General features: G+C 44.3%; 24 protein-coding genes across 26 annotated transcripts; 14 read left to right on the top strand and 10 right to left on the bottom strand.

Moving 5' to 3' along the window:
* Positions 1-13,835: 13,835 nt before the first annotated feature.
* Positions 13,836-14,282, bottom strand: LOC128709443 (uncharacterized). Its single transcript, XM_053804439.1, has 2 exons — positions 14,262-14,282; positions 13,836-14,189 (listed from the first exon to the last, which is right to left on the bottom strand). Exons 1-2 carry the CDS (start codon positions 14,280-14,282, stop codon positions 13,836-13,838), a joined length of 375 nt encoding a protein of 124 aa, XP_053660414.1.
* A 742-nt stretch (positions 14,283-15,024) lies between these two features.
* Positions 15,025-18,789, bottom strand: LOC128709438 (glutaminase liver isoform, mitochondrial). Its single transcript, XM_053804435.1, has 4 exons — positions 18,623-18,789; positions 18,300-18,380; positions 16,691-16,787; positions 15,025-16,623 (listed from the first exon to the last, which is right to left on the bottom strand). The coding sequence occupies exons 1-4, from the start codon at positions 18,787-18,789 to the stop codon at positions 15,025-15,027; spliced, it is 1,944 nt and encodes a 647-aa protein (XP_053660410.1).
* A 1,712-nt stretch (positions 18,790-20,501) lies between these two features.
* Positions 20,502-21,055, top strand: LOC128709436 (dynein light chain roadblock-type 2). Its single transcript, XM_053804431.1, has 2 exons — positions 20,502-20,688; positions 20,844-21,055. The coding sequence occupies exons 1-2, from the start codon at positions 20,502-20,504 to the stop codon at positions 21,053-21,055; spliced, it is 399 nt and encodes a 132-aa protein (XP_053660406.1).
* Positions 21,056-22,381: 1,326 nt separating this feature from the next.
* Positions 22,382-47,506, bottom strand: LOC128709931 (AP-1 complex subunit gamma-1-like). Its single transcript, XM_053804966.1, has 8 exons — positions 47,451-47,506; positions 26,159-26,226; positions 25,741-26,071; positions 24,181-25,138; positions 23,918-24,116; positions 23,424-23,544; positions 23,101-23,344; positions 22,382-23,026 (listed from the first exon to the last, which is right to left on the bottom strand). The coding sequence occupies exons 1-8, from the start codon at positions 47,504-47,506 to the stop codon at positions 22,382-22,384; spliced, it is 2,622 nt and encodes an 873-aa protein (XP_053660941.1).
* An 8,567-nt stretch (positions 47,507-56,073) lies between these two features.
* Positions 56,074-56,982, top strand: LOC128708958 (sugar transporter SWEET1-like). Its single transcript, XM_053803939.1, has 4 exons — positions 56,074-56,249; positions 56,316-56,601; positions 56,687-56,806; positions 56,884-56,982. Exons 1-4 carry the CDS (start codon positions 56,074-56,076, stop codon positions 56,980-56,982), a joined length of 681 nt encoding a protein of 226 aa, XP_053659914.1.
* Positions 56,983-58,318: 1,336 nt separating this feature from the next.
* Positions 58,319-59,132, top strand: LOC128707966 (sugar transporter SWEET1-like). Its single transcript, XM_053802924.1, has 3 exons — positions 58,319-58,488; positions 58,554-58,959; positions 59,034-59,132. Exons 1-3 carry the CDS (start codon positions 58,319-58,321, stop codon positions 59,130-59,132), a joined length of 675 nt encoding a protein of 224 aa, XP_053658899.1.
* Positions 59,133-60,648: 1,516 nt separating this feature from the next.
* LOC128708732 (KH domain-containing, RNA-binding, signal transduction-associated protein 3-like) lies at positions 60,649-62,145 on the bottom strand. The gene is made up of 4 exons (XM_053803712.1): positions 61,935-62,145; positions 61,252-61,873; positions 61,015-61,175; positions 60,649-60,818 (listed from the first exon to the last, which is right to left on the bottom strand). Exons 1-4 carry the CDS (start codon positions 62,143-62,145, stop codon positions 60,649-60,651), a joined length of 1,164 nt encoding a protein of 387 aa, XP_053659687.1.
* An 897-nt stretch (positions 62,146-63,042) lies between these two features.
* LOC128718895 (DNA replication complex GINS protein SLD5) lies at positions 63,043-63,822 on the top strand. Its single transcript, XM_053812512.1, has 2 exons — positions 63,043-63,180; positions 63,247-63,822. Exons 1-2 carry the CDS (start codon positions 63,043-63,045, stop codon positions 63,820-63,822), a joined length of 714 nt encoding a protein of 237 aa, XP_053668487.1.
* Positions 63,823-64,120: 298 nt separating this feature from the next.
* On the top strand, positions 64,121-66,737 carry LOC128718890 (cilium assembly protein DZIP1L). Its single transcript, XM_053812506.1, has 2 exons — positions 64,121-64,223; positions 64,303-66,737. Exons 1-2 carry the CDS (start codon positions 64,121-64,123, stop codon positions 66,735-66,737), a joined length of 2,538 nt encoding a protein of 845 aa, XP_053668481.1.
* Positions 66,738-66,872: 135 nt separating this feature from the next.
* Positions 66,873-70,053, bottom strand: LOC128718894 (opsin-1-like). 2 transcript variants are annotated; one of them, XM_053812510.1, is made up of 2 exons: positions 70,045-70,053; positions 66,873-67,934 (listed from the first exon to the last, which is right to left on the bottom strand). In XM_053812510.1, the coding sequence occupies exon 2, from the start codon at positions 67,920-67,922 to the stop codon at positions 66,873-66,875; it is 1,050 nt and encodes a 349-aa protein (XP_053668485.1). In that variant the 5' UTR covers positions 67,923-67,934; positions 70,045-70,053. The 2 variants fall into 2 exon arrangements, with proteins under 2 accessions (XP_053668485.1, XP_053668484.1); XM_053812509.1 differs by lacking the exon at positions 70,045-70,053 and having other exon boundaries at positions 66,873-67,976.
* Positions 69,378-70,490, top strand: LOC128718893 (opsin-1-like). The gene has a single exon (XM_053812508.1). The coding sequence runs from the start codon at positions 69,378-69,380 to the stop codon at positions 70,488-70,490; it is 1,113 nt and encodes a 370-aa protein (XP_053668483.1).
* A 79-nt stretch (positions 70,491-70,569) lies between these two features.
* LOC128718896 (uncharacterized) lies at positions 70,570-71,127 on the bottom strand. The gene is made up of 2 exons (XM_053812513.1): positions 70,953-71,127; positions 70,570-70,868 (listed from the first exon to the last, which is right to left on the bottom strand). Exons 1-2 carry the CDS (start codon positions 71,125-71,127, stop codon positions 70,570-70,572), a joined length of 474 nt encoding a protein of 157 aa, XP_053668488.1.
* A 594-nt stretch (positions 71,128-71,721) lies between these two features.
* LOC128718891 (ceropsin-like) lies at positions 71,722-72,923 on the top strand. The gene is made up of 2 exons (XM_053812507.1): positions 71,722-72,450; positions 72,522-72,923. The coding sequence occupies exons 1-2, from the start codon at positions 71,722-71,724 to the stop codon at positions 72,921-72,923; spliced, it is 1,131 nt and encodes a 376-aa protein (XP_053668482.1).
* Positions 72,924-74,767: 1,844 nt separating this feature from the next.
* LOC128719141 (opsin-1-like) lies at positions 74,768-75,962 on the top strand. Its single transcript, XM_053812764.1, has 2 exons — positions 74,768-75,481; positions 75,558-75,962. Exons 1-2 carry the CDS (start codon positions 74,768-74,770, stop codon positions 75,960-75,962), a joined length of 1,119 nt encoding a protein of 372 aa, XP_053668739.1.
* Positions 75,963-77,413: 1,451 nt separating this feature from the next.
* On the top strand, positions 77,414-80,832 carry LOC128719333 (facilitated trehalose transporter Tret1-like). Its single transcript, XM_053812958.1, has 4 exons — positions 77,414-78,205; positions 78,277-78,672; positions 78,749-78,940; positions 79,030-80,832. Exons 1-4 carry the CDS (start codon positions 77,864-77,866, stop codon positions 80,830-80,832), a joined length of 2,733 nt encoding a protein of 910 aa, XP_053668933.1. The 5' UTR covers positions 77,414-77,863.
* Positions 80,833-81,198: 366 nt separating this feature from the next.
* Positions 81,199-83,681, bottom strand: LOC128708241 (GATOR complex protein WDR24). Its single transcript, XM_053803200.1, has 2 exons — positions 83,576-83,681; positions 81,199-83,513 (listed from the first exon to the last, which is right to left on the bottom strand). Exons 1-2 carry the CDS (start codon positions 83,679-83,681, stop codon positions 81,199-81,201), a joined length of 2,421 nt encoding a protein of 806 aa, XP_053659175.1.
* Positions 83,682-83,945: 264 nt separating this feature from the next.
* Positions 83,946-85,568, top strand: LOC128708654 (uncharacterized). Its single transcript, XM_053803632.1, has 3 exons — positions 83,946-84,278; positions 84,342-84,647; positions 84,708-85,568. Exons 1-3 carry the CDS (start codon positions 83,946-83,948, stop codon positions 85,566-85,568), a joined length of 1,500 nt encoding a protein of 499 aa, XP_053659607.1.
* Positions 85,569-86,066: 498 nt separating this feature from the next.
* On the top strand, positions 86,067-103,689 carry LOC128709389 (protein purity of essence). Its single transcript, XM_053804386.1, has 8 exons — positions 86,067-86,188; positions 86,334-86,431; positions 86,659-87,095; positions 87,477-90,026; positions 90,106-90,626; positions 90,694-94,583; positions 94,684-103,461; positions 103,529-103,689. Exons 1-8 carry the CDS (start codon positions 86,067-86,069, stop codon positions 103,687-103,689), a joined length of 16,557 nt encoding a protein of 5,518 aa, XP_053660361.1.
* Positions 103,690-104,838: 1,149 nt separating this feature from the next.
* Positions 104,839-106,190, bottom strand: LOC128709428 (uncharacterized). The gene is made up of 3 exons (XM_053804423.1): positions 105,762-106,190; positions 105,427-105,697; positions 104,839-105,344 (listed from the first exon to the last, which is right to left on the bottom strand). The coding sequence occupies exons 1-3, from the start codon at positions 106,188-106,190 to the stop codon at positions 104,839-104,841; spliced, it is 1,206 nt and encodes a 401-aa protein (XP_053660398.1).
* Positions 106,191-106,624: 434 nt separating this feature from the next.
* Positions 106,625-110,470, top strand: LOC128708585 (uncharacterized). Its single transcript, XM_053803564.1, has 5 exons — positions 106,625-106,702; positions 106,780-109,762; positions 109,846-109,959; positions 110,048-110,158; positions 110,217-110,470. Exons 1-5 carry the CDS (start codon positions 106,625-106,627, stop codon positions 110,468-110,470), a joined length of 3,540 nt encoding a protein of 1,179 aa, XP_053659539.1.
* A 161-nt stretch (positions 110,471-110,631) lies between these two features.
* On the bottom strand, positions 110,632-111,800 carry LOC128707447 (SWI/SNF-related matrix-associated actin-dependent regulator of chromatin subfamily B member 1). Its single transcript, XM_053802399.1, has 2 exons — positions 111,720-111,800; positions 110,632-111,660 (listed from the first exon to the last, which is right to left on the bottom strand). Exons 1-2 carry the CDS (start codon positions 111,798-111,800, stop codon positions 110,632-110,634), a joined length of 1,110 nt encoding a protein of 369 aa, XP_053658374.1.
* Positions 111,801-112,277: 477 nt separating this feature from the next.
* Positions 112,278-113,703, top strand: LOC128707350 (polymerase delta-interacting protein 2). The gene is made up of 3 exons (XM_053802302.1): positions 112,278-112,378; positions 112,548-113,175; positions 113,239-113,703. Exons 1-3 carry the CDS (start codon positions 112,278-112,280, stop codon positions 113,701-113,703), a joined length of 1,194 nt encoding a protein of 397 aa, XP_053658277.1.
* A 174-nt stretch (positions 113,704-113,877) lies between these two features.
* LOC128709425 (GPN-loop GTPase 3) lies at positions 113,878-114,845 on the bottom strand. Its single transcript, XM_053804420.1, has 2 exons — positions 114,801-114,845; positions 113,878-114,726 (listed from the first exon to the last, which is right to left on the bottom strand). The coding sequence occupies exons 1-2, from the start codon at positions 114,843-114,845 to the stop codon at positions 113,878-113,880; spliced, it is 894 nt and encodes a 297-aa protein (XP_053660395.1).
* A 377-nt stretch (positions 114,846-115,222) lies between these two features.
* Positions 115,223-123,475, top strand: LOC128719613 (14-3-3 protein epsilon). Of its 2 annotated transcripts, none has more exons than XM_053813240.1 (5): positions 115,223-115,325; positions 122,274-122,428; positions 122,535-122,849; positions 122,948-123,128; positions 123,298-123,475. In XM_053813240.1, exons 1-5 carry the CDS (start codon positions 115,262-115,264, stop codon positions 123,351-123,353), a joined length of 771 nt encoding a protein of 256 aa, XP_053669215.1. In that variant the 5' UTR covers positions 115,223-115,261; the 3' UTR covers positions 123,354-123,475. The 2 variants fall into 2 exon arrangements, with proteins under 2 accessions (XP_053669215.1, XP_053669216.1); XM_053813241.1 differs by having other exon boundaries at positions 122,948-123,133; positions 123,294-123,475.
* Positions 123,476-125,850: the final 2,375 nt, after the last annotated feature.

Below are 125,850 nucleotides of genomic sequence, written 5' to 3'. Positions count from 1 at the left end.
TGCTTCGGATCCTTCGGCATTACAGCGAACTTTCTGCATCTATCAGCAACAGGTTACCGTGCACAATCGATCGTTCGATCGTTTCGCGTCACTTGTACGGCAATTTGTGGTGTGCTTTTTTTATACCCTCCCCAGGAGCACCCTGCAGGCCATTTTAATTCGTACCCAGTTTTTGAGCAGGCCCTCGCTATTAGTCAACATGATGTTCGATAGGTAGAATGTGTGTAAATGCATTAGAAAAAAAAAACTATCGCAGACAATGACAAAAAAATCTGGCATGAAATCAGAAAGATTGAGAGCAGGAGTGCAGCAACGTGTTGCCGTTTTTGCATCGTGATCTAATCTTTGACACCGTTTAAGACGTGGCATTTTCACCAGCGAATGTTGAACATACTATTTCTTCGTTTTCTCAACATACTACGAACGACAACCAAAGTGACCAATCATGTAGACAAAGAAAGCTTTTCAAACTTTATTGGTATTATTGTAACAGCTTAGATGGCACCATTGAACACCATATGGCATAGTAACACTGATTAGTAGGAAAGAAAGCACTTGATCATGACGCTAAAAGAAATGGCTATCCTCGACCAAACACCGAAACAGTCGTCTTCTAGCACAACAAACGACGCACGGGAAAGTGTGACAAGGTAGGAAAAATTAGCAGGAAACTGTTTTCAAGATCGAGATAAGGTAAAGAAAAATTGAGGGCTCGCCACCAGAGACCTACCAGGCCAACAATTAGATCAATTAAAGATAACTGGAACGAGCGATGTTTTTCGGGAGCTAAGCGCCAAGCGTACGAGGCGAGATTTTGCCGTGTGGTAGCGTACGGTTTTTTTCTGGTGCGGCGTCATGAGCAGAAACAGCAAACCGATCTGCATGGAACGAGCGGACCACCGGCGATCGATGATACATGCGGTAGTTGTGAAATCAAAAAACCCAATACGAAGAGCCTGCGTAGGCTCGAGTCCGATCGATCGATCACCCAATTATTCAGCATTGGGCAATTGTGTGATCTACTGCCCTTAATGTAGACAATAGTCGCAGCATTAGCTTTTACAGCTTTTCTATGACTTTATAATGAAACATCCTTTATGTTATGTTGTTCCCTTGGAACTATTTCGAGCTTGGTCCGTTACGGTTTGATTTATCTTAATCTTAACATCTCAAATGAAAAACTGTGCTAGAGATTTAAAATGTTATTACTTTCAATGAAATCCGTAGATAAGATTGGAAACTTAATCAACATGTGATCAATGTGACTCATTTAACGAAGCATACCTAACTTACTCTATTAGTTCAACATTACATCAAAAATATGTCAAAGATATGATGCAAAGATGACCTGAGAACTCGTTCTTAAAACAAGTCATGTTTCAATTCAAATGGACATCCTGCTCTCAAGCATTCAATTCCGTGCTAGATCTTTGCCTATCTAAACGATGCATCCCTTGCTGCATTGTACGCTATCGACAAACTGTTATGAAACAATCAGCTCCGATTCGAAGTTTTTCGTAGATCACGCAACATCCAAACTATGCGTTTTCCCAGGCCAGATTACAACCGATGCTAACATCAACCACAGAAAATTCACTGACAAAAAAATAAGAACGTAAAACCCACAATCAAATAACCAAACACAGCAACGATTACGCACTGCACTGTAAAACGGGCAAAGGTAACCGCGATGAAACGTACGGGAAAAAGGGGAACCAAAAGACCGGCAGACGATTAAAATCATATTATCTCTCACGGTTTTTTTTTGTTTATGTAAATACTAATCTACTCTAAGCAGAAAAGATAACCGTTTTGGATCGTCGGAGCATATTGCTACTACTGTGAGGGTGGCACGGCTCAAAGCTTTAGCCATCGCGGCCTCGATCGTTTAAGTAATTGTGTGATTGAGCAGATGACTAAGGGCATCCACACTACACTTATCTGTAAATGAAAAAGCTTCCACGGTGCACATCAAACATCCAACCGTTGGAGTGAAAAATGAGCTTATTTGAATAAAAGAAACTGTTTCAAATGGCTGCAATGAAAAAGTGAGGTTGTTTGTGTTTTTCTATTAGACTTTGCACGTATTTCGCCTCTTTCATCTTCTATTATCCGAAAAATTATACATAAAACATACTCTTGTCACCGTGTCTTAACTCCCGAGCCAGACTAACCCACCGGCCGATTGCATATATGTCACTGCGAAGTGGCGTGTATTCAAAAAATCGTTTCATATTTCGTCCATCAGATGTCATCACGAAAACGAATCGTTTTGTCGTGGCACAACCTAATGCCGTCACCGGGTCGCATAGCAACCACCTGCTATTAATATTCATAATACGCTTACCATTTTTTTGCGTAATCTACATTAAGCCAAGCTCCCCTTTCATGCAGCGTGCTAAATTGTCGAAAACTGAGGCCGAAAACTCTCCAACACGCGAAAAGGCGCATGGTGCAATGACATTTGAAGAAATGCTGGAAGCCCTGCCTGCCGTAGAGCTGGTAGCTGAAGCGGATTATACTTTCAATGGTCACCACCATCATTGCAACCATTAGTGTTGTTGGCGCGTATAAAAAGCGTGCCGGAGACGTTCTCGCATTACTAACGACATGCCAGGTTCCCCGCAAAATGGTCGGCTTTCTCGGGATGCCTGCCAGCTCCAGCAGCAGCTTCGAAATCTCTCAACGCTGTCCTGTCGAACACGAAGCGATCGTCCAGTTCGAAGGCCTGTGAGTGCAGCAAATGGATGCAGAGGAGAGAAGATATTCAAGCGCAAAAAAGAAATACATAAGCATCGGAAAATAGTCACCCAGTATGCACATGCCCCCAAGGCGTATCATTACACTTGTTCCAGTGATCTTTTCACCAGTGATCCAGTTTTTGTGTCTTGCAGTTCGTTTCGCTCCCTGCTTGCACAAACCTTACTCGTTTGGTCGGTGAAAAAAACGATTGCAAATGGTGTACAAATCGCGACGAAATCGACGTTAGGGTTGAGAAGGCACCGGACTAGTCGCATAATCGTCCGCACACGCGAGACCATTGGCCATACACAACGCGGGAACATTGAAATTTTGAATGCTTGTAGATGATTTCGGTTGTCTCAGCTCGACCATTGAGGGAAATCACGGATGGCATTTCATTTGTTGGTGGATGCGTATCATGAGAATAGTCATTTTTCTGCAATAGCAGTGGTCTTGGAAATGTCTTGGAATTGGTAACTGTAAGAACTATGCCGTAATGACATCATCATCGAGGTCAATTTGAAGCTCGGTAAGGGACCGGTGCGAGCGTATGTGATTGAGTACATTCATGACATAAGTTCTGTCGAGCCATTTGTTTTATCGGAGATTTATTAAAAATTCTTTAAACCCGATCTCTAAACGTTAGACGGTTACTGTTTTTATAGGCTCAAAGGGCAATTTAACTTTATTACATATTTTTCAGTTGCTATTAAAACATCAACAATGCCAATTGCAAAACAATACCCGTAAACACTCGTCCAGCAACGACATCACGCTCTAAGACATGTCCATTCATTCACATTTCTACTGAGCACCCCCGTCAAATGCACACCAAACCTACGGCCTGCCGGGGGTGTTTTTGAAAACGACATGGGAAAAACTTTACAACCATCCACCGTACCAAAAAACCGGAATCAGTTTCCCTGCACTATTCTGGCTGTTGGTGCGTTCGTGCTTCAACCCCGGATGCGTACGTGCCTGTTAGTGCTCGAGACCTCGCGGACACTCAAAACAACTTGTCACTCAAGATAACTTCACTTTCTTCTTGCCCAAACGAGCGTATTCGTGCCAAAAGAATCTGCTGTGCCGCTATCAACAACATAGACAACGCTGACGGCGACGACAACATACATGCGAAAAGGGAAATCCCACAAATGGCACCAAGCCAGTGGCAAACGGACCAGAAACGGGTGGTGCAACCGCGCGCTGACTCACGACCTCGTCGAAGGCTCTTTGGTAGTATTCGCTCCGCTTCGGTTCCGTCCGGAATAAAACCGGTCATTTTATTGATCTTCAATTTTCGCTTTCGTTCGATGCGGCCACCAACATCGGCCACCCGACTACCGGACATGTCCATCCGTGGTTTAGCGAGTGGACCAGTTTGTGACGGATCGCCAAAACTTCACCGATCCACCGATGGGTTCGCAGAGCAATCGCACAATGAACTGCAGTGCATCGTACTATCCGAGGTATCATATCAGGAATCGTGGCCATCTGGTGTAGAGCAATCACGTTTCACTGTCGGTGTTAGAAATGCGAATCCATTGAGCATTTGCGCTCACAGTAGCATACTCGACCAGAAACAAGAGTTCGCAATGCACTAGCCGCCATTCGTGGATCCGTAGTGCATCTACACCACAAAGCTACTTACAGCTTCCAACCGAAGGACAGGATGGAAAGAAGGAACAGGCATATAAACGAAGAGAGTAAAACAACAACATCGCTTAACAAGGTGGCAAGCAGAAATAAACGAAGCTGAAGAAGAAAAACAACAACCTCCTGCCGATTGCCAATTTCGTACATCTACTATCACTTCTACTTTTGGAATGTAGGTTAACCAAAGCCCGCTGCTACCCATCCAGCGCCGGATTCCGGCTCCGGTTCCAGGGTCATCGAACGGTTGATCGATTTCTGATGAATTTTTCGAGCCACGGTACCCAAACCGGGCACTAGACCAGCTGGATACGGATCGATAGCAAGGTTGTGCCCCATTACTACTTCCCAGCCGGGGCCAATTGTCAACTGGGCCTTTTCAAGGTTCTCTCGCTCTGGTTGGCTAGCTGTGCGGGGTGGCTAATTAATCACGTTTCCATCTTGTGGAGGATCGTCTGCTCAGTGTTCGTGGTGTGGTCTCCCGTTCCCGTACGTCTAGGTGGTTATCATTATTTGTGACCTTAAAAGTGGTTGAAACTCACCACTCAAACAAGATCATTTGATAATGTACGATACATCCCATTGATTACCGCGCGAGGGGAAAAGAATCTTAGTATTGGGGCTCTATTCTACAAGTAAAGAAATACCAAAATCCATGACCACAAATCTTTAACCCCACCCAACCGGACATAGTTGCCGGTCGTGATGCGCATGAATGGACGCTTCAAATGAATGGTTTACACTCCAGGTTCCAGAAACGTACATTTTGTCATTCCATTTTGCCCTCCACAAAGTCACACGATCATGGACACGATGACGAAATATCCTGTTCTAGGAATCGTACATTGGGACGCGTAACCACAACACACAGAACGTTGGCTGAAGATTGATGGTTTCTTCCACTTCTAATGAGGTTTCATTAGAGGTGTTGCTCTAAAACCTACGAATTGTGGTTTCACACGCACGCCCAAACCTCATCGCTTTTAATTTTAACGTGAAGAATGCATGAGAGTCAATCACTGTGTTTTTAAATAATCTTATACGCGTTTCAAGTGTATTTTCTTGGCAGCGGATGGATAACACACCCATATACTTCTTGCACCAACGTTCTCTTTTCACAATTTCAGGTCAATCAGCACTCATTTTGTAATACGTTTCTTATCGCCCATCTTATAAACAGCTTCAAATGCATTTCTGTTCTGCTCACCTCCACTCGGTTTGCATGCTAAGTTTTCTTTTTTCACATATTACCATTTTGTGTTACATAAAATCACACTTGCCGACGGCTGGCTTTGCATAAACAAGTGACCTAACGAAGGAGGCAACCAACAGGTACTATTCATTTGAGCGCATTTTCTCTGCTGACTGTCAACTGTCAGCAGCCTTGCTACCACCATCGAAATGCATATCGTTTCCAATTTTAAGTGTGGAGACTTGTTTTCGTTTCAAATTTAAATTCCGTATTATTCCGATTTTTTGTTCATTCACAATTAGCAGGTCGTTGGTTGTTGGTGCGGGATGGAAATTTACGCGACTCAAAAGTCGATCACGAAAAGCACTTGCTCTGAATTACTTCGTACATCACGATCGGCGACCCAGTAGCCAGCGATGACGACAGTAAATAGCAAACAAATGATTCAACAGTCGTGTGTCGCATTAGCGCACTAAACGGTTCCATTAGGTTGGATTGTAGGCGTTCTTTTTATTTTTGAATCATTATACACATGGTATGGATTCGTGCTTTGCAACGTGACTGAAACAAAGGTGCAAATAAATGAATTCTGCATGATAGAACTGTAAAGCATGTACGATTTAGAATGCAAAACTGCTTCCTTGTCAATATGTATTAAACCTACAAACAAACTGTCCGCGGTATCGTATTCTGTTGATCTTTAGTCCTTCTATCTACGCCCTCTTCTAGGAGCATCTTCCATTTTTCTCCTAGCTGATATTATGGTAAGGAAGCATGTAACATTAACGTCTGCTTACTCAACCCCTTACCCATTATAAACTATTTCCGTTTTGTTTATGAAATCCTCTTGCGATTATGCAATACCCCCCCACTCCCTGAAATGAACTAGCCAATTTCTTTACTCTTCACATACCCTAAATGATGTTCCACGGGACACGAAAAATGGATAATCTTTATCGACACACGCATACACACCTTCAGCTCACTTTTGGCACTACGTCACGTCAATATGTGATCAATAATACAGACTGTCTGATGTGTTTCAAATTATTACCTCAGCATTCACCACTTGGCAGCCATCCATTTTCCCGAACAGCGCCGTACCAAACTTAATTTACGAATATCGGGGCCAATAAGTGCGGCATGCAGAGCTGTCGAGCATATTGCATAACCTTACGAGTACAGTTTTCCATCTACGGTGCGTGTTATCATCGTATTTCTACCGCACGAGCATGGAAAGCGTTACATTGACGTGAAGCTGAAGTATTTTTTCCATTCATTTCCGTTTGTTTCATACACGTGATAGCAAAATTAATATATTTTCCTATTGATTTTTTCAATCAACATGACTTTGACGCATGGCGATTACACCGGTTAAATAAAGTTTTATTTTTTCATGAGCAGAATACTAACATAAATACCATGAGAATTTATACCAAATCAAGCTTTCTATGTTTGTTGAATCACAGATTCTGCTTATGCAACGACAGGCCAACAGCTTCCTTCTGCTGTGAAAAAACGGAAACAAGGTTCGTCGCTCAGCCGGGGCTCCCGCTCAAGTCTTTCGTTTCGACGCAGTCCAATTTCAACAAGACTTACACCCCAGATTAACCGGATGCCGAGTAAACTCCGGTCAGCATTAGCACATGTTGTAAAACTGTTGCTGCAACATTGTATAGAAACGAAACGTTAATTAACATCGGCGGCGTTTGTATTTGCAGCTAGTATTTTCACATACTAGTGGTTTGCCATAACATAACCATACTAATTATGTTGCATCGTTGTGTTAAAGCTCACCTATTCATTTAAGGCAAATCATTTAAAAGAACACATATACTTTTACTTTTATTATTCTTTATACCCTCGTGTCGCATCGTAAGCTAAAACAAACATTGATAAACTCATTTAGGAAAACGTTTGATTACTATCACCAATTAGGAAGTAAAACAGTGTGCTGTTTGCGATCTCTTATCAAACGAATTACAAAACGCGTGACATTTTGCTTTTGATGCTAATATTTTTTTTTAACTTTGATAGCAAAACTCCACCTCCATTATGTGGCACAATCAAACAACAAAACGACAGCAACTAATCAACGGGAGAAAGTCATAGGTCAACCTAATCAAGCAACCGGCTGGAGTCCGAATCGAATTTGCCACTTTGACACGATTATGCATCTGATCGTCGGCTAATTTGCAACACGCGAAGATCATTGATAAGACCGGTAACCGCTTTCGCTTCCACTATCGAAATGATGATTTTTTTTTCTTTTCCTGCTTCACTACAAACCTCCGAGCCGCCGAAGCATGACGTGAGCATGTCGCATAATTCACCTTGCCTAGCATTCGCCACATGAAATGTGAGCGGGACAGAAAATGGCCACACATCTTCATACCGTCCGAAGGCGAAGGCGCACATCACAGTCGCGAGAAAGGCCTCGCGGTTTTGTCTAATATTTATCATCTTCGATTTCTCCGCGCCGAACAAACCGGTGCAATCCGCGTGCAAACTCACCTTTCTCATCCCGATAGATGCCGGCACTGCAGAACTGTGCGAGCGAGCGGCTTAGTCGGACCAGTTTGACTTTCAGGAAGCAGCACAGACGATCCGCGCGACACATTACGTGAATGCATAATCCATTCGCATTTTCTCCCTTCCTTCGTTAGTTTCAGTTATCTTGTCTCCTTAAGGCACCCCGGTGCATTTGGTGGTAGCATACATCCTGGTTGAATTCTGCCGATGCTTTAGCTTAATCCACTGGGCAACTCATCTCGTTTAGTGTGCTTTTTCTCTCATATATGCCCAGTATGCAGAGAATTCCTTCACACATCCGAAGCATTCCCCTAGTAACCGGCGTCTGGTGTTTTTTGCTCGTCCATGCTTTGGGACACGACAGAAAGAGATAACGCAAGCCAACGCCAGGCAAGACACCCGTGCTAGGTCCGGTCAGTGAATTAGAAAGTCATTGAACTGCCAGCGGTGTAGCCCTGCGAACTGACCGGAAGGAAAGATGAGGTAGATGCTGTCTGATACGGACAAACAGTCGAACCAAAAGCGAATGGGAGTACAAGCAGTAGGACAGTTTGCCGAGGAGTGCTTAGCGGCCGCTTCTGGCTGAGCTTTAGCCGTGCACCATCGTACGAAAGCCCCCGAGGGCTCTCATGGAAGCCACTCCATGGAGAAAGGAGTCCTACCGCTATCGGTTGAAGCTAGTCGTTTTTTTTTTTATTTCCTTAGGCCTGAAGTTAAAATAACGCTCCACCATTACGGCCGTCACCTGAATGGGGCGGCAGAAATACATTTTTCTAGACTTCCTGATGCCGTCACTAGCGAGCTCACTCGCACGGTGGCCTTGTGGTGACAGTTTTGATGCATGGAAACCCATTACGTATAGTAATTAAAGGCTCCCAGATTTGCAAGTTTCCAATTGTTGAGTTACAGACATTGTGTGATAGTGAAAGAAGCCCTGATGGATGATCCTTATCCATCGGAACAAACAACAACTGGTGCAGGAAGAGCAACTGTACACATTGGGCAAATCCAAAACATTATACGAAACCATTGTTTCTGTACATGGACAACATGGAACAAGTGGCGATGCGATCACTCAACCGGAAAGAAACATATTTGCCGATCAATGAAACAAACGAAACGCAAAAAGTAGAAATCAGACCGATACACCTTCCACGGAACTTTATGAAATGATATTTTACTTATAATGGCAGTGGGTAAAGGAGCATACGCTTTGCTAATGAATTGTTCATTTCCTCATTTACAAGACAAATGAACGGTTAACAATCATATCATCGATTGCCAATAGTGAAACAAACCCCTCTTATTCGCATGACATCACGCCACGTTCGTCAAATATTACTGGCAGCCTTGAAATGTGTGTATTCAACATTATTTGGTGATGGTACAGTGCTTCTAACATTACATTGACACGGACTTTCTGACGTAAACACAAATTAAACTATGTATTTCACAACTTAACACACTGTCGTCGAAGTTGGTAATGTCACGGAGTGTCTCTCAACGGGAAGCCTAATTACGCGAGTAATCAGGAATGGTGGTTACGCACGAGCTTTGCACACGAGACTACCAGCTCCAATAGGCTACTGCTTGTCGTGATCGGAATCGGACGTGAGCTGAATTGTTTCGCAGTAAAACTGTAACTCTAATTTGGCACCGTTTGACACCTATAGCGAAGTTGCTCACATTAAACACATACATTGCGAAACCCTTTATTTTAACAATTTGTTGTCTTCTAATTTTTATCATTTAAGGTGCTATTATTTCTTACTATAAGGGGCTTTTTTCAATGATTTTTTATATATTTTTGCTATTTAAAACCTCATCTGTTTCATTTCTTTGCTATCATTTATACGAACTAGTTTGATCTTTGAATTACGCTTCATAATTATTCCTTTCATTTGGTACCTACTCAAGCAAGCGTTACAGCGCGATCGTTCATTCTGCTTATTTGTAAATCATCCACTAAATGATGCATTCGTAGGAAGGAAATCCGACCAATAGTGTCTGCAGACGTACATATCGACCATTGCTACCGTACCATCCATTACATGTCTGTGCTCTCCTAATTTGACCTGGAATATGCAGTCCCATAAATGGAACCCCTTCATGAACCACCAGTGGTCTACCGATGCACGATTATTTAACAGTCCGCGTTTCTAAAAGTGAAACAAATTCAACACGCAACCAAACCTTAGCGACAAAATTGCACACGAGACGCACTTGCCCACTAACCTTTCCCATTATGCCTCCTCGAAAGGCTGTGGTGATCACCCGTGTGGGTGATCGATAAAATTACTTCCTAATTAAAATTTAATTACACCGTTCGCGGAGCACGAACGGTTGCAGTCCAGGGGGTGGTTGGTACCATTTCGACCAAACAACCATTTAGCGACGTTAGAAAATTGTGACATATCGAAGATCGATCGCTAACGATCCATGCCATCCACCTTTGGCATTTCCAACGCACTCCACACCAAGTGCATCGAGAAGAAAAGTATGATTTCTTGACACTGTAAAATTCGTTGTGAAGCTTTTTTGCATTAATCTTCACAACTTTGCTAACATTTTTGTAAAAACGCATTATTTTATTATTTTAGGTACGTTCTTAAGCCACTGAGAGAGATTTCGTCCATAGTTTTACTTTCTGCTCGGTATCTTCATTCTTTCAATCGATCGCCATTTAAACTTTCGGCTATAGTCGTCCGGGCATAGAATTACGACGAAAGTGTTCTCACGGCAGCTCTACTACCAAACGCTCAACGTATCTGCGGTATTATCTGCACGATAAAGTTATTTACCACCGGTGTAATGCGTCATTAAACCAAACCTCCCCGGTTCTGCTTCCTCCGTTTCGTACTCACCCATTCCACCTAACGAATTCATCGGGGGAATCGAAATTCCCCAGTTCGATCGCAATCGGATGCGTCCGCGGCTAAGAACAGACCGGCTAATTCACTTACTTACACCTTCGACGGGGGTCATCCAGCGATGGCCGATGGCGCATTTAGTGCGACTGTTGCTTTCGTTGCCTTTCTGCCTGGTACCGGAACGGTAATGACTCCATTAACCGGTTGCAATGGCGATAGCGTTTTGACCGGGAAGATTCACTCACTCTATCCGCAAATGGGTGGCTAATAATCTTTGAATTAGCGTCGCTTCACCGTCATCCCAGGTGTCCAGCTTCTAGCACCAAACCCATTAGGATATTCTGTCGCAAACGCAGAACGTGTGGCTGCGGAGTAGCATCACGGGACGAAAAAAAAACACCCCCCACAAACAGACGCACACACACACACACACTTGTGGGTACGTTGGCCTTGGGAGGACAGTTCATCTGCTTGGCTGGGGCTGTTTGCCGCGCATTACGTGAAGCAACCGCTCGTGTAAGCGATGTATCGATCTAGCGAAAGCGAAAAAAAATTAATTACTCTCCCTTTGGATTAGCGCCATTCTTCAGACCGTGATGGTCACTGTCGGTTGGGGTATGTAATGGCTGTCGCACACGTTTCACGACCGCGGTCGATCTGCAGCTAGCCCGATCGGCACGCTACAGATCGAAATAGATTCCATTCAATCTATGCTTCTTCCGACCAACCGGTAATCTAGAATGAAACGTGAATTCTTGAGTATCCACGTCTATGGAGAAGACTATAGAAAAATACTGCACATACACAGGGAAGATTCACCCGAGATGGAAGATTGAGTTTTTATAGCGATTGCCATTAAAAGTCGGATGATTACTGGTGGAAATCTTTCAATTACTTCTGGATAGCGATGAGATCTGCAGTGTCGTATGCTTTTTTGTGTGCCTCATTTCTGACCATTTCCCACATAATTGCTTTGACATTTCATCTTTGCTATGACTTATTTATTGTGACTTATCATTCAATCGACAGCATTTTAGTGTTTGATATCGTCGTTCTATTGTTTAAATGAGTTTGCTTTAAGTTTCTACACTGTACTGTTGCCCTAACAGTAGACCACAAGGAGTTTTTATTAGATATAATTAAAAGTCGCTAACTATAAAGATATTTTGAGTGTTCTTGCTTTGCTTTGAGTCATTTAATACAAATCCCATATTTATTCTCTTCTAATATAAAACAATTCTTGCTTATATTTAGCTCGTGTAGAGTGTCCTAGCATTCTAACATATTCCGTCACTGACACTTGTGGAATGTTACAGATACAGCAAAGAAGCACGTGTCACAGTTGATTAGGTGTACCATTTTCATATTCATCGTAAGGTAAAACCGTGAACCTCGCCCTGTTCGTTACACACGTGACGCGTTGCGTCGAACCACTCGATCGTAGATCATCGTACCCTCGGGTAAGCGATATCGAGAATAGCTGGCAGTTATGCCACACGCCACGGAATGTAAGCAAAGGGATGGAATTTATGCAATGGAATAAATGCTTCACCCAGGATGCCTTAATAAAGCTGTCAGCTTTCGTTCGATGTCAAAACACTCACACGAAGAGTGCATTCACCTTGGCCTCTGCGAGCAAAAGAACCAAACAGTTTGACCATGCGAAGGCGCACCGGGGCAGCCGGGATGGGTTACGGAGTATGGTGCCCATCATTCTGAAATCCGCTCAGGTGGAAGCGATTGCTGAAATAAAGCTTAAGCTGTAAGGTGATATCATTTAATTAACGGCGGGCAATGTAAAATGCGAAGAGAGGTTAAATAAAAGATACGCAAACGCCTCTACGAAACGCATCCGAAGAATGTGGTGCGACTGATTACTATAATTTGCATACACACATTTTTCAGTTCCCGTTCCAGTCTTTCTGACTATTATACTACCACGGTTACGTTTCGTCTTTGGTAAAGCTGCGAACGCTTTGGCACCTTCTTGTAATCGGGCAGATCGGGATGCAAATACATTTGTGCCGCGTGCATCCGCGCCATACGTCCACGTGCACGAAATTTGACGCACAGATAATGTGCGTTGCGAAACATTGTTTTCAGAACATTGAACATTCCACCTCTGCTGCAGTACGGTGCAGAAAAAGAGGTTTCATTTCCGCAACCGTGTTTTTTTTTGCAGAATGTGTGAAAATGTCTGACAATCGCCGAGAGGTAGAAAGTATGAAGCATCCCAATTAGCACATTGAAAACACTTTGGACGTTTTAATAATATGTCAGAGTAATATTCGCGCGGTCGTGCAAGTTTGTTGCTTAGTACGGGGTGCATTACGAAATGGAAATTGTAAACATATCTTCGTACAGTGAGAAAAAAGCACGACGTAACGATGAACTTGAAAGTAACCATGTAACGATGAAGTAAAAACAAGTTCTCAGAAACATTTGATGATAATTTCACATCCATTTCACCAACAAATGCCTATGTTTTAACCTTACTTAAGATACCTTCATTTCTAAAGTAGTATTACGGCCTGATGGTTCTTCTCATTATTTTGTCATTTTCTGTAAATTTTAAATTAATGCTTATTTATTGTAATTTGAAAAGACAGCTCTCATAGAAATGTCGAATTACATAGTTTCCAAAATTAACTGCACTTCGACATCTTCTATCAGCCTGACATCGCTGCAACGATGGTAATAAAAGTTCATGTTGCATACTTTCAGGCTAATAAACTACAAAACTATGTGGTGTGCTTCCAAAAGTTCAAGTATGTAACGGTACTATTAATTTCATAATCAGCATAATTTCTTCACTTCCATGTTGGTTTTATTACAATCCATTTTTCTCATTCCGGAACCTGAACGGTGATGTAGAGCAAACCATGATCGGGATCGGTGCTAATTATAGCCTCATTGTTACGTGTTTTGATGCGCAGCATAAGAAAATCATCATTTGCATCAATTGTTTTCAGGTAATAGCTAGCTTTATCCTTCAAACTAGCGTACAGTCCAGCCGTGGTGATCGCTTCCGCCATGTTCTCGATCGTGCTCCTAACTGGATGACCATACTCGTTCATCACGATAACTTGCTTCACTAGCCGTACCTTTCGAATCCGCTCAAAACAATAGTCGATGTATTTTTCGTGCAAATTTTCCGGCTCCGGTTCCGGTTCGGGTGGTGGCACACTTGGTGGTTTTTCCTACAATAGTTAAGAAAAACCTTAGCTCTTTCACTACTTAAAAGTGCTCTTGCTGCATTTGCGTGCACAAACCCGAACTGAGATACAAACCATTTCGTTCACTAATCGAGGTTACCACAAGACTGAAACCGGTGTCGACAACTCACCCAAAACCATGCCACCTTCAATCGTTGTATTCGAGCTGTAATCGATAATAGAAAGACACACCCACGTGGGCTCCTATCATAGACCCAAGTTCAAGTCGCCGGATCGAAAAAAAAAGCTAGACACAATTGTATCTAGGGGTGACGCTTATGCTAATGCAACCCTTTTGTTTCCAAAAACCGGTGTGGATCGACATATGTCATTAGACCGCAAAGCATTAGAAGCATTAGTGTTTGTTTTTCACCTTCCGTAATGGGATTCCGATTATTTATTGGCAACATACCCTACGGAGGGTTGAGAATTTGTTTTATTTCATGCTTAGCTAGGCGAAAAAAAGGTACAATAAAAAAAACCGCCTCGCTTTGGATACAATCTCTTGAGAAGTTCTATTTTTATTGATTTATTCGATTCACACGCATGTTCGCTAGTTGTATGTGGTATGAGTTTTGAATGTGTACGATATCGATAGAATATAATTGACATGCACTAGTTACAATGACGCACGATACAGGTACGCATACACAGTGGTAATATGTGATGAAACACGATTACATGAATGCTAACATCTAATTGATTATCGATTGATTAAAACAACGTAGAATGAGGCAGATGAATCACTGTTCGCAATGATAGCATCATAATTATTGTCGTATTTTTTCAGTAACTCTTCGCATAGTTACACGATTGCTGCTTAGGATAAAATTTCTGATCCTTTCGATGTTTTGGGTCCTTTTCCACTGGACGCATCGCTATCCTGGTCGGAGTTGTAGCCCGTTTCGCTGGCGTCACACGTTTGAGCCTTCTGAACCTTCTCTTCCCACTGTCGCAGCAGCGTGACCACGTCATCATGGCCGAACGTTTCCGCCTCATCAATCGGTCGATTACCCCAGCGATCTTTCGGATCATGCGGTACGCCACAGTGCTCGAGTAGGAACCGAACACACTCAAAGTGTCCTTCGGCACTTGCCAGATGTAGCGCCGTTCGACCGTCATAATCGGAGAGTGTAATGTCCATGCCGGACAGTTTGTGACGGCGCAGTGCAGTAACATCACCGATTGCGGCGGAAAACAGCAGATTCACCACCGACAGACCCTTCGTTTCGTACCGATGGCGTCGAGGATCCTTCTTGTTCGAACCGTGCTTGATGTTATCGTACAGGTGGAAGTTGAACACGTCCACTAGCTCCTTACAGAACTGCACACCGCGACAGCTGTTACCGAGTGGATCAAGCGGTGGTGACCACATGAACATACCCATCACGTTCGGAATGACTAGCATTACGCCGCCCGATACACCCGATTTTGCCGGCAGTCCCACTTTAAACGCAAACTGACCGCTAAAGTCGTACATACCGCAGGAGTGCATCAGCGACAGGACGTCACGGACATTTTCCGACTGCAGAACGCGCTCCTCCGTCAGCGGACAGATACCACCGTTGGCGAGAGTGGCCGCCACAACCGAGAGCGTATCGCAGGTGGCCTCCATCGAGCAGATCTGAAAGTAGAAGTCCATACACTCGCGCAGGTTCGCCTTCTCCGGGTAACACTTGTGCTCGCGCATGTAAAACCCAAGCGCGTAGTTTCGGTCAGCAGCCTCACGTTCCGACAGGAACACAGCATTGTTGAACCCGAGCGGTTCATTACCCGCCATGCGACTGAACCAGGTCTGCGCGTAGTCAAACTTTTCAGCCAACGTCATCTCCGGTTGGACGAGCGTCTTCAGCAGCGAGCAGGTCAAAATTGCACCCGCGTTAATCATCGGATTGTGCGGCTTCTTCTCGTAGTCTAGCACCAGCTCGTTAAAGTTGCGTCCACTCGGTTCCTGACCGATGTACTGATGCACCACCTGGGCTCCCAGCTTTTCGAGCGCGATCGCATACGTGAGAGGCTTGCTACAGCTCTGGAGTGTGAAGGGCACCGAAGTGTCACCGATCGAAAACCTTTGACCATCGATCGTACACACGCTAACGCCCCAGTAGTCCGGATTAACGCGCGACAGCTGAGGGATGTAGTTGGCCACCTTACCATCGGCGTTACTCTTGCACTTCCAGTAGATCTCCTCGATGTCTTTGGTGCATCCCTGAAAGTCCGGGATGACAAACTGATGACGGAAGGCACGAGCGATCAGTACAATGTTCGGTGCGATTACGGCCTTGAATGTTTCCTCATTCAAATGCTGGGTGTGGGGTGATCCGTGCTCGTAGTTATTGAGCTTGTGGACACGCTTCAGATTTTCCATCATCTCCTGAATGCGCGGATCCGTTCTTCGAATGCCGATCGTTCGCAATTCCTATGGTAGACGAACCGGAAACAAGGCTTGTATTCAAAAACCACAAATACACCACGAATATGCTTACCGCCAGGAATTTTCCCATATTAACCGTGTTCGTTTCCTTGTTCTTGAACATTTGGAACAGTTGGTCCTCGGAGTGTTTCTTGTCGGAATCGCGTTGTCTAAAAAGAAGAAAGCAGCAGAAAACTGGTAAATTAACTACTAAAGATATAAAGGTTTTATCTCAACATGCAATCTCCATTAGCACTTATGACATATCACACTCTCACCAATGTCAAATCATTTCCTTACAACTCTTTAGGATAGTAATTTTGCTAATCTATGTCGTCACTCTCAGTAACTTCGTTATGAAGCACTTTATAGCTAGAAATCTCTCGGTGGCTCACGAACCTCACGAAATTAGCCAACAGCTTCACGAACGCTTCACGTTGCTGGGGAGTAACATCATTGCTTTTCGTGCGATTTAACTTTTGGAATGTTTGTTCGCACAGCGTTTGCTGTTCCGCATCATCGTCCTGCATGAGATTCTCCATGCTGCGCTGCACTTATCGTCCCCCGTTAATTCAATATTCTTATCCACTAAACGATAGCACAATTTCACCACTTTCGATCAAACACAACCAGTCGCGAATGATAGCGATCGTTAACTATCAAAACTTCGACCGTTGTAGGGCTTTTTATTTGTTCGAAATATTCGATCAGTGTAGGTGTGATAAATATATAAGCGAACGGCGTTTGATTTCGTATCAAGCCCGGAATATTAGCAACTTTTCTTCGCACGAGCTTCATGGTGAATTCTTCGTGCGCAAGCATTATTTGATTGGTTTTACGACGATCGTTTGTTCGGCCGGTTGAACACGTTACACGAACCAACCAACCTGTTACCAACAGGGGACAGAGAAATGGAGCGGAAAAATGGACTACCATTGAGATGAAAGAGATGGCTGGATGTTGTTATTATCACTATCAAACGTCGGTTGTTGCTGTTTTGCGCTTAGTATGTTGATGCAGCGGACAATGCTTAAACTCATTAACTGACAAGTAGCCGCTAACAACTGGCGATCAATATTTATTCCGTTGCTTAGCATCGGCTGATGGTTTGGGTTGCAGATCGAAGGAAGAGGAAGTTGCTAGGGAAAGCGACTGTGGCGTAGTATTACGCAGATTTTGGAACCCATCGTCACCAGGAAGTTGTTTACAAATGGTTTTTGTTGTTGGATTCATTTGATACGATCGCAAGACGAGCCCTTGTGTTGGGACGCACTCATGTTGCTGGTAATTTTGTATGGTTGAATGATGATTTTCAACGCTTTTCATACATCCATCTACGTCATAAATTCTTGCGTGTGAGACGATAAACTGTATTTGAAGACGTAATAGTCTGTTCCTCCGTGGCGGTATGACATGCTACCTTTGCTGTACGAGATGCCGAGACGCAACCACCAGACAAACAATACAGTGAACACTTGTCACCTCGGTGTGTTCGTTCTAATCTTGGACTTTCAACAAACATTACAACATGTACAACTGCCCACTGGGACGTTAACGATCCACCCCAATGGGGAGGTAAACATGAAACCAGTTAAAAGTTGTTATTGGCGCGTGATTCTGACGCAGTATTATGCTTGGAAAATGAATGAGCCGTCTTTAACATGTACGTGTTTGATACTTACTCATCTGACGGAGGTGGACGTTTTCTATCGACATTATAGAAGTGAGCTTTTTGGCTATAAGGACGTACAGCTGTCCAAAATCTGAAAAGTGAAGAAAAAAATAGAAATCACATCTGTTAGAATGGTCGTGATGGGGGCACAATACAAGCAATATTGTGAAATTGTCAAAAGTGTGATTTGTGAATATGTGAAGTGTGAAAAAGAGTTGTTCTGTTGATCCAAACAGCTGATAGATATAGCTACCTGGTTATTATCCAACCAACTACTTCGTGTTGGAATTAAAATGAAAAGATTGTCCAACCAAAGTCCTCATCATCAATTACCTGTGTTTCTTTGAAGAAATTTCTGGATTCGCTCGTACAGAAGATGTATCTAAGCTAGCAACACCGTGAATACTCCTGTACCCGTGACTAATAACACTCGCTGCAGTGCCACACTGAAGGTGATGTGTTAAGTTTGGTAAATTTACACTTACACGAGAGATAATCATCTCAAAATCTGCTCAACAATGTTACTTTACGCTGTGGAGCACTGTAGAACTCCAAAAGGCAATCACAATCTATCGATTCCGATACCGATTTTTGGCCCAGTAATAACTTTGAAAGGGTCGTCAGAAGTTTATTCACCTTTCGCGATGAGCGAATTTTATACGTGGTAAAAAGTATTGATTATTATCGTGCCGAAAATTTCACAGCACGTGGGGTTTACTTGTTACGAGAGCGTTCCTTTCACTGTTACACTAAACCGCAGTCATTTACTGTTGAAAATGGACAGTAAAACACCCCACGTTGAATCGATTTTTCTCACGTGTCTCACCCACTTTACGTTGGACGTTTTTCAATCGTTAAATCCTCCACGAAAGCACTTTGGATGGCGTCAAGTTGTTGTCAATCACGTTGGTGAAGTAATCAGCGTTTGGTCTCCATTGGCCGCAGATAAGAAAGATGCAAGGACACGCGGTACACTATCCAGGACTCATGGTACATGTTTTCTCTCAGCAAAGTACAGCTGTCTCAATTCGCTCTTTTCTCTTCTCACCGCTTGTGTTTGCCGACATACAGTCTGTGGGCGATGGTGGACCTGCGCTTGGGCAACGTTGGTGGTCCTGTCCTTAGCTATTCCTGTGGTAAACTAAACGTATCCAAAAGTGAGCATAAGTGCTACTCTTCATCGCATCATCTGAGGTGGTTGTAATTCACCGTATGTGTGTAACTTTAAAACAGAAGAGCGTCCGAGTTGGTCTTGAAAATTGTTAACATTCCGGCAGGTGTGTGTTTGGATGTAGTGGTACTTGCGTTTTCTATTTGCGCATTATGTGCGCACGAGAGGATAAATCTATGAGCAACAGAGATATAAGATGTAAACATACCGACTCATACCATACCATATGATACAGCATCGTTATCGTTTTGCTGATAAATGCCGTGTAAAGAGGTGACTAGAGATGGAAAAGAACTACTACTAGGGCATACGTGATGCTGCACACGATGTAAATTGGATGAATCATAGACTTTGCGGATCTAAAACGGCAACGTTCAGCAAACAAAACATTTTCAGACTCTTTTTAGTCGGATTCACCTTCACATAGTAACTACAGAGCATAATTTTTAATGATGCTGGTTTTAGAATCAAACCATCAAATAAAAAAGCACGATGTAATCCGTTATCTTGAACTAAAATATGATATTAGCGCGTAAACCGAAAAGGAAATTGTCAATTTGAACCTACATTTGTAGCGCGTGATGCTTGCAACGCTACGCAATGAATACATTTTCAGTGCGAGGTAATGCAAGGCACATTATTACTATTGTTTCGTTGTTAATTCTACTTTTCTCTAATAAAATTCCAGTGTGAATAGTGCACAAAATGTTGCAATAACAGTAAACATAAATATTTTATTGTAAAATTTAAAATTCATGTAACTAGATGCTTATTCACCACACTGTTAATTACATTCACCACCAATAGTAACGCCGTTACATCGCTTCAACCGACAGTACTGTCATCATGGTAACGCTGCGTTTGGTTGTCAAAACAAAACGAATCGAAGGTAGCTGCGACGGCGAAAATTGCTCAGATCTTCTGCATAAAGAAAGTTTAGGAAAGATTTTTCGGCCAATTTTTCGATTGAAACCAGGTTCGAAGGTTAATTAAGCAGTACGAACGTGTCGGCAACAGCACAATTTCAATTACCCCAAGAAAATGGTAAGCAATATGCAACCAGTATTCCTGCAGCTGGTGACAACGTCTGCAGAATGGAAGTTCCCAGCGATAATACAATTTCGCATTCGATTGATTATTTTCTTCCAGTCGCAAGAGGTCGAAGAAACACTAAAACGAATTCAATCGCACAAAGGCGTTGTAGGAACGATTGTGGTCAACAATGAAGGTACGTTGTGGTGGGATATCTAACGGTGCTTCTTTGATGATGTCATCTATTGTGACTGCTGGGTGTTACTCTGCAGATGCCATCGATGGAGGACCGAGTGCAGTGGGAAATATTCCGACCAGTTACTAACCAAGATTCTATTTAACCTACCGTAGGAATTCCCGTAAAAAGCACGCTTGACAATACGTCCACCGTGCAGTACGCCGGGTTAATGAGCCAGCTGTCCGATAAAGCCCGGTCTGTGGTGCGTGATCTGGATCCCTCGAACGATTTATCATTTCTGCGAGTCCGATCAAAAAAGCATGAAATAATGGTGGCTCCAGATAAGGACTTTTTACTAATTGTCATTCAAAATCCTACGGATTGAACAGGTGGACCGGCCACACACAGTTCACAACGGCAGTTTTTGTTCTTGCTTTTCTATTACATGATCGTTTTTACCGGTAACAACCTATAAATCGTGAAAATGGAACCTTGTGCACTACCGTACACGATATTCAATTTAATCGAAAGGAAGTTTAATATAAAATTCTTAATTGGATTTGTGCTATTTTTGCTTAGCAATCACGTTCCATTTTCCAACATAATTTATAGTGTCGGTCAGTAAAGAGGGAAACAATATCGCGCTAAAATAATAATACAGGCACACACCAGAGTTTGAAGACAGTTTTTACTTAACATGTTTTATTTATAGTTCATCTATATAAAAAAAGGATTAAAACTCATTCATACTCTTGCATCATTTCTAAAAACTCGCTTCACAAACATTCGAACAGTTGTTTTCCGTCGGTTTAAAAGTAACGAATACTATTTTACCTTCCTTTTGGACTGTAGCTTTCTCTTCCCTGCATCGTACAACGCTGATATAGAATAGATTCGTAGATGAATTCCTTCCTTAAATCACATTTGTGTATGTTGTTTTGAAAGTGTTAGTTACGAACAAACTTCTCGAACCGTGAAATGCTTACGCGATAGTAAACTGTAATTGAGCGTTTCATCAGTCGTTAAGTACTTGGTTGCCATCAATTCGATGTTCATGATGTGAATCAATGGGAACGGGTCGGTGGATGTGCGTAAAGAGATATCTTTATCCTTGTCTCAGTATGTACCTCAATGTCAACGATTTTGCTACGGTGCGAAGATGAAAGTGTACTGGGTAAATTCCACTCTATAAACGCGGCTTAGGATAGTTTCTGGTTAAATAGTTTGGTCCAATTTTACGCATACACAGTAGGTAGTTTTAGGTGGGTGATGCTTTTTTGTTGGTAAAACACACTTTGATCACATGTACCGGCTATTCAGCCGTGAATCCCGATAGATGGATGATATCAAAGCAGAACAAGGGGAAATTTTGTATTAACTTTACACATGTATAGCAAAAATCCTCATTTTCCATTTTTTTATCCTTCTGGGGCATGTTGCGCGGCTAATTTTCCATTTGTAAAGTGCAGTTCTGTTTTGTGTCTCTCTTTTACACACTATACAAAAGAATGATTATGCGGCCTTTCCCCAGTTCTATCGTATGCTTTGTACCATTATTTGTTCTTTCTTACAATAGATGCATTTAAATTTTTTTATTTCTCATCTGGATTGTGTTACTTTCCGCAAAGTGCTAAGGCGATCCTACCATGCAATTAGTTGGCTTGTTTTCAACTCTTAGCTATCCTACGTTTGCTTAACGATCGTTCCGCTGCTAGCGCAGAAAACCGCTCGGAAACTCGTTCACATCAATCTGTTCCATCATGGAGTAGTTTTCGATTTCGTATGAAAAGCGAACCTTCATGCGCAACCCGGTGCTACCCTGGGTGGGATTTGTTTGACGCGCGATCAGCAGATCCTGCATAATCGTTCCCCCCGGCGGCATTACCGTACCGGACGGTTCACGTAGCGTCAGTACAAACGATTTCGGTACGGCTGCCTGAAAGAGGAACTTTTCGATCGTAGCTTGCGATCCATTGGTTGTTTGCACGGTGATACGAGCTCCGGCGGATGATGGTGGCTGTTCGCCCACGGTGGGATAAGGATGGATAAAGAATCGGATGTAGACGTCGTCCTTGTTGTAAACGTCGATCGCAGGTATCGTGGTCTGATCGATTGTCTGATTTGTATGGTTTGGTGCTGCTAGACCAAGTAGATCCATTATGCTGTCGGTAGTACCAGTCGCCATTGGACCATTATTATTATACGATGATAGTGCGCTTTGATTAAAGCTCGTCGTTTGCAAATGAGGCTGTGTTGAGGGCATCGACTGCGAGACGGGCACAACGGCAAGTGCATTATTACCGTTTCCATCACTGCTGAAACAATCACCCAACAAATCCAGCAAGATGTCTTGGTTCTGAAAAAGACAATTTTTTATTATCAACTGATTGATGTCGAAGACATTTACACCAAAGACCCCATTTGGCTTACCGATGGTTCCTGCACAGCGACCGGTTCATCCTGCTGTTGTTCTATTTCGGATGAATCTGGAGACGCAAAGTCAGCATTGTATTCTGAGGTGGTCAGTTCTGATAGTTTCAACTTTGGCATCTTCTCGAGCAATGATTTCCGAAGGTGTTTGTAATTGGTGAACAGTTGCGAAAATTCGTTTGCTCGCTGCTGCAGATCGATATTCATGTGCACTCGGAACGAGTTGATGATGTTTTGAATGTCCCTAAAAGTGGTAGAATGTTCGCAGTAACAGTTAGCGAGATCAGTACTGATGAAGTGGAATATTTCAGGGGCTTTCTTACGGTGTACAGCCATCTATTCGAACGCTGATTTTAGCTAACGATACCAGAATGTACTGCTTGGTGGTGATTGATAGTTGCGGTGCCCACAACAGTTGCCGATAGTGTTCAATTAGTTCGAACTCTGCGTTAGGAATGCGAGAAAAAAATGAAATATTCAACCAATGTTTTATGCAGATAGTTTACCCACGTCGAAACGGTTCCCATTTACACTCAAGTAATCGATAATGTTTCGTGTATTGATCCAATTGGGAGAAAAGTATTTGTCGAATGATGGAGTAATCTTTCTAACGAGTATCAAATTTAATATGAATATCACATGCTACCAACATTTGTTATTATTTATGCAACTTCAAATTAATATTAATTGTTATGACTAACGTCTTTCTCCGTTAGCAATAGCAACGATTGATGGAGAACAAATGCCGAAGCTTCCATGAAAACTTTTATAATTAGGAAGAGAAAACAATTTCAAATACTACGATACAATAGCTTACCATCGAATCCTCCAGCTTCCCCATATTCACCGATCGCCCACACGGCCACCTGCACCAATGGTTGCCTGTTCTCGAGCTGGTTCATGTTCATGATAGCTTCCCACATCTTATTGGTAATGAAACGCTGCTCGTGCTGCGGACTGTTCGAGATGAGCTGTATGGTGGACGAGATCACGTCGTCCCGGATATTGTTACCGGCCTAGAAGAAGGATAAAAATCGATTACTAGCTGTTCTTTCCAGCAGATCGCATTCCCTTACTAACAATTGTAAGAATTTTCAGTAATACATCCAGATGCCAACGGATCGAAGGCGAATACGTTTCGGCCGCGAGTACGATCTTACTGCTACAGAGCGCCTTCATTTCGGCGTCGGTCGATTCGAGATAGCGCAGTAACTCCCGCACGACCATCTCGATGTTCTGTGTGTTGATAAGGGTGAAGGACAGTTCCATAGCACATCGCTGTATCGATGGATCACCGTCCGAAAGGCACTCGAGGATCGTTATGCGATGGCGCTGTACCGCCGTCATGTCCTTATGCACAGTCTTGACGAGCGTTAGCAACCCGATAAAGCGAATGTTTTTATCGTTGTTTAGTAGAAAGCGGCCGAGAATGTTGACTGCTAACACCCGCAAACTGTTCTCCGATTCGACGTTCATGATTGTGAGGACCGTTTCGTACAGGATCGCATTGCCGGCATTTTTACTCGTTTCCGTACTGGTGGAAACCTGCGCTAGTACGTCGTTCATAATTTCCGACTGTGTTGGATCACCATGACCGAGTACACGCAATAAACGCAGTATCTTAACCTGCAGGAATGGATCGCTTACACCACTGACAAGATGCTCCGGTGAATAACCCGTCACGGTGAGCGATTTCAGCATGCGAACGAGTGTGGGAATGATCGATTTAAAGTACCGCAACACGGCCACACTCTGCTCGCACATCTCCGTGATCAGCGTGATGGTGGCGATCAGAATGCCGTGGTTTTTGTCCGCCAGAAACACTTCACACTTTGGCAGATAATCCTCCATTAGCTCTGGCACGCGGCGCACAAACCGGAAGGCACATAGGATCGCTTTTTTGCGCAGGAACGCATTGGTAGACACGATCAGACGCTCGACATCGTTGCACAGGTCCCGGGCCATCTCGGGCGATGCGATGGCGGCTAGTGTGCACAGCGCAGTGCCTACGACAAACTGTGTGGGGCTGTTGAGATCGCTGAAGTGAAAGAAAAACAGAATACATAAGGTTGGGATTCGAATTGGTAAGATGCATTTATGTTAGTTATCAATACATTATTTGGAATCCTTCACATTTTCTGGATCTTGTTAAAAAAGGACTTGGAACTTTCTCAAGATTGTAAAATTTTCCCGTTCAAGTAGAATTTTGAGGCTAATTTTGAATTCTTGAACTCGAATACGTAAAGATAGATGATGAGCCAGCCTAGCACGACGGATGTGTCAGTTGAGAAGTCAGAAAGTTGAAAAAAATCCATACTTATACAAATTCCAGTTTAAGCCAAATTAACTCAAATTCTACCACTTTCAACTCAAAGTTCCTGGAAAGTACGAAGCTGATTGAGTTACACAGCTAAACATAGCAAGATTCCGAGCTAATCGATCAACAATCCGGCTTGCTTTACCATCATACACTTATTATGGTTTATTATGGTCGTTTAATTACAACTTTAAGTATGTTGCTGCGTGAAGTAACTCCAAGGATTTTTCAGTTCCTTGACGCTTCATTCGGAACTCGTTTTATGGTAAAAGTTTTGGCTTTACGAAATTAGTGCCTTTTTTCGAAGATATCGCATTACTTACTTTTTAAGGCAGTTCGTAAGCAGCACGTGCACATCGGTACGCTCATCCAGCAAGAGCATCGCGCCCAGGTACCCTATCCGTTTGTCGGTGTACTTTGAGCTTGCGGCCAGTTTGAGACATTCCACCTGCCCGAAGTGGGCCGGATAGCCGAGCATGTGGATGTACAGCAGCTTTGCCATATTGCGACATTTCCAGATACAGTCCGTCTCGCGGAAGGTACTCCGGATGTAGGCACATTCTGTGTTGACTACCGCACGTTCCTCGGCCGCTGTTCGGCAGGCTCGGATCTGTCGTATGAGCTCCCGCAAGCGGGTCGGTGCCGGTTTTCGTACTGTGGTAGTGAGAAGGAAACGTAGAATATTGGTTAAATTGGAACGGATATTGGTAACATTGTTAGCAACTCGTGCCGTATACCTACATATATTTGTTTCGATTGTTTCGTTGATCACCTGTTTAATGTTGTTGATGGTCAGTCCTGGACTATACCTGGAATAAACATACGAAAAGCGTGTGGTGTTTTAGTGCAAGATTTATATATTTTTAATAACATCTAATGTTACATGTGGTGTTCCGTTAATTTTATAAGAAATGAGTTTGCTAAAAGTATAATTTTCCACGTTCAGTTTAATGGGATGGACGAATTTAATCAACTTGAGCAAAGGCAAAACTCATTAATGCTTAAATTATTCTTGTTTCGGCCTCTTTACGACCGGAACAGGCAAGCAAGCAACGTGCTGTAACGCTGCTCAGCTGCTCGGCGGTTTGTCTGTGGGCTATTTTTCATCATCATTAGTTTAGGAAGGTGTTAAGAATTCGACTTGCGTGTTGCTCTAGCCTCCATTGCTTTGCCTTTGGTGCCGTCCATACTATTTAACTTACACCCACACTGTGTTTCCTTTATGTGGTTTCCCTTAGTAAAACTAAATGATTTTAAGGTTGTGAAAAAAGCTTGTTAGAAACCTTAGTTTATATTTACTTTTCATTGGAACGTTGCTAACATTTAAACTTTATTTTTGTGTATTTTACAATGTGTCAGGTTGTGGTGTTAAAATATTGTTTAAAAATACATTTCACAAATGTATCTAATCTCACTTGCTTCATATATTTCTTCTCCAAAAGCTTTACCAGGATTGGTTATATATGTATACACAGAGTGCCCTACTTTTTGCTTGACAATCCATAAAAACAATCACAGGTTTATTAGTACAACCCAATCAAGCGAAGAAGGATCTTCGCCCGTGGTCCGGATCGTAAATGGGCACCAAGAAACGGTACGGCATCTAACTCTCATTTACAGCAAAGCTTCAATTTCGTAATCAGTTTACGTGTCAGTGGCACAAACACAACCGCCATGAAAAGAAACATAGTAGGCCGTCAAAGTGTGTAGCCGGGCACCACAGTAAATCCCACAAGCCGTTATTTTGCACCACCACCACTGGGCAAGCTCGGCTGCTCACATCCATTCGCACACCGACTAATCTGGGTGCAGCAACTACATCAAAAAGTAGGTTTAAATGGGTATGGGAAAAAGACGCAAAAATGAACAGCATAGGCATCAAATACAGAGAGAATTAGAAAAAAATACACATGCAAATACGCACGATTTGTAGGTCAGTATTGGACGGTGGCTTCTGGCATTGCGTGGATGATGTGGGTTTTATTTGATTAAAGCACAGCAGCCAGTCGGAACCGGCAGCATGAACAACGCAAGGTGACGCTCGCACACACCGTGTGGAACATGGCGGCGTGGGCCATAAACCACAAAATGATTATCCATAAATTATTTGTATAAGCATCCCGAGGGTTTTTTTTTAATATTTGAGTAATCCCACTGTGATAAATACGTCAAAAATTCGCTCCCCCGCCTGAATCGAAACACGATGGGACCAAATGGGGAGATATTTTTTCGCCATTACCATTACATTATCATTAAGCAAAGGGATGGAACGGATGTATTAATCTTGAGTTGGATGAACGGATGATAATAGGGGCAGATAATAATCAAAATATTTCATTCACACTATGCCGAATTCCAGTGCTGGTGTTTGGTGGAGCTGGAAGTGTCAGTAAACTGTATGAAATTGTAAAATTATTTCACAAAAAGCGAAAAATTGTGATGTATTGACGTCAACCAGGCGTCTCCATTCAGACCAGAAGCAACAATCCATTTACTACATGCGAAATAGAGCTTATGGGTGGTATTGCGATTTTATTGAACTGTTTACTGGAATCATTCCAACCAATTCATGGACACAATTTATAAACTGTCTATACTGACAAACTATCATTTTTCCGTGTAGGTACGTACGGTACGCAAAAACCGCAGCTCCAGGTTTTCGTCCTAAGTGGACAAGAATGATGCTGGAACTTCGACCCACATTCAAAGGGATGTACGATCATCTTTAAAGGAAAAAAAACACAACCAGCTTGCGTACAACAGATGGTCTTTGAGGTTTTCCATTCCAGTAGACCCGGCTCGGCGACTGGGTGAAGACCCGTCCGAGTTCGTTTGATTGATGGTTGGCGCTCGAACGTGACGCTACCACCCCGGTTTCCTCGCGATAAGGCCGCTGGATAAAAAAGAAGCATCCCCCGAACCAAAGTACGTGTCAAGCATTCAATCCACAAACAGTCCTACAGGGCGAGAGTCCGATGAACAGTGGTTTTGGGACATTGTCACAGTTTTAACTTTATCCTTCCCTCTAACTAAACTCTTTCCCCGTACTCGGTGTGTTACTGGATTGTCCAGTTTGGTAGCCTGTTTGATGTACAGAAGAAAGCTGCTTGACACAAACAAATAAACGCCCCGTGGGTATGCACCCGGCACAGACACAGTTCATGGGTGTCATGTTATGGAAATATCAGCGTTTTGCATGGAATGCGCTCGAATCCGGTGACATTTTCTCTGTGCAAAAGAAAATGCTTCATTCATTCTGACTGTTGGACAGTATCTTTCATTGCTGCTGCATCACAATAATATTGTAACACTCGCCAAATGGACAAATATGATACGAATTGGAGGAACGAGGTCGAAGCAAGAACGGCACCTTTGATGTTGCGGTGTCTTTGTTGTAAATACAGCTGTGCATGGAATATCTACCCAGATTCTTGTACTATTAGTAATATTGAACAAAATAGACGACATCTTCTGAACCACAATCATGACTTCCATTAAATACCCTCCTCTTTTACCATACTACTTCCTGCTCACTTCAGCCACGTACATCCAGTTTGTGTAATACACTCTCCCGTGTTAGTATATGAACAGCACAAGGCACCGTGCACACACGTGCACAACACTCAAAGCCTTGTCAAAAGCCATTTTTCTACTCCATCAGTTTATTGAACGAAACGCACGAAACGTCTGTCTGGCTGTCGCGAAATATTGCTCAACCACCAACGCTCGGTTTGCCTCTTTTGCGCTTGAACGAATCAAACAGCTGTTGCACGCAAAATTAGACCACGGAAGAGAGAAAAAAAAACCGGCGACCCCCAGATAAGCACGGACCGGTTTCATTTGGCATCATCCTCCTGCCATCCGGGTAGGATCATCGCTCGGTACCATTTCCCACGTCTGCCATGCTCGAACGCTGTTCGGTGCGCCCAAATCGTCAAATATTCATACACAATGTTTGCCCGGCCCGAATTGGACGCGTACGGCGGAAGTGAAGCCATAAATTTGCAGCCACCATTCGTTGCTACGAAATGGAAGGCCATGCCTGGTAGGCACCTCTTCGCTTCGTGACCCCGCTCTGAATGGCAGCCATACATTTCTTGTGTCGATTATCCTTCCCAGCTGACTCCTGTCCCTCTACCTCTCACGCCTTTCTTCCGCCAGAAGAAAGCTTTACCGCTGATAGTCTTGTGTGTCAGTTGTGTTATTTGAGCCGGCTACGTCTCTACGAACGGGATTGCGCTACGAAATAGAATTTGGTCGTCGCTGATATGCAAGGAACCTTTCGCACGGTAATACAGTAGCAAACTAATCACTATCCCGGGGCAGCTTCCTGGCTCTTTTTTTTTGGCACAACCTTTTCCGGCAATCGTTTAGGAGGCAAGAAAAATGGAATAATTACTTATCATAGCTTTTTGCTGCTCGAGCTTGAGCTACAGATTGATAAATTACACACACACACACTCACCAATGTACGATTGATAGATGATTGAGTTACCCGAGCAAACATTTATCGTGTCGAACGGGACGGGAGAGACGGGATCATTCGAAAGCTATTGCAAGTTCATTGGGGTTTGGTCTTTTCTTCCACCCAGACTGAATAGGAAACATATTTCTTCTCCGGGAAATAGCTGTCGACGTGTGCATTTGGTAACGTATGAACGTATGGTAAGAAGCCGCAAATTTGCCCATTTGTGAAGGAAGATTTATTTTCTCGCACGTTGTGCTCGGGTAGGTTGGAACGGACCGAATACGGACGAAGTATGAGAGCTATTCGTTTATAATGGATTTCGTGCTTATGTGGGCAGGAAAAGATGCATTCGCAGTTACTTCATATGCAGCGTGCCCGGATAGCACACGGAAGCAATGAACGCACTGTAAAAAACCGTGCCAGATAGTTGACGAAAACAGGTCCTCCTGCCAACGGGGAAAGCTTCTCCTGGGATGGCCTTTCACTAGAGATAGCATAATGTGTGCGTGCTCTTGGAGGAATGGAATGAGTTTTATGAAATAGATTTTCCCCCGACCGAGGCTGTGATAACTTTAAATGGTCTGAATGTGCGTTGGTATGATGATATGCGCCATTCCCATTTTTGTTGCAGTAACGATGATTGGAAGTAATTGCAAAACTTTCCACCGCATAATCTTTGTTTCTATGATGTTTGAATTTCAAAACTTTGGGAAATTCCTGCGTAATTGGGTACAAGGGTCTCGTATTTGGACGAATGAATGGAACAGCATGGTTTAGAAAAATAAAAACCAAGACATCGGAAAACTTCCTGCGAGAAATGAGAGTGTTCCATTCAAACCAATATTAAGTAAAACAACTCAAGTTAGCTTGTTTACGGTGGCACAACTTGTCGCAAAGCTATGGTGAGTTCATCTCATTCAGCGTTTAAACCACTCAACAAGGCAATAAGTACCTACTTACTCGAGGTACACCTTTACATCTTGCCCCAACGAAAACAAAATGCTATAACAAAAAATCCGCACTCGTTAGCATTGATTAGGATCAACAGGACAACAGGACAAGTTTGTTTTGCTAAAGCTCGCAAACATCAGCCCGGAGTAAAGCGTCAGCACCACAACCAGTGGTTGTTAGCTAACAGCAATGCCAACCTCCGTACCGTTTTGCAAATATTCATTATTTTTTATCACTTCCCGAGGCACCATCACAGCCAACTGCAAAACCGACGCCGTTGACGTCCTGTTCCAATTTCCACAAATCTAACCAGTAACAGGGCATGCCATTTAAGATCATCTCTTGTTTTTTTGCTGCTATCTTATGTGACAATGTGGCAGTTTCATGTTTTTTGTTTGTTTACTTTACCATCGATGCATTGTGTGTTATGGTTGCGAACAGGAACAAAAAGAATCACAATACCATGCTCCATCGCTTATTAACTTGACATTGCTGACTCCGATCCACGGCGATTTTTGGGTATGGAATTGGAAAATATGGTTCACTATTGGGCCATTAGTTGCGTTGAGGTTGGTTCTGGATTTTCGGTTGGCTTCACACTGCTACACAAAGAAGGGTGGAGAAGCAAGCCGTTGACCGACGATAAAATGTGTGCACTGGCAAAGTGTATCTATCGCGTCGTGAAAATCGTTATGACGAGAGACTGCTGCCGTGATGTAGGAAAGGAGATATTGATCGGTAGGGCCAGTACGGGTTTTTTTTTTTGTTTAACTGACAACTATTCTTTTGTCTCTGCTCACCTGCACGGTCGTCCCAAATTTCTCCCCACACAAAACACAAGACTCGCACACGTTATCGTACTTGAATCGTAAGTTTGGCTGTTACACGTTCATTCGCTTCATTTTATCGATTTATCAGACTCAATGACAACATGTACACTGCTATCCGGGCGTTTCATTGACTGTCACCACGATTGGTCGTCGTTGGTGGTAGAGGTTTCCTTCATTGTCCAGGAATTCATGTAACCAAAGGCTAATGTTTCGGTGGCACGATAAGGCGGAATAACAGCTTTACCATACTCGAAAAGATAAAGTAAATCAAATCAGCTCTCATTACCTCACCGGGAGCAGAGGTAAACATTGATGCTTCAATACTGTCAATGGACTTGGTTTTGTTTTTCTACTTCCACTTTCGAATTAGTTGCTTCCAGATTCCAGTCTACCTGCTAACAAAGGGCTTACGTGTTTAGTACCGTTTGTAATGGGATATTTTTGTTTGCTGAGGTTGTTTTAGTGACGGAGCTCAAAATTGTCCACAAATCCTACATTTAAAGATCAAATGCAAAGTACTGTGGAATGGAAAGCAATCTTAGACTGGCCTTACACCTCGGAAGCTTATAATTTCAGTACGCAGTGTCACTCTTTTCCCGAATGTCACGGAGACCTCAATCGGATGAAAGCAAACAAAGTGGAACTGATGTGTATGCACGTGGTCCACCGACCGACACACACGCGGACATTCAAAGAGCTTCAAAAAAGGTGCTGATGCATAAAGCTCCAGCCATTTCTGGTTCGTTCGTGTGAAGACCCAGCTCGAATAAGGATTTCGTTCCCTTTTTTTTCATCGTGTGACGATTTTTTTTGTCCCCAACTTGTATGTTAACTTGAAATAAAAATAAGAACGAAATGCTAGGTGGTAAAACGGTAAAACAAACTGCTCTTCGGTGACGATCAAAAGCAGTTCACAAGCCCGTTTTCGCAGCTGGTTGGTTCCAACCCCCTCCCTGGGGTCATTGGGCACAAATGGCACCAGTGATGGGAACGATGGGTGCGACAAAAAGGTAAAGAAACTGGGAAAAGGTTTCCCAACTCCGTACGGTAGCGAATGGGAGAATGCTTTACCTTTGATGAGCCTGTCATGTTGAGCCTTAGCTTTCGCATTGGTGCACCAGCCACAGGTGAACCGGCCGACAGTTGTTCTGTGGGGCACAGTCACGGGGTATTTTCGGGGGTCCCCTCGGGACGTTGTGGTTGTATAGAGCAGCATGAAGAGTAAATAAATCTCGCCAACAGATAGGCTTTTTAGTTCGTATTGAACGAACAAAAAGAAAAACACGGGAAAACATGGAAACATGGATTCTAGCTTCTTGTTTCGGAGGGAAACCCGGCGAATCGCATCGTCCCGGGAGCTGGCAGGTAATGAATAAGAAGCTAATTTGGTACGATGATGTACATCGAACGTTGGTAAAAGGATAAAAAAGCAAAAAACTATTTGCGGTACGGTTGACATTGATGTAGGTAAACATAGTGTCGACTTGTCTTTCCTTCATCACCTACCGGAAACTATAACTAACAGTAAGTCACTAGTCCATTTTTTGTGCTCCAAATTGGTACCAACAGCAAACGGTCTTGTTTCATTTAATAGAGTGTGGAATTTTTCTTCCTACAATGAGCAACTTTAAGCTTGAATGTACAGTCCATTATATAGTAAAAAAACCAAACCATTTTAACGAGCTTTTTACGATCGATCATATTATTCTGCCTCGTGCCGTCCGTCACACGTTCGACCATTCCGAACGGGCAATTAAAACATTTCCGGTAAATTCTTCACAGCAATTAATCCTCCAAAATTTCTGGATTTTAAATTTCAAGCCCAGCCATTAAAAAGCGGTGTCGTGCGATACGAAACGTTGGGAAAATTGTAGATGTTTTGTTTTGTTTTGTTTTTTTGGCTTTTCTTTCCTTTCTATTCCGAGGAAATGGCAGCAGGAAACATTCATTCAAGGATGTGAGATGAAATCGGAATGAACTAATGACAAGTGCTTTCATTTGCCAGCCAGTTGATAAAGCGACCCGAAACGGTAGGACAAAAGGCGCGTCCGCGTTGTCGCTTCTTTCAGGGCGCTGTTGAGATACCAGCAAACAGAGCGTGGAAATGTCGAGGCTATGTTTTTCCATCATGCTTTCCATTTCCGCTCCCGAAAGCCGGACAAACGAATCGAGCCAAAGTCGATAGGAAATTTAACACCGTACTGGACTGAAGCGTTTGCTAGGCGGCACAGCATCGAATCGGTTCCACGTCGAGCCACCACTGCTGGTACTGGTGCTGGTGCTGAATGAAGGAATCTAATTTGCAACAGATTTTGCAACCGTTTTGCGCTGGGGTTGGCGCAAAGTTTTTGCTTCCCGATGGAATTACACGGCCGAGAGTCGCCATGTCGTTTGGACGAACGAAAGTTCTTCGCAGGAAAAGTTTCTCTAACTGATTTCGGTTAAAAAAAACCGCCTGCCAGCAACAATGGAAAACCGCTTAAGAGCATTTGGGGACTGTTGTTACCTTCCACCCCTAAAGCGAGTAGCGAGTCAAGCAATGTTTATCACAACCCCAACAATGCATTAATCAGGTAGAACCGATCGAAAGAAGAACGTGGAAGGCGAAGCATTTTATAAAAGATTCGTTAAAAGTGTGCGCTAAAAGTTTTCCCTCTCTTTTAATTAAAATTCTCTCTCGAAAATTTTAAACTTCTCGTTATGAAAGAACAACCACGTTGAACTCGCATCGTGCAGAAGAAAATGTTTTTGTTGAAGCATCACTGTATAAAGTGATTATCGTGATTCTAGTATCAATTTAGTTAACAGTACGTGTCTTGTAGTTGAATGAAATAAGCAAATGCTCTAGCCCAAGATCCATTACCGCCACGACTTTTGTGGAGGGGAGCTTTCGAAAGAAATCCGGTTTATCTAGGCACCGCTGATAAACGATTTCCCGTGCAAACATTCCTCTGCCGGCAGTCGTGCCCTGACGAGGGAGTCGTGCCCCTGCTTCCTTCTTTGGCCGAGCAACCTTCAAGCGTTGAGAGCGTGCTTTCTTCGGAAACTTTCACTTGTTTACGGTCATTCGATAAGCATCTTAAGTGGTTTTCGTGAGATTTTCCCGAGCACACCCTGTGTCGGTGGGAAGGGGACAACGTATCCTGGGACAACGGTTTATGGGGCACTGTGGGCAAAAGCCAATCGTTAGAAAAAAAACGATCCTTCTCGACGACACAATTCAATGGAAAGTGTCGAAACGATTATGAGCAATGTCAGCGTACAGGGAACACGGACACGGAAAATGAAGGAAAAGAACGCACGGTCGATTGGGTTTTGTGAATTGCTGATAAGCCAAACTTTGCGTGGGGTATGCTGGTAGAAATTCGGGAAGAATAAATAAATTACTGTCCAATTAAGGGTCAACGGGGAAGTTTTTTTGTCCCATTGATCCCGTTGGGAGCACCACGGATCGTTTTACTTATCTTAATTTAAGGGTTTCCTTTTTGTGTCGTTAATGAATTTTACCTTTCGCACATTCATCAATAGCGAGGGTAAAGCTATTAATTCAAATTATTTTCTTGCTCAGCACATTGCTTTTTTTGGTGGTCCGCGAAGGATTCAATTACCGCAGAATATACAAAACTTCTTCCGTTGACTAAAACCTACGCCGAAGGGTGTTTCAATGTGTTATGACATTATTTTTTTACCTTTAACGCATAACCTACACGAATACCGAAAAAAAATCGCATTTCCGATAACAAATCCTTGGACGTGGTTGTTTTAAGGGTGAAAAGTTTTGCGGATTAGATTGGAAATCGAGACCAAATCTTTCGACTCGATTCGTAAGTCAGCATGAAACAGTGGCAAACGAATCATCCGATGATGAAAGAAACCACACGACGAGGTACTAAAAACCAGCTGGCCATTGGTTTCGGATGGCATTATTCGAAAACTTTGCTCGTTCAACAACACGGCTGAGCGGTTGTAGGGCATAAATTCAAGCCGTTGTTTGTTTGTTTTTCTCGAGGTCAAAGGCTGGTAGGATGATGGACGTTGAAAAATAATTAAATTGTGTTTGGAAAACTAACTTTGCTGCTCAAATAAAAATGAATTATTTACCATTGACAGTGTGTAGCATGTAGAAAAGCATTTTTTAACATTAAAATTCACATACTCAACATCATCATAGGGACAACAAATAAATCGTACCCGTATTTTGAGTAACGCCAATTTTTTATGAAAAATGTATTACAAAATACAAACAATAATGACAGCAAAATAAATAATAAATCACATAATAATAATAATCACATTTTGCATCAATATTTAATCACCAGGAGGAATCATCAAGATTACACAGCTAGTTAACTTTATGTCCATTTACAATCATTTTTAAGATTGTCTTCTCAATTCAATATGGATTCGAATAGAATCTTGCTGCATGGAACAATTTCTCACTTGGCGATAACAAACTACTATTGTACAAATATACGCGTGTCTTTAATTCTCAACGAACGAGTGACCTTATAGTTATGTAACGCACTGTATTATCTTGTTCATCCTGTTAGCAAAATTGCTGTCGTTGCTGTTATGAGTATTCTCAGCCATGAGCCATGAGATGACAAGCCAACCTCGTTCGTTTAGTTTCAAATAGAAAGTTCGAATTGCGGCCTTTTCGTGAAGCAATCTCAAATGATAGAAGGAATCATTTTACTAATCGATAATTCAATCAATTTCACGAAATCCTATTTGAAAAACAGTGTTCATGTGTTTACATAGACAAAATATGTCTTACTGCTCGTTTTCCCTTTCGTTTTCCCAATCTGTCCCACCATCGAGGGAAAATCCCGAAGCTCTTATTCCGCGAAATTCATCTTCATTTCTTTTCCGCTGCGTATTGACGAGAGATCTGCTGGGAAGATATGCGATGTTCATCCACTTCCATTTAACGCACACCCCGTTCAAGTGTTTGTTAAATGTTGGTGGTCCAAAATTTCCATTTCGTGATTATCGTGATGTGCGAACAGACGAACCGAAACGAGCAAAGCACCAACGATTATTTGTACCGTTCCAATTCGTCATGCTCATGCGGTTGGAATTCGTCTTTTCCTTCCACATTTTCCCCAAAATTCCACACGTTTGTGGGAAACATTTAAATTCGTTTTATTGTAGGCCGTTCAACCTGCCTGCCAGCGGTCGTGGTCGTGCAGGTGTACGCAGTAATCGTTGGCGTAAGCAGACGCTTCGAGATGAGAATTGCAAAGCAGATTGACGGTGGTACAACAAAGTGTTGTACAGGAGCTTTGAGTGCCTGCTGAGTGGAAAAAAGTAACCGTTCGTATCGATTATGCACACATTAACCCAAGCCCATCGAGTGGAAAGTGTTGGACGACAACAGCCAACGAAGTGGAATCGATGTCGATAAAATCGATGTTAGTTTGGTTGGAGGTGAGGATGACTAACGTACTAAGTAAGTGAAGTGAAAGCAAAACTGAAGCACCTGAAGTTGCAAGCAACGGAAACATAAAATTTCCCAAAAAAAAAACACGCTTGCAACTAAACCTGAAGTACGATGAGTCGATGGTGGAACAAGTTTTATGCTTCGCTTGCAACACTCATCGCTTTGCACACGCACACTTCTCCGTAGCCGAACTGAACGTCAAGCATTCTTATCTGTTGATAAGATACATCGTCTCTTGCCGGGCAGTACGGGCGATGGCGCAACAATACGTAGTGTTTGTAACTTCCCTGCTGTGTTGGAGCCCAACGAGAACATACACAAACTTTCGCCGTAACCGAGTAGCTCGTTGAGCTTGTGGGATTCTCGTGGTGACTGTATGTTCTCGGAACATAAATGTCATCTCACTGCACCAGTTGCACAGCGTACCGCACGGCCCGTGGACGGTCGTGGAATGGGTGTTACCGTTTACCGTTTGATGGAAAGATGCAACCAAAAGTTGAAGACAAAAACAAAGCAATCAGTAAAAAGAACAACCTTTTAACCTCAGGGAAAAGTAATAATCTTCCACTGTCATCCCACCATACGGCGGCACCGCGTGTTGTTGGTTTGAGCAGGGTTGTGTGTGCGGTGCAAGATAAGATTGTAAGATACCACCGAAAAGGCAAAAAAAACACGAGTTATAACGGGTGTCACCACCAACAGTATCCACTGGCAAAGGATTATTAAGCCACAAGTTGGCCACATTTCGACACGTTGCAAGACCCGGATAGCACGAAAGATAAATAAAAACAAGGCTGCTTAAAGAATTGTTAAACAAAACGAATAGTTCACTTGCTGACAACAAAAGTGAAGGATTTAATATACTGCCCAACAAAGTAGACCGCTAACCGCTGTTTGTTTCATGGGATTTTTACAGTTTTTTAGAGTATTAGCTTCGTGGATCGTTTCTACAGTGAGTAACATAATTATACGGTCATTTGCTTTACATCGAGAACTAAAACTAATGTTGTTGAGGAATTTTAAATACCGTTAAGCAGCATTATTAATAATAAACAATTTTTATCATATATTCGTCTATAATTTGCAAAAAAAAAAAACTTCTCCCCTACAACTATGGTATGGACTGTATAAAGAATTAATACAACAAAAAATGGAATGGTTATGTTGTCAAACACACACAAAGATTGGCTTATTACATAATAACAGACAAATCAAGCACAATGGAATTTGAAACACGCAAACGGTCTCTTTATCCCCGTTTATTCAGTGGCTCCGCACGAGAAGCTGCAAAAAAAGGTAATTAATTCTAAACGAGATTCCGAGCCCATGTTCTGTTAATCCTTCGCCATTAATAATCTCGTGTCCTTTTCCTCTGAAACAAGCGCTTTGTGCGAGTTTGGAATTAAGCTGAAGGGAGTTTTAAGGGTTTCCAAATACAAAACCGTGCGTACTCGTCTTAGCGACCCTCAGATTGTGCTCAATCTTGCACCTCGATGGTTTATCCCATCGAATTCACTGGTCAGATGGTTGTTGCCATTGCGCGCGATTTCCTCGTCCGATGGTGAACTGTAATCGCGTTGACAAATCGTTTACGAGCTGGCCAAGCTGTCCTTTCCCTGTGGTGGTACATCCATCACCGAAGGGATGGGCCACGGTTCCTCGGTTCCATCAGTTCGAATGGTATTTACCGTAAAGTGAAGTGTTAATGTTGGCATAAAAATAAAATACGGCACGTTTACCGGTACGGAACGTAAGGAAATAACCGAATCCGTGCTATTTGCCTCCCTCGCCCGCAATAGGGCGCCGACTAGTTTCATGATGGAGTGTGATACGGTTTAGCGTAACAAGAGGTCAAAGCAGCAAACGATGAAAACGGACGGCTCTTGAGCATTTTTCGGTGTATGTGAGCCGGTTCCGTGCGGTCCGGAAAGTAAGTAAAGGAAGGTCATAGAAATTTATTACACCCCGAAAAATTCGCCTACGTCCCGCCGTCGGGGTCGTGGTCGTTTTCCACGGGACACTTTACCGTCCGGACGCAGCAAATCGACCATTCAAGGGCACGGACGGCATCAGACCGTATGCGAACAATGATGGTTCCGGCATTCGTTTTCAGCATTTTCCGGTTCCTTGCTCAATCCTACCATATTTTTTCGCCAAATGGACCGAACGGCTGGTGAAGGAAACATCGGAAGAAATTATGCATAAATCACAGGTTGATCAAAATGTTCACCACTCGGAAGGGTGAACCGGAGTCGGCAAAACTAACCCTATGACCCGGATGTGGAATAGCAAAATGGCAAACGGCGGCACTGCATTCGGTACCGTTTTGTCCATTCGATAAATCGTTGTTTAACATTTGCTGAAGCGAATACTAATGGCATCAAATACATTAGTCGAAGTTGTACGACGTAGATCCGGCATCGTAAATGACTGCAACAGGGCAACCGAAGCCCAGATTTGAACGGAGGACGGTGGATCTGTAACTGATGCCGGTATTACGATCGTTTTGGAGGGGGCCAAATGGCAAAAAATCGCTAAAGGAAAGCTCATTAACCATTCGTTCTATTTTTAAAGCGAATCATCACCGGCAAGGGGAATACAAATTTTCTTCCCGCACCGAGCGCGGAAGCTGTTGCGGTGCTTTGCTTTCTTTTTATGGCTCGATTTCCCCAATCGAGCACCGCAAACATAAAATCAGTTCTGGGAATTGGGTTGCGCTCTGCCCTGTATCCTTATCACACTTGCAATGGAGTCGCCTGGTGGATGGGATTAAGCGCAAAACCAGCGCACGATCTTTGCCAATTTTCTTGGCGATTGCTCATTTTGTTTTGGTGTGGTAAGTGTGTGTGTGTATGTGGGTTGGTTTTTTATTGCCACAAACGTACGGCATCGTAAAACTTTGACCAAACTGGAAGACCCCTTTTTTTAATATTAGCAAAGCAAGAGGGTTTTTGATGGTGTAATTTGGTTACGTATCAGCGGTGGATTAGTGTGTAGGACCTCTTTTTTGGACACTGCGGAGGCTAGAAAGATTTTAAAACAAGATGTAAAACCACTTTCACGATAAGGAAAATAGGATTGAGAGAGAATTTTTGGGAGCAGTGACACGATCAAATTAGATAGTGTTGATACATGGGATGGAGACGCCCGGTTATTTACTCTAAACACGACAGCACCGGGGAAACAAATTTCATCCGTTCGGAAAACTGAGCCAAGAAAATGGCCCCATAAAAACCCAACAAGATATTAGTGAGAAATAGAACAACACAGGTAGTAGATTCGAGAATTATCCCCGTTGTCAATGTATCTGGAGTGCAATTACACGACAGTGTACAGAAGAACTTTTAATAAAATTGCTTTCACGAGGGTGATGCAGTTAACATTACAATCAATCACAGTAACCGAGTAACCGACACCTGGTCCAAGTGACTGGCACAGTACGTTCGCGCAGTAAATGGTGTCAAAGGGGAACATTTACGCACCATTGTACCCTCAAAAACCCTCGATGGGGTTCCATCCTGCCATCGATCCCAGGAACACCGTCCCGATGTGCGCTCTTCATTTACTCTCGGCGTTCAATTCAATCAACCAAAGATCACCCACCCGACGGGTATGGGTACGGTCACCGCAAACCAACTTTCGTCACGCCCGTTGACAATTTCCCGGTACACCTCCGTGCTGTGTCACCGCAATGGATGACACCTGATGGTATGCTAGCGACAGAGACTCGGTTTGTTAGTTGTGGTTTCTTGGCATTAGTTCCAACACGGAGCTAATTAAGACGGCACGGGCAAACGGCAATGTTAGTGTTGAAAGCGAAAGAACACGTTCTCGTGTTGAGCAAATAACAAATAAGGCGACTAAGCTCGTGCTGCTTCACGTTGCTATTGTACAGTCCGGATTAGCTGGCTTGTGCCAGGGATGACAAACGGTGCCAGTAATGAAACTGTTGCTTTAGAATGAAAATGATTTTTAATAATTTACTTTCACACAGTTGGGTAGAATTCTCCAAGGTTTTTATCCCGTTCTCCTTCCCAACAGCCCTATTGACGTCATAGTGTGTCTGTATGCCCATGTGTTCTTCTCCTCCCCTTAGCTGAGTGTTTTCTCGCCCCGGCAATCTTTGCACCGGAACCGACACACCGGTTTCGCCCGGTGATGGTGATGGGATTTTCGCGTTCGATCATTAACCACCGGCGGCACACGGTTAGTTGCTGGCGTTCACGTTCCAAACGTCTTCCGTGTGCGTCTTCGGTGTGTGCATCCGAACACTCTTCGTTAATGGTTCCTGCGAGCCCGAACACCGAGCAGCTCATTTGGGTTGCTTCACAACGTTCCGAATGCTGTCGTCACAGAGTGGGAATTGTCGTTCCAGGGATTGGGTTGGGGTTTTCGGTAAGTCAAAAGCGAATCTTCCCTGCAATCAACTTCTGCCCCGTGCAAAACTCCTAATGGTCCCCAACCCAAGAGATATAAAATTCACACACACACACACACAGCGGTGAGGTTGGTGAGGTTTTTGGTTAATATTTCATGTGACCATTGAACTGGACCCGTTTCACGTTCACTTTTTCCAGCATCTTCGGACCGACATACACCAGGAAGGGGGATTCTGCTCTCGGTGTGATCTTTAACCGAGCAACGAAATCAAACGCTTTTGGGGACACACTTCAACCGGAGTTGTGTTTTTCCTGCAGGAAAGGCAAGAAACGGGCGGAAATTATGTGGGAAATGTCCATTCCCAGCCCATATGTTTGTGGTGCTCGTGTGCTTCGGGCTAAAACAAACGATTAATTATGTTGCAAAGCACGGAATCCGGCAGACGTTGTCAAGGATTGTCATTCACGGTGCTGGCATGCTGTCGGCTTTCGGCTTGCGTTACGCAGCGCGTGTGACACATGTGTTTCAGATGTCTGGGAACATGCAACGTCCAGCAGAAGCACCACCGTCCGGTGACGCCAGACAACTTTGAACGGATTAAAACAATTGAATCGGAAAGGATTTGGTTATAAATTATGTTATGTTGGTCAAGGTTCGAACCATCCGACGGTCCTTCCTTGATCGTGTTCCTTGGTTGGGAGTTGGAAAATCAAACAATTCCACACGGCAAATTCTCGACGGTACAACGCGTCGCTGTGTCACTTGGATGCTCTGCGGAAAGCGAAGATAATCGGATGGAAGAATTGCACGTGCTCTAATTTCGCTGGCAAACAGAAAGTTTCCGACGGCCAGCAAAGGAACTGGGCAGCGTGTGCGGGTACGGGTTGGAAATCGTGTCAATATTGGGGCGTCGTTTTTCTATTTGTCCTGTCGAATTGCCTCCCAATGATGGGGGTGTTCCGGGAAGTGTTTCTTCCTACCATTGCTGGCATCCGCGTGTGCCGGTGTGTTTGTATCCGTGCTGCCTGTGGGCAGCGAGGTTTCGCCCATCTTTCAATCCATATTCCTTTCACCGATCGGATGGTGTCGATGTTAATGTTGTTGCAGTATTCGGAGAAAACAGCTATGCGGAGCAAGAAAACCAAAGCCCGGAACGCGGTGGAGGATGTGACCTCCTTAATCCTTCTCATTGGACCGTATCCACTTTGATGGTTTTCTCGTGCTCTTTCGCTTCCTCCGGACACGCCGAACTTCGAGAGGTCAATCACTATCACGGCTATCGCTTGAATTGGGTTCGTTTTGCGCTGCACAACGCAGATAACGCAGTTAACAACTGGGGAGAGTTGGAAAGCTCGCCGTACCATTAAATGTAACCTAATCAGCTGGAAAAGATTGGCCATGTATTGTTTCATGCCAGCTGGAGCGTGCAATGGCAGTGGGAAGGAATTTATCTTCTTTTTCCGCGTACAACTCATCAAACGAACCGTGCATTATTGGCACATCTATTTGACCAATAAATTGCTGTTGGCGATAGGCGCGGCACGAACATATATGATATGACAAACTAAAAGCAAACCCGGGCAAATTATGAACAAACATCTTTTTCTCAAGCGGTATGAAAACTCTATTTCTCTTAATTGCTCTACAAACACGACTTAAAACAAAGAAAATATCGTCAACTGTTAACTGAGCTTTGTATGAGCTTAATCGAACATTAGTGCAATTCGATCATGGTTTACTTTGCAGCAATTTGAGATGATCCTGCCTTTGTATTTGTCGATCATATTTCCCTTGGGTGGCATCTTATTGTCATCGTTCAAACTGACACGACTACGTCTCGGAGCCCGATAAGTGCCTTTAGCTGTCGTGTCACAATGGATGAAGGCACTGGAACCGGGTATAGCCATGTCAATTTTGCATCAAATCTCTTCGAGTGCGGTGTACATTACAAATCGTTCACTCAACGCTCTCCTGACGCTCCGGCTGGTGGTATATGGAAGGAATTTTATTTAAAAAATTCATCTCGTTTACTGGCGTGATTGAATTCGGCATACGATGGCACACGATCGATTCGGCAAACATTCTTGAAAACCGTTGGAAAAAACGACCGTAAGGACGGTAAACGACCCGGTAAGAAGCTACATTTTGACTTTCAAATCAAGTGGAAGCCCGGCAAAGCAGGGAACACTTTCCATCATTGCTCTCTCGCGGCATGTCATTCGATCGCAAATCGGAAATGAAAAACGTTGTACCGGCAGGACCTTTGGACCGTTTTAGCAGGTTGATGCTGGTATCGATCCAGAAATGGGCCACTACGAATTTAATACAACTGGTGGAGATTGGTGATTGTTTAAAGAGAGCAGCGCGGGCAATAATGTGATCCACCGAGAGGTCGTTGTGAATGGTTCTCGTAGGTATAATATCTTTTAGACTAAACGGTCGCACCTATGAAAGCAGTGGAAAATTTGCCCTTGAAAAGAGTATGCGATGGCTCATAATTAGCCAGAACACGAAAAGTGAGCATTAGAACATTATAAGTGAATGGCTGCATTTAGCATTTTCATTCCAGCCGCTGACGATAATGCGCCATTTGGACGTAGCGCTACCGAATGAAAGAAAGCTACCGTACTGTACAGAAAAGCATTCGTTACATGTACTGGAAAAGTTTCGCTAGCTTTTTCGCTAACGAGCTTTTAACATCTGGAGGCAGTTTTAAAATAGTTGTTAAATTTTACGAGCTCTCATCTCAGGTAAGAGTTGAGCAACTTACAGGGGAAAATCGGATGGCAATGGAAGCCTCCCTTGGAACGTAACGCCAGATTAAGTTGGACCGAAATTGATTCAAATTGAATAAGACAAGCAGTGTGTTTAGTTAGATGTGAAGTTTTGAAGGGGCGAATTCGTGTGAGTAAATCGTTTTAAACGTACGATCCAAACGGATGGGTTAATGCAATCATAGAGATTAACGTCTAATTTGAATTCGGGTGTACATGAAGTTTGTACAACTTTACGAGACGCAAGCAATGTGACCCATTTATCAACAAACTAAATGACAAACACCGCTGATGGAGGTTGCAGTGAAGGATATACTTCTGACGAGAGGATAATAAGTTAGTAGAGTCATCACTTGGAACCAAAGCGGGATAAGTAAATGTTATATACGAAGACTTATTTGTTTCAAAACATCTTCCCACCGAATTCTCCCGTTTTTCTCCCCATCAACTTTCAACAGCAAGCAAATACGACCAAAGTTACTATATCGTTTCCGCAAGAACAGATTACGCTCGTACGGATACTGGGGGGGGTGGAAAAAGTTTATTCTTATGACCCATGGCAAAATAGCTTTTGACCATCGAAATGGTAAAAATCAATAAAAACCCACAAATATAGTCGCATATTTTCTGTCTATCTTAGCGACTTATGTTGCTCCCTTTTTTCCCGAGCGCTATTCATATTTCTTCTACGAATCGTACACCAAGTGGCCCATCAATATCAACCACTCAAAAGGCTCAGCCGCCGGATTTCGCGAATTCGACCGAAGCGAATACATTCCATTTGATGGATCCACTGTCAAACCAGTGAAACACGGGTGGTTTAGAGTTGTTCGCTTCGTGGGCCGATTCCCGACCACCACCACCGAGGCGGTGGCCGGTGAAGAGTGAACACGGAAAATACGCAAACAATTTCCGTCAACATTTGTTCCCCGGGGCACATTTTCTTCGGTGAGCCGCAGCGCGTTGAGTTGCTGGCGTGTTTTTATTGCCCAGCAACACAGGAAGAAGAACCCACTTTCGTCCCAATACACAGTTAAAGACTTTAAAAGTAAACCACAAATCGCAACAGCGAAGCAATGCGAAATGGAGCATACAGCGAGGAAAAGGGCAACGAAAAACACATCATGCCCGAATAGGCATTCGTACCAAAGTTGTTGGAAGTTGTTTTCGCTGGATCCCCAACCTACTACCAACAACGAATGGACTACTGAAAGTCGAACAAACACACGGGGGCGCACCTGACGCACCCGGGAAAGAAGGAACGGAATCGATCTGGTTGCGATTGATGAAACATCCGGGAAGTGAAATATTCGAGCAACCGAACGTGTGTCTCCAGCTCAATCAAATCAACCCTGGATTCAAAGTTAGTCCCATATTTTGCCGCTGCTCGGTGTCTGGTGTAACTTTTTATCGATGCGAGGAAATGGACGACGAGTGAAGAAATAACCACAATCGAATAGAAATGAAGAAAGTGAAAGTGATACGAAACAGGAGACCAGAAAGCGATCCTCTTGATGTTGCCGAACATCTGACCCATTGGGGAATTTGTTCCCACACGGAAGAAAGTTAGCTCACACAACACCGACAACGTTATTGATTGCTTCAATAAAACTATTTCACAAACCTTTGGCGGAGGTGGTGCATTTAATTATAATGTTGTTATCGTGTATTGTTTTACGATTGTCGGTGGAGTACTTAGTTATTCAGTACCGAAGGAAGGTATAAACCTTGAGCAAATACCTAATAGCAGAAATTCAAACTGCCTCTGTCTATAATGGCATTTTAGAACGCTTAACTTTTCAAGTAATCAGCATTTAAGTCACCGAATCTTAAAGCGTTTAATGTATCCTGAACCTTACTTAAGCCCGTTAATTCCTCCTGTTATACACACACAACAACGCCATTGTGCTCCTCGCGGTGTGAACCTTTCACGTCCAAGATGGTGTCATCCTCAAGCTCTGCCCACCTAAGCCTAAACTAGCCCAGGGTTAGTCTAAAGTGTTACACAGCAGTGAGATTGTTTTGTGTGAGATCACTTAGCACTAGTTAATGTGTGTTGAAATTTACCGTGATATGTTCAAAATGTTATGTACAACTATAGAAATTTGAAGCATTTTAAAATTCCTCAAAGGTTTAGACATTTCTAGAAGCAAAAAATGAGTTCGAACGCGTTAAATAAAAATGTTGCAAAACAAAGCAATAGTTTTAGAAAGAACCTATGTAAAAGAGAATCATAAAAAAAAAATCTTTTACCTCGTCCCAAACTCGGATAATCTGACACAGCGGTTAAATCAGTTACACGTCGATGGGAAAGTCAGCCATCCGTGTGCGTGTCTCCATAGGCTTATGTTACAAAAAACGACTTGAAAAAAAGGGAATCGACTGTTGCATTTTTCAACAGCTTCACCAACACTACACTGCGGAGCAATCGGCTTTCGAGAGGTTTCGTCCCTTATGCGTCTAGCGTGTGTGCGTTATGTGCTGCGCTCTAAGTGTCTAATAAAATATTGAACCGCAACCGTGCACCAACCGAATGCACCACTTACAACGAACGTTCGATCGTATCGTGGCCGTGTCTCTGTCTGTTCCTTTTCGACCCAGTGTTTGGTGCAACGGTCGTCGAACGTTTTCGTCGAGAAGCACTTTTCATATTTAAAATACCCTTTGAAATGGATCCACGTGCGGCACCAAGCGTGCAGTCAAACACACACCAAACGGGAACGGAAGAACAAACCGGGCTGTCGCAGGAAGTGAACGTGACGGATATTGGATATGGGAGGAAGTGACTAGCGAATCCGAATGGAGCACAAAAAAAAACACCAACAAAAACGATTTTCTGATTGTGTGGGTCAACTGGCTGAAAAGGTCAACAAGCGCATATACCGCGTCGTCGTCGTCGTCGTCGTCGTTGGTCGGTTCCGGTGATGAGAGGAAGAGAGCAGGAGATAATACAATAAGGAAGAGAAGTTGAAAAAACCCACTCCCCCAAACACAACCACACATACGCTCACACATATGAAACAAAACGCTAGTGGAAAACTTTTCCCACCAGTCACCGAAAGTTTTTCCTTTGGTCCCGTGTTCTACACGCGCGACATGTTCACCTGCTCGTACGTCACCTCCCCAATGTTACCATCATTAGGGTCACCGGTACACCGGTTTCCGTATCGGTCGTATGTGTACGTACCTTCGATTGTGCTCCGGCGGTAGAATGCTCCAGTCGGTCTCATAATACGGGTACATGTTGTTGATGACGTCTTGCGATGCCAACCGAGAATGATGAAAAACGGCGATCGAACCTTTTTTCTTTGCCGAAAGTAACACTGCACTGTTATGTGTATGTGTGTGTTTTAAAATATACACTCCTGAATTTACAAGCAAATTTTCCACCCAAAAACACCGCCACACACTGCACTTTTTTCTCACTTTTCACTCTCTTTGACCCCAGTTTTCCACTTCACTTGCTTGAGCGATAAACTTTCCTTACGCTGATGAGGTAGCCGGGTAAAGCAAACAAAAAACCATTACAAAAAGAGAAACAGTAGAAAGATCGGTAATATTACTAAAGGTGTTCGAGTGAACAGCAAAAAAAGGCGGCACGAAAAAGCTCGGGGTGGTGCGTTTGTTTGCAATTCCCATTTTTCCTCCCACCCAACGGGTAGTCTTGAATTGCAGTTTTTATTCATATAAACACCCTCTTAATTAAACTTTAACCGCTTTCACCCTGCCATGCCTCTCGGGGATGTTGCGGGGCAAGGCTACCTCATCATGCCACACACCATGGCAGAGGTGGTTTCTTTCGAGATTTTCATCACACCATTGATGTAGAATGGCGGGCTGGAGCAAAAAGAAAGCGTTTCAAAACAAGCACTCGGCACACGTGAAGGACCACCAGCTACGGGTGCCCGATGACCTCACAGCAGCCTCAACCTGCAACAGCGCTGAAGTGGTACCCGCCGGTTGCAGTTACTTTTACGTGTCAAAGCAAACGTAACGGAAAGTCACTCAAGCGCACAGTTCCCGACAGCGGAAGCACGCTTTACCTTCGTGAAAGACGCGTAAAGTAACCGAGCAGTATGGGCGGAGGGATCTTTTGTCCTTTTTGGGGTTGGCTGTACCGTGCCGGGAAGGTAAAGTGGCAATAGTGACAGCAACACAAACCCTCGGGTCAGGTCTGCCCTCTTTCTCCCTCTCTCTCCCTCGCTCGCTCGCTGTTCATTGCTTGACGCGTTCAATGAATTACCATTCCGAGGTTTTGTGTGCACCTCGTCAACCTCGTTGTTAGGCGACCGCCATTCTTCACCGGTCCGAGGAACTAACTCCCCTTAACACACACACACACACAACTCTCAACTCGGTAAGCCACGTTGATATTACTGGCGTCAGTAAACACCGGCTCCGTGTGGGCAATCGAATCCAACTGTACACCGGCCACAAGCCTGCAGGTAAATTACTCTTTATGGCTTTGCCCGGTGGGTTGCCGGCGAAGTTCTTCGTCGGCACAAATGTAATCGCGAGTCGCGGCGCCGAGATGGAGGTTTGCTTTTTTACCCGTTTCTAAAATCCTTACACACGAATAACGCTCCGGTAAGAGGATCAGCGCCCGATTTCGCCGGGTTTCTTCCCGCTACGCAAGGGCTTTTCAGCATTCGTTCGGTGAATGAAAGCGCACAGTATACAATACTTGAATGCATAAATAAAATAAAGCAGAATTAATTCCGCAGTATATCCGGAAGCACTTTCTGCGTGAAAAGGAAAGGTTAAGCAGGTACGATCCTTCCTCTCGGAGCACCCCACGGAAAATGGTGAGTCAGCCGAGATAGAATTTATGCTACTCGCATAAACACTTGCACCAAAAACCAAGCACAACAAAACAACAAAACACATTCCCGTTGAGGCGTGAAGTTACGAAGATGAAACGATTGTTCGCGGGGATTAACAGTCGCCCGGAAAGCGGTGCACTGGTGCTGCTCACCGGTGTAAAATCTCTTCGGAATGCCACTACGCCACTCTACCTCTCGCTGGAATTTGTAACCATTCACCACAATAAGGGCCGAGAATGGTGTGTCCCCACTGGCGGGATTCCTTTCTCACAAAAGAAAATTCTAACACGAATATGATATTTTTCTTCGTTTCACTTTCTTTTCTCCGACACATTCTGCAACAATGCAACCCTTGAAGGGTCGAAAAGGGGCAGAGCTAGCCAGCATTCCACCGGTTACACTGTTCCTGCATGGGTTTTCGTTCCCGCACAACACTGTGGCGCTGTAATTATTCCACTTTAAATTGGTTTTTGGTAGCTAATTTCCATGCGCCTTACGAAGCGAACAAACACTCCACTGGTGTCCTTTGTGTTGTTTGCAGATTTTCGCGCAATTTACATAAAACTGCACTTGCCGAAAGTGTTCCGTAGAAACGTGGCCGTTTGTGGGGGGGGGGGTTTCTTTGTGCTGTGTTTCCTCCAACCGTGCTGAATCACACTTCGTGCATTGAAGTTTACACAACCGCAAGACAGCGCACTCAGAAAATAGCACACTCCACACTGCGAGATATGAACAAATCAGCCACCTTTGTGAGGAGACAGATAGCGCAACCCCTTCGGCTGAGCGGTAGATAACACCGAACCGAGGCAAGATTTGGCAGATGGGCCACACACCGGAATGATCGAAAGGTAGTCCTGTCGGTAGCACGTTTTTCGCTAGACTGACTTTCGAACTCCCCGTGTGCGCGCGATGAACTCGCACGACAAGTGAGCAGCTGTTCTGTGGCCGCACCGTTTCATCGGAAAAGCGGCCCAAACAAACCGAAGCCATGGTGATAAGGGAGTCGGATGAACCGATCGATTCACTAAGGGCTTTCCCTAACATTGCGGACGGTCGGAAATTGTTTGTTAAATAATAAGTTTAATAAATAAAACATGAATGGAATTAATTTTTTTAGTTCCGATTCCGGACGCTGATAACTCTGTTGCTCTGGATCAGCCCTTTTATTTAAATTTATAGCTAACTAATTTATAAATTATAACCAACAAACTTGTCCACTTAAAACTTCCAGCAAAGTACTTAACATTAACAAAAATAATTCGAAACTTCCCAGACTACCACACGAAGACTTCCCAATGCATTTGGCGCACAGTGCTGGTGATGCGATGAACACCCGAACGGTACACCTCAGCGCGTGCGTTCCCATCGGTTCGCCGGACGGCCGGAACCGAACGCAACAAAACGTGGCCAAGCGTTCCGGTTGTGTTTTGCCGTGTAGCAGCCACCGAAAATGCCACGGAATGAACGAGGGAAATTTAGACCGCCGTTCGTCTTCGGCTTCGTTATCAGCTGAGCAAACAGGTTTTTATCACTGTGCATGGAAAAAAAGGGGTTGAAGCCGTGTTTTTGCGCTCGGCTGCAGGGGTTGTTCTTTTAAAGCGGTTTTTCTCTTTTCTTTCTTGTTTGGTTTAACTTTAACTTGCACGGCACATTGCTACGGCGACAGGTGAACTAATTGAAATTCAGTTTCCTATTTGACGACTGCTGTTCGACGCAAATATACGTGTAAATTATCGTCACGGTACAAGCCATTCGTCGCCCATATCGAACGGTATGCAGTGATGAGTTATAAATTCGATTCTAAAACATGCATTGAAGAAACGCAAGTGAGTTTGCTGCTTGCTGCAGTTATCTATTCAAAAGTCTTGAAATATGCAGAAATGTGTGACTGTAACACTGAAATTACCATTCGTCTTGTTCCTTCTTGCACAAGACATTATCGTTTTTGACCTCATGTAGGCAACATTCAATCTCATCATCATCATCATCATCAAGTCATCAAGTCATCAATGTAAGTTCGTGAATACGGCAAAGAAGATTAACCGGCACGCCACTCCGATTCCGTACTACCCCATGCGCTTCAGAGCAATTGGATTCATTTGCTGCAGTTTCCAATCGTTTTCACGGAATCAATCCAGGGCTGAAAAGCATTGCAATGTCGGGATTTAGAGGCCACCTTGGTTCGGTATGGGAAAATTGGAAAATGCCACCCGAGATGCGGCGACATGTGAGTTTGGTTTCGCTCCACACAAACAGCAAACACAGCTTCGTCTTCAGTCTTACTTTCATTGCCTTATATTCTGATTTATTTCCATATAGCTTCAAATGTTTCAAATAAAATTAATTCTCCCCGATTTGTCAATATGACATCGAAAAAGTATAAAGGGTATGATTAAATGTCTCGGTGAAAGTTTACTGTGCAAATCAGGCGTTAAACATTTGGGGGCCAATTTGAGGGTATTTAATTTTCAAAGCTCCCCACCCATCACCCCGATAGAGGAAGGTGGCATAATGATCGGTATCGACCCAGTCACCCGGCATCACGCTCTGGCTCGCTTATAAAACGGACGGTGGCAATTAATGGGATGTCAGTCAAATTTGCATATTAATTTATGAGCTTCGCTATGCTACGGGTGCGGTGCTGAGTGGGCGTGTGTTTGTGAGTGCTCTCTTTACCTTCTGCCGGCCTAGGTCAATCGAACAGGTCGATTGTATTTCGCATATTGTCAATCTGTGCTTTTGTACAATGTTCCATTTTGCCTCCTCGACTCGACTAGTGAATAGATGGCGTACAGACAGACAAGTGGTGAAACTTGACCAACAGCACAGCACGCAGTAAACCCGTCCCGTCAGTAATGCGTAGCAAATAGTCACGCCGGTTGTGCACATGATCGATGATGAGCTTACTACACCGTGCACCGTCCATTCCCAGGAAAAATGATGCTCGTTAGTGGATGGAACGAATCTCGTAAAAGTGGTCGTACCCTCGGTTGAATGGTATCCAATTTCGTCCTCAAATTTATCTAGCGCGATTAGCCGAGCGGAAGCTCTGCAGGAAGATACTTTATTACAATCCGTTTTGCGAAACCATGCACTGTGCATATTGGGAACTGGAAAGTATTCGAATTGCAAGATTATAGCTTGTTTTTTTTCTTGTGGAACTCCGGCAAAGTATTCGGATATGCGATAGATGGAAGCAAGTGATCATCGGTGCGCTTCAAGAATTCAAACTCTCAGCGAAAAGGTCAACTTTCAACACACAATCGATGGTGTTATTTGTGTGAAAGCAAATGAATAACTCCTAAAACGTTCAATTGCTACTTCAAGTATTAAGCTTAAGAGAAGGCCGACAAGCTGCAAAGACATGAGTAGGAAATTTGTCATGCCCGAATCAATAATTTAAATTCCAATCAGGAATCTATTGTGACGGTAGAATAATGTTTTATTTTTTACAACAATTCTCTCGTTGCTTACTTCCCTTTCAGTGCGTACGTTCGTATAACAACAGCGAGAAATAAACATTTGGACAGGTCCAGAGACCAGAATCAATCGAATCGGCACAAACTTCGCCATCACAATACTGCTACTACATTTCGCCATTACTACTCCGACACTCCTCCCGATAATCTGGCCCGTTTTCCAAGCAAGATTAAACTCCATTCCTGTTCTATGATTTGCCTGTAGCTGTGCAGTAACAATCAGACCCGTGATATACTGGTTTTGTTTTCAACGTGTATTTTCCTTCCCGATGTCGGAGTTAATAGAAATAAATGATAAAGGCAAATGAAATAAAAACACTGCACACTGCACAAATCGATGCAAACCAGTCAGCTGTGTCCTCACACGTATAAGCTGAAATCACAACAGTCACCTTAACGGAAGGGGCGGCCGATTCTTCCACAAACGATGGTATCAAAAAGGACCAAAAATATGCCTACGCTCGTGCTCGTTACTATCTTCATTAATTACATACGTCATCATTAGGAACCATCAGTCGCAAACTCATCGCTCAGCACAAACAGTTGACCGAGGATGGTGAAACGGTTATGACAAATTAGCTCGCATAGATGAGCAAACCAAACATCCACCTTCAGCCATTAACAGACGCTCCACCCGAAACACGCCCAAATAGAAAACAGCTTCGATGGAAGTAATCGCACCAAAAGCAGTCAAGGTACGACTTAATTCGATACATGGTCACGTACGAGCGTGGTACAAACATTTCATCAACCTGGCCAAGAACGTGGCGCATTGGTACCCTTATCAAATGTATTTAACCCACTATGGTTGGGAAATGATAAGCGCAAAACGGCCCGATAACAGCGCACCAGCGGTTCGTGTGCGAATAGTTAAAGCGCAGGTTGTTGCATTTATGTCGAAATAGCAGCGACTTACTTATTGCCGTTCAAACGCCGGATCGCCTTTGCAGGGAAAGTCTAGTGAAAATGTTAACATTGCCCATCGTTGACTTGCGTGGAGCTGGAAACTCACCTTTATTTCATGCAATAGCAACATGTACTGAGAAATATCGAGAAACATTCGTCTCGTCCCTCTCAACTTTTCTCAAAAGCTTGCAATCAACCTGAATTACTAGCGCCATGATGTAACTGTTTCAGCTCCGCATCCATTCAAACAATTGCAGAACGTACTGTTTCACGTTCCGCCTTGCCGTGTAAACGTGAATATTCTACCATTTTCATAAACATAAGCTGCACACATGCAAGCCTCAACGTTTCGTACAGATTACGACCCTTCTGCCAGCACGGTACAGTCTATCCATCAAGGTGAATAACGCGCAATAACATACGCGAGAGCACAAAATGTTGCGGGAGTACATTGTCTTGAGCGGGTGGGTCCCCATTTCACCTTATCTCTTTTTCGGTCGTTGTCTGCTACATCATCATTACCATCAACATAATGTGACGGTGGAGATGAAGTAAACTTGGGGCGCTCAGAGTGTTGCTGCACTCTGCTAAATCGTGTTTTTTTGTTTTGCCAGAATGCAATAGATTGTTGTGCTTATCGTCCCTTACAGGGCTTGATTCTGAGAAGCTTTAAAGAGATGATTTAAATACGGGAACAAAACAAGCACAATATGCTACCGGTACCATTATTCTCGATATACTCTAAGCGGTACGGTGGGAAGGAACGGAAAGATCACTTCAAATTTCAACCGAAACAACCACCATCTCTGGCTGCAAACATCATGCAACCTCATGAATGGGCCATTCATTCCATCAATTCCTCAGTGCATCAACGCCAGGTAACTACAGCGACAAAGCTTCTCCCTTTCCAATTGTTTTGTGCTTAAAATCTCAAAATTGCATGCTAAATGGAAGCGTTTCCCTTTTCGCAAAGACGTTCTTCGCCTAGAGCAAACAGTTACCATTGTGTTGGTGTTGAATGACTCCACGAAATTACCTTCCCATCAGCTACCTACTTATCCACTGCACTCACTTCCAGTGCATAATCATATAACCAACGAACGTGAAAGGACTCCCTCCATGGTTCGCGCGAACAAACAAAAGCCAAAAATGGAAGTAGCGCTTTTCCACTGACAAAGCAATGGATCAGCGTTCCACAGAAAAAAATGCCCACATCCAACGGCAGTGGTGTGTGTGTGTGTGTGTGTGTACGTAAAGAGTCCCTGCCGAAACGAGAAAGTTTCGGTTTGGTATATCAAGCATGTCATCAAATGAGCCAGTAAATAAGGCGGATGCAGTGATGGTGTGAAATCTGTGGCCCAACACGCTTCATAAGAAAATGTCCCTTAATGGACGGGAAAAGTAAGTGAAGAATCTTTCGGTGATCATAACAGTGATTTTGCGATTCAAATTGATGGTGAAATGAAATATTGTAATTCTTCAAAAATAGAAATATTTGGAATTTTCTAGTGCAAATGCTTAAGTTGGTAAAGATAGCTAGATTTAGGTTTAGATTGAGATTTCATTGTAAACCTTAGGATTCCATTTTGGGAGCATGTTTATCAAATATGTACCATCCTCGGCAGCTAGGACAGTTGCAACATGGCACTTCGAACAACATTCTGCTGATTGGCGGAAGTCACAAAAACCGAAGCGTTAAAGATGGAATAAAATCACTAATTATTCCCCAATCTCCCCGATACATTTCCTGCCATCGTACGTGGGGTTGTAAGATAATGTTGAAACATAAAAGTTGGACAACATTTTACACAAAATATCTGATTTTCGGGCACAACAATATGGACATTACACCTTCAACCAACCAAAGAATAAAAAGGCTCCTATGATGGCCAAAGAATAAAAAGGCTCCTATGATGGCCAGCATCTTTGAAGAAATCTGTTCAAGATCAATTTGCTTGAAGTTTTGAGCTCTTGCTCGAAGCCCTGCGACAGTGCCACGCTTTCGGCCTGTAATTTTCGGTTCTCATGAACTATGAATAAAATAACAATCACGACGATCGTATAATATTTTATCTTATCGAGTTTATTTCACCCTCAAAAATAGACACCACAGGAACTTTCTAGTACCAAATGATGAAATTCTAACTGATCGAATTTTATTTCTATTTCTTTAATTGATAGGTTTGAGTTTTTATAGAAGTTTCAAAGAAATCCTGTCTTTTAGGAGCAATTTCGCCAAACTGGAATATATAGATGCTTATTTGACTTAATTAGCTATTTGTGTAGCAGTAAAAATAGCATCAAACACTCGCGAGCAGCTTCCACAGTAGTGCTAAACCGCTCAGTTTACAGTGTTGATTGTAAAAACAAACAATCTTATGAGCGATTTCTCGCTTCCAGATAAGTGTTAGCTCACTTTCCAAGATGTTGCGAGACGCAACGGTATCACTGGTTCATCTTCTGCTCTCCGAGTAAACATTGCCACCATAAAGATGTCCGTAGTGGAATGAGTCTCGGAATCTTCCGAGTGTTTCTCGAATCGCGAACGGACCGTTTCGTCTGGTACGGTCTACCATCAGTCAGTGTAATCGTTGGTGGAAGCATGTATACTATGGAGCTATTAGCTGCTCTCGAACCGCACCGAGAACGGATCGGACAGGTTGCCGGGATGCTTACGGTGGCTCAGTACATAGCGGGATGGTTTATTTGCAATGACATTCGGCGTCGTCGTACTTCGGCTGGTGTATCACCGCTTCGCTTCATCGGTGGATGTGGACTGTGAGTGTGGTGCACGATCGCCATCGTTCGTTACAACACGGCTCATATGATGGTTTTGGTTTTCAGCTCCATTCTGCAACTGCAGTATTCCCAAAAACTTCAAGCTCCGGCACTCATCTGGACGAGCATTATTACGTTAACCTTCTCGATACTTTACTCGCTTTGGTTCTGGTGGTACACACCGGCAAATTTGAGGAGTTCCCTCTATAGACTAACAACAGGCGCTGCCACCATCACAGCAGGTCTGTATGCATATGGCGCCCAAGGAGACAGTCCCGAAATAATGTACCGACTTGGGCTGGTACTCACAGTGCTGGCGCTCGCTTTCATCGCTCTGCCGCTGGTCCAGTTGGTAAGTAAAAAAAAAAGGAACCCGGCCTTCAAATTTCGAACGAACGCGATCGATTTATGAACATCTCCATCTCCATTCGCTACAGCGCACAATTATTCGCGCCAAAAGCAGTGCAGGATTGCCACTGCCGGCAATACTCGCCTCGACCGGCGCAACCATCCTGTGGCTGCTGTACGGACTACTCATCAACAACACGTTCATAGTGGTAAGTGACAGTGGAATGAATGTTTTATGCGCGAATTGGCTCGTCACGTTTTACACGTCCCTCCGTTGTATCCGTAGGTTCAGAAAATCATTGCCATGGGCTTGTGCACCGTCCAGCTATCGCTGTTTATCATTTATCCAGCATCCAAAGCCGATGAGAGGAAAAAGCAACAATAATCCACCGTGCAGAGTTCTCAATTTTCTGTTGCTATTTGGGCTGAAGCCTGTTGGACAGTTGATAAGGCATTTGTTCGCGAAATCATCGTTCGTTTATGGTTTGATTCTGGATGCTGCACTGATAGGATAAGTTGGATTGTCGAAAAAAACAAAGATTATGCACACCACACTTTGTTTCGTTGCAATTGTTAAGGGGACAGTACACTTTAAAGCTTTCAATAGAACAGAAAACCATAAATTTATTACCGATATGGTTCACATGTTTATTCTGTTGATTGGCGAACATTGTGGAGGCTGCACCGTTGAAGCTAGAACAAAACTGATAAACTGTTCCTTCCGCGGTAATATTTAATTTTTATCTCCGTATATATACGATGGCAAACATAATTATGTGTAACTAAATCGCACTCAAATCGGATGAACCGATGAGCGATGTTGTCGCCTTTGGAACTCCAAACTCCAAAACTCTAAAGAAAGTTTGAAGACAAACCATTTTTTTTAACTTAAAACATCTACTATCCCCTTAAAGGAATCCAGAAACACTGAATAAAAATAAAAAGTTCAATTTTTAATACAAAATAAATTGCATCAGTATAATTCTCTCTGACTCGTATCACGAAGCGCAAACGGTGCCATTTTATATCGAAACAGATTCAAACAGAGATAATAACGGTAAGATAAGATAAACCGCAACGTGCACTTCCCGAAACGGGGGTTTCATAGGTACAACCAAAACTTAGAGCTATTTGTATTGTGTGAAACAACTATACTGGAGCTATTTCAACTACATCCCCAGCTTGTGCTTGCCTGCCTGTTTCCAATTGTCATCCTCAACCACGTGGTGGTAGGCGTGTGGGTATTTTTGCGACTTTGCGCATCACGGCTACAAATATTGGTGAGCATTGTCTCGCCGAGCGCATCTGATAGGAGAACCTGCTAAGTCACGTTTTTTCCATATTGTAATCGATCGTCAAGCACCAAGGGGGATGAAACGGTAAGAACATAGCGCGAGTTGACCTCGACATTCAGCCACCAGTAGCGCGTGAAGAGGATGGATGCGCGATGGCGGTCGCACATACACGTGTGCCCCTTACATTACTACTACAGTCGCACAGTCGAAATCACTGTAAGCGCCGCTTCTCATCAGCTGGACCGACGATGGTTGATCGCCGCCCTATTGCGTTGGTCGGCACAAACTGTCACTTAGTCGCTGGAGCGTACCAAACGGAGCAGCATCAGCGCAACATAACGCGCTCCCCTGACCTTGAGAGAAGATTTTTGTATTGTGCCGAAACTGCGCGAGTGAGTGAATACCGTGCGACAACAACTCGCAAGCATGGAAGCAATATCGGAAGCTCTGCAGCCGTACAAGGAACAGGTCGGAATGGCGGCCGGCATACTAACGGTGGGACAGATGTTTAGCGGTTGCTTTGTATGCAACGACATCCGGAAGAAAGGCACAACGGACGGTTTCTCGCCAATGCCATTCGTCGGTGGTTGTGGACTGTGAGATCAGATTATTTCATTATCATTACCAATCATGACCAGTCTGATGAACATCTTCTCCTCAGCACCGTTCTCTTCCTGCAGCATGGAATGCTGATGAACGATTCCGCTATGACCAATGCAAATCTGGTTGGTCTCGCGATCAGTTTGGTCTATTCAACATTTTTCCTGCTCTATACACCGCCCACCGGTCGTTCCAGCTTCTGGCGCCAGGTCGGAGGAACGGTATTGTTTACGATCGTATTACTCGGTTACGTGAAGATCGAGAATCCGTCGGTGGTAGAGGATCGCTTCGGTTTGATCATCACCGTGCTGATGCTTTGCCTTATTGGACAGCCTCTATTTGGCTTGCCGGACATAATACGTCGAAAAAGCACAGAAGGGCTACCATTCGCCATGATCCTGTCCGGTACGATCGTTGGACTTAGCTGGCTACTTTACGGTATCATCCTGAACAACGTGTTCGTTGTGGTAAGTGATGATGGTTTTTCTGATCCAATCCCGCGCAAAAGATATTAATATGCTCTCCATTCTCTTTCTTAAAGCTACAAAACTTAGCTGGCGTTACGCTCAGCGGCATCCAACTGGCACTGTTTGCCATTTATCCTTCGAAACCGGCACCACCGAGTAAAAAACGGGAATGAACAAAACTTTCATAGCCAAACTACTCTAAGGGCTTCGTTTCGCGATGAGAATGCAAAAATGTCACTAAAGTATGCGTGTGTCATAGTCGCTAATAAAATTAGCAACACATTGCGAGATTAACAATATTGTAAAACAGTTTAGAAAATCATTCATGATGCACTGCTTTGACCAACTACTAATGTAGCTTTAAAATACAGGGATTGTTACTTAAGCTAACGAACAAAACAACGGGCCATTTGAACACGCTTCAAAATCAATCATTACTTGCCCTAATAATAAAAACTACATTTCACATTTCAAATGTATTGTAAATAATTCTGCTCAATGATTTGTTTAAAAACAGTAGTGAAAATAAAATAGTATCTCAACGATTACACTGCATTGCATGCGCCATAATGGAGGCCGTAGTGGTAGTGGTTTATCAAGTAATCGTTTGATAGAAATAGCCGTTCATGGGAAAGCAATTGATCACAATTGTTCGTCGATGATACAGCGTCGTAGCTTGATATAGCTCCAATATGTGTAAGTAGTAGTGAGGTACACCTCAAACTGAAGCGCTAAACTAAACGAAAAAAGGGCATTTAGTTCATTACAGTCGATTGTTGTACTAATTTCTTCACTCAGTTGAACGACAATGTTTGAACACAAATGTTCGAATTTCGATTTATATTTGTACCATGAAGCTATTATAATTTTTAAAACAATTTCTCTTTTCTTTGATATTATTTTTTCCTTCTTTTTTTCTTACAACGATTTTTACACTGCGTGTATTTACAATTACAATTATTTTCGGTCCAAAAACATCCTGATTGCGCAACATGTTTACTTGATGTAATTTGTTCTATTATATTTGTTTATGACTTACGTACGTTCGTGGTGCATCAGTTTAATTTTAGTTATTTATTACATTTCGGTACATGGGGAGTATTCTTTTGGTACATTATTTTTCTAATATTGCATCCATTATTAGCTGTATTTTTAAATTCATGGAGATTGTGGAAGTTTTGCGATTGCCAGATGCATGCTCATTATTTCTTAAGCCAGCATTTGCCATCGATGGTCATTAGTTTAACTTCAAACAAATATCTACAGTTCCAAAGATTTTTTTTACTCGAAGAAACGAAAATAGAAAATTGTTCAGAAAAAAAGTATACCTAATGTATGCAATTTTCTCCATGTTGCAAAATTTCGATGCAGTAGACTTTCTTAATCAGCTTGAACATATTTGAAAAAAAGTGTACCTTCTTTTAATTAATGCAAGAAGCCACAACTGTTAACTATTGTATTTGGCATCAGATCCTTTAAAATAAGCGAGTAGCATAGACTCTGTCTGTTTGGTTATTTCCGATTACATAGTTTACCCATGGCCGCAGATTGCATTCTTCCGTCTTGGGTACTTAAGATCAAGTTGTTAAATTTGAAACAAAGATTTGTTTACAACTCAAGTTAGTAGCCAAATAAAACCGATTCTAATGTTGATGAGGGCAGTAACAGTTAACGAACTAACGCGGTCTTCTATTTCGACTGTCGGGCATACGGTGTATGGCGATACGAATGCAGATCCCGGGGGGTGTGATGTTTTAGATCGGTTTGCTCTCGCGCTGAACTTCCACTGTACGTTGATGATTTCCACGATCGACTGCTCATCGATGTGGTGTTGGGTTTGGAAGGAGCTGGCAATGATTCTAGACACAAGTTTAGATGTTTGCAATATTACACATGTATCGTAATATATGTGATCGCGGATGTTAAGTTACATTTATTATAGTGTTAAAATTGTATGGTGTTGTTTCGTTTACGCGAAGCTCGGTTAAAACGGTTTTCTGTGGTTGATATTTTTTGTTTGTTTTGCAATAAAAATTAGCTATATAATGTACTTACCAGAGTAAGAACTGGTATTGCGGTAGAAATCTCTTCGGTAATCGTCATTATAATTATTGCTTTCATACTTTGGTCGAGGTGGAGGTGGTTGATGGTAGTGGTACGATGATTCGAATTGTTCCCGTTCGTAGCGTGGCTCTTCGTATCTTACCGCAGTAGAACTAAAACGAATTGAGAGGAATCATACATAGACAGAATGTTCTTCCAGGCAGCATCTTGCACATCCCGAAACCATACCGTGGAAAATGACTGTCTTCCAGCGCAGCACGTGCTTTGTCCAAAATTGAATAAATCTTCCTTTGTGGTGGTACCGCACGGGATGTGCCAGGCACTGGTGAGCTGGACGCTGGTAGACTATCATGAACATTCGTATGTGGTGTGATCGATTTTTTGTACGCTTTTTTCACCGGTAGATCACAATCCGGATCTTCCAACATTTCACGCATTTGCTCCTGCCGGATGAAATCGTTACTATCCGGAATGAGGAACTTCCGCACCTCGGCTAGTGCGTACGCAATGCGGGCGTGTGCTTCCGCCGGTGGACCCAGCGCATTAATCTCAACGTGCAGATCATCATTGAGGTGGGCATATTTCGGATCCATTGCTAACCGGAGTTCCTCTTCCTTCTTGCGGTCTTTCATCGAGCCACGACCCAGGATTGCCATTTTGCACATCGTTTCTTCCTGCAGACGTTTCAACGAATTTCCCTTCGGCCCTAGCAGTTTACCGACGAAATTGAACTTCGGATGTTCCTTTACAGGCACGATTATTTTCACCTGCAGTTTGATGGGCTTCTCCCGGTAAATATCGATGTATCGTCTAGCGGGAGGTTTACCATTTTTTTGTGCAGTTTCAACCTCTGCAAAACAATCAGCGATAATACAGGAAATGGGAAAGGAAACACTCGTTACGGAACTTACCCATTTGTAACAACCGATCAGCGATGGGATATTTACGATCCAAAGCTACCCGTTCGTTCAGTATGTTTCTTATGTACTCCTGCACTTTTTCCGACTGTTTACTCGTTTCTTCACCATCATCCTCTGGGTCGATCTCGCGAAGGCCAGCATTGCTATTGCGCTTAAAATCACTTGCTTCATCATTATAGCCATTCGTTTCTTGATCCGCCATTGTCACGTGATGCCAAATTAGAAATTCGATTTTAATTCACTTTCAACCGAAACGTTACAAATAGCCAAATGCACACGATATCGAAAGGCACACGTAGTGCTTAATTACAGCAAAATATTCCAGTCTGGAAAGAATGTAAACAAAACATTGTTGTGCTGGTAGCGACATCTAGCGATCGGTACCAGAAGCGTTTGTGACAGTTTAGAACTTCACAGTGGAACACGACCGTAGGAATAAAAAAATAATTACAATATTCATGATTTAAAACCTAATAATAATCTTAATCAAAACATTAACTGTAGCATTAACAACAAACATATACAAGCTTTGCAACAATCACATACCCAAACAGGTTAAATATTTTCGTTCACTATTTGTTTGTAGTTTGTTCTGCTTGGCCGCTTCGGCTTGACTTGGTGTTCATTTGGCGTTCGTTCAAGGAACAACCGGACATCCTTCGGACATAAAATTAGCTATACTATCAGCCTTAATGGAAAGCTTATTCGAGGATATATTTTGCATTTTTATTTTTAACTACCATAGGCATCAGGTTAGATGGGTCTCGCATATAGAAAGACTCAACAAACAAAAATCGCAATTTGACAACGCAAAGCAGTGCGAGAAAACGTCATATAATCCGTTGAGATTTGTGCTGTTCCTGCAATGAAATAATAAAAAAAGGATGTCATAGCACTCAGCAACTATTATAAAATTTAAGTACATTTCTACAGTGTCAAACCCCCTGCGTATTTATATTTCGATCAAAAATCAAACCTAAACACTGACATCGTACATTATTGCCCAACCTTCTCTACGATGGTCCATCAAGCGTGTCATATAATTCGCGCGCAAATCTGTTTGCTTTCGCAGAAAAATTGTGTTGGAGGAATTCAAACTATGGATAGTAGTGAATTTGATTCCGAAAATCAAACTGAAAGAAGTTATCGTACTGATTTGCATTACAATGGTTCGAGAAACGCGGGTGCTGAAGAACTTGAGGACGATGAAGAGGAGATACAAATGTCCTCGCAAGAGGTAAAGCATGTAGCAGCAATAACAACTTAACCAATAATCTTATCCCATGCTCTATCCACCTTTTAGGTACTGGAAGCGCTTCAACGTGCTTGGATAAATGAAAAGTTTGCGCCCGATGTGCTACCCTACGAAGATGCTTTGGTAGAAATGGTCATGATACAGCTGGTGCACATGGAAGAAAATCTTGCAACAGCAAACAAGAACGATCTGCTCTATATCGTACATCGCATGGAAGTAGAAAGGATCCGATTCATCGTAGCAAGCTATCTGCGGTGCAGGTTACAAAAGCTAGAAACGTACGCGTCCCACATTCTTGACGTAGAATCTGACAGACCGCCTAATTTAAAACGGCTGTCGGAGGCGGAGCAAAAGTTTACGCACGATTTCCACGGCATCGTTGAAACCCATTTCCACGAGCTGGTCACTCGGCACATGCCACAAAACCATCAAGACGATGAACGAGTACGACGAGTCGTGCCAAATCTGAACTCACACGTATTCGTCAGAGCAAGACGAGACGTGGGGGAATATTCCTTTGCAAACGGTGAACACTCGGTCAACATTCGTGCTGGCGCGGTGCATTTGTTGCGATATCGGGATATCGAAAGACTGGTGATAGAAGGACTACTAGAATTGATATGATGCAAGCGTTATGCCGACCTAACGTAGTATGTTGTTTTCAAATTCAAATAGCATTCTTCGCATGGTTTGTTTGTATTGCACAATAGCGTAACTATGGCAACATTCGGATGGCTACGTCGTAGCAAAAGAAAACTAACCTTCATATTAAAGGAATCAAAGGCAACTAAAATGCACTTTGTTACAGGTGATATAAATTGTCGAACTGAAAGATAAGAATAAAGTGAAGTGGTAACAGTACATAACTGACGTCGTAAAACCTCAAACCACCTATACCGGGCAGTGCTTTCGAACGATAAGTATGTCATACAAATGGCATCACAACTTTCCGAAAATCGCAAGAGAAGCTGGTTTTACGATACGTGAGCTTTCCGCAGGACATTGCATCGATTGGCGTTTCATTGGTAAAAGTGAAGTTTTACTTTGCATCCGTTGCATCTCGTACTGTAACACTAGAACTGCTTTCATTTACCACATATACAGCTTCCATCGATCCGTATGGCATTGTGAGCGAGCAAGATTACGAAAAACTGGACGAATTCATTCCCCACATATCGGAAGTACCCATCGGAAGCGTGTTAAATAATCGAATTCTCGATCCTGCGATTGGAAAATACTTCATTCTAGCACAATTCAGTATTCAGTATCTGTTGTTTTGTAAGCAGTTTCTGGATGAAACGGTGCTGGAGATAAGAAATACCATACAAAGCTTACAGGAAGAAAATGCGCGCCTGGAGAAAATGAACAAAAAACGCAACGAAGAGGTAACACTACTGCACAGGAAGCTACAACGGGTCGAAACCATGGAACACCAACACTCGCAGGTGACAAGCGTCATTTATCCGTGTTCGAAATGCACGAAAAACTTCATTAGCCCGGAATTGCTGAGTGCGCATATGGTACGGAAACATGCAACTATTGTCCGGCCATCCGAAACTACCGCATTCGATCGTAAAGCGTCCACCACAGACACCAACCTGATAAATACCATCAAACTGGAGTTGGAAGTAAAGCAGCTAAAGGAACGACTCAATGCAGCTGAGAAAGATCTCCACAACCAGCGAACGAAACACCATCGATGTCGTGTTTGTTCCGAAGATAGTAGCAGTGCGACCGAGAAACCACCCGCCAAAATACTCCACAGTGTTGGCATTCAAAGCAACCTCACGGATGATAAGGATTTAAACGATAAGGAAGCGCAAACGCAAACCGATACGCAATTGGCAGTAGAATCTGGTGCTGTTCCCACAATCCAACCTAAGGAACCGGTCCATTCCGCAGACCTTATTTCGAAATCAGATTTGCAATCCTTTTTGGAACAACAAAAGCTGCTTTTCGAAAGCTGGAAAACCAGTGAACGGCAAACACTCAACCGGGAAATCGCAACCGTTAAACAGAACCTAGATGATGTTATTCTCAACATGGAAAGGTCGGAACGGAATACCCCTGTACCGGAGGTAGAAGATGCCATTTGGAAGGTTAGATATAAAGAGTTGGAAAAAATGTATGAAGTTAGTCAGAAGCAGACACAACAAGCTATTGGATCGTTTGAACAGGCATACACACAAAAGATGGAACAGATAGAGAAATTACTTCTCCAAGCACGCCCGTTAGAACAAAACACAACTAATACACCTGATACCGCTGTGACGCACGTTAGTCAAAGAGTATCCAACAATTCGACTGGTTTAAAAGTGATTACACTTCCAACGATTGCCATAGAAAGTGAATCGTTAACTGATCACACAAAGGTTATGAATGAAACCATTTCACATAGCCAAGTAGTGATGTCTTCCGAATCGGAACAAGCGGAAAGTGATGAGGATATAGGGCATGCCATTGAAGTTGTTGGAAAACATCAACCAACTCTCAAGGCACCTCATCATTCCATAGCTGCGGCAATACAAGAACCGTTCAAAGACACCAAGCCTCCAGTTCAATCTTCCCAAAGTGCCTTGCTCATTTCGCCCAAGAAACAAATCTTGGCACAATTCCGTGCACGGTTAAAAGCAATTGGAGTCGATCCCAAATCAAAGCAACTGTTTGGTGATCATTTGAACGCAGCTTGCAAAGCTTTAGCAGATCGACGGGAAGTTCAGAAACAAAAGCACAACCATTTCTTCATCACTCGTAATCAGTTGCTCTCGAAAGTTGATCAACTGACTCGAATCAAAGTAGACGAGACGCCGCCAGCCAAGGGGGTCGTTCGAAAAATGTCCGTCGATCAGCCGATCCTCACGAGGAAAGGAATGCATCCCACTTCCGCTAAAGCTCCCACAACCCAACCCCGGCTGAAAGCATCTTCAGCACTTGATTTACTTCCTTCAAAGCAAAAGTTACATCTCCCGGAAATGATAAGCACAGTAGAATCAACCGATTTAAATGTGTTTAAAGGCAAAACTACCTTACCACCGCCTGGGACCCAGAAACCGTCGTACAGGCCAACCATAAAACTGACCGATGACGATATCATCACCGTGCACGCGGACATGACACACTTGTCCGGTGCAGAAGAACCCACCACAACATTGCCTAACATGTCCAAGCGCGCTTCTTTTTCCAGTTACGATCAGCATGTGGAACGGTTGCTGCACACTCCCATTAAGTCGATTCATCCGGCAATCGCAATAGGCAAGGTACAGAACCATACGCACGGTTTGTTGTCTCAAGAAAATCCACCGGACACCAGCGGTGCACATGACGGCATGTCAATACAACCGAAACCGGTCCCAAAAAAGCGTGTGCTGTTTAATTTGGACAAAGCAGATTATATTCAATCTACTGGAACATCTGCGCCAGCCGGTCAACAGCAAACAACCGAAGAATATTTACGTATACAGAAAAAAATTGAGCACCAAAATGTAAAAGTAGATGATGAATCCGATTGGAATATTAGCAGTTTTGATGAAGATAAATGATAGCCACACAACTATAGCTTTTAGCGAATGAAACGACTTGCTTAAATGCTGTACATGACATTATTATTTATCATCCGAAACACGTTCGACTTGATTCCTGCACCTTTCTGTCTAAGCTTTGTAACCTCCTCACGCTTATGCTTTCTCATCGGAAGCTTGCGTTGCTACCGACTGCCCATCATCGGCAGGTGCATCCTGGCACGATAGCGACGGGAACTTCTGGTACAGGGCAGCACGGTACTTCGGATGGCTGATGCCGTACACGATCGGGTTGTAGACGGCGTTGGCCTTGGCGAACAGCGAGCCCCAGATGGTGGCCAGCGGGCTGATCGGAGCGGCCTTGAAGATTCCGGTGAAGTTGATGACCAGATACGGCGTCCAGGCCATGAACCACAGCGAGATGGTGACCAGGGCGACCTTGGCCAGCTTCATCTCGGTGCTGGTGTTCTGGGCTTCCTGCGAACGCAGCGAGGCGACGTTCATCTTCTTGGCCTGCTCGCGCATGTTCTTCTCGTGGGCGGACACAGCCTTCAGAATGAAGGTGTACGAGTAGATGATGGTCAGCAGAGGCAGCCAATATACGAAGATGGCGTAGATGATGATGTACGAGCGGCTCAGCCACGTCTGGGTCAGGTAGTCGGTACCGCAAGCGGTCATGTTACCTTCCGGCACATATCGGTTCCATCCGAAGAGCGGAGCCAAAGTCCAGAAGAGCGCGAAAGCCCACACGCCCAGGATGCGCAGTAGGGCTCCATTGTTGGTCATCGGTTTCGCCGACAGACCCTTCACGATGACGTTGTAACGGTCAAAGGCAATCATAGTCATGGTCCAGATCGAGGCACAGCCGAACAGCGATCCAAGCATGGCGTAGAGTTCGCAGGCGAACGGACCGAACACCCAGGTTTCATGCCAGCAGTTTATCACCATCGGCGGTCCCATGGTGAACATCATGAAGAAATCGGAGAAGGCCAAATTGACCACCAACAAGTTGGAGGGCGTTCGGAGTGACTTGGTATTGGTGAAGATGTACATCACACAACCGTTACCGGTCATCGAGATCATTCCGAGCATGAAGATGGCAAAGCCCAGGATCGAGTGCCACAGCGGGTTCATTGGCGGGAACTGATTCCAGTGGGGATGCACCATGTGGAGCATCTCTGGCGGTACCTTGTCCACCACCGTCATGTTACCGCCGCCCTGCGTCCAGGCATCGAAATGTGGTTCCACAAATGCAGCCATTGCGTCGCTGTAAACGAGAATTCAGTTCAGTTCAGAAGAATCTGCACGGTTCAAATGCTCCGAAATCTTACATTGATATAGGTAGAATGGCACCGTTCAACAATATTTAAGCCGAAGAAAATCGTTGCTACACGAACTACTTCAGCTACACAGTGATACGAATGTTTCACTCTGGGATTCCCTACACCGACTCGATCATTTCGATGCACCTGCAAGCTATTTATACGGGTAAGAATTGTGGACCATGCATCTAGTAATTGAATTATGTTAAAGGGTTTATCAACGGAAGAAATATGCAAGCATTCCGAAAGAAGCAAGAAGGCCACCAAGAATTGATTTCGTATCGATTAGCGCTTCTTCGAAGCTGAAAACGTGACAGTGTTGAATTGAAACAATTGTTTAAAGAAAATGATGAATATTTTACACTTCAATTTAACGATTATTTTACCTATAGTCCAATTCTTCATAAAGCTACTACTAGCTGATTGACTAAAAACGAATTTTCAATGTTCGAAAGAAATTGATGAAATAATTGCAAAAGAATATTGACGTAAAAAGCATTGATGTTTCATATTCGCAGCCAAAATTGAAGCCAATCTACCATCAATCATCAATCTACCAATCAATTTAGTCGTGAGCTACAGAAAGCCAGAGCAAAATTAAAGACCGATCCTAGAACGAAAACTCTATCCAGCAATAGTAATAGAAACACCAGGATGATCGCAAAACATATTGCCCCCTTTCCATATTATTCGGGGCTAGTTATGGTCAGTACCTCATAAGTCCCATATAGCCCCACATAAACACAAAAGTAGGAAAAAGGTTCTGAAAAAAATCTCAGAAACTATTATTGAACGTGGCAAGTGCAAATGCAAATCAAAAGCAAATATTGACAATTAGTATCCACCCAATTGGTAAAAACGGAACGATAGATGGAATTATGTATCAGAGAAGTAGTATAGCAGTAGAATAGTATTTCAATGTCACGGTCAACTACAAAGAATGAGAAACGTGAGAACGTCCATCGATCAGAGGCTCTACGTAAAAGTGCTTCGGCATCTTAGGCTGTTTCAAGTGTGGCGTTTACGTTCCTTTACGCTAGCGCCTTAAGTCAATTTGTACCGATAAAAGGGGTAATTCAATTAGAAATTTCTTCAGGATAGTGAAAGCACCATTCTATAAAAACGTACGATAACCGGCCAACGGATGTAGTCATTGTTTTGGCGCAGAGCAGTTACGTGCGTAAGAAAAGGTATATTGAAGTAGTTCGATTTCGATCGATTTTCTTCAGTGGGGTGTGAACCGCAGATAGAAGGATTACATTTTTAGTATTTGCGAAAAAAGGTAAGATCGTCACCGAAACATTATAGGCTGGAAATTAATCTAAAACCTTGTGTAGAGATGGCTGCATTTGTGGAACCACATTTCGATGCCTGGACGCAGGGCGGCGGTAACATGACGGTGGTGGACAAGGTACCGCCAGAGATGCTCCACATGGTGCATCCCCACTGGAATCAGTTCCCGCCAATGAACCCGCTGTGGCACTCGATCCTGGGCTTTGCCATCTTCATGCTCGGAATGATCTCGATGACCGGTAACGGTTGTGTGATGTACATCTTCACCAATACCAAGTCACTCCGAACGCCCTCCAACTTGTTGGTGGTCAATTTGGCCTTCTCCGATTTCTTCATGATGTTCACCATGGGACCGCCGATGGTGATAAACTGCTGGCATGAAACCTGGGTGTTCGGTCCGTTCGCCTGCGAACTCTACGCCATGCTTGGATCGCTGTTCGGCTGTGCCTCGATCTGGACCATGACTATGATTGCCTTTGACCGTTACAACGTCATCGTGAAGGGTCTGTCGGCGAAACCGATGACCAACAATGGAGCCCTACTGCGCATCCTGGGCGTGTGGGCTTTCGCGCTCTTCTGGACTTTGGCTCCGCTCTTCGGATGGAACCGATATGTGCCGGAAGGTAACATGACCGCTTGCGGTACCGACTACCTGACCCAGACGTGGCTGAGCCGCTCGTACATCATCATCTACGCCATCTTCGTATACTGGCTGCCTCTGCTGACCATCATCTACTCGTACACCTTCATTCTGAAGGCTGTGTCCGCCCACGAGAAGAACATGCGCGAGCAGGCCAAGAAGATGAACGTCGCCTCGCTGCGTTCGCAGGAAGCCCAGAACACCAGCACCGAGATGAAGCTGGCCAAGGTCGCCCTGGTCACCATCTCGCTGTGGTTCATGGCCTGGACGCCGTATCTGGTCATCAACTTCACCGGAATCTTCAAGGCCGCTCCGATCAGCCCGCTGGCCACCATCTGGGGCTCGCTGTTCGCCAAGGCCAACGCCGTCTACAACCCGATCGTGTACGGCATCAGCCATCCGAAGTACCGTGCCGCCCTGTACCAGAAGTTCCCGTCGTTATCGTGCCAGGATGCACCTACCGATGATGGGCAGTCGGTAGCATCCGGTGCTACCCAGGCCTCTGATGAGAAAGCTTAAAAATGAACAGTTTTATAATAAGCTTGTGCAATAAAGCAAAGAATGTTGAGCATTTCAAAAAAAACATCAAAGCGGCTATTTATTCAAACTGAACGTCCAGTTTCTCATCGTGGGGCTTAGTGAAATCGTTATTTCGTCGATGGTTGGCGTTTCGTCGTGTGCGATAGCTCCAGAACGTTACCACATCATCTGTCCGTTGCAGGCTGTACTGAGGATCTTGCTGGTTTTCCTTTGCCATGTAATAATTCATCCGTTTCCTAAGCTGTTTTCGTTCCACCTCTTGCCGATGAATGGTTTCCAGCTGTTCGTTTACATTTTTCATTAAAGATTGTTCTATCTTTTCCTTGTACACTTCTCTCAGCTGATCACGACGCAGTACTGGCGAATGTGTTGAAAGGAATATAAAGCAAAGCAAAAGCGCATTATCAGCACAAGTCAGCACAAGCAATCAGCTTTTGTTACCTGGTTTGGAGTAATTGTTAAACGGGACAAAACTGTTATCATACTCCGTACATAATTGTTCTGTACTACCATCCCCGCCAAACCTTTCGGACTTGTGTTTGCCACTAATTTGGAAAGGAAAATATTGAGAGGCACAATTTTTCCGAAATGTTTGAATATTGCCAGCAAACGCCATGTCTCAATCACTCAGTCACTGCTGTTATCCAAACAACTGTTACCAACGGGTTGCTAGGATGGTATGAACACAGGAACATTCTTCCCAAATATCGCCTTCTGATTTGCTTTTGCGCAGACGTGCGATTGGGAACAACACAGCTTACTCGGCTTACCTGTCCAGTGAACCATTGCTTCTCGATGAACCATAACTGGTTGGCTGATTCTCACTGTGCATAGCGGATAAGACGGCAAACAGTTGTAAAGCAATCATAACGAACGGCTACTGACGCAACGATACCTTGCTCGGGATTCGTTGCAATTGGCGAAAAGTCCTCCTGGCGTCCTCTGACATTGTCGCATACTAATCTCATGGGTTAATCTCTTCTGATACCTGTCAATCGGAAAATTTTTATTGCTAGACACTAATTCAATTATTGTCCTCACTCAGTGTACTATTGCTCGCTATAAATATGATACTTCGGCACTTTTTTGAGATTGAGTCGTGCAGTAACTGCCATCTCAGATAGTGACCAGTGCCAAAGAGCTTATAGTAAATACCCTTTTTGCAGTCTGTGTGTGTTCTGTTAGAAAAGTTCCCCAAAAAGAACTGATCATGGAAGGACCTGTACCCATCACCGGTCCGCAGATTCCGCAAGCACTAACGTGGACTATTTCAGTAGCTAATTTAACTGTGGTGGATAAAGTGCCCCCTGAGATGCTACATCTTGTCGACACATACTGGTATCAGTTTCCGCCGCTGGAGACAAAGTGGCATGCAGCATTGGCCACAACGATCGGAGTGCTGGCCATGATCTCGATCGTGGGAAACGGATGCGTAATCTTGATATTTTCCACCACCAAAGGGCTCCGAACGCCATCGAACCTGATGGTGATTAATCTGGCCTTTGCCGATTTCATGATGATGTTCACGATGGCTCCACCGGTTATTATCAATTCCTACCACGAGACCTGGGTTTTTGGACCGTTCATGTGCGAATTGTATGGTATGTTCGGTTCACTGTCGGGTTGCGTTTCCATCTGGAGCATGACAATGATCGCTTTCGATCGATACAATGTGATCGTGAAGGGTTTGTCCGCCACACCGCTCACGTATGTTGGATCGGTGATGAGAATTCTCTTCGTATGGGTCAATTCGCTTATCTGGACGCTTGCGCCACTGTTTGGTTGGAATCGTTACGTACCGGAAGGAAACATGAGCGCATGCGGCACGGACTACCTCTCGAAGGATTGGCTTAGCGTATCCTATATCTATGCGTATTCGGCGTTCGTTTATTGGTTGCCACTTGCACTTATCATCTACTCCTATTCCTACATTCTCAAGGTAACTACAACATTACTAGCTGAACATGAACTTTAAACTCACTTCAAGATCATGTCCTTTCTTCCATTCAGGCTGTTTCTGCACACGAACGAAACATGCGAGAACAGGCTAAAAAAATGAACGTCGCTTCGCTACGTTCATCGGATGCGTCGAAACAAAATGCGGAAATTAAACTAGCCAAAGTGGCACTCGTTACGATCACGCTCTGGTTTATGGCCTGGACACCGTATCTGGTTATAAACTATGCCGGGATATTTGATACCAGCCCGATTAGCCCACTTCAAACGATCTGGGGATCGGTATTCGCCAAGGCTAACGCCGTCTACAATCCGATAGTTTACGGCATCAGCCATCCGAAGTACAGAGCAGCTCTGTACAAACGCTTTCCATCGTTGGCCCTTCGGAAGGATAATGCAACAGATGAAACCTCCGTGGCCTCTTGTGCGACTGCTGCCGATCAATGTGAAACCTAAACCACGAGGCGTGTTCTGCAAGGTGGGAAATAATGTAAACTAAATTCAATGTCCGGAAACAATTGTAATTCATTGTGATAATTTGTCAGTTTGCTTTCGTCAATGTGAAAAATAAACTACACGAAATTTTCTCGTTCCTCCCAGTCGATGAGTATGTAATTGCTGTTTAATTCAAAGCAAGATAACGGTAGCCTAGTGGTAAAGGCATTGGTTTCTCACATGATAAGACTGGTACCAAATCTCGTCAGGGAACGTCGCAGAACTGTCTCCATCCCCTCCACTGAGCTACGATTAAAGTAAAAGTGAAGACAGGCCAAACTATGGCTGGCGACCTGGACCTTGAACCTCAAATAAGGACCTCGACCTGGACCTCAAATAAGGATTTCAATCCGGTACTCCAAACAAGATGTGTGGATCAAACCTAAAAAAATAAATCCAATTAGCATGACAAATTTATTTCTGGAGTGGCCCAGTATAGGTAGCGGCGCCGGTCTTCACACGACAGGACCGTTTCAAAATCCCATTCGGAACAATCCTCCGTACGCAGGACTGACATTCCAGCAGAAATGGTAGGCGAAGACCCCTGGAAGTTGTTGTATCGATGAAGAAGAAGAGAGAAGTTCGTTTCTATGTCCAAATAATAAGAAAACTTATGCCAGTTTTCAGTTCGAATAGACCATATTATAAACCACATAATGGTTTAGTATCGATCAATTAGGAGTACATTACTATTCTATTAAAAAGGTTTTGCAATTCTAGAATCACTTTCGTCTTTAAACCAATGGTAAATATTGCGATTAACATGTGCGTAACTCAGACTGATTACGGACATTAATAATATCAACATTGCTATGTAGGTATTACTATACTAGAATGGAAATATCTTAAACATTACTTAGTAGTAACATGCAATTAACAATAATGCTTGTGATGGTCCACTACATTGATTGATGCCATTCATGATCCGAAATACCGTTAGAATTGTTTCAGTCATACTTTACATCAAATGCATTATACGGTATGTGTCAATTTCCTCGTGGAACTCAGGCCCGGCTAATACCTTCAAGGTCGCTTTCATAATATGTATTAGATGAAACAGTAGTTTGCTGAGTTATCGTAGGTACGTAAAGTACAATGTTCAAACATAAATGAATACAATACCAATCATCTTTCCAAAGCATAACAGTTAATGGAAATGAGCACATTAATTATTTGCTCGAAGTGTTTCGTCGAAGGTTTCTAGTCACAGTGTAATCGGACACTATTTAATATGTGATCTCCCTTATCATCATTCACAATTTGGAGCTCGTGCATAAAATTCAACTTGCTACATTGAACATCAGCGGCAGAATTAAATTTCCCGCGACGCATAATCCGTTGGCCACATTTACTGCCCGCAACAGAACGATACGCGTGTCCTAAAGCTGGCCAGAAAAGAAGCACCAAAATGTGGACAAATTATTACGTTAAGGATTAGCGTATTCAAAATTATGAATACGTACGCCCTACCGGTTCGCGGTACCGGCCAAAAACCGTGCACGAAATAACTAATCGAATTAGTGCAACGTGGTTGGCCCAATTTTTCGTGCTATAAAAGCTTGTCGCACCTGGCAGAAGGACGAGTTGTTCCTTGGTACAACACCGGTGATCAGTTGAGTAGAGTTCTCAAGTAGCTACCGTAAGCCTGGAGTAGTTCGCCCTGAAAAGCGATTTTCTTCAGCTTATCCAAAACAGTGAGCAGTGTACGTGGCCAAGCCACACTAGCAAACAAGCGACTCTTTAAGAGTTTGTGGATGTGACATTCGTCTTCGTGTTGTGAGATTACTAACGCAAAAGGAATTGAGATGGCAGCCTTCGCAGAGCCGCACTTCAGTGCCTGGACCCAGTCGGTGGTCAGCAATGTTACCGTCGTCGATAAGGTGCCACCGGAGATGCTCCACATGGTGGATGCTCACTGGTACCAGTTCCCGCCGATGAACCCGCTGTGGCACTCGATCCTGGGCTTTGCCATCTTTATCCTTGGTGTGATTTCCATCATCGGCAACGGATGCGTCATCTACATCTTCACCAATACCAAGGGCCTCCGAACCCCCTCCAACTTGCTGGTGGTCAACTTGGCCTTCTCCGATTTCCTGATGATGTTTACAATGGCTCCTCCGATGGTGATCAACTGCTGGTACGAGACCTGGGTCTTTGGCCCATTCGCTTGCGAACTCTACGCCATGTTTGGATCGCTGTTCGGCTGTGCCTCGATCTGGACCATGACTATGATTGCCTTTGACCGTTACAACGTCATCGTGAAGGGTCTGTCGGCGAAACCGATGACCAACAACGGTGCTCTGCTGCGCATTCTTGCCATCTGGGCGTTTGCTCTGCTCTGGACTTTGGCTCCTCTGTTCGGATGGAACCGATATGTCCCGGAGGGTAACATGACCGCTTGCGGAACTGACTATCTGTCGCAGGATTTCACCAGCCGATCATACATTCTGATCTACTCTGGCTTCGTGTACTACCTGCCTCTGTTCAGCATCATCTACTCGTACATCTTCATTATCCAGGTAAGAATGTTCCCACCAAACACGCAATGATACAAATCAAGGCGATGATTAACCCTCGCATCTAATTTACCGGCAGGCTGTGTCCGCTCACGAGAAGAACATGCGCGAGCAGGCCAAGAAGATGAACGTCGCCTCGCTGCGTTCGCAGGAAGCCCAGAACACCAGCACCGAGATGAAGCTGGCCAAGGTCGCCCTGGTCACCATCTCGCTGTGGTTCATGGCCTGGACGCCGTACCTGGTCATCAACTACACCGGAATCTTCAAGGCCGCTCCGATCAGCCCGCTGGCCACCATCTGGGGCTCGCTGTTCGCCAAGGCCAACGCCGTCTACAACCCGATCGTGTACGGCATCAGCCATCCGAAGTACCGTGCTGCCCTGTACCAGAAGTTCCCGTCGCTATCGTGCCAGGATAACAGCGATGATGGACAGTCTGTCGCATCGGCTACCACCGGTGTTACGGAGGAGAAAGTAGCAGCCTAAACAGGTTGGTTTTGGTGCAATGGCGGCTGGTTAAAGCTGGCTTGCGAGATTTCAGAAATCACGGACCTCATCTTACGCTAACGTTGAACGGTTGCAAATGCAAAATTTGTATTTTATTTTCGAATGCAAATTTTATTTAGTAAATAAAAGCTCTAGAATTCAACATGACACGTTTGCGTTGTTATGTTTTCTGCTCAACGATACCAATCCGGCGCGCGCAAAGGCACAGGCTTGCATGGAAGGAAATCCCGGCAAAATCCCCCACCGCTACGGGATTGGGGAATTATTTATACAGCACTCGCCGCACCCGCTGAAAGCTTCCCCGTTTGGTCAATAAAATGCCTCATTTACGACTGGTTGCGGACGGGCCAACAGCACTCGTGCACACACGCGTTCGTAGTATAAATCCCAGAATACAGATCAACTGGCGATCGCGATCGCTCGGCCAATGCTGGATGGTGCTTTCGCGTGGGACAGTCGCGAATAACTTATCGATGCATGAAGTTCGTTCCAGCAAAACTGTGTTACACACAAAGCGCAACTATTTTGGCACTGTTATCAAACAAAGTGGTTAGCGTTATTTAGGTTCGTTTGTTCACTGGCTTTCGATGAATAACCACACATCTAAAAATAACGCGATTTATTAGTTTCGGCAGCAGCGGTTGTGCGTCATAGAATCGGGGGTAAACGGGGAGCCAATCCAGTTCGGACCGTGCACAAACGTGCTGCTCTCCCCGCGCCATGGTCGCGGCAAGGTAAGTGTGAAACTCGAACGGATGAATAGCCGGAGCGTTGGAAAAAAGCGATTCCGCCGCTATTCATAAATTGCATGATGGATTAATGCGAAAGCAATAACTACCTTAGACGGTATTTTGAATACACCTACATATTGCTACTTTAAAGGTGGATAAAAGAATGGATAACAAACAATTATCCATCCATCTAGCGCAAGTAGCCCGAGTGAGTGCCATTCAATTGGAGGTTTCTATGAAAGGTTATTGAAGCTTTACTTTGTAATTAAATTTGTTTACTAGTGTTTTACTCATCTAGAATTAAGGTATGACGAGTTGTACCAAGAATGTCATATTGAAAGTTACCTTCGAAAAGGGCTTGTTTGGGGCGAGGAAGTTGTTTAATGTTTTCTTGAAATGATCATTCGATGCATACATATCAACCGCGATTGTTTTGATATCATGCGAGATTAAAGCAAATATGAATGAAGATCGACTTTTGCCTTGCTTACCTCACTCTTTGCACGAGTTACCACGGTTTCCCTATTTACACCTTCGCACGGAACGCATCGCTAATCGATCGGACACACAAATTTACCTTCGACCTCCTTCCCCGCTATTGCGGAGGAACCCACCAACGGTGTTGGGCCACCGTGTTTGGGCAATAGCAAACTGACGCTAACCGATTCGCAAAACTTCCGCAGCGACGACGGTTGCCGAAAGCAGCCTCACATCGTCGACGACTACAACCGGCACAAGTTCTCCAAATTGTCGCAAACCGTTAAAGCACTACGTACCGACCTGCTGCACACACAGCGTAACCGCAAAGCAACCGGATGCTGTGCTCATCATCGTAAGGAACGCAGCAAAAAGCACCGGAACCGTGCGAAGGTGGTATTCACCGGTGAAAAGTTTGAAGATCCAGATCCATACCAACTGGCGGTGCGCAAAACCAACTATGGCAAACGGAAAGAGAAGCTAAAGTTTGTCGGCGAACAGTTTCAAGATCCGGATCCGTACGGTTTGGCCATCCGCAAAACGAGCAGCACGAGTAGCTGCACTAGTGATCGTGGGGTTTCATACCAATATCGCAACCAGCTTGCCGAAACCCATCCGGCAACCGTATTCGCGCCATTCGATTACATAAACCGTGAACAGTGTATTGCCGAAATGCCCGAAGAGGAAGCTAAGCCTGACAGGTTTAGGATGGACGTGATGAAGCAATCGGAACCGCCGCTGGAGGGAAGTCGCAAATCGCTTCTAGCGCAGGCCTGTGCTGTTGGTGTGAAAAATGTGTTACTGCTAGGGTACGGAATGACACTGGGATTTCCGACAATTGTAATTCCCGCCATACAAGGTGGCGATGGCCGTGAGCCTGCCCTTGAACGAGACGTGACACTTAGCCGAGAGCAAATTTCTTGGCTAAGCTCGATCAACTTGATCTGCGTTCCGTTGGGTAGTATCTTCTCCGGCATGCTTGCCCAACCGATTGGTAGACGACGGGCAATGCAGGTATGTAGCATGTCGCGTCATACGTTACTGCCATTCTGGTGCCCGATTCTGACCTACCTTTTCTCACGCAGCTCATCAACATTCCCATCTTCATGGCCTGGATGTTGTTCCATTTTGCCAGTGATGTAACTTTCCTTTACATGGGACTCGCGCTGGCCGGTATCAGCGGTGGACTTGGCGAAGCCCCAGTGCTAACCTATGTCGCCGAAATCACTCAACCTCGCTATCGGGGCATGCTAGCCGCCACGGGTTCCACTTGCGTCATCTTGGGCGTTTTGATAGAATTTCTCATGGGGAGCTTCATGAAATGGCGCACAGTTGCGCTGATTAGTTCCGCCGTGCCCATCCTGGCCGCAGTTTTACTCTTCTTCATACCGGAAAGTCCCGTTTGGCTGGCGAGCAAGGGACGTCTCGAGGCATCCAAGGCCGCTCTCGCTTGGTTACGTGGCTGGACGTCCAAAGAACAGGTGAGTGAAGCAGTAGGCTTGCGATCGATGTTTATCGGGCTAATGCGCTAATTAGTCCATACTGTGAATTGTATAGGTTGAAGCGGAATTCAACGAAATCGAACACCAAATGACAAAAGATGCGGAACTGCAGAAGGACTTTACCATCGTCGACAAAGCACGGCTCTACACACAGCGTGCGTTCCTGCAACCGTTCGGTATCATCCTGCTGTGTTTCTTTATCGGTCACTTTTCCGGCATGACGACACTTCAAACGTACGCCGTACAGGTAGGTGGCCTTAAACGCCTTCGTTTTTTTAGCATATTCCATCAATAACCTTCCACTAACGTTTCTATCGTGTTGGCCTATTCAATTAGATCTTTCACACGTTGAAAGCCCCTATCAACAAATACTATGCGACATGTCTGCTTGGGCTGACCGAGCTGATCGGGACACTGTTTTGTGTGTTTCTAGTGCACCGCACGGGCAAGCGGCCGCTGGTGTTTATCTCCACTATTGGATGTGCGGTCTGCTTTTTTGGAGCTGCCAGTTATGCGTACTTCCTGAGCGATATTCCCGGCGCCTCCGTGCAAAACGTGGTAGCAAATGTGTCCTCTATTAAGGCGGATATTACGGTAATTCCTTTAAAAACGAAGGAAGTGATTGCTGAATGGCATCGCAACAGTTCCGAACTGCAGTCACTGAATCTTACGCACATAGAAGACATGCAATTCGTTAATAGTAGCGCACTGGACAGGTTGGACACTCGCAACAGTTCGTTGGAGGGCATAGTGTATGCGGCACAGAGCTTCACCAACTACTATCTCAACGATAGTTTAAACGATCCGATCAACATCACGATCGCTTACGGAGAGTACGTCAAATCAGCAATCCCGAGAGAAGTGTTTGTTCCACTACCGCACGTTAACAAGAACAAATTCGTCTGGATACCGCTGACTCTGCTACTTGGCAGCGCCTTTCTAACGCATATCGGCATTCGATTGATACCGTGGATACTGATAGGGGAACTGTTTGCGCCAAATGTGCGCAGCGGTGGCTCAGGTTTAGCAGGAGGAATCGCATACATCTTTGGTTTCATCGCCAACAAAACATTCCTCAAAATGTTAGCGGTATTTACCCTACCGGGAACGTTTTGGATCTACTCGCTTGTAACGATCCTCGGAGCCATCATCCTTTACAAAGTGCTTCCCGAAACGGAAGGTAAATCGCTGCAGGAGATCGAGACGTATTTTCTACCACGGAGTAAACTATCCGCGCGAGTCGACCAAGAGGCACCAGCTCCTCCACAACCAGGACCAAAACACTCCACCTCCAGTATGCAGCCTGCACCGCCACCGATCCCACCGAAACCCTATCCATTGAAGGATGATATCGATCGTGCTCGACGAATATCTCTGGTACCTCGACAAATGTCCCAGTCTTCCCGCAATACGACCGTATCGGACTTTTCCAGAGCATCGTTTAATTCCCAACACTCGCACAATCACTCCGGAATGAGCCGCAATTCTTCGTGGACCTCTTACACGTTGGAAGACAGCCAAGCTGCGCCCCATCCGCAGGTGTTTCGAAAACTATCCGAAACATTTCCAGATGCAATTTGCGAACCTGCACGCAACTCGACGCAACTGGCTGAGGAACCCAAACCGCCGCGGTCCGGGAAACATCCATCCCACGTTCTACCAACTAACGATTTTACTGCTTTGCTAAATCATAAAGACGGGAAACAAACCAAGCTCGTAACTAACGATATTAAAATCCCCACACACAAAACCCAACCGATGAATCGCCCAGTTCGCGCACGTGCAAAACGGCCACCACCGTCACATCAGTTCGATTTCCAGACCTGTGAGAGCAACAAAAAATTTGAAGAATTTCTGCATCGCTATCAGGATAAAAGCGAAGGCGTCCAGGTACCGGTAAAGCGTACAATCCGTCACGTAACCAGCGCACACGATCTTAAGGAGTTTGAGAAAGAGCATCATCATGGTGCAGTGGCCGTTCCTCCCAATGGTGGAATTTTAACGGATCGGAAGATCTTCAACAGTGCTACCAAACTGACCGCCACATACGCCAGCACGGAAAATCATATCGCACGGGAATGTGGCATTGACAATGCTGAGTTTCATTTAAGTTCAAGTGACGAATCTACGGACATGTAAGCGGCAATAAACTAGAATCGCTGTGTATTATTTGCTTAGTCGTACAGAGTTCCTTTGAACATTTTCAGTTTGATTTTGAGATGCGAGATTTGAGCAATTGCAATGAATTGGCGAGTTAAAGCCTGCAAGTGAATCTATGAATGTATGTATGGACTACACTTTCACGTTTCAAACCAACTCTTTTACGACTAACAACCAACTCTAGTTTGGACACTGCTGTATACTCATCAACACATTGTTGGTTAGCTGTATTTATGAATGGATAATACCAATTCTGGGTTCTTTCATTCGTTTCGAACTAAACAGCGAATGCGATCAGACATGATTCAGCTGTGGAACTAATCCCTTTTCACGCCGTTTATTCGCTCATTCGTATTCACACAAATGACCACACCTGGGACACTTGGAGTTGTTGGCAAACCATTGCTTCATATGCTCCAGATGGCCTCCGTGCGAACATCCCTGACACCATGCGTACAGACCACGAACAACTCCATTACAAACGCTACACTTTGAGGTTTGAGCCGACTTGCAGCGTGAACAGTACCAACCCACCGAGCTTACCAGCTGTTTGGAACATTGGCCACAGCTCGTATACATTGTCGTCGATTGCTGATTCATCTCCAACACCGACCGAATCCAGCTAATGTTGATCATCTGGGTCGCTTCGTTCCAAAGTTGATGTCGGTGCAGTAGCTCGATGTACGACAGCAGCCAGTTCTCTTGAAAACTTTCATCTATCTGCAAACTGTGCCTTCTCTCCCCGAGGGCCACTAGAATGCAGGACGATGTCTGTACATCGCCAATCTCTGTTTGCAGCGTTAAACAGTCTGCCAGTACCTGATGAGGTTCCCAGATGGCTGGGGTCGGATTGTGATCGGAAATTTTTAGAAAAGACGGCACCGGATTGGGCGGCGGTGATGTTTCCTGCGATTTTTCTGCCATTAGATGCTTTCGGGGCTGCGCTTGGTGCAGTTCGTGGGCATTCATTAGATTTGATGAGGGAAATGTGTAGTCCTTCACCAAGTCATGCGGGCCCGTGTAAAGAAATCCATCCCGGAAACCTTTTATACAGTCGACCGAATCGAACGTAAGCTCTGTCTCGCCGAAAACGAAATCACACTTATCCGGTTCTATATCTACTGAAAGCAGCTGTCCCATACCATGCGCTTCGATGACAGTTTTACTGTTCGCATACTCCAGATAATCGTCGGTACTGCTATTACTGACGATATTCGTTGTGCCAACGTTAGGATGAATGCCGGTACCCATCACTCGGTCTTCGGCGCTTCTGCCCGAGCTAGATTGGTTGGAGTTTTGAGCCATCAAACGTCCACCAACATGTTGAATTGTACCGGAGTTGCGTTGCTCGAGCTTCATGTTAGTGGTGGAACTATATGCGTACAGTTGGGAGATAAAGTTCCACAAAAAGCTAACGTTTGTTTTGCCATATTTTTTCGCCACAGCTGCATTATGGCTGCAAATCTCTGCAAGAGAAGCTCCCGAAAGCATATACTCCTTGGCACATCCTTTCAGCGCTAAATAATCTTTCAGAAGCGACGTTTTAGTAACGTCCTTAGCGTTTACGTTGATTGTTTTAGTGGAAAAGTTGGAAAGGTTCGACTTTGCCAGATGAAACTGGTCGGCCGAGGAAGACGATTTTTGGCGCGAACCCAACAGAGCGGTGCCCTGACTGAGCAAGCTCGATGGCGCTGGCGGAGGGATCAGCTTCATTTCATAAGCGTACAACAAATCTCCCTTGTAGTTAAAGTTGGCTCCCTGCGGATTCGCTCTCATGGCAGGTCGTGCGGCATCTTTGAACACGTGCTTAAATATCGTTGAGTCCTTACTGGTGGAAAGCAGCACGTGCCGATCGTTGCCCTTGAATGCAATTCCCGTCGTAACGTTTGAATGCTCGTTGAACGACGCGTAGGGAATGTACGGTCGGCGAAGATCCCATATGTAGATACTATTATCGACCACTAGCGCACAGCTTGCAATGTGGAACATCTTATCCGGTCGCCATCGAATCCTACCGACAACTGCGATCGTGTGTATCGTGTATTCAAGTGATACGTTCTTCGCCGTTTCAAGCGACGAGTTCTTTGGGTTAGTGTTCCACACCTTGATCTGCTTATCCCGACTACCCGTAGCTAACCATGGCTGGTTTGGATGCCAATCGCACGTGTAAATTGGCCCACTGTGTGCGGTGAACTGGGCCGTGCATCGATCATTTCTCCGTATATCCCACAGCTGCACAGTTCCATTCTCGGACACCGCCGCAAATGTATTCGGAGCGTGTGGACTAAACTTTACATCTCGCACACTCTCCGAGTTGCTAAAGTACGTATTTATGGCAGATTTGTCTGTACGGAGATCGAAACATTTGATTGTACCATCCTGCGAACCTGAAATCAACAGATTTGCTTCCGTTCCGTGAAACGCAACCGAATGGGCGGTTCGTTCGTGCTCGTTGTACACCAGCAGTTGCTTCTGACGACCAAACTTCGACAAGTCCCACACCGACACGACGCCATTGGTTGCAGCCGTAGCTAGGATGTTTGAATCAAGGGAGCTCCAGGCCACATCATTCGAGGAGTAGCTTAAGTTTTGGTTTTTTCCACCACGCATATTACATACCTCTGTGAAGCCATCGTTTTCAATGGAGAACACCTTCAGCACTACGAGTAGAATGGAACCATAAGGCTGGGATCTTCTTAGCATTGAAATGTTTTATACTCACAGCTTCGGCCGGCTACCGCAATCTGGGTGCATTCGCGATTTAATGCAAGCGCATTTGCATGCCCGTCTTGGCAAATGCGAATGGAGCATGTTTTTACATCCCCCATATTTATTCGATTGCACCAAAACGACAAACCCAAATTATCAAATTTTGCCCAATGATAAGGCCTAGAGAAATTGTTTTCCCCTAGAAATGGGATTTGTTATTATTTATTTTCGTTCACGAACGTCCTTTTGACAGCTGACAGCTAAACGCACCATTCGATCTGTCTTGGACACACGTACGCGCGCACCTACATTTTTGTTTTGTTTTCGCGCCGGCATGGTAAAGTTCCGTATCATAGTGTTCCAAAAACTCGATGACTGAAAGAATGGACAACGTAGCGAAAGACTTTCTGTTTGCCAAACAGTTGCAGAAACAGTTGGATCAAGAATCTCTCGAGATAAGTTCCAGTGAGGAAGATGTGCTATTTGTCGATTCTGTAGAGCGGGATCACCAAATGGCGATGCGTCTTCAATTACAGTATCAAACCGAGGCAGTGGAACTGTTCTCCGATAGTGACGATGAAGTAATATTACAGGCAACGGAAACGGAAACAAAAAGAACCGTAAACCCAAAGATAGCAAAGCGAAAAGTCTCCCCAATGGCGGAAAACTGTAGAGACAATGGCTCCTTTGCAGAATCCAAACTGTTCAAAGCGGAGGTAGGTAGCGAATCGTTCAGTTTCCCATACTTCGCATTAAACATATACGTTCGTGGTTTCCAGGCCAAAGATCTTAACAGCGACGAATATTTCATAGAAGAACTGCAAGTTTATGTGAATCCAGAGTACAACTTCGAATGGAAATTTATCGACGTGCTTCCGGACATAGCTGCTTTATTCTCAAAATTCGATGCATTGTACTTCCAGTCCCGTTTCAAGAACAAAAAAATGACTATTATCTGGTCGGACAGCATGGGCAATTCCTGCACTAATCGAAATTTTAACGATGATGAAGGCAGATATACCATTGCACTTAATGGGCCACTGCTTACTTTACGTCCTCGCATCGAAATCATCAGTATTATTCTGGTAAGTTTGCGATGACTCTCGTGACTGGCAAACGTTTGACTAGTAGTTTTTATCTTTCAGCATGAGATGATACATGCACTACTCAAAATGGATGGCGTAAAAGAACCCAACAGTGGGCATGGAGCAAATTTCCGTAAACTTATGACCTTTCTAAACGGCATGCTGCAGACAAACATCTCATTCAATCACAAACCATTCAACACGAGTCTCGCCTGCAGGAATCAGTGGTATCGCTGTACGGGTATTTGCCACAACTATGAACCCTTTTACGGGATTGTACGATCGATTGACGGTCCCCCCGGGTTGCAAAACGAATGGTGGAAGACGCACGCTGACAATTGTGGAGGTACTTTTTATAAACTATACGAAATGAGTAAGTTTGTTTGCGGCGAAGTAACGACACGATACGCTGTTAACGTCAGGTATATGTTACCGAAGCGCGAAAATATTCGTTGCCGATTCAAATCCACGCTGCTCGCAGAGGAATCAATAGATCTGACCTCCGATGTACCAAAAGTTCGCTCTACCATCGTTCGCGACACAATCAATGTCGATGCGGAAAATTGCGCCGAAGCTCCAGCGACCACAGCAACTGCGGATGCATTCATTAAGCATTTTGAACGGTCGATTGCTTTCACTCGTGATGACTGTGATATGCTATGTCCAGTCTGTCAGGATCGCATCAAACGTAAACTGTTCAGCAACCATATTGATGGCTGCAAAGGCTTTGTTCGTGTGGTGCAATGGAAAAAATCAGTAAACGGTACTATCGTGCAGAATGGATTGCAGGAGCTTAAATCATCTCCTGGGTTAGCATATTCCAGTGCAGTACCAAAGCCACGTTCATTCTCAGAATCATCTGCACCTTCATCATCAAAATTTTTAAACTATCAACAGGCCAAACGAAAACGCTTTGGATGAATTGAAATACATCTAGCGCCCAGGATAAAAATACAGATAAACTCGGCAAGCGATTGGAAAACTGTAATCAGTGTTTAAAATTCCCAGCATTTTGTTGATTTAGCTTTTCGTAAATACATTTAAATCGTTCCTTTGCGATATAATTTTTTTTAACCAACATGTTTTAAATAAACAAATCAACATAAACTATCAACTGCATGGCAACACGGCCATCCAACGATGACAGCTGACTTTGTGCCGTGTTCCACAGTGGTTAAACGTAGAGCAGTTTTGTTTCATTTTAAAACCATAGCTAATCGTGAGTATTTTTAAATAATTTTCACCATGCGCCTAGGAAGACATTTTTTTTCATTCCATGATATCGAATGCTGAAAATAGTCACAATCGCAGGTCACTGTGTGATTCTGAAGTGTACGTTTAACTACGAGCTGAGCGGTGCAGTTTGCTGTCAATAGCTTATTCGGTCGAAATTTTCACATCACAAGAAAAAGTTGCAAAATGGCTGCTGCCCATTCCGGAGGTGTTGAGTGGGCTGCAATTTTAAAGCCTTTTCTTTCGTCATCAAGTGAAAATATCAGCAAAACCGATGTGTTAAACTTGATCAAAACCATAATACAAAAGTAAGAGAACATTTTCGTCTTTCGCGTTGTACGGGAATCGGTGTAAATTTTGATCGAAAATTGGTCATCAAATTTTCACCCCACGACAGTGTCACGTACTACGCCATTATTTTGTGGTTGCTTTGATTGCAATTTTTCATTCTAGTGAAAATGAAATCCTCGAGCACGATGCCGCATACAAGCAGTTTTTCGACAATTTCGTTGTGCTGGCTGCAGAGAACATCACTAGCCAGGTCACCTCATGTAAGTACGGCAACCTTAATCCCCCTTTGCAGTGCACCCCTTGACGGCCATACTGTATCGATTTTTCTTCCAACTTGACTGGATTGTTGTTTTCTTTGCATTACTTTGTTGTTGCTCTTGAGTGCTTACAATTCGCAGCATCATTGACACCGTTACTCAGTGATGCAAGCATTTCACAGCTCCGTCACGGATTGATATTTGTTTCTTTATTCTTCTATACTCACCAGTGTCGCAAACACAACTTCAACAGTTTACGGAAGCTGCTTCAATATTAATTCGTTACATAATTCTACATTTGGATACGACTGCACCATGCAAACCCAGCATTCTGTTGATGGCCCTAAAGATTCTTTGCGAAGGGAAAAGGGCGAACGAAAATCAGCCGAATGCTACCAGCTCGGCTTCGTCAATCATTTCAGTGTCTGGGATGAAGTACTTAAAGTATCCTGAGATTCCGGGAAATAAACCGGCTTCGGTCGGAGCCCCAAGTAGCAGCGGCAGTGGTGGCTCGGCCGCTGGCACAAGCGATAAGGAAAGTCCCAAAACGGAAATGAAACGTTCGCGATCGGATTTGTCGACGGTGATCTTACAACAGCTAACGACTCCATTGTGCAGCTGGGCTGTAACTTTTGCTGCACTCAGTGAAGAACAAATTGACTGCACGGTGAGTAAAAGAAGGATACACATCCTGTGCGGATGTTTCAGTTTTTTTTTGATTTTTTAAAAGGTGGTGAGTTGTTTACAACGACGCTGTATTATCAGAACATGTTTGTTTGACGGATAGATGTTAAGACAGTTTGCGTAATTTGAAACATTCTTTTAGACTTCTGCTAGTTACAAACTAGTGCTTGATTTACAATAGTTTTGCATATTCATAATTCTCTAGATGTATCAAACTATGGTACCTTAAATTAAGAAAAGTAATAAAATAGTGTCTAATGAAATGATTATTGAACGAAAATTCCAATGGAGTAATGGTATCGAGTGTATTTCAATTTCAAACTTGACCTCACAATTGACTTTTTTATATTGTTCCTTTTTTTAGGATTTGTTCGTGAAGCAAAATCTACAATGCATGAATGCAATCAATGCTGGAGAATCGTTACTCAAATGGTGTTCGACGGCGTTAGGTACGTTGGCCAAGTATCGCTTCAAGTACGAAGAGTACACCATGCTGGGCCGTCCGCTTTACCTACCGGTTACAAATACTGAGGCGAATGCTATCAAAAACATTTTCAATTTGATGGAGTCCGACATAACAAATTTGCAATTAGCGATCTCTCTACCTCTTCTGGAGCCGCTAACCCCCAAGAAAATCTCGCTCCTGTCGCAGTGTGCCATGTCTGCACTTTACTGTTGCGTACTTACATCCACCGCTGTGAGTGTTATTACTATGGCATCTGCTGGATCGCAGAAAACCGCTTCCTCTGGTCAATTACAGCAAGCGCAAGGACAAACAGGAGGAACGCAAACACAAAAGGAAAGCGAAGAGGAAGAAGACTTCGCCCGAACGATTGTGGACAAAGGATTGGAAATTTTTACGAAAATTGGCAACATGCTCAAAACGTCCACACGTACCCACATTTACCAGAACCACATGTGTATGGGTGCATGGTTATTGATATCTGGCATCCAAGGTACGATGGGTGCCTCCGGAAATACCAGCGGACTGCAACAGATGGTGCCCATTTCAGCGAAAACATCGGAAGAAAGTTTGAAGGGACGCAGTCCTCTAAAAACGCTTGATGTACCGCAAATGGCATCAGCGCAACCGTCACCAGCATTGCGCGTGAATCTGTTCAAAGTTCAGCAAGGATTTGGCGTGTTGAATGCGGCTATTGCTCGTCACAGTATCACCTTGATGACGGAGCTGATCGATGATCTGAAGATAGACTCCCGTACTGATGATGATGAATACAGTAGCATCGAATCGGCCGGATTTGATATTCTGGGACAGTACACGTCGATTCAGCGTGTGGTACGTGTGCTTAACAGTGCCACGCTGCAACAGCTGCTCACATTCCTTGCTACAGTATCCTATCGCAAAGCATGTACCCTTCGCAGAATTAACACCAAAAACACAAACGATGGAGAACCGATGAGCTACAGTGATTCGACGACATACTTTAATGATACGTTCTCCTGTTCGGAGGAGAGCGAACCGGAAGAAGAGGACAGCGATAGCTACCTTGGACTTTGGTTCAAGGAAACGCTTTCTCCGGATATGAATGAGGAGATGACCGAATCGCAAGAACAGGAAAATAAGGATGATAAAGGTCGTCACGGTAGCAATCTTGTGCCGGCTAAGGATGAACCTCACGAATATCTTAATCTGGCCTCCTTAATTTTCAACTTCTTCGATGTTTCGCTCGGTGGAAGCCACATCTACCTGAGTCGTTACGTGAAGACAGGTCTCAGCGAACAACAGATGGTACTGTTAGCCAACATCTTGCGCGATCTTGATCGGGATTCGGCTCGCGGCGAAACTGATATACCCGGTTGCATGCAGTGGCAAAACGCCATGGTGAAGTTTTCTGGGGCCGTTGGACGTTATTTGCACAATCTAATATCAAACTCGCTGCTGAATGAATCGCTGCAGTCTGCCCTGCTGCTGCATTTGGGAGTATCACCATGGACACAGGATGCAAACATTTGGCCACTCCAGGTATATTCACGAACACTTGCTGTGCTGGTTCAAATTCTTTTGCTGAAACCGTCACAGGAAAAAGAAGCAGCGTGTCTGTCTGTGTGGCATCGTCTTGTGAACACGATCGTGGAAGGCATTTGTTCCACCCAAACCATCCCTAATGAATCAGAGATAGAAGATCTCAACGTGGAGCATGCTCAGCTGCTGCTGTTTCTGTTCCATTCACTCAACCTGATGCAAAAGAAATCTATACTTCTGCTTACGGCAGGGGGAGTCATACGCTGCTCGGAGGTATGTCGCAGTGTCACACCCGATAAACCGTTGAGAGATCACCAGATCATGCTGCTGTCCCGGTTGCTGCTATTCCTGGAGTATCTGATGAAACACCTGTACAATCCACCAAACGTTTTACTGGAGCAAGTGCGCTGGAACTTGTTCAGTGTGTTTACGCTGGATAGTGAACAAAAATTGGCTGATTTGGTAAACTACAAAACGAAAATGATGTCATTCTGTCGAAAGGACATAGAAGACAAGCACCGTAAGCTGGCAAACGAGTTTAGTGTTGGTGGCGTGAAACCCAAGTTCTACTCGCTGACTACAGTCGAATCGAAGGTGCAGCAAGAGTTTAAGCTCGACGGTTTGGCCTGGAATTTTATTCTTTGCACCCCCGACAAGCTAAAGTACCCGTGGCTTATTGATGCTTTAATTGATATCCTGGGCATAACGGACATGTGCCTTGCACGTATCCCTTTTCAAACTTTGTGCGCTGTGCATTATTGTTTCAGTCTTAGCTGGAAGTTATTGCTTGGTTTGCCACCGTCTACGCAGCACGTGGAAGCACTGATGCAGGAAAAGAGTCCAAATCTACATTCTTTGTTGTGGTCTATTCGTTGCCTGCATCCAATAACCCATTCGCATTATCTAATTGTGAACAGTCTCGTTAAACAGGTAAGTTAGACGATCGACACTATGTTCATACCAAAATCGTACCAACTGTTATATTTTCGTGCTTTGTTTTTCCATCTAGGGTATGTATACTCAGTCAGCGGAGGCAATGTGGATCCGGCTAACGGAATATGTTTCCGATGTGAAGTACAGTTTGAAAATGACCTTGCTCGGACTGGAATCCTTTGCGAAGAGCTTTACGCCAGATCAACCAAGATTGTCAAAGATTATACTGCTAGACAGTCTTATGTCGCATCTGTTTGCTGTTTGTTGGGCAGAAAAAGAGGGTGTTAATGTGAAAGCTGCCAAAACCAATAGTAATACGGTCGCATCATCTGCAACATCATCTGCCACAGCTAGTAATACCTCAACGGCAAACGCTGGCTCATCGCCGGTGGTCACCAACGAAAGTAATGCTAGCGGAGCAAGTTCTACGACAGTATCGGGAGCTGCAAACATTGTTGCGTCTGGCCCATCAGCTAGTACATCTTCATCCGATGGGTCGCCGTGTGTTATCTCGGCAGAAGTCTCTCGGGCCGATTTGACAAAGAACATAATGCACGCTTTACTGGACGTATTGGAAATAGTTCGCGAATCAACCTAGTAAGAATCCATGCCATTACAATTGCCTTACACAAAAAGTGACATAATTCTCTTTCCGTCGTTTCAGCAAAACTATGTTCCAGAATTTGAGTGGCCAAATACCGTCCTGTTTGATTGAACCACTGATTGCCATTGCGGGCACAAAGAATTCGTTTTGTTCGGAACTTGCTCAACAGCTGGTTAGTTGTATCACTGGTCACGATAAAGATGTAATAGCTGTTGAATGGCGCAAGAGTTTGAGTACGTTGACCGAAGAAAATTTCATCAGTGGATCATTTCCGGTGGAATTGCACACCCTGACGGTGATCGAAGCACACCTGACGGAGGTCTCCAAACATCTGTCGTACTCCATACTGTTGTCTCTGAAGAACGCTCTCAAATCGGCGGTCAATCTCATATACTACATGCTTCCGAACTATGACGATATCAAGTTGGACGAACGTTTGAAGGAAATCCTGATCCCAATGGTGTTCGATTTGCGTGCAGAATACTTGCACGGGCCGATCAACAAATGCTTGGAGTCGTTACTGGGTGGAGATAGCAATTGCGAAGCATATCAGCTGGCCGCGTTCTCAAACATCATCAAGCACAGCTACCAATTTCTTATCGAATATACCGACCTGTGTGCTACAGGCTGTGCCACGAATATCGATGAATCGGTACTCTGCAACATTCTCAAGTATTGGGAATTGATGTTAGAAAAATCGAACGGATTGCGGGCAATGCGCAACTTTTTCTACGAGTCAAAGTCCGGTAATCTGGTGCAAATATTGCTATCCTTCACTGGCACCAATATTTCGCAGGCTTACTCCACACGCGTACTTCAGTTCTTTGAGAAGCTGTTTCAAGCCGCGGAAAAACTTGATGCGCCTTTCGATGAGGAGGAGCTATGTTCATGTATCGCAGAGCTGGCAGTTACCGATAGTACACGTTTGAAGAGTTGGTTAAGTCATATTCTACTTGGTCCTGGAGGAATCAGTGTAACGCCAAACGCATCCAATAATTCGAGCAATGTACCAACTCCGACAAATATGGCAACAGTATCGGCAATTCCGAGCATTACTGACCAACTGGTGGGGTCAGCAACAGCAGCAGGTGGCGTAGAACCCGGTTTATCTGAAAGCAACACTACAGCTGCAAATGCACCCACCACTACCGAGGGTGAGCAGCAGGACGCCATGGATATCGATTATGAATGCATGACTAAGGGCAGTGGATGGCAGGCAGCAGCAACGAGCTGTGGAAAGGTCGCTATTGAAGATGCATCAGGCGAAACATTGGAACGCAACGGCAAGCTGCTCCAGTCACTTGTTAAATACATAGTTGCGGAGAATCGTATTTCCTCGTCAGTATCGGAAGCCCTATTTCAAGCCCTAATTCAAATCGGTCACAACCTTCTTTCGCCGACGCAGGAAGCAATAGAGTTTTCTGACCTCTTGCAGGTGATGATCACCCTTGCGGATGCTGGTAAAGGCCGTGGTCATGGTATACTGTTTTCCGCTGCCATCGATTGGTTGGATGTATGCCGGGCGCAAGTTTTGGATGCAGGAAAAGCCGGATCAAGTGGATGGAGGGCAGCAATTCAGCTCGATAATGTGACCGCTATTCTGAAGTACATGAGCGATCTTCTGATGGGACTGGGCGCTAAGGGCAGCCGTGTACTGAATCCACCTTGGGACGAAGAGTCGCTGCTGGATGCGGATGACATTTTGGAAGAGCTTGGAGGGGAAGAGGAAGATAGCACAGTCGACGACTCCGATGAGGACAGTCTCGGCAATAAGCTCTGTACCTTCTCTATTACACAAAAGGATTTTATGAACCAGCATTGGTACTATTGTCACACGTGCAAAATGGTGGACGGTGTGGGCGTATGTTCGGTGTGTGCAAGAGTTTGTCACAAAAATCATGACATCAGTTATGCAAAGTACGGTAATTTCTTTTGCGATTGTGGCGCTAAAGAAGATGGTTCGTGCCAAGCGCTAAGCCGACGCAGTAATTCTGGGCATACAGAGGATTCAATATTGGGTCCATCATCGGCTGCTTCCATCTTGCCACGTTCCAATGATGCTGAAAGCGTTTTGCTAGCAAGCAGCTTAATGAGACGACGACATCCTACCAGTCCTTCGCATGAAGGCCCCAGTTCAAGCCGTGCAGCACAAGGACAAACTTCGGAGAAAGAGCAACAATTGGCAAAAATCATTGAAACTTCGCGTGAAGCATTGAACAATCCCAGTCAATGGAAATCCGTGATTCGTTGCATTCTTGTGTTCTTCAATTCACTAATGCCTACAGTCAAAGAGCATTGTGCAAGATATTCTCCCGTGGGCTGTTACTGGCGGGCTAAGAATGCACTGGAGCGTCTGCATCGTCCGGAGAAATCGTATGTATTGAGCGACGACATCATGATTGCTACGCTTGGTTCTCAGGAAGGTGCGTTCGAAAATGTACGCATGAACTATTCTGGTGAACAAGGTCAAACAATTAAACAGCTGCTCTCAACGTATCTCGTGCGTCGGGTGGCATTGTGTTGCCTGGCTTCTCCTCATGGTAAGCGCCAGCAATTAGCCATCTCACACGAGAAAGGAAAAGTTACGATTCTACAATTATCGGCCCTATTGAAGCAAGCAGATGCGGCAAAACGCAAGCTTACGCTTACCAGACTCGCATCGGCTCCAGTGCCGTGTACCGTACTTTCGCTCGCATCAAACCCGGCTAACGAAGATTTTCTAGCTGTGTGTGGTCTGAAGGAGTGTCACATACTTACATTCACCAGCACGGGTACTGCAAACGATCACATCGTATTAACTCCTCAGCTTGACACAGGAAATTTCATTAAGCGAGCCATCTGGCTACCATCTTCGCAGACCAAATTAGCCCTTGTCACGGCTGATTTTGTAAAAATCTACGATTTGGCTGATGACAGCTATAGCCCGCAGTACTACTTCCTGGTGCCTAGCGGCAAGATTCGCGATTGCACATTTGTTTACGATCAAGAGGGTACGTACTACATGCTGATAATGTCTTCATTGGGCTACATCTATACCCAACCGCTTAGCGATGAAAGCCTGGCAAAGCATGGTCCTTTCTACGTAACAAGTACGCTAGAACTTGACCATCCACTGATCACAGACGACAACGGACAGATTCTGGCAGGAGGTGTATCGATATACTATTCTCACGTCCTGCAGCTGTTGTTCTTCAGTTATGCCGCGGGTCGCAACTTTATGGCTCCGCTCACGAACGTTAATGATGGTGTCAAGTGTGTCATCAACCTAGTATGCAATCCCAGCTCCAAATTGTTATCGAAATCAACAACACAACCACTCTGTCAGTGGACCGAAATTCCCGGTCATCCGGGTTTGGTATGCGCAATGATGCAGAGCCTTAACAATCCTGTCATCTTCATGATCAAACCAGACGGATATATGGCCCAGGAAATCAAGGCACAGAATGCAAAGGCAAAAATAATGGATATGGTCGCCATCCGACACAGCGTGTCTGGTGTAGAAAAAACAACACTGATTTTGCTTTGCGAAGATGGCAGTTTGAGGATTTATGCTGCTCATCCAGAGAATACCGGCTACTGGTTGTCTCCAGAAGTGCAACCAATCGGACATCAGCAATCGTTCGGCTGGTTTGGATCAGGCGGAAGTATGTATGGCAAATCTGCACGAAAATCGAAAAAGATGGGAAAACAATCTGGCCACGGGGTGAACGCTACTGCGTCAACCACCGGGAAGGGGGTTGCGGGGTCCGCTCCTAATTTCCCGATTGATTTCTTCGAACATTGCACGCTGATGAATGAAGTAGAATATGGTGGAAACGATTTGCTGCAAATCTACAATACACAGCACCTGAAACATCGTTTAAACTCTACCGGACTGTACGTGACATCAACTAAAGCCAACGGATTCATGCTGGAAGTCTCAAATAATGATCCGAATATGGTCATAACAGGTAAGAGAAACAAAGAAAACGAAAACATTATGTAATACTCTCAATAGTGTACGCAGCAAAGAATCTTTAATTGGGGCATTTCTGTTTCTGTTTCCTACAGGTGTTCGCATACAAATTGGATCACAGGACGTTACTAAAGCACCGCAGCGTGTAACCATATTGGGTCGATCAGTAACCACCGTAGCTACAAGAGCCCGGTGGTTTGATATACCATTAACAAGAGAGGAAAGCCTGCAAAGTGACAAGAAGCTTACCATTCACTTTGGACCTTCGGTGGATGCCGAACAAATCACGATACTTGACAGTATCAAGATTTACGGAAAAACTAAAGATGTATTCGGTTGGCCGGAGGAAACGGAAGATGCGGCTGGAGGACAATTAACAAATGGTAGTTCCGGAAACAATGGGCAGACGGCGGTAGCAAATGGAAATGGTGGCAATGAGGGCACTTCTAACGATGAAAATGATGTAGGAGCGATGTATATGACTTCGTTGGATCGTATGCTTTCCAGTATGCTGCACGTGCTAGACAGTGGTATATCCTTGCTAGGTGGACCAAATTGTGATGACAACTACCGCCAAACAGCTATCGATGTAGCCACAAATCTAATCCTCTTCCCGACCGTAAATGTCGTACAGCAGGACGCACGCAACGTACTCATGACATGCCACGCCAACAAGGCGGCTTACCACACGTACAAAGATAAGGAAATATTGAACGATATACATCGGCAGTTGAAAAAAATGTACGAATCAACCGAGAGTGGAGATATTGATCCTGAAGCCTTTTATCGAGTAGTGTTGATGATGCGCAGTATCGCAATTCAAAGACCGCAAGCTATGGCAAAGATATGCGCCGAACAACAGATGGACATTCTTTCACTCATGATGATCCTCATGAAAGAACTGTACCGTATAACACCAGCCTACGAAGAACCGATCGCGATCGTTAAACGCGGACTGTGCCATGTGGAAGCAGTCATTTACTCGCTGGTGGAAATCATTTACGCATTCGCTTTGGCCGACAGCGAACAGGTGGAGAAAATGGCGAAACTTTTCGTTCGGCTATTGCTTGATTCGGCTCCAATCATAAGCCATAGTGCGAAACTAGCGATGATTCGTTTATTGCGGCCAAAAGTCAAGCGCCGAAAGGTGGTGCTAATCGAAAGTCCTCCGGTCTGTTCCACGCCTACACCCTCCACATCAGGGGTTGCAACATCCACTGCGGGACCGTCAACATCGACCATATCAATCGGATCGGCCTCATCCGGACCTGCTGGACCTTCTACTTCATCGGGAAGCATTGCTACGGCTAACGATGAATTTGTAACAGCAGCTGCTGCGGCCGCCGTCGGTGGAATGCAGGAGGTTGACGCAATAGAATCGCTGGGATTAGAACCGAGTGCTGGAAACCAGGCCCTTGCTTCGCTTGAGGCTCTATTGGGTGTTGGTTTTCCCCATTTGCTCGAGACACATGATGCGGACGATGATACTATAATGGAGATAGCGATTGCACTTAGCCTGCAAGATAATGAAGCTGATCTGCAACTTTTGCAACAGAGCATCGCTAATTATCAAGGAAGAAATAGGAACCCAGCTGCACAAAGCCTGGCTGCAGCCATTGCCGGCGGTTCATCATTTAACGTCGAATCCAACGCGTCGGGAGGTGGCTCGGATGATGATGAAATTTCCAACGTTGCCACCGAAGGATCGACTCTCCGAACATCTCCTGCAGGTGAACATGCTGGTAGTGGTAGTGGTGGATCCGAGAGTGGTTGTAGTGGTGTCGAAAGTATCGGTGGTACTTCAGGACGCAGTTCAACGTACGAAGAGCAACCGAATCCTTCGCCACCGCGCACTTCTGTAGTCGACCAAATGAGCTCGCAATCGGTCGGTACTACAGCAACAGCAGCACACCCATCTGCTGCAGAAGCCGAAGCGTCCGACTCTAACGGAGAAACTGCAAACAAATTGCACGTGCTGCGATACTCCATCTTGAATCAACTGGTGGACAACTTTTCCGCCCTAGACACAGTAAATGGCGCACAGTGCATACCGTTTATGCAGGTTATCCTAATGCTTACCTCTGATCTGGATGGCACCCAGGAACCGGATCAGCAAGCTTTGAACCGTTTACTGCAAGCATTAATCGACCGACTAGAAATTCCAACTACGAAAATTTACCAGATGGCTGAAAGAACGGCAAGAACAGAAGTACAGCTTCTCATTCTACGCCTGATTGGTGTGTTAATGGGAAAAGTGAAGTCAAAATCATCATCGTCATCCTCCTCTGCCAACACTACGGCGGCCACTAGCTCGAGCGCGGATAGGTCGGGTGTGAACCAACCCTTAGGGGGGGATAACGCATCATTTTTGGCTCAAAGCACTGCTAACGCGCTGATGAAAAACAATGCTATCCCGTATTGTCTCCTGATAATGGAATCCTTTTTGCCCCATTGGAAAACCTCCGGTGCATCATCAGTCGACGAGTTGGCTTCACCGGCAACAAGTGCAACCACCGCTAATGCTTCAGCGAATGCAGCTTCCTCCAGTGGTGGCGGAGTGTCTAATGCGACGTCAAATAATAACGGTCCGGTAATAACAGCACCGGGAGGCACTCCATCGAACGTTCTACTGAAACCGACACAATATGGAATAATACCCGATACGCAACCGTTTTTTGCGAGACCCATCCCGAAAGGGTCAGGTGATGTGTTTGAGTTGTACTCACAGGTGCTTACCGAGATGGCGGTTCGATTGCCGTATCAAATACTGAAACTTTCCTCGGGCCATCCGTCATCTCAAGAGTGGAACCATTCGTTGTGCGAGTACATGACCGCTATTCTCTGTGAGTATATGATGTACATGCAGTCACCAGTTTTACGTCGACAAGTTCGCAAACTGTTGTTGTACATCTGCGGCAGCAAGGAAAAGTATCGGCAGTTGCGCGATCTCCACTCGCTTGATACGCATATGAAGGCAGTAAAGAAATGCTGTGAGCTTAATTGTGCTCAAGCCGCATCATCTTCATCACTAACGAATGGTGGCCATTCGAGCATTCTCGGTTACGACTCGTTAGTCGAACTGACGGAGCATTTCCGCGCGTGTCAGGAGATTGCATCTATTCGCACCGGAAACTGGCAAAAGTTCTGCGTCCGTAATGCTGACATACTATCTTCACTGTTGAATATCAGTACCTACCAGCTTGAAGAAGGTGTTTCGACGATTATTTTACAACTTCTGCAATCGGCTATATGCTGCAACACTTCATCACAGATGCAACCATCAAAAGCATCATCATCGTCTGGCGTGACGGTGGATCCACAATTGAAAGTGTCGGTCATTGTAAAGGATCGGAAAGATCGCGACAAATCGGAAGAATCGGACACGATTTCAGCGCAGTCAGAATCTAAATTCGATGCGGGACAATGTGTAGCGCTAGTGGCTCAAATTTTCAATCAGATCAGTCCAGCTAGTATGAGCAAATTCATCCGTAGCTTCCTGCTCGAAACGAACTCAACGTCGATTCGCTGGCAAGCTCACAGCCTCGTGTATGCATTCTACGACAACTGCAGCGACATCAATAAGGAAACGCTGCTCCAGTGTCTCTGGAGTTTGTGGCCATTGCTACCGGCTTACGGAAAGCGCACTGCGCAGTTTGTCGATTTACTTGGTTTCCTCACGCTCAACACACGTTCGCTGATAGACAAGCTACCGGACTACACTGCACAGGCGGTATCAGTGCTGAGGCAGCAGAACGAGCTGCTCTCCAAACACCCGAATGCCCCTATCTACACCGCTTTGGGGCAAGTGTTGGAACTCGAAGGTTTCTATCTCGAATCGGAACCATGTCTTGTTTGCAATAATCCGGAGGTTCCATTTTCTAATATCAAACTGTCAACCATAAAGGTGGACTCCAAGTTTACCACCACTACAACGATCGTGAAGCTCGTGCAAAGTCATACGATCTCGAAGATAGTGCTACGCATCGCTGATCTAAAGCGGGCCAAAATGGTGCGTACAATCAATATCTACTACAACAATCGTACTGTGCAGGCAGTGGTGGAGCTGAAGAATCGCCCACTGATGTGGCACAAAGCTCGCAAGGTGACGCTACAGTCTGGACAAACGGACGTGAAAATCGACTTCTCGCTCCCAATAACAGCGTGCAATTTGATGATCGAGTACGCTGATTTTTATGAAACAGTAAGTGGATCCAGCGAAAGTCTGCAGTGTCCCCGTTGCAGTGCGGTGGTACCGGCGAATCCAGGCGTGTGTGGTAACTGCGGCGAAAATGTGTTCCAGTGTCACAAATGTCGCGCCATCAACTACGATGAGAAAGATCCGTTCCTGTGTCATTCGTGCGGCTTCTGCAAATATGCGAAATTTGATTACAGTATCTATGGTCGAGCGTGTTGCGCGGTGGATCCGATCGAATCGGCCGAGGATCGGACAAAAACGGTGCAAACAATCCACACATCGCTGGAAAAAGCGGACCGTTCCTACAAATCGCTGCAAAACAATAAGCAAATTTTGGAGCTGCTTGTTCAGAAAGTGTCCGAACATAAGCTCGATCGTACACTCGATGAAACTATCGTGGGAGCTTCGGTTATCGGTGGAGCAGGAGGAACTTCACAGGTTAACAAAGTAATACAGCTGCTGGCCCAAAAGTACTGTGTGGAATCCAAAACCACCTTTGAAGACCTGAGCAAGATCATCCAAAAAGTGCAGGCATGTAGGAAGGAGTTGGTAGCATACGATCGAAGCCAAATGGATGCACCTCCACCTGGGGCTGGTTCTATGTCAACGAGCTTTGCCTCCAGCACTGGAATATCGTCCAGGACAGGGACGGTTGCGTTGAATAAGTGCTACGGTTGTGCCCTAGCATCCACCGAACAATGTCTCACGTTGTTACGGGCTATGGCGTCTAATATGGCTTGCAGAGTTGGTTTGTGCAGTCAAGGTTTGGTGCAAGAGCTGGCAGTGAATAATTTACGCCGTGGAACACATCAGCTGCAGGACGAGGTGCGTCATTTGCTGTGTTTATTAACACGTGACCTTCCCGATGCAACAGGAGCGCTGTGTCAATTGTTGCAAGATCGAGTTAAGATGGCACTTTCCGGTACTGTTCCGCTGTCAACGTTAGATTCGGCTGTTCGGCACGAAATGGCACTACTGGAGGCGATGACAAGCCAGGACGATAGCTGCTGGGAAACGAAGTTGCGCACTGTTATCGAACTGTTCCTACAGGCCTCACGTGATGCACGAGGTCCAGCGACTGCTGTCATTCATCCGTGTTTGCGAATTGTGCAATCACTCATCTGTCCGCCGCCGATACTTGCAACAACGATTTCCACTGGAAGCAAGCAGCACGGTAAAGAACCAATTGCAACCACGTTGCAAGATTTGTGCACAGTACAGCCAGTCGAAGGGATTACTGTCAGTTACGAAAAGTGGATAGCAGGAGACGCAAATCATTCGTTTGCTGCCTGGAAAGCTCGAATGCCTCCAGCAGCTAATGCGAGCGCTGCAGTGGGCTCCAATCGTCGTATAATGGGCGAAAGTTCATCGGTTTCTATGAACACTGCGGCAGTAACTCCACCTCCAATCGGAACTGGATTCCGATCAGCGCTGGAACATCGGCGAGCTACTATACGAAATGCGTATCTGGTGGAAAAGTACGCAAAACGATGGCGGCAAAAGGTTTTGGTTAAAGGAGTTTCATCGATTCCCGTGGAGCTACAAGCGGCTTGGCTGCAACCTATCCTCTTTAATACCAATTCGCGTCTCGGACGGCAGTTAGCCTGTGCTCTCATTACATCGCTTAGTCGCACAAACGAACGCAAGCGAGAACTCCTTGATCTGCTTACTAGTTTTCTACGCTACGTCGGTGATAGTGGAGAAGCGAGTGCTGAATTTTTGGCTCTTTACCGTATGCTAGCGGATGAAACGCCCTGGCGACAATATCTTGCGCTGAAGGGTGTCCTAACACTGCTCGTTCAACTGGTGACTGTGGAAATTGAGAAGATCCATTGCCTCGAAGAAACGACGCTTTCAACCGATCTAGCTCAAGGATATGCATTACGGCAGTTGGTGGAGCTTATGGCGCTTTTCTTAGAAAATCCGCAAATTCGGAAAGCGTATAAGGGCAAACTGTTGGGGCCGGTGCTTCAGGGCTATCTCGACCTTCGCAAGCTGATTGTACAACGCACTCGTTTAATCGATGATGCGCAAGAGAAGCTGCTAGAAATGCTGGAGGAAATGACTACGGGGACGGAAGAAGAAACGGCCGCATTTATGGCGGTTTGCATTGACACGGTGCGGCGTACACCAACCACGGACGTAAAAACACCGGTCTTCATGTTCGAACGTTTGTGCTCCATAATCCATCCAGAAGAAAACGATGTGGGTGAGTTTTTCCTCACACTAGAGAAAGATCCCCAGCAAGAGGATTACCTGCAGGGCCGTATGCTGGGAAATCCATATCCTTCCCATGAGGCAGGTCTGGGGCCGCTGATGCGTGATGTTAAAAACAAAATCTGTATCGACTGCGAGCTGGTGGCTTTGCTGGACGACGACAATGGTATGGAGTTGTTGGTTCACAACAAAATCATAAGCCTAGATCTGCCGGTAAAGGAAGTGTACAAAAAAATATGGCTTCAAGAAGGAGGAGAACGAGACAGTATGCGAATCGTCTATCGAATGCGAGGTTTGCTTGGTGATGCGACCGAAGAGTTTATAGAGACGCTAAATGCCAAGAGCCAAGAGGAGGTTGACAACGAACAATTGTACCGGATGGCGAACGTGTTGGCGGACTGTGGAGGGCTGAAGGTGATGTTAGAACGCATCGGAAGCTTACAGAACGTGTCGAAATCACGCACCTTGCTGCAGGTTCTGTTGAAATTGTTCCTGCTAAGCGTAAAGGTGTCTCGTTGCCAGGAGGTACTCTGCCAACCGGAACTGGGGGCCATAAACACGCTCTTGAAGGTGTTGCAATTGTGTCTGCAAAGCAGTGAGAGCGATACGCAACAGTCTGCCGTAACGGAGCAATTGTTGGAGATCATGGAAACGATTTTGTCCAAGGCTGCTTCCGACACCTTGGACACGTTTTTGCAATTTTCACTTACGTTCGGAGGCCCGGAGTACGTGCAAGCACTACTATCGTGCACCAATTGCTCAAACGTTCGGTGCAATCCCTCAGTACTGCGACACCTGATCCGTGTGCTTGCGGCTCTAGTGTACGGAAATGACATCAAGATGGCGCTCCTGTGTGAACATTTCCGTTCCGTGCTCGATTTCGATCGATTCGATGCGGAACGTAGTGCCGAGGAAGAGTTCAAGATGGAGCTGTTCTGCGTACTGACCACCGGTATCGAGCATAATTCCATCGGCGGGACGCTGAAGGACTACATCATGAGCTTGGAAATTGTGGAGAAAGCACTCAACTACATCAAGTCACATGCACCGTGTGTGAAACCGACGCTGCTCCGCACCGACTCGGACGAGTTGAAGGAATTCATATCGCGAGCCTCACTCAAGTACATCCTCCGTTTCCTTACCGGTCTAGCGACAAAGCACGAAGCGACGCAGCTAGCAGTTGCGCAGGATATAATTCCGATCATCCATCGTCTGGAACAAGTGTCAAGCGACGAACACGTCGGATCGCTTGCTGAGAATCTGCTGGAGGCACTGTGCACTGAACCGGCGACGGCGAAGCGAGTCCAAGAGGTGCGTGATTTTACGCGTGCTGAGAAAAAGCGGCTTGCAATGGCGACCCGGGAGAAACAGCTGGACGCACTCGGAATGCGTACGAACGAAAAGGGACAGGTTACAGCGAAGGGATCAATCCTCTCGCAGATTGAGAAACTGCGCGAAGAAACGGGCCTGGCGTGTTTCATATGCCGCGAAGGATACGCCTGCCAACCGAACAAGGTGCTCGGCATCTATACCTTTACCAAGCGTGCCAACGTGGAGGAGTTTGAGATGAAGCAAAAGAAGACGATCGGTTACACTACGGTAACACATTTCAACGTCGTGCATGTGGACTGTCACATGAACGCGATCAGATTGGCCCGATCGCGTGACGAGTGGGAAAGTGCATCGCTACAGAATGCAAACACACGCTGCAATGGATTGCTTCCTTTGTGGGGGCCAGATGTGAGCGAATCTTCATTCTCGTCGTCGATGGCACGCCACAACAACTACATGCAGGAATGCACGCAACGATGTGAAATCACCTTTGCTAGCTCGATGCACGACCTGAAGCTGCTAGTGTGGCGTTTTGCACAGGAAAAAAGCTTCCACGAGGATGCGGGTGGTGGTGGACCACAGTCGAACATGCACCTGGTAGCATATCTGCTCTTCTATGGACTGTACACGTTGCTCTCGTCTCGTTCTTACTCGCGAGAAGAGATGATACTCAGTGGTTTCATTGGCCACAAACCCTCGGAACGTTGGTTGGAGTGTGCGTATGAAGCGGAAGGTCCACTGTATCTGCTAACCATGTCATTGGCTTTGCATACGCCCGACTTGTGGTCACGCCATAAACAGGTGCATCTGCAGCGACTGATTGCGATCGCTCAGGCTCGTCACGTTAGCCCAAACACGGTTTGCAAATTTTTGGCACCAGCCGACAAGCGCCCAAAGGATTACACCATCTATAAGCCGTATCTGATGTTCTGGGGACTGATCGATTTGATCTATCGCAACTTTTTCCGCACCGTTGGGACGCCGAAGGATGAAGACTGGCCGATCTCACTATTTAACTACATTCGCCGAAACGATGAGTCGTTGCTTAAGACGGCTGACACTACGTTGCAAACATTCACCGAAGAATATCTACCGTGTGCTTCGTTTGGTGAATTTTGCGATGTGGCAGGTAAGAACTCAGTATTTTTAGCACACACTGGAAATACTCTAATGTGACCTTCGCACCTCTCAAATAGGACTGCTTGGAGACATCGAGAATCCTGATGCTTGGATGGAAGAGCTACTGCAAGCGTTACCTTCACCGGGCGGATCATCTGCAGCTGCCGGCTCGAGTGCTGCAGGCCCAAGTGGCGGAACGGGTTCCGGAGCGACTGCAGGATCCAGTAATACGGATTAGGATACGGCGCAGCGCGGTAAACAAATTATAAATCTTGCTTAGCGAAATTCAACAACTTTCTTACTTTATTCGAGTATGTGATGCTTCATGTAAGCTCTGCAACACATGCTGCAATGTAACCACCTTTTAATAGTCGAAAAAAGAGGTGAATACATACATATATAAAAATTTAAAATAATGCTAATGCTTATTGAATCTATGTATTATTCAGTCATGAAATGGTGTTACTTGAAATAAACTAAACAATATATAATTACAAGTATTAGTGTGGAGAACTAAACTGTTGATCTCCCTTAGTTGCGTGATAGACTAGGGGAACGTTTTATTTATTTGCAACACGATAAAGTAATTGTTTATCAAGCCGAATTTGTTGGAAGGAACATCATCATCGACCAAATCTCCACTATGGCGCGCATCATATCCTCGTCGGTTACAATACAACCTACGATGAAATAATTCAGACCGAGCTATGGAACATCGTTCATCAGAGCGACTTCCCTGAGTAGCAAGTGCGGTTCTTAGGAGTCACAATGGATAGAGTGAAAGTTTCGAACATGTTGTAGGAACCATTCAAATCTGATTGGCGAATGCGGCAAAGAGAATCGCTCACCTGTTTCCTCTTCACCATAACCCTGGAAGGTGTCATGCAAAGTAGGGGCTTCAATTTTCGGGGAACAATTTTCTTCCGGTTCTCCATTTTGCTTGGTTTCGCGAATGACATCGACATCGTTGAACGAATTTCTACGGTATTATAATGTATCTACCTACTATTAAGTTCTCTTAAAAAATCAATACAATCTGCTCGGCGGACGTTTTGGGGCTGAAAAGACCCACCTGGGGAGCAGAATATCCTTTCTACGATCGTAACTTGTTGGCGGACCAAGAAGAAGAGGTTGAAAATAGTCCGATCTTCAACGTAATCCTTTCCCTACGTTAATTCGACAACATACGACAATAGGCATGTTCTAGGTAATAGCAAGTTTAACAAGATTTTTTTTTTATTGTATCAATACGTACAGAAGCCTCACTGCAATAGTGTTAATAAAGCGAACTTTCGCTTATGTTATTACATTAGTGCATGTAAACTAATCCTATTGGGTTCTATTCCTGATTTACCATATCCGGACACGTTCCTTTCCACTCGCTTCATTATTCCGAAGTATTGGATGAACTTGCACAGCCGGTATTACTCATCTGCCGTACAACCTGCTGTCGTTTTATTTTCTGCATTAAATTCGATCGCTTGCTATTCGAGACAGCGGCATGTTCACTATCGTCACGTTTTTGGATAGAAAGATCGGTCATATTTGTCGTCGCATCTTTTTTATCTATTTCGTATTTGGCACGTTCTAAACATTTTTTCAATGCAGATGCTGTAGCAAGATTGTTCTTTGCTGGTATGGTAGTTTGCTGGATTGGTGATGCTTCGTTGTTTTCGTCTTTAGCAGCCTTTTGCTGTGCCAGTATAGCAATGCGTGCTTCCTGATTTTGTTTCAACCATTCGTACACCTTAGTATCCGTTTGAGTGTCCATGTATTGAGGGCTAGTTGGATCGTAACGGCTTATTTTGGTTACAAAATTATTCACGACATGATTATCAAATCCTTCATTATTAACGTATCGTTGCTTGTATAACGCGCCTAGATATACGATTCCTGCAAAACATTCAACGGGCAAGATCAAATGAATACGATTTCTGATCAAACCATCGAATAGAAGTGACCAAACGATCGTTACCTTTAAAATATGTTGCATCTTTTGTCGTAAACATCAACTGATTGGGGCACGCTTCACGAAGCTTTTTCCCCACGTTGTGTGTTATGTTTGATTGCGTTGTAATAAACAATTCACCAACATGAATCGTTTCATTTTGCAGTACGTACTGAGTGGTTGGGAAAAACGAAATACTTTCTGCACTTTCCAACATCAATTCTAATGTGCTCACTATGCCGCAACTCCACTTGATGCTGGGTACCAGTCTTGGTTTGTCTTCCATATAATCGTATTGCTGCGTGCCAGGAAAAACAGGATAAACAAATTTCCTTGTATAACAATACTTCATCGATACTTACCGTCTCCCCTGGCAGAATGTTTATCATGGCACCTCTTTTCGCGTGCGCCGGTTCCTGCCCGAAAGCTTGCGGTAGAGGCCGTACGTATGTGGTAAGTGTTTTAATCGGTAAGCCCTCATCGATGGCCCACAAATAGTACCATGTGGTTTCATTCACATCCACCATAACATCTTCCATCTCGCAGCGTATCCATCGCTGGAGCTGATTACTGCGCAGTGCTACCAAGTCGCCCGGCTTTGGATGTTTCCACGATGGAGTGTTACGAACAGTTTCGAAAATTATTCCATATTCGTTTTCACAGTACTCGTTGAATGCTGTCGCAAACTTTACTTGTTCATGTTCTTGCATGTACGCCGTTTCCGGTTTGTAATAGAATCGATGAGGATTAATATAGTGCGTAATCTGTATTGGATTATCAACTTGCGACATTGCGAAAAAGAAAGGCGAAGACACTTTTCAGAACGACGAGATTGTTTGGACAGGGTTTTCGGCTCGATCAAACAGCCGAAACGTACAGTTCGCGTGCGGTACGTTTTCCTGGGAATTGTCAAACTTCCATGTTGACTTTGGATGATTTGTTTACATCCAATTAGCCAAACTCGTGCATTCTCGCTCCGGCAAACTAACATTCACTCTTGTCGGAGAGAGAGAGCATGTTGGTTTATTCTATTGGGCAATGAGAAATTGACAGTTGCCGCTGAATAACAACAAAGAGCAAAAATCCAAACAGCCTGCAGTCGTCGATTGAGATCTACTACCAGCGACAAGCTGATGACCACGATTCGCTTCAACAGAAAAGTTTTTAATCTCATTCCAGTGCCGTCAAACATAAACCTGGAGACTGTGAACTATCCTCTAAAGCTATGTCTAGCGTGAGCTCTGACTGTGAATCTTCGTACTATACGGAATCGGAAGCAGAAAGTGATTACATTACGCATGAGGTAAGAAAGCATCATTATCAGGTGAAGCATAATCAATATCTCAGAACTTTTGCCTTTTGCCTTCCGTTATTCCATAGGAAGGGGAACCTTCAGCACAGTTCAATCATACCCTGGAGGTGGAAGATATTATCCGCGGACATGTAGACGTTACGACAAAAAATGCGGTCGGTCTTAACCACCATTACAAAGCGAAGCTACTGGTTCTACGGCACAAACTGGAAGGGATGCTTTCGCAATGCCAAAATCGTATGCTTGAGGTCGAAAAAAATCTAGATGATATACGGTTAAATTTAACGCCCAAAACGCGCCCTGCACGACCACGGCATCCGGGCTACATTTGTGGACAACCGTTCTTTAAAGATTACGAGCTTTACCCCGGTCCACACAACGAGGACTATCTGTACCGGAAGAACGTGAAGAAAGAGTTTTTTCCTCTGGATATGTTCGAATCGATTGATACGCTCTGGACGAGCAATGACAAACATGTGCTAAAGGATAGCGTAGCAAACCAGGCGTACGAGTTTGTTCGAAGGGAAACCCAGCTGAGGGATAAAATTTGCATCAATTCGGGCAATGCGCGGAGCATAATAAAGGATCGAATTGAATTGAAAACGCTTCCTTTGGAAGAGATCTGGCACAAAGCGCAAGCATACGATGGTAAATATGGGCGCCTAAAGTTTACCGTGGACTGGTTAAAAATATCGAACGCCATCATGAATGGACGGCATTCTGCGGCCGCCTGTGAGGGTATGTGGAACAACTACCTCATCCCGGGCTTGAAAAGAAGCATGTGGACGCCGGATGAAGAATCGAGACTGGTCGCGGCCGTTGAATCTAATAAGCGCAGCAACTGGGTTCTTATAGCCCTGAGCGTGGAAAATCGTTCCGAGTACCAGTGCTTTGTGCATTATCAGACCAACTTTTCTGAACTGTCGCAAATCAAAAAGATGCCCTGGACGCAGGAAGAAGATGACCTATTGTTGCGCTTGGTGAATGAAAATCGTATTGGAAACAATATCATTTGGAACAAAATCGTAGAACGGATGCCGTACCGCAACAAGGTACAGGTTTACCACCGGTACAAGTACACCCTGGTGCGTCCGCTTAGGGGGGCCAAGTTTACGGCCGAGGAAGATTGTGTCATTACCGCGTACGTGCAGCAGTTTGGAGATGATTTTAAATTTTTCCCCGAAGATTTACTACCGGGTAGGACGACGAAACAGGTTCGGGCCCGATACATGAATACACTGCGCTTCGTCAATACGCACGTCGGTTGGAGCCTTGAGGAGGACAAGCGCCTAATGAGCTACATCGCTGAAAATCTTACCGAGGAAGGACCGGCAAAACTTTCCTGGGCCGAATGTTCAAAGTACCTCGGCAACCATTCGCGGCTAAGTTGCCGCACGCGGTACTACACAATCGAAAAGTTTCTCGAGCGAAATCCGAACGCCACGCTGGAGAATGTACCGAGAAGAGAAAAGAAAAAACTTTCCTCTAGCGTGACGGATAAAAATTGGATAAAAACCATCGTGGAAATTAAGAGTGCACCACCCGTTGCTCGTAATGCTGGAGCCCCATTCAATCCGCTAGAGGTCGGTAGACCCACCGTGGCCGAATGGAGTTTGTACGAACAGATGAAATTTTGCTTCCGGTACAAGTTCGGCTACAAGTTGGCCGTAAACGCGAAACACAATCACGTTTATACGGGGACGAAAATTGTGCTCTATCTTTTGGAAGGATTTGAAGAGCCGTCACACGAACCGGAACGATTTCCAGGCTCCATGCTTCATCCGAACGGTGAATTATTTCAGATGATGCAGACCGTACTTCGACGTCCTTTGGATTGGGCCAATATCGTGTCTATTATGCAACCCAAGATGACCCCTTCAGGTGAAGCTATGCTGTTTTGTCGTTTTCCTCCTAACTATAATACGGTTTTAGGTTTGCGCGGTCTTTGCCTGAACGCTTGCAGCGTACAGACTAGACAAACCTTACTGGAACCAAAGCCCAAAAAGCTCGCAGCGTTCAACCAACGAATGTACGATCAGGCAATAGGGGCGTTTGTAGATCGCTTCCGTAAGATATTTCACTGGACCATGCTGCTAATGATGCTCAACATTGATGATGTTTCGCTTGAGGGTGAAGAATCCTCACGCCAAAATCTTAGCGTTGGTATGTCCCCTAAAAGGCAAGACAATCCAACAATTATTGTACCGGTGAAGGTGGATAAGCTAATGAATGTATCGAGTAGTGTTTCGCAACCGTACCATATGAATACATGCGCACCACATTCGACAACCGCATTAAATGAAAACAATTTAAACATTGTGACGAACATAACAATCATCGATCCGAAGGATCTTCCAACTGTTCCGGGAAATGTTCCCGGCCAGCAAACTGGGTTTAAATGCGGTAATCAGTACTCAAATGAATCACTTGCTACATCGCACGATACGATTGAAAACTCCACAACTAGCAGCGAAAGTGTAAAATCAAATCCTAGATCGGAAACGAACAATAGTGGAAAATTGTTAACAAATGAAGCGCAACTTGAACAATGTAGCCCTGGGATGGTTTCCACGACGTCTAGTGCCACGATTCAAGGTGTTGAAAATCAAATGCTACAACATGTACCAACGTTTACTATTATCGAAATACCACAAGAAATATCATTAATGCAACAACGATTGAACGCTAGTACCGTTGTTACTCACAGTACCCCTCTCGAAGCGACCTCACACAATAATATTATTTACGACGAACAGACAAACGTTAAAATTAGTTCAATCGACGAACGGTATCATTTTAAAAAGTTTTACGAATCAAGAAAAATCTGCATTGTTCAAGACAGAGATACGCAATTGAAAGGAGTCACCGTTCCGTTGGAACTTCCGCAGCCACATATGATGAGTAATGCACATTCGGGTCTTCCAGGAGAAAGTGCATGTTCGAAAGTAGATGGGATTAGTAACAATCCTGTAATTGCAAGCGAAGATATTATAATGATCGATGTTGATCGTCATCCCACAAACAATCCAAATGCTATAATGTCTACCACACGTATGTAAAAATAGTACCCTTTTGCAATTGAAGCTTCACAATTGTACGTTGTTACGGGGTTATTTTATTTTTAGATGTCGAAGATCAAGATCAGGACCAAGACCTGGAATGTTTTGCTGTAACGAAACAGAACATGCTTGTAGTCCCATATAACCGGGTTGCATGCGAGAGAAATTCCATGGCGCATAATTTTATTGGTGAGTACTTTCTTGCCAATATAAAATATTATACACATAAAAAATCTGGCACAAGGCTTATGCTAAATTGAACTTATGTTACATTTAGGTGATGCTGAAAGCGAAAGAGAATCAATCGTTATGTCGCCGATCCGTCGTTTGGAACCATCTGGAGAGATCACATTGGTTGCACCGTTGGAATCCGTCCATAACAATAAAAGTAAGTTATTGTATGATGGAGGAATAATTGTAACCTACCGTCACCATTTTAGTTTCAGAGAAAGAAAAGTTTAAAACTAACATCGTGCCGAAGGACCGAAACGAATCTGATGATGTCCCACCTGCTGCTGAAGAGGATTGTAATGCTGTGACAGAACCTGTTTCCGATATAAACTTTGATAGCAACGTGGAGCTCATCGCCGAACCACTTACCGCTGTTGACATTATTCGAATGTTGCGCGCACGGCATAATGCCTCGTATTGCGAAGACAGCGACGATGAAGAGGAATTTGAACGTGCACCAAATAATTAACGATGAAGAGGTGCAGTGTAATACTTTCGAATCGATATGATCCGTTTATTAATCGTTAGTTATTTCTTATGACAAACACGCACAAACGTATAGAATCATGGAAAGAATTAGCCAGGATGCATGATGATGAGAGATGCATGACTGAAACAAATCCCGGCAGCTTAGGTAAAGGTATTAGCCAAACGTCGCATCCGTCGTGTATTTCGATCCTGGTCACGTATCTTCTTTTCCATTTCGGCATCTGTAAGCGTCTCGAGGAATGGTGCCCACTGATCGGCCTCGCTCGGTGTTCGGAAAGGAACTTCCACCGTGGCTAGTGGAGTTTCACTGTACGCATAGGTGCGCTGATGCCACGACAGTTGGCCACGAATAGAGTACGAGATGGCCGTAACAAACTCGCCCCCCAATCCTAGCTCTGCGCACAGTTTAATTGCAAACTCCTCCGGGTTGTTCTCTTTCTCAGCCATATCCCATTCGACCTGATCGACCAGTGACGTATTTCCGACATGAATGTTCAACTTCACCAAAACACGCTGATCGGAACCTTCCTCCAGAACGACCGGCTCGTTCGGGTACGCCTCAATCTGCTGCCTTATGGCGGCCGCAATCGCTGGAACAAACGGCGTTGGGTTGAGGTCCAGATCATCGCACAGCACTTCTGCAAATTGTTCCGGTGTGATCATGGATTCGTTTCGGTTCCACGTAAACGTATCCCGCAGTTTTTGTCCTTCGATTTCCATATCCAGACGAATTGGAACCAAAATTTCGCTCTGAGATGCATTCTCCACGTTCAGCGTCGGATCAGTGTCATCGAAGCACATCGGAAACGTGCGCACCTTTTTGTTGTATACACGGTTCCGATTAATAGGTGTCGCCTGCGGGACTGCGTCCAGATGGCTCGAATTAGGCATTGTTGGAACCCACGGCGGTTGCTTCTTGCTTGATTTGCTTTCTCTCGGTGCTGGAGGCTCCGAGGTGTGCACAGACACGGCCTTATACTTTTCATCATTTCCATCGAGTACATCCTGTACTTCGGTCGCTTTTAGCAGTGAAACGGAACTGGATAGCAGGTGGTTGCTGATGCCAGAATCCAACAAACGTTTACGCTCTTCGTTGGTCAGTAAGCGCCGGGACATGCCCGGATACTTCTTGTACAAACTGCCCCTAAAGAGGCGCAAGTAATTTCCAACCTGAAAACATCACCACATTAGTAGCCGAGCTTTGTGTTGGTCCTAAATGGGGCACATACCTCCGATCCGACGCAGTAATATTCGCCATTTTCTTCCACCTGAAAGCTTATCGGTTTATCGCCGTAGGTCTTTAATGCCATGATAGAAATTATGTTTTGTTTGAGCAATTTAATGCGTTTCTCTGGTCACTTTCCGCAAAACAACAAGCCGCTCTACGGGCGTTCTACACAAATGCTACAAATACACAAAATTATGTCAGACGTGTCGCTTCTCTACTGCATTATTTAATTTGTTAACTATTCTGCGTCTTTTGTGCGTCGAAAAATACAAACGAGCAACTAAAAAAGCTCAGAAGCGACAGTCAAACACGTTCATTTGCAGATCTGAGCTCCTCCATCACGTATTGAAAACGGAAATTGGTAGAAACGTCAACTGCACGTTTGACGTTCGGGTTCATTGATTGTGTTGTGTTGCAAAAAACCCGTGTGTGCAATAGCGATAGTAATAAAGTTATTATTAAATTTCACTAATTGTACTACGTCGGCGCTTTCGAAAAAACGGTTTCTCGACAATAGTGTACCTACCAGACCAACCAGTAGTTCTGCTATCTATCGACGATGAGTCCACTAATGTATAAGGCGTCCTCGCTTTGCCATTTCCGCCCAGGGTTCAATTTGGTAGTTCGCTTGTTTTCAGTATCTATTTATCACAACACACGGTAAGATGGTGCAATTGTTTGGGAAGCCAAGCCAGGTGCTTAAGTACTAAGCTAGATCCCTTGTTGCAAGCATACGGTTGTCCCTACATGCAACAAGCATCAGATTCAGCAAATCCGTAATTCGTTTTATGTGCAGTTTGTGTAAGTTATATAATTATTTACGTTGCAGATTGGCGGAGGTAGGCAGACTAGAGCTACCAAAGGCGCAAGGCAAATATGAAACGGGTCAACTATTCCTACACCGAGTATTCGGATATCGCGGTGTGATACTATTCCCATGGCTTGCCCGAGTGTATGACCGCGATCTTCCGAATCAGTCCAAAGGAAACCAGCTGGACAGTGTCGCTTCGGAGTCGACCGAAGGCGGTGCTGCCGGCAACGCGAGCAAAGAAGTTCAGAAGAAAACGCACACGTTCTACCAGGTGTTGATCGATCAGCGAGATTGTCCTTATATACGCGCGCAAACGGAAGCGGTAACATTCTTGGGTAATCAAGAATCAAGCCGAAGTTTGTACGCAATTCCTGGTCTGGATTATGTGGCGCACGAAGACATACTGCCTTACAGCTCTGGGGAACAGCATCCTTTGCATCACGAATTGTTTGACAAGTTCTTAGCCAACCAGCCAGACAAAGACCCACCGTTTGTAGCGCAGGAAACACTACGAGCCTGGCAGAAGAAGAATCATCCGTGGCTGGAACTGTCCGATGTGCATAAAGAAACGACAGAAGGGATTCGCGTAACAGTCATACCGTTCTACATGGGCTGCAGGGAAACTCCGGCGGCTTCCGTTTACTGGGTAAGGATGAGCACATGTACAAAGATAAGCTTTGGTTAAATCTGATCGTTTCTATACTTTTAGTGGCGCTACTGTATTCGATTAGAAAACCTAGGCGAGCTAAGCGTACAGCTGAGGGAAAGACACTGGAGAATATTTTCCCTTTCCGGTACACTAGAAACGGTTCGCGGACGAGGTGTAGTCGGTCAGGAACCCATCCTAAGTCCGCGTCTTCCCGCGTTCCAGTATAGCTCGCACGTTAGCTTGCAGGCACCCAGCGGTCATATGTGGGGTACGTTCCGTATGGAGCGCGAGGATGGTCACATGTTCGATTGCCGTATTCCACCGTTCTCGCTCGAAAGTAAACCAGATGACAACAGTAGCAATGGCAGTATCGACGAAACGAGTTCAACCCTAGGTGTATCCTCGAAACAACCGTCTTCCGGTACAGGCCCGAGCGGGGGTGATGAAACTGTATCGTCATCCACTACGGCATCTACGAAACCAAATACTAAAAATAACAAAAACGATGGAGATGACAATGTTTGATCATCAGCAGGAAATAGGGGTTTGATTTTTGGCAATATCAAACAGTTTTGGAGCCATAATCGGAAGACGCACGCTCAGTCAGAACTCATGTAAATAATCCTATATATCGTTAAATTTATTAAACTGCAAGGAAAATATAAACGTATCTTAGGACAAAACGCACTAAATAACCTGTCAGCCGTCCTGGTAGTATCGACTGTCATCCTCCACCTCGTCTGGTTCTGGGGGATCGAAGTCGCGCACTTTTACGTCCGCATCTTCGCCGTACTGTATTACATTATCAATCATTAACAACAAATCGGCCACATTTTCCTCGTCATTGATGTTAAGCGGCGTAAAGCGAACCAGACTAAAGTCCTCAATCAGCATACCGATCGTTTCCGACAACTTGCGGTATTTACGACCCCATGCCGATTCGTTCGTAACCTCGCCGAGCAGTGCGTGCGCATCAGGGTCAAGATATTTATCCATCTGTCCACGGTGTCCTTTGCTAAGTAGATCCATCTTACTCAGTACGTTCACGTGCGGAAGTTCCATGTTAGCCATCACGCTTAGAGCGGCCATCGTCCCCGACAAAAACTTTGCACCATCAATCATGAACTGCGAGTCTACGAGGAACACCGAACAAAGACGAAAGTTCCACGATTCTAGCAATCGTGCCAACGTATGGCCTGCTTTAAGATGCGTGTACAGTTCGATCTGGCCAGGTAAATCAAACAGTATATAATCGTCGTCTGGTTCCTCGATGCCGGTATCATCATCCTCATCTTCGGAGCCAACGCCACACAGCTGATCTCGGAGCCAATCGGAATGCTCGATGAGGTACTCGATGCAGAAGATCAAACCCCCGTTCGGTCCATATCGGAGCTCTTCGTCCTCCATAGCATCATCCAACTGGATCAGGTCTCGTATGTCCAGGAAAGGCTGGTAGTCGAAATGTTCCGCGGCTGGGTCCAAGTTGACCACCTTTATCATCCGCTTATCGTCAAAGCCGTGTCGTTGCATGGTCGCGCAATATGTAGACTGCAAAGGATTTGGTCTTCAATCAACTACAGGAAAAAATTTACCAAATAAAATGCAACGAGCGTATCACTAACCTTACCACTGCCGGCAGGCCCCATTACGAGCTGTCCGTATCGCATTGCGTCCCTTTTATTTCACCAATCGATTGTTTGAACGCATGCAAAACAAGTAAATAAACGGCATGTGGAGTCGCAACAAATTTCCCGGCGGAAAATGTCCCCATACACCTTGGGCAAGCTGTGAGACCCTCTAAACCCTGAGCAGGCGTGAACTGTCATTAGGATTTTTATACCAACACGAACGTTGCCGAACACGGTCGAAATTTGATAATTTTTCCCGAAGTTTGACAGCACGGAGGAAGAAGGCTGTGGTTGTGGTTGTGCGTGAGTCGGTCCCAGTTGGCAGCCATTTTGTTAGTCCATTTAGAGAGTTCGTTCGTGGTAGTCGTCATTCTCGTGCGCGATCTAGAAAAACCGTCAAGGAAGATCTAACTGAACTTCTTCAAACCCCTACGAGGTACTCTAGTATTGCAGCAATGTCGGAACGCGAAAATAATATCTATAAGGCGAAGCTGGCTGAACAAGCCGAGCGGTACGACGGTAAGTGCGAAAAAAAGCTAATTTTCTTCCCGAGAGACTACTTTTGCACACGCTATATCTCTCTGAGGCCCTCCAATTTGCCGCATACCTGGGAGGAGTCTTGAGTTTTCGAGCGCTTTTTGAAACTGTATTGTAAGCTTGAATCAACGGGCAAAAGATGACTAGGCATTCATACGTGAAAAATATCGTACTGGCTCAGCCTGCTGAGATAGCGGAAATAGTACATTTTTGCCTTTTCAAGAAACAACCGTTGTTAAGCGAAGACAAAGTGGCAATGAGTTGTCTCGTGACTGTGTGCATGTGTGTGAGATGCCAAATCTGCCGCCGCCGCCAGCCACTTTCTGGACACGCCGCATGCAATTTACGTGTTTCGCGTATGCGATAAAGCTGCCACAAATTGGGAAGTGGTCTCAATTTTCGATACAAAGTATGACAAAAAGTTGGCCAAATGTGCAAAAGCGAGGAAAAATTGGTGTGGGTCACATTTATGAGAGCGAGAAAAATGAAGACTCCTTTGCGGAGTTTTCACTTTAGTTGTGTGAGTGTGGTTACGGTACGCGCGCGCTGATGAGCTCATGAAACGTGCGTGCGCGCGTGTGTGTGTGTGTGTATGTGTGGGCAAGAGGTAGAAAGCTAGGTGTAGAGTGTGTGGAAGTATATGAGCAGCAAGAAGAGGAGACAACGTCAGGAAGAAGGTTTAGTCTGTTGGAGAAGATAAAAAAGGATGGTAGACACAGGGGCCGCAGTGAAGGTGAATGAGAGAGCCTACACCCGTCGGAAGAGAGTATGCGCGGGAATGTTTTAGCGACGGGCAGCAGTTAGCAACGTGCTTTTTGGGATCGTTGGTGTGAAAGAGAAGGGTACGTTAGCGCTCAGATCGCGTACGGAGAAATAGCTTGAGATCCGAAGTTGGAATTGTCCATGTATGCAACACTCGGAGCAAGCGAGTCAGGGTGTATGCGACGCCGCTAGCATTAGAGTAGCGGCGGGGTAGAGGAAGAAAAAATCGACAACGAAAAAAGGTGTAGAGTTGGACCCATGGATGGGATGGAAAGGAGAAAAATCGATGAAGGGCAGCTGCTTCTATTGGGAGCCACCAAAGCACACAGAAAGGAGGATGGTGTGTGAATATGATGCCGGGTGGAGGAGGGAGCGCAAGCACTCTTATAATTTTTCATTCGAATTTCGATGCGTCATATTCAGGAGCGAACTTTTTTTTATCTGTACGGCTTCCTAGCGCAGAAAAACGTTGCAGTTTTTACAATCATAGTAGGCTGATCTGGGGCGATCAGTCGATTGAAATAGATGCAACAATCGCGATGAACGATCGAAACTACGAAGATTGGGTAGTTTACTGTAGTTAGCTAAAAATGTGTTTTTCTCCCATCCGGTATCCGTTTTCCGGTAAGGAAGGACTGAAAATCCAAAGAATGGACTTGTGCACACCAACACATTCGCACGAGGCGTAAACGCTGTCGCACACAATGAAATGAAATCATTTATTGATGTGTTAGTTCATCGTCGGTTGACTACTGAGAATGGCGAATGTGTGCAAAGTGTGTTTGTGTGTGCGATCGTAGAATTGAGTCGAATAACCACCACTACCAACCCAATTCGCGCAATTGGAATGAGGCACGACGATTGGCGTGGTCGTCGTAGCTACTACTTTTTTTTTCTCTTTTTTGCATTTTATTCGGAATTTGATGGTTTCCTTGGCATCATCCTACACGTGTTTTATATTATATGAACTTCCCGTTGAAAGTGCACCTCAATTGTTAATAGTAGACAATCTTTTACATTACTCCAATGAGTACAAATTGTAGTTGGAGTACTCGAAAAATCGACTCCTACACTCACATGCGAACACTTGCCAAGTTGGCCTTGTGATAGGTGTGTGCGCCCGTACTTCCCTGACGAAATGGCAGGCGCGTGTCAGGTGCGCGCGGGTGCTTCTTTCAACGTTCTATGAAATGTATACTTAAGATTTTCCTTAGCTTTGTTGCAGTTTTTGGAGGCAAAGTTTTTTATTTAAGTATTATATAATTACACACAAATGTATGTCGGTGTGTGGAGTGGGGAAACAGAAAACGCCAAGATTACCGAAATCGGATGTCCGGCAGATTGGTAAAAAAATCAATGTGTGTGGGAGGAGAAGGGAGTGGTGTGATGAAATAGGTTATCGCGATAACGATCATATTACATATCGTAAACTATTTAAAAAATACTCCCGGTCTACAACACAAAACTACAGCAACAAAACGCATGGTCGCAGCAAGAGTGAAGTTCAAATAGGCTATGACGTGAAGAGGATGTGAGTTGATGGTGAGCCATTTGGTTCACTGCGCAGGTCCGTTTCCAGATCATCCGTACACCAGATCAAAAATGTACATTGTCTTTTCCACTTTCTCCGTAGCTTTTGAAGGAAAATTGGAAAAGTTGACCTAAAGCCATCGGTAAATATATTGCAACCCTATTTTTGGCACTATGCGGCAGTTTGAAAAATGTGAAATAGGTAGCAGCTTTTCCAGCTCTTGATGATTGTTGAGCCTTAACTAAAGGTTAAAAATGACAAGTTGTGCTTTTTTAAGAAAACATCTTGGTCCTGGCCTGTAAGACTTGAATTATCCAAAGCTTATTAGACAGTCCTTTGTATATCGCACGGCCGGGGTCCACCTGAGATTTAACCCTAGTATTAGGTTATTGCGCTTCAGTTCCAGTTTCAAAGATTGATCTGGATTATGTTTTTCTACATTTTGGAGTTCACATTATAGAACAACTATTTAAAAGTCATGCTTCAATTACGATAGTATCGTTACAGCCTAATAATGAAAATAATTAAAAGGAAATGGCTGGTCCGGTGGTTCTAGTGGTTGCACGCAATGAAGAATTTATGTATGCATATAAAACAAGATAACCATTCTGTTGTCCAGAATAAACCAGTTTATGACAATTGGAGTTTGAATGATATGAATGGTTCTTGGGACAGCCCCATGTTTTTGAACCTCTTAGCGTTCAGTCAAACGAGCCGAAGGTTCGCAAATCGATTCTCTTCGGTACACACTTTTCTTGTCTGCCACACCCCGAGTAAAAATAAAAATAAGTCTTGTAAACTATGGAATGGCAGCCATGATATGGAAGGTCGTTACACCCAAAACACATTGCATAGGTATAAATATATATATATACATATATGTTCGCATATATATTTATGTAAGCCAGACCAGTATGCGCGTTATAATTACCGGCAAAAGGAAGAATTGCTTTTCCCGGAAAGTAAAGCAACAATTTTGCAACTCGTCGACTGTTATACTCTTATCTCGGGTCTCTATTATTAAACGTGTGATTTAATAGCATTGGTATTGCGAGCGCAGGGTTAGTGACAACGAGATGTCTAGTGTTAGTATTGCTTGTGATAGATGTACTAACAATTTTCTCCACAAAACGCGAAGAGTCCTCCAGAAACCGATTACGAGAATGATGGTGATGTTTTCCCGTTTCAACTGCCACAAATACCAGATAAAAATGAAAAGGGTTAATATGTGTGGATAAAGCTATAGCATATATAAGGGTCACATGGTAATAGACGGACAGGCGCCCTGATAAAACGAGGCCTTTTGAGGTCTGGTTGTAAGTAGGTAACCATGATGAATTAGTCTCGGGTGGGCAAAAATCGATACTAAGAATACAAAAATACACTGTGAAGAACTGCACAGATTTGCTGTTACTAAAGCATACATTTTTTGGGTTTGTCGTGTTTTGCAATAAGAGAGAAAGAGTTGAATCGGCTTATTTGACGATTGATTTGACCACGTAGAATGTGTTCTACTTAGAATACACACCATGAGGGAGGAGGAGGGTTGTCGTCTGCATTGTTGGATGTGTGCTATTTGTTCGTTCGTTCTGCGTGACTAGTTCATCTGCCTTTTTTTGTCGGATTTCATTTGGAACCTTTTGAAATTCATGTTAGTACATCATGTTTGGTGTGCTTCCGACCTGTTCGTTGTTTGTGTGAATGTATCCAATGGCTTCACACGAAGTAGAAGCATGCCTTAAAAATGTTGTAGGAAGGCATTTGGACAAAACTGACGGACGCGGGTTTGGGTGTGTTAAACGTAAAATAAAAACCCTCACAACATATAGAGTTAGAAAAGCACACGAGCCACCAACAGCTTATTGAAGTAGGAAGGTTTGATTACATTCTCAACAGAGTAGGTTCAAATTGATGTTAATTTGATGTACACAAGGCCACTGTCGCTGCCGTGCTCTGATTGTGGAAGGCTGATGCCTTTTCTCATGCACATTTTATTTAATTCCACCGTTGTCAGTTGTACGTTTGCTGAGCTTAATAATTTTAGTAAACTGGTAGGATTTTCGTTGTGAGTTTTGCTGCGTGTTACGCAAACTTACAAATTCCAATATGTTTTACTCGGTAAATATTGGCGATTATTCATGGAGTATGTTGTACGAATTTTCGAGTGGGGGTTTATTGTCGTTAAAGATAGGGTGTGGTTCACTGTGCTGTAGGTCGTTATGTAAAATACAATTATGGCTCGAGACTTACGAATTTCAATCAGAAAATAAATAAATTAATTATCAGCAGTGATATGACTATTCGTGTGCAGCACTACACGAGAAAACGCATATTGATTAGAACTTATCTTTTATCCCAAATGAATGAATTGATTTGATTTTCTGCCGGTTCTATCAAAAGATGAGATAAACAGAACTCCTCACGGATAACAAGGCAAAATGTTGTGATGGGGGCGACGTTGCACGCGAAGGTTACTTTCCCAATGTCCGTTCATTATGTGGCTTTAAAAAAAATCTTCATTCGTTACATTTGCCCAGGCTCTTCTTTTTTATTCAACCACATACTAGTCACATGTAGCGGAAAATTATCCGGCATTCCTTAAACCAAAATATTTTGCAAAACTAGTTGTAATCTATTAAAAGAAAAATGTTCTCATTATGAATACTTCATTTACAGTAGAAGATGCATCGTCAAATTTGTGAAGAATTTTTTTTCTTCCACTCTACTCCGGCGTTGCGTAATTGCCAGCTTTTGTATTGTGTTTAGTGGTTTGGCGGTAGTAGTGGTGTTATATTATCACTTACATCCATTTGAATCCTTGTTGTACGCAATGACATCTTTTAAATTGGCAGTCAATCAGATAGAAGAATGAGCATTTTTTTATATATTTCGCAACATTTTGTTTGATTTGAAACGCATGTAGATTGCTTTGTTATTTTTGGAGTTGATTTAAATCGCTGTACTTTGATTACTCTGTAAATTGTTTGATGCTGAAAGGGATTTTTTTTAAGTTCCGCATTACTATAAAAATTAAATAAGCGAGACACCCCTTGATGAGGATTGAGTTTTCTCTTTTTAAAATTTGCAGTAAAAGTTATTAACCAATCGAAACAATTATCTAAAATCCATCAAATCGTGAATTTAACCTTACAAATTCGTCGCAAAGTTAAAAGAATGTGCGGTCACTGTTTCTGGGCTGACAAAATCCAGCAGGCAGTGAGCAGTGAGAGAAAAGTTCCGCTGTTCCGCTCCATTGGCCAAAAGACTGTTCGCGGTGTTCAGCAACGCCGGTGTGCGTATACATGGCGTTTGTTCGGACGCGCGTGTATGTGTGGGTTTTTTCTCGTTAGCGGCTTTTTCTGGCGGCTAAAAATGTGTGGCAAAAAACGTGTATATGTGAAAGGTTCTCTGCCTATTGCGTAGCTGGCGCGGAAAGCAAATGTGGTAAAGGTTTCCGGATGCATTGAAAGTTTGTAAAAAATGAAACGCTAATCAGCAAAATACACTGTAGTACATCCACATTTTCAATGTTCTCTACCTTTCATCCGGATTAGAATGTACCACACTGGGCCATTGTTTTAACAAGCAAACGTGTCTTTTAGCGAATGTGTGCGCACGTGTATGTGTATGTATGACAGTATGCTCTCATGTTCTGCAACGATGAGCTTAGAGCGAATGTGAATGAGAAAGGTAACTGTTCGTTCGGCACGTTCGCTGCGAAACGCCTGGCGGCTGTTTTGGACAACGGCAATCTCGAGCCCCGGCGGCTGCGAAACGACGAAACGGCATAGATCTTCTTCGCAAGTTTGTTGGAGAACCGGCACCAAAGTACTCTTGTTGCTTGCTGCCGTCGCAAATATTCGCATCGCAAAGTTGGTTGGTGGTTAATGACAACGCGAAAATTGACCAAAGACGGATTTCACTATAGCATTGAAGTAGGCACTGTCTTTAAAACAGGAGTTTGCTATCTAGTGCAAATTTTCCTTGCCTTCACATTCTGTGCAACACATGATAAAACTGAGAAAAAAGGTGTAGTTATGCGCCTGCGTTTAGGATAATGATGAGCATAATGTATTAACATTTCGCTATAATATGTCACATATGAATTGAGGGCCAACCCATACTGGGCTTAAGACACCAGCAGTACTTACAAATAATTCATCCAAAGTTTTGCATTACAATTTCTAATTGAAGAAACTACAACATGGATGCAATTATCTTGGTCAACGAAAATTAATACGGTAAAATGAATTAATTCAACCAATTCCAGAAACATGTTCATGTGTCCATTAGATAAACTAAAGGCTGGTAAAGGTTACTTCCGGTGGGTTCCATAAATGGCTATGGTTTACTATTGTTTCAATATTGCTGTTGCCAACTAGCTGGCTCTCAACATATGGTTGATGTGTCGAATGTCTAATTGTCAAAGGGAGAAATAAAAATAAATTAAATAAAGCGAAATTGAGCATGATGGAGCAACATAGACCGTAATAAAATGCAAATGAAATAGGAAAAACGTTAAATTTCAGCGATTCCCTCAAGCGCTTGGCTTGTGCAAAAGATGTCTAAAGATTTATACTAATAGATAAGTTATTCCGCACCTGATAATAATTATTTTGTTTGATTTCTGTTTATAGAAATGGTCGAAGCCATGAAGAAGGTTGCTTCTATGGACGTGGAGCTAACGGTTGAGGAAAGAAATTTGCTGTCGGTGGCTTACAAAAACGTCATCGGTGCACGCCGTGCTTCCTGGCGGATAATCTCTTCGATAGAGCAAAAAGAAGAGAATAAGGTGTGTGAACCCCGGCTATAACGGATACAAAAAAGTCTGCGCAGATAAAGACAGTTGTTCACTAAATGATTTTTGTTTCCTGCCTTTATGTCTTTGTTTATCACAGGCAGTCGAGGAGAAGCTCGAAATGATCAAGAACTACCGCTCACAGGTTGAGAAGGAACTGCGCGATATCTGCTCAGATATCCTTGAGGTGCTCGATAAGCATTTGATCCCGTGTGCAACGACCGGTGAAAGCAAGGTGTTTTACTACAAGATGAAGGGCGATTATCATCGCTATTTGGCAGAGTTTGCGACCGGTGGCGATCGCAAAGATGCTGCCGAAAACTCGCTCGTTGCGTACAAGGCTGCCAGTGATATCGCGATGACTGACCTTCCACCAACGCACCCAATCCGGTTGGGATTGGCTTTGAACTTCTCAGTGAGTATCTTTGCAAGTCTTGGGAAAGAGCGATAACACAAAAGGCGGAATACGGAAATCAATCCTTTGCTTTGTTGTTGTATTTACTTTCTGTTTAGGTATTTTACTACGAAATCCTGAACTCTCCGGATCGTGCCTGCCGTCTAGCGAAAGCTGCATTCGACGATGCTATTGCCGAACTGGATACTCTGAGCGAAGAAAGCTACAAAGATTCAACGCTAATCATGCAGTTGCTTCGAGACAACCTCACCTTATGGACATCCGACATGCAGGCTGACGGTAAGAAGAATTCACATTCAAGCGACTTGTGTTTCTATCTCCTCAATCGCTCGTTAGACAATTTTATGTGTTGCATATTCTCTTAATCACACAGATTTTAGATAGAAGCTAATAATAATTCGAATTTGTGTGTTTCGTTTTCTTTTTTCCTCTTCTCATCGCTTCACAGGAGAAGGTGAACAGAAGGAACAAATCCAGGATGTCGAAGACCAAGACGTGTCGTAATTTGCGCGCGTCTCGTTTTATGTGTGAGTTTATTTTATTAATTAAAAAAAGCAAGATAAGAGATAAGCATTAAGAAATAAGAAAATAAACATAAGAAATATACACAAAACACAGACATAGAGAGCAAACGGGATGGAATAAAAGAAAAAAAATCTTCTTGCAAATGATCGTTCCACTCCCCCAGCAGCAATCGAAGTGTGAAATATCCAGTCCCGGTAGCATTATTAACCAACATTTCCAGAGAAGACAGAGAGCGACTAGAACGTAAAACACAGGACTAAAAATGAAAGGAATAATTAAAGGCAGTACTTTCGATTGCACCTTACGTAGAGGAGGACCATCAAAATGGAAAGAAAGAGAGAGCGAGAGAGTAGGAGCAAAAAAATAGGAATTCATTGAAAAATAAGGAGTGAAATAAAACATCATTTATTCATAAAATAATACACACATACACACGCGTGAAAAGCGAATTATCTCTTAAACAACAATGCAAAATCGTAAAAAGCATAACAACAGAAGCGCAAAGAAAAATCTAATCTTGTAGGATATCACACACCAACCACACAACACTGTGTTGGAGAGAGAGAAAGTTTCCTATTGTAGAGAGACAGGCAGCGCGCAACAAATGTAAGAAAAACTCACAGCAAAACCGAACAAGATCAGTAACTTCAAAACAAAACCTTCAAAATGATATTTGCAGTTTATGTAGATTTCGAGGCTTCCGGAAAGAACATACACTTACTTAAGAAACACTCTCTTGTACTTCTCCGTACTCCTGTCTTGTCCCAGTTCTCTCCCCCAAGTTCCATTGCATAAATCACCTGCTTCTTTCGAAACATTTCCTTGCGCATTTTTGTACTAGCTTTGTGAAGGCATTATCAATAAACCGGCCTCCCTCGTAGTACACAACATCATACGTTGAATGAAATTAGCTACATTCTCATAGTTATAGATAAAGGATAAAAATGTTTCGTGTTTCATGCTAGCAAAACAAACAATTCCACATCCATTGTTCCGTCATCTGCAACCACAACATCATCACAACCCGCCTATCCGCCATCTCTCCTCTGCGCGCCATCCACCCTGTCGTCGTCGTTGTGCCGACACGACAACCGACGACCTGTTCAATCATCCAGCCAGCTTCCCTTATGGTATGCGGCGCGTATATGCAAAATTCAATGCAATCCATCACTCTTACCTCGCGTCGGTGCCACAGCATAACACTAGACTAGAATTATTGCAAGCGCTCCTTCTGTAGGAGATTCGCTACTTTGTAATGCATTCTCTTTGTTGCTGCGTGTCGCAAACCACATGCGCATGTTGTATGTGATATGTTTTTCGAATTGTTGATCCTGATGCGATCCAAACGCTTTCTAAGCAGCCACACAAATGAACAAAAGAGCGCTCTGTTGGGTCGGCAAAATATACTGCAGTTAATTAAATGAGATGGGGAAGTAGGATTGTGGAGTCATTGCAGGCGACGGGCAAAATAGAGTAGAGTTGCTGTAAAGCGATTTCTTTGCTATCACTATCTCTCGTTTCTTATTTTCAGTGCTGTGTGGGGGTTGAGAATTAAAAGTATAACTTGACGCATTTCTCCATTCCCAGACGAAATATCCTTCATCTACTTTAACTTTGCTTTATCCGACGCTCTTTTTACTCAAGCACACACCGAAGAGAAAGCAACAAACTATTGCGCGCGTGTGTATTGTTCCGACTCTAGGAAGAATTGTAGTGTAGCACACTATTTCCTCCAGCCCGTGACGGACATCCACCAGGGCTTGTGTTAATTGTCCCAGCTTTTGATGATACTAATAGCAGCAGAATGCAGTATACCTAATGCAAAAGCACATAAACACTCACACACACACACACGATCACGCAGCAAGAGGAAGAGTTAGGCGTGTTCAAATAAGCAAGAAAGTTAGCGTAAAACATCCAGAGCAGTGAACAAAAGAAAAAGAAAATGGCAAAGAAATTGAGAAACACAAAAAATCATCAATCAAACCCATTGAATGTGTATTGTTTTTGTCAATATGTATTAAAATAAAGAAATAACTATGGAAAAACCCATAAACGATGTAGAATCGAAAACGCGCCAAGTCACATCAGCAAAACAAACGCAATAAAAGGAATGGAATGAATAATACGAAAGGAAATTGATTACACTTCACGCGCAATTGAAATGGATGGTGATGGGGGTGTCCGGAAACAGGATTTCGATCGGTTTATTTATTATAAGTAATATGAACTAGCCCCATAACAATGTGTGGCAAGATGATGCGTTGAGAGTTGGAAGTACGCCTGTTCCGTTTGCTGGCTTTGTTGTGGTGGAGCATCAAAAATGCGAGTTTGGTACGTTTCGGAATAAAGTTCTTTACTGTACTGTACGCGTATTGTGAGCTTGAAGAAGATTTAGCTTATCTTTCATCATTAGCCATTATCTCGCAGTGTTAACTGTTCATTCCACCAGGACTCTTCCTGAAGGTTGAATGAT

This window comes from Anopheles marshallii, chromosome 2 (genome assembly GCF_943734725.1).
Source record: "Anopheles marshallii chromosome 2, idAnoMarsDA_429_01, whole genome shotgun sequence".
In the NCBI taxonomy this organism is placed as follows: Eukaryota; Metazoa; Arthropoda; class Insecta; order Diptera; family Culicidae; genus Anopheles; species Anopheles marshallii.
Note: the sequence above shows the minus strand (reverse complement) of the source record. Positions and strands in the feature narration are given on the sequence as shown.

What these genes read in the sequence shown, in the direction of transcription:
- LOC128709443 (XM_053804439.1), bottom strand. Translation starts at nt 14,282, where the DNA reads ATGGTTTGTATCTCAGTTCGG. An exon ending in TGGTTTGTATCTCAGTTCGG is followed by an intron (nt 14,190 to 14,261) that starts GTTTGTGCACGC and finishes TAACTATTGTAG; the next exon opens with GAAAAACCACCAAGTGTGCC.
- LOC128709438 (XM_053804435.1), bottom strand. Translation starts at nt 18,789, where the DNA reads ATGATTATCTCTCGTGTAAGTGTAAATTTACCAAACTTAACACATCAC. An exon ending in ATTTCTTCAAAGAAACACAG is followed by an intron (nt 18,381 to 18,622) that starts GTAATTGATGAT and finishes TTCACTTTTCAG; the next exon opens with ATTTTGGACAGCTGTACGTC. An exon ending in CGTCCACCTCCGTCAGATGA is followed by an intron (nt 16,788 to 18,299) that starts GTAAGTATCAAA and finishes TCTTCTTTTTAG; the next exon opens with ACAACGCGATTCCGACAAGA.
- LOC128709436 (XM_053804431.1), top strand. Translation starts at nt 20,502, where the DNA reads ATGGTAAGCAATATGCAACCAGTATTCCTGCAGCTGGTGACAACGTCT. An exon ending in GATTGTGGTCAACAATGAAG is followed by an intron (nt 20,689 to 20,843) that starts GTACGTTGTGGT and finishes AACCTACCGTAG; the next exon opens with GAATTCCCGTAAAAAGCACG.
- LOC128709931 (XM_053804966.1), bottom strand. Translation starts at nt 47,506, where the DNA reads ATGTACCCGTATTATGAGACCGACTGGAGCATTCTACCGCCGGAGCAC. An exon ending in AACAATCGAAACAAATATAT is followed by an intron (nt 26,072 to 26,158) that starts GTAGGTATACGG and finishes TCACTACCACAG; the next exon opens with TACGAAAACCGGCACCGACC. An exon ending in CGAATAGATGGCTGTACACC is followed by an intron (nt 23,345 to 23,423) that starts GTAAGAAAGCCC and finishes TACCACTTTTAG; the next exon opens with GGACATTCAAAACATCATCA.
- LOC128708958 (XM_053803939.1), top strand. Translation starts at nt 56,074, where the DNA reads ATGTATACTATGGAGCTATTAGCTGCTCTCGAACCGCACCGAGAACGG. An exon ending in TTCATCGGTGGATGTGGACT is followed by an intron (nt 56,250 to 56,315) that starts GTGAGTGTGGTG and finishes TTTGGTTTTCAG; the next exon opens with CTCCATTCTGCAACTGCAGT. An exon ending in CTCTGCCGCTGGTCCAGTTG is followed by an intron (nt 56,602 to 56,686) that starts GTAAGTAAAAAA and finishes CATTCGCTACAG; the next exon opens with CGCACAATTATTCGCGCCAA.
- LOC128707966 (XM_053802924.1), top strand. Translation starts at nt 58,319, where the DNA reads ATGGAAGCAATATCGGAAGCTCTGCAGCCGTACAAGGAACAGGTCGGA. An exon ending in TTCGTCGGTGGTTGTGGACT is followed by an intron (nt 58,489 to 58,553) that starts GTGAGATCAGAT and finishes TCTTCTCCTCAG; the next exon opens with CACCGTTCTCTTCCTGCAGC. An exon ending in TGAACAACGTGTTCGTTGTG is followed by an intron (nt 58,960 to 59,033) that starts GTAAGTGATGAT and finishes TCTTTCTTAAAG; the next exon opens with CTACAAAACTTAGCTGGCGT.
- LOC128708732 (XM_053803712.1), bottom strand. Translation starts at nt 62,145, where the DNA reads ATGGCGGATCAAGAAACGAATGGCTATAATGATGAAGCAAGTGATTTT. An exon ending in TGATCGGTTGTTACAAATGG is followed by an intron (nt 61,874 to 61,934) that starts GTAAGTTCCGTA and finishes ATTGTTTTGCAG; the next exon opens with AGGTTGAAACTGCACAAAAA. An exon ending in CAATACCAGTTCTTACTCTG is followed by an intron (nt 60,819 to 61,014) that starts GTAAGTACATTA and finishes ACTTGTGTCTAG; the next exon opens with AATCATTGCCAGCTCCTTCC.
- LOC128718895 (XM_053812512.1), top strand. Translation starts at nt 63,043, where the DNA reads ATGGATAGTAGTGAATTTGATTCCGAAAATCAAACTGAAAGAAGTTAT. An exon ending in TACAAATGTCCTCGCAAGAG is followed by an intron (nt 63,181 to 63,246) that starts GTAAAGCATGTA and finishes TCCACCTTTTAG; the next exon opens with GTACTGGAAGCGCTTCAACG.
- LOC128718890 (XM_053812506.1), top strand. Translation starts at nt 64,121, where the DNA reads ATGTCATACAAATGGCATCACAACTTTCCGAAAATCGCAAGAGAAGCT. An exon ending in CATCGATTGGCGTTTCATTG is followed by an intron (nt 64,224 to 64,302) that starts GTAAAAGTGAAG and finishes CCACATATACAG; the next exon opens with CTTCCATCGATCCGTATGGC.
- LOC128718894 (XM_053812509.1), bottom strand. Translation starts at nt 67,976, where the DNA reads ATGGCTGCATTTGTGGAACCACATTTCGATGCCTGGACGCAGGGCGGC.
- LOC128718893 (XM_053812508.1), top strand. Translation starts at nt 69,378, where the DNA reads ATGGCTGCATTTGTGGAACCACATTTCGATGCCTGGACGCAGGGCGGC.
- LOC128718896 (XM_053812513.1), bottom strand. Translation starts at nt 71,127, where the DNA reads ATGGCGTTTGCTGGCAATATTCAAACATTTCGGAAAAATTGTGCCTCT. An exon ending in TAACAATTACTCCAAACCAG is followed by an intron (nt 70,869 to 70,952) that starts GTAACAAAAGCT and finishes CACATTCGCCAG; the next exon opens with TACTGCGTCGTGATCAGCTG.
- LOC128718891 (XM_053812507.1), top strand. Translation starts at nt 71,722, where the DNA reads ATGGAAGGACCTGTACCCATCACCGGTCCGCAGATTCCGCAAGCACTA. An exon ending in CCTATTCCTACATTCTCAAG is followed by an intron (nt 72,451 to 72,521) that starts GTAACTACAACA and finishes TCTTCCATTCAG; the next exon opens with GCTGTTTCTGCACACGAACG.
- LOC128719141 (XM_053812764.1), top strand. Translation starts at nt 74,768, where the DNA reads ATGGCAGCCTTCGCAGAGCCGCACTTCAGTGCCTGGACCCAGTCGGTG. An exon ending in CGTACATCTTCATTATCCAG is followed by an intron (nt 75,482 to 75,557) that starts GTAAGAATGTTC and finishes ATTTACCGGCAG; the next exon opens with GCTGTGTCCGCTCACGAGAA.
- LOC128719333 (XM_053812958.1), top strand. Translation starts at nt 77,864, where the DNA reads ATGCCCGAAGAGGAAGCTAAGCCTGACAGGTTTAGGATGGACGTGATG. An exon ending in GCTGGACGTCCAAAGAACAG is followed by an intron (nt 78,673 to 78,748) that starts GTGAGTGAAGCA and finishes TGAATTGTATAG; the next exon opens with GTTGAAGCGGAATTCAACGA. An exon ending in TTCAAACGTACGCCGTACAG is followed by an intron (nt 78,941 to 79,029) that starts GTAGGTGGCCTT and finishes CTATTCAATTAG; the next exon opens with ATCTTTCACACGTTGAAAGC.
- LOC128708241 (XM_053803200.1), bottom strand. Translation starts at nt 83,681, where the DNA reads ATGGGGGATGTAAAAACATGCTCCATTCGCATTTGCCAAGACGGGCAT. An exon ending in TGCGGTAGCCGGCCGAAGCT is followed by an intron (nt 83,514 to 83,575) that starts GTGAGTATAAAA and finishes TTCTACTCGTAG; the next exon opens with TGCTGAAGGTGTTCTCCATT.
- LOC128708654 (XM_053803632.1), top strand. Translation starts at nt 83,946, where the DNA reads ATGGACAACGTAGCGAAAGACTTTCTGTTTGCCAAACAGTTGCAGAAA. An exon ending in CCAAACTGTTCAAAGCGGAG is followed by an intron (nt 84,279 to 84,341) that starts GTAGGTAGCGAA and finishes CGTGGTTTCCAG; the next exon opens with GCCAAAGATCTTAACAGCGA. An exon ending in AAATCATCAGTATTATTCTG is followed by an intron (nt 84,648 to 84,707) that starts GTAAGTTTGCGA and finishes TTTATCTTTCAG; the next exon opens with CATGAGATGATACATGCACT.
- LOC128709389 (XM_053804386.1), top strand. Translation starts at nt 86,067, where the DNA reads ATGGCTGCTGCCCATTCCGGAGGTGTTGAGTGGGCTGCAATTTTAAAG. An exon ending in AAGAACAAATTGACTGCACG is followed by an intron (nt 87,096 to 87,476) that starts GTGAGTAAAAGA and finishes TCCTTTTTTTAG; the next exon opens with GATTTGTTCGTGAAGCAAAA. An exon ending in TGAACAGTCTCGTTAAACAG is followed by an intron (nt 90,027 to 90,105) that starts GTAAGTTAGACG and finishes TTTTCCATCTAG; the next exon opens with GGTATGTATACTCAGTCAGC.
- LOC128709428 (XM_053804423.1), bottom strand. Translation starts at nt 106,190, where the DNA reads ATGTCGCAAGTTGATAATCCAATACAGATTACGCACTATATTAATCCT. An exon ending in ACATTCTGCCAGGGGAGACG is followed by an intron (nt 105,698 to 105,761) that starts GTAAGTATCGAT and finishes CCTGGCACGCAG; the next exon opens with CAATACGATTATATGGAAGA. An exon ending in AGATGCAACATATTTTAAAG is followed by an intron (nt 105,345 to 105,426) that starts GTAACGATCGTT and finishes AATGTTTTGCAG; the next exon opens with GAATCGTATATCTAGGCGCG.
- LOC128708585 (XM_053803564.1), top strand. Translation starts at nt 106,625, where the DNA reads ATGTCTAGCGTGAGCTCTGACTGTGAATCTTCGTACTATACGGAATCG. An exon ending in TGCTATAATGTCTACCACAC is followed by an intron (nt 109,763 to 109,845) that starts GTATGTAAAAAT and finishes TAGATGTCGAAG; the next exon opens with ATCAAGATCAGGACCAAGAC. An exon ending in ATCCGTCCATAACAATAAAA is followed by an intron (nt 110,159 to 110,216) that starts GTAAGTTATTGT and finishes TTTTAGTTTCAG; the next exon opens with AGAAAGAAAAGTTTAAAACT.
- LOC128707447 (XM_053802399.1), bottom strand. Translation starts at nt 111,800, where the DNA reads ATGGCATTAAAGACCTACGGCGATAAACCGATAAGCTTTCAGGTGGAA. An exon ending in ATTACTGCGTCGGATCGGAG is followed by an intron (nt 111,661 to 111,719) that starts GTATGTGCCCCA and finishes TGATGTTTTCAG; the next exon opens with GTTGGAAATTACTTGCGCCT.
- LOC128707350 (XM_053802302.1), top strand. Translation starts at nt 112,278, where the DNA reads ATGAGTCCACTAATGTATAAGGCGTCCTCGCTTTGCCATTTCCGCCCA. An exon ending in TCTATTTATCACAACACACG is followed by an intron (nt 112,379 to 112,547) that starts GTAAGATGGTGC and finishes TTTACGTTGCAG; the next exon opens with ATTGGCGGAGGTAGGCAGAC. An exon ending in CGGCGGCTTCCGTTTACTGG is followed by an intron (nt 113,176 to 113,238) that starts GTAAGGATGAGC and finishes CTATACTTTTAG; the next exon opens with TGGCGCTACTGTATTCGATT.
- LOC128709425 (XM_053804420.1), bottom strand. Translation starts at nt 114,845, where the DNA reads ATGCGATACGGACAGCTCGTAATGGGGCCTGCCGGCAGTGGTAAG. An exon ending in GGCCTGCCGGCAGTGGTAAG is followed by an intron (nt 114,727 to 114,800) that starts GTTAGTGATACG and finishes AATCCTTTGCAG; the next exon opens with TCTACATATTGCGCGACCAT.
- LOC128719613 (XM_053813241.1), top strand. Translation starts at nt 115,262, where the DNA reads ATGTCGGAACGCGAAAATAATATCTATAAGGCGAAGCTGGCTGAACAA. An exon ending in AGCAAAAAGAAGAGAATAAG is followed by an intron (nt 122,429 to 122,534) that starts GTGTGTGAACCC and finishes TGTTTATCACAG; the next exon opens with GCAGTCGAGGAGAAGCTCGA. An exon ending in GATTGGCTTTGAACTTCTCA is followed by an intron (nt 122,850 to 122,947) that starts GTGAGTATCTTT and finishes CTTTCTGTTTAG; the next exon opens with GTATTTTACTACGAAATCCT.